General features: G+C 36.5%; 8 protein-coding genes and 1 long non-coding RNA gene across 11 annotated transcripts; 4 read left to right on the top strand and 5 right to left on the bottom strand.

The window, feature by feature from the left end:
* Window positions 1-4,938: 4,938 nt before the first annotated feature.
* LOC115971195 lies at window positions 4,939-9,054 on the bottom strand. Its single transcript, XM_031090952.1, has one exon. It carries the CDS (start codon window positions 9,052-9,054, stop codon window positions 4,939-4,941), a length of 4,116 nt encoding a protein of 1,371 aa, XP_030946812.1.
* A 37,305-nt stretch (window positions 9,055-46,359) lies between these two features.
* LOC115976692 lies at window positions 46,360-50,690 on the bottom strand. Its single transcript, XM_031098139.1, has 7 exons — window positions 50,282-50,690; window positions 50,088-50,174; window positions 49,764-49,943; window positions 48,798-48,968; window positions 48,182-48,394; window positions 48,010-48,098; window positions 46,360-47,251 (listed from the first exon to the last, which is right to left on the bottom strand). Exons 1-7 carry the CDS (start codon window positions 50,364-50,366, stop codon window positions 46,553-46,555), a joined length of 1,524 nt encoding a protein of 507 aa, XP_030953999.1. The 5' UTR covers window positions 50,367-50,690; the 3' UTR covers window positions 46,360-46,552.
* Window positions 50,691-62,420: 11,730 nt separating this feature from the next.
* On the bottom strand, window positions 62,421-69,017 carry LOC115976691 (potassium transporter 8-like). Of its 2 annotated transcripts, XM_031098138.1 has the most exons (9): window positions 68,798-69,017; window positions 68,497-68,541; window positions 67,897-68,383; window positions 67,743-67,796; window positions 65,023-65,283; window positions 64,880-64,932; window positions 64,166-64,292; window positions 63,821-64,075; window positions 62,421-63,682 (listed from the first exon to the last, which is right to left on the bottom strand). In XM_031098138.1, exons 2-9 carry the CDS (start codon window positions 68,533-68,535, stop codon window positions 62,628-62,630), a joined length of 2,331 nt encoding a protein of 776 aa, XP_030953998.1. In that variant the 5' UTR covers window positions 68,536-68,541; window positions 68,798-69,017; the 3' UTR covers window positions 62,421-62,627. The 2 variants fall into 2 exon arrangements, with proteins under 2 accessions (XP_030953998.1, XP_030953997.1); XM_031098137.1 differs by having other exon boundaries at window positions 68,497-69,017.
* Window positions 69,018-91,190: 22,173 nt separating this feature from the next.
* LOC115976688 (cyclic nucleotide-gated ion channel 18-like) lies at window positions 91,191-96,481 on the top strand. Its single transcript, XM_031098134.1, has 6 exons — window positions 91,191-91,699; window positions 92,907-93,119; window positions 93,218-93,522; window positions 94,362-94,473; window positions 94,786-95,022; window positions 95,494-96,481. The coding sequence occupies exons 1-6, from the start codon at window positions 91,238-91,240 to the stop codon at window positions 96,271-96,273; spliced, it is 2,109 nt and encodes a 702-aa protein (XP_030953994.1). The 5' UTR covers window positions 91,191-91,237; the 3' UTR covers window positions 96,274-96,481.
* A 1,350-nt stretch (window positions 96,482-97,831) lies between these two features.
* LOC115976689 (aldehyde dehydrogenase family 2 member B7, mitochondrial-like) lies at window positions 97,832-105,191 on the top strand. 2 transcript variants are annotated; one of them, XM_031098136.1, is made up of 11 exons: window positions 97,832-98,139; window positions 100,334-100,468; window positions 100,644-100,786; window positions 101,075-101,228; window positions 101,335-101,555; window positions 101,985-102,074; window positions 102,262-102,435; window positions 102,570-102,707; window positions 102,819-102,956; window positions 103,052-103,113; window positions 103,219-105,191. In XM_031098136.1, exons 1-11 carry the CDS (start codon window positions 98,076-98,078, stop codon window positions 103,490-103,492), a joined length of 1,593 nt encoding a protein of 530 aa, XP_030953996.1. In that variant the 5' UTR covers window positions 97,832-98,075; the 3' UTR covers window positions 103,493-105,191. The 2 variants fall into 2 exon arrangements, with proteins under 2 accessions (XP_030953996.1, XP_030953995.1); XM_031098135.1 differs by having other exon boundaries at window positions 97,834-98,139; window positions 101,326-101,555.
* Window positions 104,282-106,479, bottom strand: LOC115971184 (probable receptor-like protein kinase At5g18500). The gene is made up of 6 exons (XM_031090929.1): window positions 106,353-106,479; window positions 106,147-106,260; window positions 105,517-105,735; window positions 105,313-105,428; window positions 104,605-104,865; window positions 104,282-104,521 (listed from the first exon to the last, which is right to left on the bottom strand). Exons 1-6 carry the CDS (start codon window positions 106,477-106,479, stop codon window positions 104,282-104,284), a joined length of 1,077 nt encoding a protein of 358 aa, XP_030946789.1.
* On the bottom strand, window positions 105,852-107,496 carry LOC115971176 (the record flags this gene model as incomplete). Its single annotated transcript, XM_031090917.1, has 1 exon — window positions 105,852-107,496. A coding segment is annotated over one exon (780 nt), but the record flags the coding sequence as incomplete, so codon positions are not given.
* Window positions 107,497-121,819: 14,323 nt separating this feature from the next.
* On the top strand, window positions 121,820-123,521 carry LOC115976687. The gene is made up of 2 exons (XR_004088355.1): window positions 121,820-122,183; window positions 122,999-123,521. It is a non-coding gene; the product is annotated as an uncharacterized LOC115976687 (long non-coding RNA).
* Window positions 123,522-123,878: 357 nt separating this feature from the next.
* LOC115976686 (UDP-glycosyltransferase 90A1-like) lies at window positions 123,879-128,558 on the top strand. The gene has a single exon (XM_031098133.1). It carries the CDS (start codon window positions 127,035-127,037, stop codon window positions 128,439-128,441), a length of 1,407 nt encoding a protein of 468 aa, XP_030953993.1. The 5' UTR covers window positions 123,879-127,034; the 3' UTR covers window positions 128,442-128,558.
* The last annotated feature ends 15,621 nt before the right edge of the window (window positions 128,559-144,179 follow it).

Genomic DNA, 144,179 nt, shown 5'->3' with positions numbered 1-144,179 from the left:
TCGGTCTCGATGAGGTCGTCCAAGAAAGGTGAGTTCGTCAGTCCCATCAGATGGTGAGTTTGTCAGTCCCATCAAGAATACTTGCACAGTTGTATCAAAAACTATTTACATGTAACCATACAAGAGATTCAAATAACTTGTCTCAATATATATATATATATATATATATATATTCAAATAATTACATAGATCGGCCCAGTTGTGATCGTTGCCAACATTTTCTATGGTTGAAAATTTGTTGGAAAATCCGTACTTATTGTTGAATATTTACAGAAGCGCTTCATGAAAATCTTACTTCTACTATATATGTTATCTTTCAATGGCTTACCTCAAAACAGATTAGTAGTGGAAATTGGCAAATCAACTGCCAACAGTTTTCTTTTTTTCTTTTTCTTATTCTTTTTTTTTCCCTGCTATTGTATAATACCATGGTTTTGTATCAATACAGAAAATGCAAAATCTTGTATTATTATCACTTTGAGGTCCTCCAAGTATAAGGGTGAAAACCATTCTAACTTGCTTGTCTATTGTGTCTGTCAATTTTGATTCCAAATTAATATATATTTTTTAATAAAATCAATAATCCAGACAATACACAATATATAAATAGGATGAAGATGTAAGCTGGGTAAGTGTGTTTGTGCCTTGGTAATAAAGTAATTTATAGCATTTTGCCATGTTAAAATAAAATACATATAATCCAAAAAACAGTTATTTACTGACAAATTTGACACCTATTCTTAGCAAATGAAGAAAAAAAACAACAATAACACGTATTCTTTGACAATTAACATGTACTTAGACTGACTGTATAGAAACCGAGACATTAGGAAGCTCGAAAAAATGCAAAGTTTCAAGCACGCATTACATTGTTCTGAAACATGAAGCATATGCACCGAAAAAAATATGGTCAAAGAAAACCATGTGGACGAGTTTTTAAATTCAAAATTACGGGTTATTGACTTTCTCACTCTACAAGATTGACCTTATAAGTTATATATAGCTTCCGGCCTCAATTGTTCAGAGTAAGTTTGGCACACCCACCATTTGCACAACTTCTCCACATGGTGACTTGTAAGTGATGAAATTATGAACCTACATTTTTTTTTCACCGCTTACAACTCGTCATATAGACGAATTGTGACCAAAATTGTGAAAATTGTTGTGGTAATAAGCTAACTTTTATTAACTCTTCAAAACTCAAATGTGATCATTGCAACCCAAGTTTCCAACCCAAATGTTTTACACCTCTCTTTTTTTCCATATGAGTTTCCTTGCACGCTTCCTTACAAAGACACAATCCATCAAGTGTTTGAAATTTGCATTGTACATTTCCTCCAAATTAATAACAGTTACCATCTCTTTCTATAATTACCAAACTTTTCAGCCCAACTTCACATCCTCATTTATCTATGAACAAAGATAAATACTACTATATAGTATATACATTCATGGCTAGAGAACTCCAAGTTTGCCGTTTTATTGTCCTAGTCCTTTTCTTGGGCTTTGTTATGGTGTTCTCTACCATACAAGCACGCACTTTGCATGCACCAAATCATCACCATCACCACCGTGCAATGATGAAACCATTGAGTCCAAGCCAATTAGCAGGGACGGATCATTATTTTGCTAAAGTTCTCGACCTCTGGGGACGCAAGCATTCTGGTCCAAGCGATGGTGAAGGGCATTAATGACCTATTTAGAAGTTTAGAAAGGGAGTAGAAGGGAGGAGAGTAGTGGGGAGGAGAGTAGAGGGGAATAGTTATGCTCCACCTTATTTGGATTTTTTAAAATTAGTAAGAGGGAATGGAGTAATTAGCCCTTCCTCTTGTTTGAATGTTTAAAAAATTAGGATGCAAAGGAGATCGGTAATGATTTAAATAGACAAATTTACCCCTATTCGAAAATGGACTTGTAACATTGGTCTATGATTAATTTGTTAGATTAAATAATTATGACTATAGCATACAATAATTTTTTTGATAATTTTTTTTTTTCTGATGTGAATTAAATAATCAACATTGGTTTATGATTAAATATTTTTTCAGTTTTTTTATAATACTAAAAAAAAAAATCATCCTTCATATCAAAAAAAAAAAAAATCCTTAATTGATAATAATTAAAATAAGAAAAAAAATGTTTGGTTTGTTTGTTTATTGAAAAAATCAACAAAATATTATAGTGGGTCGTATTGGAAGAAGAACTGTAGGTTCTTGTTGCTTTTGAATTTGTTCAGGTCCAGATCCGAGAAATTGGAATTGGATCCTACGGTTTCAACTCGCGAGCCCTCGGCTGCTACTGCTACTGCGACTACTGCTGCTTCTACGAGTTCGTCTTCTCTATCTTGGTTCACCGCGATCTTCGCCGGCCACATGAAGAAGAAGTCGTGGCTTTTCGTTTACAACAAGTCCACCATGGAGAGAGCCTCATTCGTGAGCTAGTCGGGGAATGTCACTGGTGAGAACTGGTGATTCCGACGAGGACTACGAAGTTCGCCGCTCATTTGGTTTTCTAGAAAGTGCAGGTTGAGAAAAAAAATTTCAAACATTATTTTCTCGAGAAAAAAAATGTGAATTTATTTTATATAATCAGTTTATAATTTTGTTATTTTAGAAAGGGTAAATTAGGGAATTTATTTGATCAATAATTTATCTACTCTACTCTCCCTCCAAATCTCTCCAATTTGGAGGTGTAAGGACCAGATTTGAGTCTCTTACCTAAAGGGTGGATGGACTTAGGTCCAAGAAACCCAATACAATGAATTTGTAGAGAGTGAGTTGGAAAAACTGGGTTTTAATAAATCAGACAACAGGTAATGTAGGTTTGATGACAAAAAAATGAAGATAGACAAGTTTAAACTAAAGAAAATCGTCCTCGGCTTAGTCCGAGGAGATCAGTTTTTATATTTTGATTCTCAAATGTGATTACAAGTTCAATTCTTGATTGCTACAGTATTTTTCTCTTCATCTCCCAACCTTTTTTACATCAGGGGTCTCTTGCATTATATATCTCCCTTTGAATGATCTTGGCCCTCCACTTGCCAGTCGTCCAAGCCACTACTTGAGTGCTTGTCCCATCGGACACCCTCACAGATCCTCTGTGAGTTGGGACGACCAAGGCAATACTGTTCAGGGGTCTTCTCTACATAAATGCGGCCAGAGAGTTAACTGCATAGTATTCAATGCAGTGGTAGCTACTTTTTCTTGGATATTTCCTAGCTCCCATTTTGTCCCGTACGTTCATAATGCATATTCTTATCACGAGCAGGTTTAACTGAGGAGGTACTGTTCCTCGGCCTACCTCTCCCAGCCTTTACAACCATAGCCTACTCATGAAGTTCTTGGTCTTATTCCCTCCTCACTGTTGATCTATTCTCGGACCGCTGTACCTCCTCGGACAAGACCCAAAGCCCAACATATATTTGGGCCTGCGTCCCCACAGGAGGAATTAAAAATGAAGGGTTAGAGGTAGTTGAAACTCCTCCAAATCCCTCTCCCTTCTTCCTTAAAAAACTTCCAAACAAGGTAATTGAATTACTCTCTCTCCCTCTACTTTACTCTCCCTCCTTTTTTTAACTTCCAAATAGGCCATAAGTTTTTGATGATTCACACTAACTCCGACGAAACTAGATCTCCAAATAGTGCCCCTCATGGCTTAAATACAGCACAATGAAGTGTGTCACAAGGCGCATGCAGTACTTCAACATAGAAGTTTGATTTTGTAGTTTTCTTTTTCCCCCCCCTTTTTTTTTTTTTTTTGATTTTGTAATTCACTGTTTCCTTAGATCTCTTAATAAAATAATTAACTGCATGTTTGTTCTTTTGGGTACTCTATGAATTGTTGTTACCAGGTTTTGACGTAGTGCCATGAGAAACATGAATTGGCAGTGTTAGCGTTTGGGGAACCGAGTGCTGTGGAAGTATAAGTGTTGAACAAATTGATGTGCAATATAAGTAATATGAATGCAAAACAAATAAAATATAGTGGGATATATATAGTCGGTTGGGTTGCACAATAACAGCTTGTCTTCTCTTCTTCTTTTTTCTTTTCTTTTTTTCATTTTTTATTTATTTATTACATTTGGGGGATCACTGCTGGATCTTGTGAGTAATTTGGTCTCTTTGAATGATATTTTGAAAGGTCAAGTAAAAACATATATTATTGCTTGCTAGTTGATCTTTTTTGGATGATTATTGTGATTTAGGAATAATCTTTTTTTTTTTCTTTTGGTTGTTGATTTAGGAATAATCAAATACTCCTAACTAAGCATTTTCTCTTTAAAAAAATTATATATTTTTTAGATAGTTACAATATGTTGCTAATCTTATAACTCGAACATTTTTTCCTTAAACCTCCAAACATTTTGTGTATACACACTTATCAATCAATAACACACTTTATAATATAGGAAAATGTTAATGGATGCCCTAAGGGTATTGGTTTGGGAACTATTTTTAGAAAAATTTAATGGGAAAATGATAAAACAATTATGTTTTTTTTGTAGCTTTTTATATATTCCATGAAAGTGGTATCAAAAATTTTCTAATATAGTTTATTTAATTGTTTTAAGGACATCCGTTAGCATTTCCTTATAATATATTATAAATTAAATAAAATGAGAGAGAGAGAGAGAGAGAGAGAGAGAGAGAATAATTACATGGCTCATTGAAGATAATGAACAAATTAAAAACACACTTAATTAGCGTACAAAAGAAAATTAATTACTTTCTTAATTAATTAATTAATCTCTACTCTAAAATTAAGGGAAATTGTCCAGCTGGTTTATGAATAAGATGGAATAAATCTTTTTAGTTCCCAACATGACCAAGGCAAACGGTTTTCAATGAGATTTTTCAATACAACCTGTAGTGAGATGGTCTTTATTCTTTAAATTTTTTTTTTTTTTTTTTTTTGAGAAAACCGGAAGGAAACTTATCATTAATCATGCATGAAAATCCTGTCTGCAGATACAAGCTCTGTTACATTACAATGAATTTCCTCTAACCATACTTGTGGTTCATACAAATTTTTCGCTAGCTTAGCGAGTTTGTCTGCAACGTTGTTACCCTGGCGCTTGGTGTGAGTAAAGGTAGCTGACCTGAATGATGATGATAGGGAGCGTGATTCTTCAATGATGTGTCCAAATGCTGACATGCAAGGTTGCTCTGCTGTGAGGAGTTTGAAGATAACCTCTGAATCACCTTCAAAAACCACATCCTGCAGTCCGAGTTCACCTGCAAATACGATGGACCTCCTGCAAGCCAACGCTTCCAAAGCTGTCACAGTTGGAGGCAAGTGGATTCGTTCCGATAGCGCGGCAATGACCAAGCCCTCTGAATCACGCACAACCACACCCAAACCTGCAGCGACGATGTCCGGAAAAGTGGCACCATCAAAATTTACCTTGTACACTGAGGGGGACGATGGCAGCCAGTGAGTTGGATGGTGCACCGTTAACTGAGTTCTCTGCTCTTCTCGGACTGAATGAAACTCCCTTAAGCGCTCCACTGCATCTCTGTATATCTTCTCAATTGGCAAAGAATGTGAGCCCAACCTCCTTGCATTTCGATCATGCCAAATACTCCACCCGATAAAGCCAAATAGCTCAGCCACGTTTGGATTTTTCTGGGCAAGGATTCCTTGCAGCAAGTCATGGAAACTAGCGAAATTTTCATTCAAAAAATCCTTGCACTTTTCCAATTCCCACCAAACTTGTTTGATCATTTGGCAGCCCCATAATGCATGGATTCCATCTTCAATTCCATCTCCACAACGCTCACAAATTGTGTCTTGGATGATATTCCTCTTCTGCAGATTCCTTTTTATTGGAAGGGAGTCGTTAGCCGCGCGCCACAAGAAGTGACGTATTTTGTTTGGCACATTCAATGACCAAAGCTCCTGCCAGAAAGGCTTCTCAGCCGCTGAATTTGAAGAGCTGGGAGTCGCTGCCTCTGCTGCCTGTAATAGTAATCGATATGCTGATTTGGTGGTGTAATAACCATTCGCCGTTTCAGCCCATATCAACCTGTCCTCTTTGCCGTTGAAACTTAAAGGTAAGCTAAGGATTGCTTCAGCTTCATGTGGCAGAAATTCCTCACGAATTCGATCCTCCATCCAGCATCTATTTTCCTCATCAATAAGAGCACATACTCGAGTGTTGTTTGGGAAATTTTTCTGTGGAGACACCACACGGCTAGAGAACAAATCAGGTAACCACTTGTCTCCACGGATCCTGACAGAATGTCCATCTCCAATTCTCCATTTTGACCCCATCCTCACCACCCCTCGTGCTTTTAGAATGCTTTGCCAAGCATATGAACCATTCTCCTTAACCCCCTCATCCAAAATTGAACAATTGGGGAAATATTTGGCTTTAAATACCTTGTAGAATAGGGAGTCTTTGTTATGGATCAATCTCCAAACTTGCTTGCCTAGCATAGCAATATTGAAGAGTTCAATATCCTTGAATCCCAACCCTCCGCGACTCTTTGACTTGCATAATTTTTTCCATCCCACCCAATGAATTTTTCGTGCTTCCCCCTTATAGCCCCACCAAAATTTCCGAATTAGAGATTCAATATCCTTGCAAAGACTTTTTGGGAGTTTGAAGCATCCCATGGTGAAAGTGGGCATAGCTTGAAGGACCGCTTTTATTAACACTTCTCTCCCGCCTTGTGATAGTAATCTTTCTTTCCACCCTTGCATCTTCTGCCAAACCCTCTCCCTAATGTAGGCAAAACTTTGTTTTTTTCCTCTCCCCACAAAAGAGGGTAAACCGAGATATTTTTCATAATTAGTAGTGGCTGCCACTCCTAGCAAAGTCTTGATTTCCTCTTGCACATGTGGATCCGTATTAGGGCTAAAGAAGAGTTGAGTTTTTTCTCGGTTTATTTGTTGCCCCGATGCTTCTTCATACTGCTTCAAAATCTCCATGATAGAACTAACCTCTTGTGAATTTGCCCTACAAAAGAGCAAGCTATCATCGGCAAAGAACAAGTGTGAAACTTTTGGAACCGTGCTACAAAGGGAGACTCCTTTGATTGATCCTGAAATTTCAACTTGTTGGATAAGTGAATGTAACCCTTCTGCACACAAGAGAAACAAATAAGGTGACAGTGGATCTCCTTGGCGGAGTCCCCTATTTGGAGTGAAATTACCATGGGGTTCACCATTAACCAACACAGAGAAGGAGACAGATCGAATGCAGGAACTAACAAGTGTGATCCACCTATTATCAAAGCCCAATTTTTCCATTACTTTTTCTAGGAATGCCCATTCCACTCTGTCATATGCTTTGCTCATATCAAGCTTAATGGCCATGAATCCGGTTTTCCCTTTTGTTTTTGTCTTAAGGTGGTGGAGGGTTTCAAAGGCTACAAGGATGTTGTCGGATATAAGTCTATCTGACATGAATGCACTTTGGGATTCTGACACCAATTTGGGGAGAAGTTTCTTTAAGCGATTGGCTATGGTTTTAGAGACAATTTTATATAGTACATTGCAAAGACTTATTGGCCTAAAATCAGTGGCTTTTTCTGGAGATTTTATTTTTGGAATGAGTGATATGAAAGTATGATTAAGACTAGCAGGCATGTTACCCGAATTAAGTATTGCTAGAGAAGCATCAATGACATCATGACCAATAAAATTCCAACAAGACTTGTAGAAAATGGGGGACATACCATCCGGGCCTGGGGCGGTTAGGGGCTTCATTTGTTTCAAAGCAAACTCAACTTCATCTGCGGTAAATTCTCTTGTGAGGTCTGCATTCATGGCTGGAGTGACCTTTGTATCAATGCCTTGGAGAATCTGATCAAAGTTCGACGGCATGGTGGAAGCAAAAATCTGTTTGAAATATTCTACCATCGCCTCACCAATTTGTTTTTCACCTGTCACCACCGATCCATCATTCAGGATCAATTTGGAAATAAAATTCCTCTTGTTCCTTTGTGTTGCTCGGCTATGGAAATAACTTGTGTTCATGTCACCACTCTTCAACCAATCAACCCTTGATCTCTGGTGCCACAGGCATTCTTCTTTCACCATGAGTTCATACACTTCACTTCTAAGAACACGAATCTGGTCATGATGATCCCCGGCCATAGACATAGCTTCAGCATGTGCTAGTTGCTTCTTTTTTTGGATTAGCAATCTACGGATATTGCCAAAAGAGGTTCTACTCCATGTTTGCAAACTTGATCTGCAGGCCTCTACCTTTCGGATTAGTTTGTCAACTGGTTCTCCCAAAGTTCTGTTACTCCATGCATTTTTGATAACCCCTTCACATCTTTCATCTTTTAGCCACACCGCCTCAAAACGAAAAGGCCTGGATTTCTTGTAAAATCTAACATTTTCATCGTCAGAGCATAACCATAAGGGACAATGGTCAGATAATGTACCTGGAATGTGATGAACACGAACTGTAGGGAACAATTGTGACCATGACGGCGTTGCAACCCCTCTATCCAAACGAATCCATGTTACTTCTCCATCAAATTGGTTATTGCACCAAGTGAATGGTAAACCAACGAACCCCAAATCACGGAATCCACAAAAATCCAAAGCATCTCTAAATGCTTTCATCTGGCTTTCTGGTCTGTGAGCACCACCCTTCTTTTCTTCTGCTTTAGTGATCTCGTTAAAATCCCCTACACATATCCATGGTAGATCCATTTTTAGACAAAGGTGTTTAAGTAGTGCCCAAGAATGTTCCCGGTTGGCTGTTATTGGATTCCCATAGAAACCCGTAAACCGCCAGGCGTCATCCATTCCTGGGTTAACTACTGCATCAATGTAAGTTGGTGTTGAGTCCAGAACTTTAAGATCAATCCCTTCTTTCCAGTAGAGTGCCAATCCTCCTCCTGTGTTAATCCGAGACTCAATAAAAACATTCTCCAAGTGTAGCTTTGAACAGAGATTTTTAAGATAGTGATCTTTAGATCTTGTTTCCATCAGAAAGAGAATTGATGGAGCGTATTTTTTCACCAAGTCGGTGAGTTCAAGAACTGCCCGTGATTGCCCCAAACCACGGCAGTTCCAACTGAGGCAATTCATTGTGCTTGGCGGGGCTGTTCAACAGCCTCCACCACTTCAAGATAATCATCCTTAGCATTGTGAATACTCTGATGACGTTTGCTAGGGACATCTGAGGATAACTCCTGCTCTAAAAGTTCACGTTTTCTACCAGAGAGGTGTTCATTCACCACACTTTGGCTGCCTGTTGCTACCCGTTTTTTCCTTGTCCAGGATGGTAGAACACGATGTGTGGTCGTGGAAAGAGGGACCCTGCTTGTGTCACGTGCTTCATTAGAAATTGGTTGCACTTGGACTGAATTTGTGGCACGTGCAAGAACGTTATTAGAATTTAAGTCAGTCACATTCCCGTTGTCAAACTGAGCTAATGCCGTATCAATCTCCTTTAATTTGGCATTGAAATCCTGGAATTTAGTGTGACCAACGGACTGAGAGGTAATTGTGGCATTAAATGTGTTTGAAAGAAATTCAAACTCTTTTGGATCAGTTTCAGAAGCGGCATGAGGCTTAACTCCTCTCAATTCTGATCCCATGATATTAGCCGCTCCAAATAAATGTGCCAAACGTGTGCTGTCATAATTGGATTCCTTATTTACTTCGGTTTCCCTTGGTAACTTAATTTCCTCAGCACTTTTCCCGTTAGGATTCCCTTTGTCAACCGAATCTGCCCTATTGATTTCCTCATCTTCATTTGGACTTAATGAGGAATAATGGGCTACATTAATAACCCCTTCATTGCAAGCCGTTACATTATTTGTCTGCTCCGGTGATCTTCCTCTGCCAGAAACAGAATTCCGGCCTGAATCTCCGCCGTCCGATACACCTGAACTCCCTTTCTTCTTTGCGGCATAGAACCCAGGAACTACAATTGAGCTTTTCCTTGCAGCGACAAATGGCGGGGCTCTCAAATGTGGTCCAAACTCACGTTGTTCTGGTGTAAGTGTGCCCTCGCTATCAATCCATAAGTCACAATCTCTATCATCGTGTGTGAGTCGCCCGCACCAATAGCATAGGTTTGGCAACCTCTCATACTTGAAGGCGACCCACACCTGCTTCCCTCCTCCTCCAACAGATATCAACCTTCCACGGCACAGAGGCATGGAAAGATCAATAAGAGCTTGAATACGGATGAAGTGACCCCCATCAAAAAACTTTGGTTCCGTCGGGGCAAAAACCTCTCCCAACACACTACCAATTTTTTTCGCTGCTTCAATTGTCATATATTTAATTGGGAGCCCATGAATCTGAACCCATAGTTTTGTCTTCTCAAACTTTATATCATGCATTGGGACCTCATTCTCATATCGACTCATTATCACCAAGTGTTTGTCGAAACTCCATGGTTCTCCTTCCAAAATCCTGTCAACATCTTCCTTTTTCTCAAAAGTGAAAAGAATCTTGTGATCTCCGAAACTCTGCATCTTAAAACCGTCTCTAGTTCTCCACAGCGGGGTAAAAGTCTTCGCAATTACATCCATGCTAATTGCTCGCTTAGTTAGAAACTTTGCAGCAATGGAGAAAGTCTCAGAACTGTCTCCGTCAAGTAAGCAGCAACCCGGTCCCTCTTTCTCTGAAAGAGTAAGCCTATTCCATGATTGAGTCAAGTCATCCATCCTCACACCTACTAAGAGTGTTTCCCAAAATCCCTGGAAAAAAACCCAACAAGCCTAGAAATAACAGTGTTATTCCAGGAACCTAACTCACCTTCGTTGAGGGGACACACTAATTCTACTGTGTAAGGAAGTTAGATATGAAACCCACTTCTAAGCACAGAGAAACCTATAAAGTAGTGGAGGTTGGTCTACATGGGCCCACAGCTCATCCCAAATTATTATTAACATCTAGAGCACAGTTTATTTCTCAAAAAAAAAAAAAAAAAAAAAAAAAAAAAAAAAAAAAAAAGCATCTAGAGCACAGTTATAAACACAGCATATTCACACAAAAGTTTATAACTTAGTGAGGGTTCGAATGAGGAAGGAAAGCTTAGTACACTGTAGGACAGTGCACTCCTCACAACACTTATTTTTCTGTTTTTTTTTTTTTTAATTATAAAATTTTTAATCATTAAAATTTCAAAGTTGGACAAAAATAGAGAAAAGTTGATTCTTCATAAAATAGTTAGTTGGTTTAAATAAAACCATGAGATTTGAACCAGAAATGAAATGAGATTTTGAAATAGAGCACTTACTAAAATAGGGCTGGAGAATGACATCATGAAAAAATAAACCATAAATAAAAAGGATATGTACCAAAATTGAGATGCGAAATAAGTTGTCTACAGGTAGATATATGGTAGAACATGTTGATTCTCATAAATCATAATATTAAAACAACATAACTTTGTAATCTCTTTTATCTATTGAATAATAATTTACATATTCTCATATACACTGAAGTGCATGGTAGATCAATTTTGACATTATTCCTCTTCATCCTTTTTTAAAGAACAATCTAGACCTACTTCTACTTGTGGTGGACCAGGTGATAGTTAAAGTACAACTAGTATTCCTCAGCAGCCAAATGCAATAGCCACTAGTCAAGTTTCTTCTCAATAAAATCTTCTACTTATTCACCAAATAAAAATTTAAAAAAAAAAAAAAATCCTATGCAATACTTTTAATTATAACTACAACAATAGTGTTTTATATTAAATCTGTTTCTTCCAATAAACTATTTTCTCTTTATATATATATATATATATATATATATAAATAAATAAATGAAAAAACTAACTTCTTCCTTTATCCGGAAAAAAAAGAGGTGGTGGCTCTGAGGGTTTAATTTTCATTTATATCGAATATCACTTATTGGGTGGATATTCTTTCAGATTTTTTCCTCCTTGACTTCCCCTTTCTTTTTACACTTTGAGGAAATTAATTTTAATCTTTTAGACGGCCCATAAAAAGTTAAAACAGCAAGAGTAATAAACCATGTGCTGTTTAGGTAGTTGAAAATCTCTTTACAAGAGGTGCTACGTCTATAACATTTTTACAACAAATTACAGGTGGTTAGTTGTTATTGGTTCAAATTTAAAACTAACAATAACATTACTTTTTTGCCCTAACAATAATAACCAAAAACTGCCACTTAGAATTTGTTGTAAAAATGTTGTAGACATATCATTTTTCTTTATAGAAACCTAGTGAAAATCTTACTTCTACGGCATATGTTATCCTTCAATGGCTTATCTTAAAAAAGATTAGTAGTCAAATTGGTTGATCAATTGCCAACATGGTTAATAGTAATTTCCATGTTAACATGGAAATATAATCTGAATCAGTAATTTACTCAAAATGTTGACACCTATTCATAGCAAAGAAAGAAAATAAACAATAATGATCCTTATTTTTTGAAATTTATAGAGTTTTAATCTATGACGTCAACTTACGATGATTGTACTCTTTATCATCAGACTAAGACACCAATTGATTTTTGGTGTAGGCGGAGATTGAACCTCAGATCTCTTATTCAACCAATCAAAGACTTAGGTTGAGTTTGGATTGTACTGAAAAATGAAAGAGTTTGCGTTTGGCTTTTTTTTTTGGGTCCCGTGCACTAATTCACGAGACCTGTAAGTACGAAAAAATACAAATGTTTAGTTAAAACTGGATCTCACGACACTATTCACATATTTAAAAATTATTTTATTAAAGTGTTTTCAGTTTTCAATAATAAGCAATATCTAAATAGACCCTTAATTAGTTGAGCTAACTAGAACCTCCTACATGATCTGTACTTGATATAAAGGAAGCACCAAAAAAAAAATTCAAAATTAGAAGCATTACATGATCAGAAATGCAAAGCATATGCACCGAAAAAAAATATGGTCAAAGAAATCTATCTGGCGGACGGGAATCTAAATTCCAAATTACCTGTTCATGGCTTTCACACTATACAAGATTGACCTTAACTTCCAACCTCAATAGTTCACTCTTCAAAACTCAAAAAATGTTCATTGCTCCCCAAGTTTCCAATCTAATTGTTTAACCCATCTCTCTTTCTCCATATGAGTTTCCTTGCATGCTTCCTAACATAGACACAATCCCAATTCCCAAGTGCTTGAAATTTGAATCGCACATTTCCTCCAATACTATTCAAAGAAGCACCATTTTTTCTCCATTTATACAGTAACCATCTCTCCCTATAAATACCACACATTTACAGCCCAACTTCACATCCCATTTTCTCTATCAACAAAAGATAAACATATAATATACTACATTCATGGCTGGGAAACTCCAATCTTGCCGTTTTGTTTTCCTGGTCCTTTTCTTGGGCTTTGTTATGGTATTCTCTACCATACAAGCTCGCAATTTGAATGCTCCAAATTATAACCATGCCATGATGAAGCCCATGAGTCCAAGCCAAGCCAAACAGGGTCATTATTTTGTTGAAGTTCTTCACCTCTGGGGAATCAAGCAAAAACAAACCCCACATCCTCCCTCCTCCAGCGGCCCAAGTGGTCCGGGGGAAGGGCATTAATTTGTTAATGATGCACACAGACACCAGTCTTCATGGTTTCAAATACAGCATAATAAGTACCACAAGGCGCAATTCTGAAACATAGAAGTTTGATTTTTTTTTTTTTTTTTTCCTTATTTTTTTGCTACAAACGTGTCATTGTATCCCTAAATCTCTTAATAAAATTATTAATTGCGTGTTTTTTCTTTTGGGTACCCTATGAATTGCTGTTATTGCGTTTTGACGAAGTGCCATGAGAAACATGAATCTGTAGTGTTAGAATACCGTAAGCATGTGTATTTTTTTTCTTTTGGTTACCCCACATTTTTTTCTATTATAAATACTTTAAGCATGTATTTTCTCAACACATTTAAAACCACTGTTTTCATATCATTGAACACCAATACTTAAACACCGCTACAAAATGGTCCTAATTGTTGTACAAATATTTTTGTACTCTGCAACAAATAAAATATTGTGAGCCTATAGCCTGTTGGGTCATGCAATAACAACTTCACAACAAATAAAATATTGTGAGCTTATAACCTATTGGGCCATACAATAACAACTTCACTAAAATTCAAGGTGAATGAGAGACCAATGTAGCGCATCAAGTTCAATTAGATCATATGGCTTCAAGATGTATCCATCGTCTTCCCATTTGGGAGTTTTGAGATGGACTTAGGGCTTACATTTACAAGGTTTTTATTTACATTCTCTGTCCTTTAATTACTTCTATAAAAAAAATCAAGTTAAGATTTTCTAAAAAAATTTGATAATTACAATTTACAACAATGAGAGGAGTGATATGAATCATAATTCTTCTCATAAAAGAGATTAAACAGTATTGAGGTATAACAATACAAGACTCTTGGTAAGTATAGATTTACTTTAATATAAAGAAAAGCGTAATGTTTCACCAATGTTTTTGCATATCTTTATGCCCAAAAAGACTTTGATCAGGGCCTATAATTATATATAAATCGCAGTTCCCTGCAATGCCCTTTTTTTTTTTTTTTTCTTTCTCAAATGAACCAGTTAGCTTTATTTTGTTTTTTATTTTTATTTTCATGGGTAGTTGGATTTATTAAGAAACAAACAAAATAGAAATATTTATTTACAAGCTACAATAGAAAGCTGAAAGGACAACAGCAGCCATGAATTCTTGACATTCTTATGAAACTCAGACCAAGACTCCAAACCTTTATTTCTGTCCATATTTGTCCATGATGTAATCTAGTATTCCTCAGCACCCAAATGAGTAGCCAAGTTAATTTTCCTGGTCTAGCGGTCCACTGGTCCCCCTCTTTCTTCTCTATTCGCAAAGAAAACAAAAGTTTAATGCATTACTTTTTATTTTAATTAAACAAAAGTAATTTATAAAAAGTGTTAATCTTAGACCTGTTTCTTCCAATAGTTTTAGTGATCCACCGTTTGAATGAATAATTTTGAATATGAATAGGGCCATCCCTCAGGAAACTGAAATTAAATGTAGGAATACTTTTCCCAAAAACTATTTGCATGCAACCATACAATATTTTCATGCCCCCTCCCCCTAATGTGTTTAAGCTAAGATAAATATTATGTCCATAATATTTTCACAACATTTTCATAATAAATCTTAAATAGTAGGTTGTAATTGTTCGTTGTTGGAAGGGAAAAAAGTAATTTTATTGGTGGATTCAAATTATAACTATAACCTACCACTTAAGATTTGTTGTGAATATTGTGATAGAGTTGTGAAAATGATAAAATTGTCAATTTATCTTCTCTCTCTCTCTCTCTCTCTCTCACTCTCACTTCTTCCTTTAATCCTTTAAAAAATGAGAAATGTTATATCCACAACATTTCACAACAAATCCAAAGTGATAGGTTGTTACTGGTTATTATTAGTGAGAAAAAAAAAAAGTAATGTCAGTGATAGATTCAAATTAGAACCAATAACAACCAATCACCTAATATTTGTTGTGAAAATCTTATGGATGTAGCAATCCTTTTAATATATATATATATATATATATATATATAATCCTTTTTGTGTTGTATTGCTATCATAGTAGCATTTTTAATTTCTTTGAAAAATTTACCTACAATACATTAAGTATATTACATTAGATTTCTCAATTAATTTCAAACAAATGGCTCTATTGATAAATGAAATACAAACAATAGTATTGAGGGGATTTTCTGTCAATTTTTTGCCTTCCTAGGCTTCGTCTTCCTTTTTGGAAGTTATTTCATTTAGACAGTCAATAAAAACAGCAAGAGTAATAAAACATGTGCAATTATTTAATCTTTGCCATTAATATCTTTTGTTGAAAATTCCGTACTTATTGTTGAAAATTTACAAAAACTGTAAGAGAATCTTACTTCTATTATTCTATATAATAGAAGTCATCATTCAATGGCTTATCTAAAACCAGACTAGTAGTGGATATTGGCCTATTAATTGGAAAAAATTTAGGACTACACAATGGTGGCTCCAGAATTTTTTTTTAGGAGGGCAATGGTGGAGATAGAAATTTATCATGGGAACAAATAAAAAAATAATAATAATTAATTTTTTTTTACATGTACAACTTCCATATTATATAAATTATACAATAATCTAAAATAGTATTCTAAATATAATTTAGTATAAATATCGGTAAGAAAACATCTATTAAATGCATAAAAAAATATAATTAAATAACTAATAACATCTATTAAATGCATAAACAAATATAATTAAATAACTAATAATACACGTGGTCAATCTCTTGAAATCAGACTAACGGTAAATGTGAAACTATGAAGAAAAAAAAAATAGTAACTAATATAAGTTTTAACTTTTGAAATGTATGACTTTTTAATCATACACTTGGTCAGTCTCTTGAAATTGGAGCAAACACTAAAAGACTTTTTGAATTTGGAAATCTATAGAGCATTAATCAAATTACTTGATCAAATAGAGAGAAAAACTAAGAAAACATAGAAGGAAAAAAGAAAGATAGAGAGAATGAGGAAAGAATCACTGATATAAATACAGATCTGTTGGTTGTATCAATGGTGTATTTTTTTGTCAATGAAGAAGAAAAGTGTAGGGAAAAACAACTTTTTCTGCTATCAATGGAAAAGTAAGCCAAAGTCTTGGATTTATTTTTTTTTTTTTTAACAAATGAGCAAAATTTTGAAACATTTTTTTTTCTTTCTTATAAAGTTAAATATTTTAAGGGTAGTGTTATTGAAACAACACTTTCACAACAAAACCTATGTGGCAAGTTGTTAAAGGTAGGAAAAAAGTGATGTTAGTTGTGGGTCTTAATAAAAACCAGTTACAACTTGTCACTTAACCGTTATTATTAAATTATCATAAAAATATTGTGAAAGTGGCATTAAAATGATCATATTCAAACTTATATCAGCTGTTAAACAAAATTTAAGGTTAGGAGGTTCAAAATTTTATTTTAAGGGCTAAAAAAGATTTATTGAAAATTTTATATATATAATTAATTATGGCCAGGTCAGGGGGTTCAAATGAACCCCCTGGCCTTAAGGTAAAGCTGCCCCCAGGACCACAACTACTTTATGACCATTGGCAATGTAGGTTTATTTTATATTTTTATTGTATAATTCCATTGCTTTGTTTCACAGCAGATTTACAGAAAATGCAAAATTTTGTAGTTTCACTTTGAAGTCCACCAAGTGCAATGTGCAATTGCATTTTGATGTTAGAAACAAAAATTTTAAAGGTAAAAAGTTAAAAGGTTTTAAGAGTTAAGATTAAAAGTATAAAATTTAACTTAGAATCTAACCTCTTAAAAGTGGGCAAAACTTAACAGTGGTGCCAAATCTCAATCCTAGATTCAAAACGATGTCATTTGCAGATTTGACATATATTGAAAAATGGGTAAACCTTAAATATAGTACTTAGATGCTGTTTTTTTAGCTCTCTTTTTAAAATTCAGTTATGCAGTTACTTAACAAAAACACATTTCCATTTCATGAGAAAAAGTCATATAGCTAAATTTTAAGAAAAGAACCTAAGGAATAACACCTAAGGTACTGTATCTAAGTTTTGTCTTTAAAAAATAATAATAATAGTGACACTATTCTTTGACAATCAAAATCGATTGTGTTAGATGCTTAAAGTAGCTTTAGATATTGATTTGATATTGTTTTTTTTTTTTTTTTAACAAAGCTATTGACTTTTTCCACACCTAAGTTAGTGTCTCTTTGGTAAAAATCATTTTTGCCAACTTATTTTATTATTTAGTTTATTTTTGCTACTATTTATGAGTCTCACTACACTTTTTGGTACTATTCATGGATCTCACTATACTATTTCAACTAACTTTTATCTTTATGTATAGTACTTTCAGTAAAAAATTTACAATTTCAGCAAAATAGATCCCAAACAGACCCTTATTTAGTTGAAACTAAATAACACCTAAAGTACTGTATCTAAGTTTTGTCTTTAAAAATAATAATAATAGTGACACTATTCTTTGACAATCAAAATCGATTGTGTTATATGCTTAAAGTAGCTTTAGATATTGATTTGATATTGTTTTTTTTTTTTTTTTTAACAAAGCTATTGACTTTTTCCACACCTAAGTTAGTGTCTCTTTGGTAAAAATCATTTTTGCCAACTTATTTTATTATTTAGTTTATTTTTGCTACTATTTATGAGTCTCACTACACTTTTTGGTACTATTCATGGATCTCACTATACTATTTCAACTAACTTTTATCTTTATGTATAGTACTTTCAGTAAAAAATTTACAATTTCAGCAAAATAGATCCCAAACAGACCCTTATTTAGTTGAAACTGAAAACTTTTTTTAGTGAAAGTACTATAGATAAAGGTAAAAGTTAGCTAAAATAGTATAGTAAGACCCATGAATAGTACCAACAAGTGCAGTGAGATCCATGAATAGTAGCAAAAATAAGTTAAATAGTAAAATAAGCTGGCTTTTTTTAGCCATGCCAAACACAACCCTACACTGAAACTTGAAGCATATGCACCAAAAAATTTTGGTTCAAAGATGGGAATCTAAATTATTTTAATTATCCGGTATTGGTTTTTCTTATTCTATAGTACAAATACTAATAAAGTGGCATTAATAGTGAACTAATGTAAAAATAACAATATTATTTTAATTATAATTTGCAACATTAATAGTTGTGAAAAAAATTGTTAGAAATTTTATATATCTAAACTTACACTTTTTTGTTAAAATTTATTTATAGATATTGTAGCATCTCAAGATTCTCAACTTATAGCGTATACTTCATGATAATTGATATTTATTATTAAGTTAAGATACCAATTGATTTTTTATATAAGCAGAATTGAAACCTTATATCTTTTATTACAAAAGACTTTACCAGTTGAACTAATTGGAGCTCATCCCAAGTTTACTCTTAGTCTTAGATAAGCCTTAACATTCCACCTCAATTGTTCACTCTTCAAAAATGAGAATTGTTCATTGTTCCCCAAGTTTCAACCCCAATCGTTTAACCTATCTCTTTTTTCTCCCTCTTTAGTTTCCTTGCACGCTTCCTAGTATAGACTCATTAGTCCATCAAACGTTTAAAATTTGAATCATACATTTTCTCCGATTCCATTCAAAGCATTATTTTCCCATTACCATCTGACAAATCTAAGAGTTACCATCTCTCACTATAAATATACCAAACATTACAACCTAACTTCACATCCCAAGATATCTATCAACAAAGATAAATACTACTACATTCATGGCTAGAGAACTCCAAGCTTGCCGTTTTATTGTCCTAGTTCTTTTCTTGGGCTTTGCTTTGGTTTTCTCTACCATACAAGCTCGCGATTTGCATACACCAAATCATCAACTTCACCACCATGCCATGATGAAGCCCCTGAGTCCAAGCCAAGCAGGGAATGGTCATTATTTTGTTGAAGCTTTTGACCTCTTCGGACTCAAACATTCCGGCCCTAGCGATCCAGTTGGCCATGAATCTGTTGATGAAGCACCCTGAATGAATCACTGATGAAGCTAGATCTCCAAATGGTACTCTTCATGATGTAAAATACAGCATAAATAAGTGTCACAAGGCGCAATACTTAAACATAGAAGTTTGATTTTGTTTTGTTTTGTTTTTTTTTTTTTTGTTTTTGTTGGGGGGGGGGGGGGGGGGTGGCTAGAAAAAAGTATCATAGTATCCTTAGATCTCTAAATATAATTATTAAATGATCTTGTGGGTACCCCATGAATTGTTCATGTTCTGCCATCAAAAACAGGAATTGGAAGATAATAATAGAAAAAGGACATCGATTCTCTTACTCTCATTAGTGTATATTATCTATACACATTACTTATTTAATGTTTTAAATGTGCGCATCTTCCCAAAAAAAATGTTTAAAATATGAACATCAGTTAAGAGATAAAAATAAGTATACATCTTACATGAAATTATAAACATTGTATGCAAAATTTACAAGAATGAGTATAAAACAATATTTTTTGAACATAAAAAGTAACAATCAAGAGGAGTCATACAAGGTCACATCAGATGGGTCAACCCATGCCATTGGCCTCAATAGTCTATTGGCACCCAGGTACCATTGTGTCCTAATGCTCGGGGGTTCTAGCCCCCGCAAAATCACCTAGCAAAAAAAAAAATATATATATATATATATATATCGGTCAACCCACTAATCTTCTCCCATGTTTAGCTCCCTCTTTTGTTTGTCAATTATTTTTCTACCTACCATCTTGACATTTTTGCCTTTTTCTCATCTCCCTTAAATGTAATTTTGTGAGGAAATTGATGGATTTAAATTATTTAATAATAACGCGATAAAATTAGAGTTAAGTTATGTGTTTTTTTTTAAATAAAAAATTTGTGATTTTTTATAAATAAAGATTTGAAAAAGGTACTTCAAATCACAGCCCATGGATTCCTTTTCCGAAAACACAAGTGTCAAAGTAAAACTTGTTTTTAGATCACGATTTTTCGCAACAAACCTTTTTCTTTTTTCTTCTCTTTTCTAAATTCACCAACTAGGTATAGCCATGGTTGTCAAAATCGCGATCCAGATCGTAAAATCGCACGATTTTATGATCCCACCTCACCAAAAAGTTTAAAATCGTAGCAGGATCGTAAAAATGGTAGAATCGTATATATGATTGTAAGATTGTATGGGATTCTACCGATCCTACCATTTGGCTTGATTTTTTATTTTTTTAAGGGGGATTCATTTGGGTAAGATAATCCACCTAAACCCACAAGCCCAATGGGTAATCAAAAGCCCAATACTGAATTGAAGTCCCAAATTTACCCCTATGTCAACATAAAATCTCAAAAGAACCTATAGTACTTAAGTTTAACGTCTTGGAAGTTGATACTAGGAAAGATATAGACGATGAAACGGGATATGACAATAACAGTGATTAGATTAGAAGAACTTTAGAATGAGAATTCTCTTTTGGATTTCATATTTGTAATTAGCTAGTTTACCTTAGATTGAGAATTCTCTTTTTGATTACATTTTATAAATTTGTAATTAGCTAGTTTTTATATGCTAACTAGCCTAACTTATTTTGGATTTGGAACTTAGAATTTGGAAAACATTTTCCATATGTGTAGATAATATTTTGGTACTTAGTTGCTAATTAAACATGTATAGAACTTTTTAGATACATTATGTCAAAAGTTAAATATATTTTGTTTCGTTAGAATGACATAAGAAGGATGTAGTGGGTGCAAATTACATTTTATGGTGCAATTTTTTTTTTTAATGGATGGATTCATATTTTAAGTGATTATATATCATACAAAGTCACTATCAATAGTTTTTTTGCTTAAAATCTGAAAATAAGTAAGATCTTACGATTTATGATCTGATCCTACGATCCATGATCCTACCTACCTCCCACAATTTTACATAGGATCCCGATTTTGACAACCTTGGGTATAGCCCATTTTCAAAACATTGAAGTGACTATTTTTTAAACACCAATAGCTAATCCAAATGGGAAAACTTCACTACTAGGCACCAGCTAGGAGTGTGCATCAAACTCAGTAACTTAATGAAATAGGCTTAACCCAACTCAACCTAACCCAACAGTACCCCTTGTTGGATCTTCATGGGTTGGTGGATTGATTTTTCTTTTTTTTTTGGTTCAAGTTGGGTTGAATTTGTGTTAATAGTTTTTATTTTTTGTTTCAATCAATATAACCAGACCAACCCGGTAATATAGATAAGTTAATTTGCCACAATTTTTTTAAAGTTGGATTTATATTGGTATTTTGAGAATTATTTTTTATGGATTTGAAAATTTTGAATGTAATTTTGGTATATTATATGGATTATAATAATATAGTCAAAAAAAGTTTCTTAAGGCGTAGCAGGCTAGTCCATCCTAATTAAGGTGCTTGGTGTAAACAAGTCCAGTGGTGGAATGGGCTGAAGGAAACGACAAGGTAGCTTCATTCTTTAGAAAATCAGTACTTATCTTTCTCAAAAAAAGAAAGAAAAGAAAATCAGTACTTATTGTTGAAAATTTACAGGTCTCATGAAAATCTTGATTCTATGGTAGATGACTACACGTTATCTTTCGAAGGCTTTTCTTAAAAACAAATTGGTAGTCCAAATTGGCCTGATCAATTTCCACATATGCAAAGATGTACATGTACTACTGCAACAATTTTTCCAACCCTTCTTAATTTCATGATGTTGTTTCATCATGGCAAATGTAAATTGTAGTTGGTAAAACAAAAATCGCATACCTTACAATTTGGGAGTAATTTTACTTTCGGATCCTCCAAATATAAGTTTTAAAATCATAAAATATGACATCTTGTAATTCCGCAACTTTCTTGGCTAGCATTTGTGTTTGTCAATTTTAACGTCAAATTATTTTCTATAGATATTATAATTAGTAATCTGGAGTTCTGGACATACACAAAGGCAATAAGCTGGGAAAGCGTATTTGTGGCATTGTTAATAAAACTAGTCAATAATTGGTGCAATGCCCGATAATACAACTATAATATTTTCTTTTGTCTAAATATGAAATTTGATAATTACAATAGTTATTATTATGTATTATTTTGATTGTGCTTTTATAATAAATTAAATATTCTACCATTAGCCATTTATTAATATTGTGTATGTATTGGAAATTATATATTCTCTCATTAAAAGAGAATATTAGGTATTGGTTTGATTGTCTTTTGTGCCTATCAATTTTGATATCTTTTTTTTTTTTTTTGTAAGATAATAAAATTAATAATCCGGAAAATACACAAAGCATATGTAAGATGAAAAATTCAGCAAACAAATATGTAGGATGAATACATAAGATGGCAAAGTGTTTTGGTCCCTATTTTATAAAGAAATTTGTGGGGCCCGGCCCAGAAATAATGGGCTATTCCAAATTCAGGCCCGTCCGAGGAGCGTCCTGCCCGAAGAGAAACCCCGTATGAAGCATTACTCAATCCCAATAAACGCCAAGGAAACCTGTCCGAGGAGTAACTCCTCCTCGGACATCACGAAGCCCAGACAAGGAACTCTCCCCAGCCACTTCAGCTCATCCTCCCAACATATAAAATGAATAAAATCCAAAATATCCCATGGAGAGCTACCACCACATTAATTGCGCCCCAACCATCCTCTTGGCCGCATTAATGAGGAAATGACCCCTGAACAGTACCGCCTTGGCCTCTGCAACTCACATGGGGAGAGATGAAGGCGTCTGATAGGACAGCCACTCAAGTAGGTACTTAGATGGTCAACAAGTGTAGGGTTAAGATGAGAAAAGGGGACTATATAATGTAGTGGAGTCCCTTAGAGAAGTGGAGGAAAAATTCCGTATGAGGAACTAAAGAAATAAACTTATACGTGAGAGATCCATTCTGGTGTTTTTATTTTCTGCAACAATGTTGTCCATGCATTAGACCAAATAGACTCACTGAGATCAAGTTCTTTGACCCATCCTCTACAAATATTTATTGTGGGTTGCGCTTTGGGCCAGGGCCTGATCAATCGAATTTGGGCCAGGAAAATCGTGCAACTACAATTGGCGCCGTCTGTGGGAAGAACTAGAGCATCAGCTAGCACAATGGTCAGGCATGGCAGAACTAGGTCCGCACCAGGAGAATCCTCACCAGGCTGACTCCCAACGGACACAACCCATCGAGTCCCAGAGGCAAAATAACCCCATCAACCCCGGCCACAGGGGAGATCGTGAGGGAAGTGTGAATACTGTACGGACAAGCCAGAGTCACACTCAGATAGGAAGTCACGTGTCCCAGAGGCGAAATAGTCACCAGGCCATGCAGCGAGAGATAGATAACCTAAAAAGGGAGTTAAGGCGCGCGCGGCGAAGACAATCTCCCTCTGACTCAGGCGAATCTTCCAATGCTGAGGATATGAGCTACAGGCAGAGATCAAGGACCCCCCCAAGTGAAACCTTTACCTACGAAAAGGAACCGCGCCCTGTGCGGAAGTATGAGAGCACATCTGGCAAGGGGTCGGGAAACGACGCCATGAAGAAGGCGTTGGATCAGGTTTCAAGGTCCCCCTTCACGAATAGAATTGAAGGGGCTAAGCTGCCCCGACGGTTCAACCAACCAGCCTTCGCCATCTATAGCGGTCGATCAGACCCGGTAAAGCATGTGAGCCAATTTAACCAAAAGATGGCGATCTACTCGCAAAACGAAGCCCTCATGTGTAAAATCTTCCCGTCCAGCTTGGGGTCAATGGCGATGAGGTGGTTCAACGGCCTGAAGACAAATTCCGTAAGCTCTTACAAACAGCTCACTCGGGATTTTTGCTCCCGCTTTATCACCAACACCAGAGTCCCCAGGCCCCTCGGTTCGCTATTGTCCTTGTCAATGCACGAGGGAGAGACTCTGAAAGCATACTCTGATAGATACTGTGAAGTATATAATGACCTGGATGATAATCATGACGCTGTCGCTATCAGCACATTCAAAAGCGGCCTACCCACCGACCATGGCTTGAGGAAATCCCTCACTGGTAAACCGGTAGCCAACGTTGATCAGCTGAGGGATAGAATAGACAAGTATAAAAGGGTGGAGGAAGATCAGCTGCAAGGGAAGGGAAAGGAGAAGGTTATCCACCCCAAATCAAATGATTTCAGGTCGGAACGGCACAACCATGGTCAGCCGAGGAGAGACTTTTCGCGACAAGCCGGGCAGAATAACCCGCAAACAGTAAATGCCATATTCAGAGAGCCAGTGCAGCAGGTATTGGAGAAAGTAAGGAATGAGCCCTATTTCAGGTGGCCGGGAAAGATGGCTGGAGAACCCTCTAAACGTAACCAAAACCTGTATTGCCATTACCATCAAGACCATGGGCACACTACGGAGGACTGCAGGAATTTGTGGAATCACCTAGATCAGTTGGTCCGAGAAGGAAAGTTACGTCACCTATTGCACCCATCGAGTGGCCATCCCGGCCAGGCAACACAAGAGTCTCGAAAGGACGTGACCTTAAGGCCCCCCACTGGGACGATACACGTCATCCTCGCTACACCGGGAAGAGCGGGGCCACCCATCCCTAGGGTGCTGGCTGTTGATCGGCTCCCCTCCGAGGGCAGGCAAAGGGAATACAAAAGGTCAAAAAAGGGAAGCTCCTTGATACTGGGGTTCTCGGACGAGGATAAGAGAGGGACTATTCAACCTCACGATGATGCCTTGGTGGTCACGCTAAGGATTGGGGGTTTCGATGTAAAAAGGGTGCTAGTGGATTCGGGAAGTGCGGTAGAGATAATGTACCCTGATCTATACAAGGGGCTGAACCTGAAGCCAGAAGATTTGGCGGCTTATGATTCCCCTCTCCTCAGCTTCGAGGGAAGAATGGTTACGCCGAAAGGACAGATCCGACTATCCGTGCAGACCGGGGCTGAAGTGGTGGAGGTGAATTTTATTGTGGTCGACGCCTATTCACCCTACACCGCGATAGTTGCAAGGCCGTGGATCCATGCCCTTGAGGCCGTGACCTCCACACTTCACCAAAAAGTGAAGTACCCATCCAGAGGGCAAGTAGAAGAGATCCGAGGAGATCAGGCCGTATCCAGGCAATGTATGGTGGCTGCCGTCTTACATCGGCCTCATGCCGAGCCCTCGGCCCCTGAAAGTTTATAGCAATCAACCGCCTCAGCAGGGCAAGACGATGGACTAGCCGAGGAGATAAGGTGTGAAAGTTTAGACAAGGTCGCTGTCAACAGCAATCCGGAGAAGTTTTTTCAGGTCGGCTCTGAGTTGTCTCCTCAGGAGAAAGAGGAACTGGTCGGATTCCTCAGAGGAAATATCGATGTGTTTGCATGGGACGCCTACGATGCCCCGGGCGTTGATCCTAGCCTTATTTGCCACCACCTGAACGTCAACCCCTCTGCCACTCCGAAGAAGCAGCCACCCCGACGCCCTTCAAAGGAACATGCAAGCGCCGTAAGAGACGAAGTGGCAAAACTAAAAAGAGCGGGGGCTATTAAAGAAGTCTTTTACCCTGAATGGTTGGCAAACACTGTGGTGGTGAAGAAGAAGACAGGTAAATGGAGGGTCTGCGTGGATTTCACGGACCTAAACAAGGCCTGCCCAAAAGACCCATTCCCCCTGCCTCGAATTGACAGACTAGTGGACGCAACCGCAGGCCACCCCCGAATGAGTTTCCTGGATGCTTTCCAGGGATATCACCAGATACCCCTCGCGCCGGAAGACCAAGAGAAGACGGCTTTCATGACACCCATTGGAAATTATCACTATAAGGTAATGCCTTTCGGACTGAAGAACGCCGGCTCAACCTACCAAAGGATGATGACCCAAATGTTCGAGCCACAGCTGGGCAGGATCATTGAGATCTATATAGACGATATGGTTGTGAAGAGTAAAAGGGTTTCCGAGCACGTGAGAGACCTCGGAACGATCTTCGCTATCCTAAGGGAACACCGGCTGCGGCTGAACGCTTCCAAATGCTCATTCGGGGTCGGGTCTAGGAAATTCCTCGGGTACATGGTCACCCATAGGGGAATAGAGGTAAGCCCCGACCAAATCAAAGCCATCAACAACCTACAGTCTCCTCGGAATCCGAAGGAAGTGCAGAAGCTCACTGGCATGATTGCGGCACTAAACCGGTTTATATCACGATCGGCGGACCGATGTCGACCTTTCTACCTTCTGATAAACAAATGGAAAGGGTTCGAATGGTCGGAGGATTGCGCTCAGGCTTTCCAACAGCTTAAGGACTACCTATCCCGACCACCCATCATGTCCAGCCCTGAGACAGATGAGGTGCTGTTTGCATATATCGCGGTGGCCCCTCATGCCGTAAGCTTGGTACTGATACGTGATGATAATGGGGTGCAACGTCCGGTTTACTATATGAGCAAATCATTACATGAGGCCGAGGTGCGGTACCTACCTTTAGAGAAGGCAATTTTGGCAATAGTGCACGCGACCCGGAAGCCTCCTCACTACTTTCAGGCGCATACGATCATCGTTCTGACTCAGCTTCCCCTTAGAGCAGTGCTCCGAAGCGCTGACTACACCGGAAGGATCGCCATGTGGAGCGCACTTTTGGGGGCCTTTGATATTAAATACATGCCCCGATCCTCCATCAAAGGACAGGTTCTCGCGGACTTGGTGGCGGAGTTTGCCGAGCCCTCTGTAGAAACAATAACTGAGAAGAAAGAAATGGATGGAAAATCGGTTGGTGCGATTTCAACAAAGACCATGCACTGGAACGTCTACGTCGATGGCGCAGCCAACCAAAGAGGGTCCGGAGTGGGGATAGTTTTAATATCCCCGGATGGTGCCGTCATTGAAAAATCACTGAGGCTCGGATTCTCGGCTACCAACAATGAAGCCGAATACGAAGCCTTACTCCAGGGAATGACGATGGTTCAAAGGCTGGGCGGAAGAGTAATAGAAGCATTCTCAGACTCCAGGCTGGTAGTCGGACAAGTGATGGGTGAGTTGGAAGCTCGAGACACTAGGATGCAAGAGTACCTGGGGCAGGTTAAAAGGCTGCAAGCAAATTTTGAATCCTTCAATCTGACGCACATTTCCAGGAGTGTAAACACCCACGCGGATTCGCTGGCCACTCTCGCCACGTCTTCGGCACAAAATCTGCCGCGGATGATCCTGGTCGAAGACCTGGCCCAAGCAAGTCTTATTTACAGAAGCCCGGCCGGAGTCCATCAGATCAGAAGGAGTCGCAGCTGGATGGACCCCATAAAAAACTTCCTTCAAAACGACGTCCTGCCAGAGGAGAAATTGGAAGCCGAGAAGATACGTAGGAATGCTCCTCGTTTCTGGCTATCGGAAGACTACAAACTATATCGGCACTCCCACTCTGGACCGTACCTGCTCTGCGTGCACCCCGAAGAGTCCGAATCTCTACTTGAAGAGTTACACGAGGGGATCTGTGGAAGTCATACTGGAGGAAGGTCGTTAGCACATAGGGCACTTACCCAGGGGTATTGGTGGCCGAACATGCAAAGAGAGGCCCAAGAATATGCTAAGAAGTGCGACCAGTGCCAAAGATTCGCCCCGAATATTCACCAACCCGGAGGGGTTCTCAACCCCCTCTCTAGTCCATGGTCGTTCGCGCAATGGGGCCTTGATCTGGTCGGACCCTTCCCCAAAGCCGCGGGGAACAAGCGTTATATAATAGTCGGAACGGACTACTTCACTAAATGGGTGGAAGCTGAACCCTTGGCCAATATTAGGGACGTGGACGCCCAAAAATTTATCTGGAAGAACATCATCACCCGCTTCGGGACTCCGCGCACACTCGTTTCCGACAATGGTCTGCAATTCGACAGTAAGAACTTTAGGGAATACTGCCAGGGGTTTGGAATCATTAACCGCTATTCCACCCTCGCTTACCCTCAAGGAAATGGGCAGGTCGAAGCCGTGAACAAGGTCATAGTGAGCGGACTAAAGAAAAGACTGGATGAGGCTAAGGGGAGATGGATAGAAGAACTTCCCCACGTCTTATGGACCTATCGGACAACGCCGCGACGATCGACCGGTGAGACTCCCTTCTCAATGACTTACGGGGCTGAGGCCGTACTCCCCATCGAGAACAACTTTCCCACATTGAGGTCTAAATCGTTTACCCCAAGCAATAACGATAAGTTACTAGAACATAGTCTAGACTTAACCGAAGAAAGAAGGGAAAAAGCTATGATTCATATGGCCCATTATCACCAAAAGCTGAGACAAGGGTATGATGCTAACGTCAAACTGCGGCCCCTGGGTCCAGGTGATCTCGTGATGAGGAAGGTTCTTGGGAGCGCAAAAAACCCCTCTTGGGGCAAGTTGGGGCCCAATTAGGAGGGGCCATACCGTGTCACGTCTGTGGCCGGAATAGGCGCCTACTACCTAGAAGATTTAGATGAAAAAGCTGTACCTCGACCATGGAATGTAAATAACCTCAAAAGATATTATTATTAATGAGAATGGTTTGGCATATATTTTCTTTCATTAATGTCCGCTACTGGCCGTTCTACTAAAACAACTACTCATAGTTTTAAACAGAACCCAAGTCCTGCATGGCTCCTCAGACCACAGACTTGGGGGAAATTATTACTCATGACGATTCTTATAAGTTTTAAACAGAACCTAGTTCTGCATGGCTCCACGGACCACAGACTAAGGGGAAATTAATACTTAAAACAACTACTCATAGTTTTAAACAGAACCCAAGTCCTGCATGGCTCCTCGGACCACAGACTTGGGGGAAATTATTACTCATGACGATTCTTATAAGTTTTAAACAGAACCTAGTTCTGCATGGCTCCACGGACCACAGAGTAAGGGGAAATTAATACTTAAAACAACTACTCATAGTTTTAAACAGAACCCAAGTCCTGCATGGCTCCTCGGACCACAGACTTGGGGGAAATTATTACTCATGACGATTCTTATAAGACAGAACCTAGCACTTGACTAAGGGGACTCATAGTTTTAGTCCTGCATCGGACCACAGACTACTCATGACTTATAAGTTTTAAACAGAACCTAGTTCTGCATGGCTCCACGGACCACAGACTAAGGGGAAATTAATACTTAAAACAACTACTCATAGTTTTAAACAGAACCCAAGTCCTGCATGGCTCCTCGGACCACAGACTTGGGGGAAATTATTACTCATGACGATTCTTATAAGTTTTAAACAGAACCTAGTTCTGCATGGCTCCACGGACCACAGACTAAGGGGAAATTAATACTTAAAACAACTACTCATAGTTTTAAACAGAACCCAAGTCCTGCATGGCTCCTCGGACCACAGACTTGGGGGAAATTATTACTCATGACGATTCTTATAAGTTTTAAACAGAACCTAGTTCTGCATGGCTCCACGGACCACAGACTAAGGGGAAATTAATACTTAAAACAACTACTCATAGTTTTAAACAGAACCCAAGTCCTGCATGGCTCCTCGGACCACAGACTTGGGGGAAATTATTACTCATGACGATTCTTATAAGTTTTAAACAGAACCTAGTTCTGCATGGCTCCACGGACCACAGACTAAGGGGAAATTAATACTTAAAACAACTACTCATAGTTTTAAACAGAACCCAAGTCCTGCATGGCTCCTCGGACCACAGACTTGGGGGAAATTATTACTCATGACGATTCTTATAAGTTTTAAACAGAACCTAGTTCTGCATGGCTCCACGGACCACAGACTAAGGGGAAATTAATACTTAAAACAACTACTCATAGTTTTAAACAGAACCTAAAGTCACGCATGGTTCCTCGGACCACGGACTTAGTGGAAATTATTACTCATGATAGGTTGGTTGATTATTACTTAAAGGAAATCATCCTAACACGGGCGCGCAGTTTGGCACCATTGCCACCCACAAGTGGACAGCTCAAAAACCCGTTTTTCTGTTGCCATTCACACATATCCGCATCGTTGCAAGTGTTCAAAAAACAATGTTACTAACATACATTCCAAGTAAGCAAAGCGAGCACTTTATATTAATATTAGTATGCCGAGTTCATCAAAAAGAGAGGTCCTTACAAAATGATCAAAAACTAGGACGACCCTCATAAAAAAAAAGAGAGCTAAGAAACTGAAAAGCTAAGCCTTAGTAGGGGGATCTTCTGCTTGTTCGGGCTGAGGGGGAGGAACCTCGATGGAAGAGTCCCCGGCAGGACCCTTCGCCATATCAGGCACAGGGATGGCTTCGGGCTCCATCGGTTCCTGCTCGGATATCGCTTGGGCACCCTCAGGACGCTCTCGGATCTCTGGAGGGTAGAAGATGCTTTCGGGCTGTCTCAGCGCCGAATCGGCAGGAACTCCTGCGGCATCAAGGGCGCGAACCCATGAGATGCTGCAATACTCCCGGCATACCTCGGGGATCTCCTCGGATAGCCTAGCCTCCGTCTCTTCGGCCCCGAGCTGGCGAGCGGCACTCTTCTCAGCCTCTGTAGCTTCTCGGATCAGCTGTGCCTCCTCTTTGACCCGCTGCAGCTCGTCCTCAACTTTTCGCAGTGCAACTTTGAGGTCTTGCACCGCTTGTTTCTCAGTGGCAAGGTTAAGCTGGGTCGTGAACAGCTCTTTGCGCTGGTCCTCTGCCTGAGTCTCGGCATTCTTCAAACCAGACTCCGCAAATTTGCGCTGGTTCTCCGAGTCCTTGAACTTATTCATGAGTTCGGCGTGATCATGCTTGAGGGACCCCAAGGCTTTCTCCACCTCCGCCCGAGCTTGGTTCTCGACCTCAACCATGTTGCTATTACCGCGACAAAATTCCTCAGCCACAAATACCTGCTGGGTAATCTACAAAAGAAACAAGACTGCTTCAATCAAACAAGGTCAAATAAACCAATGAAACTGTGAAAGGATTGCTTACCATCGCAAGATCCCTTTTGAGGGATAGGAAGAGCTCAAGCTGAGAGAATCGCCTATAAGCTTCCATATCTCGAGGAAGGAGCAGGGGCTGCTCTAGGGCCTCGGCCACGTACCCAGCCCGGCCTCGGTTGTATTCACGGACCGAGGTGTTATAGGGGATGGCAACCCCATCCAGCTCCAACTTGGGGCTCCATGTGCGCGGAGTGACGCGCACCTCAGCAGTGTCCTCCTCGTCCCGCCTTTCCGAGGAGCTGCCCCGTCTGCTCCTTGGGGCACGGGTGGTCTTTTGCTGTTTGGTCGGCTGAGCAACCACCTCACCCTCCTCGGGGATGTCAACCGGCCTTTTCTTCTTCAAATCCGGATTAACCTTAAGGCCAGGCTCGGAAACGCCCTGAGGGACCACAGGAGGAAGGGCTTTGGCTTTTGAGGGGGAGGGTCCTTTCGATGACTAACCTTTCCCTCGGGAGGCCATCAGTTCCTTCAGGGATTTTCCTTTTCCTGCCATTGGCTGTGTCTCTTCGTCCGAAGTATCGTCCGAGCAGAACAATGGGAGGGGCACCTACTGCAGAGTGTCGATCCCGCTCTCCTTCAGGATCGAAAAGTTCCACCAAGGGGGTCTGCTGAACTTCCTCCTCAAAGTGAAACTCGTCTATTTCGTCCTCAAGGGAAAGACGAGATGATTCAGCCTCCTCTTCAGCATGAACGGCAACACCGGGCTCGTTCGGCGGAGGTAGCTGCTCGACCAGGTAGGGATCTCTAACACCGGGCAACACAACTGGTGGCAGATCGTGTTCGGCTAAGAACCCGTCCCGGGACACGTCAATTCTAGCCAACCTCGGACTACCAGCCCTTATGGCGTGACCGATAGCCTGGAAAGCGCTGCTCAAAGGTTGATAGCCCAGAACTAGATGGGCAGCACGCAACTGCCCGTCCTCGGAAACGTAGATCTCTGACCTAAGAAGGCAGTTCAACGCTGGCACGTTCACAAAGTTTATCCGAGGAGCAACGTGAGCCTTATCTGCAAACGACCAAGAAAAATAGGGTCAGTTCACAAAATCTTCCAATAACAGGGAAAACAAAGAAATATATATGATAACCCCCCAATACTAAATCCTTCCCCGAAAAAAGGACCGATCCTAAAAACGCCGCACCTGGGTTTCCTGCCCGAGTTGGACAATGAATACCGTCAAACCACTCCCCAGAAGCAATAAGGAAGTCATTCTTCACGGTCTTATTGGATATTGGGAGACAGGAGATCAACCTAACATCCTCGTTCCGGGACTTAAGATAGTACCCATCCTCCCCGATGCGGTGACATTCATACAGATGGACCACATCATGCCAAGTGAGGCCTAGATTCATCCGCTCGTTTAAGACATCTACACAGCCTAGTATCTTGAACATATTCGGGGCACACTAGTACGGCGTCAACCTATGGTTGAACAAGTACTCCCTTGTAATCCTACGCATGGGAAGTGTCATCCATCCCTCTATGAAAGCAATCATGGGGATAACGACTTCTCCCTCACGCCTATCTGTCAATATTCCTTCAAGAGGACAGTACCGCAGCCCAACCCCCGGGGGAATGTGGTATTTAGCCCTAAAGGCCTCCATAGTGGCGGGGGTGTTTACTAATTTCTCAAATCTACCCATCTGGACTGAACCGGAGAACAAAAGTAAAGACTCAGAAAAAAAAGTAGAGTCCGAGGAGGAAATTGAAACAGCAAGATGAACGAAATGTACAGGTACCTTCACAAAAACGTTCACTGAGGCGCCTGGGAATCTCTCGTGGACGAAACGCTTCACAAGAACGGCTACGATGGCGTAACGGACACAAGTGTTCGTGGATCTCTGGGGTTCGACGGAGTTCTCTAGAAGCCTCTAAGACTTATGAAACGCAGATAAAAAGAAGGAACTGAACCCCTCTGATGTCTTAAATAGCCAGGAGGAGAGAGAAAAAATCACTCCTGCCTAAAAATGCGAGAAAAAACGATGGCCGTTCGATCTACACCCCACCGTTGGATGAGGGAACATAACGCCTCCGGAAGTTAATGGCCGCGCCTCGTAAATTGTAGCGCGTCAAAAAGTAACGGTTCACACGCGCGCCGTACGCTCTCCTTATTTCCACCCTCTCCCAAATATCAAAACCCCGTTTTTTCCTCCTCGGAGGGAGATAGAAACCGGAGTTTTGAGGGGCTAATGTGGGGCCCGGCCCAGAAATAATGGGCTATTCCAAATTCAGGCCCGTCCGAGGAGCGTCCTGCCCGAAGAGAAACCCCGTATGAAACATTACTCAATCCCAATAAACGCCAAGGAAACCTGTCCGAGGAGTAACTCCTCCTCGGACATCACGAAGCCCAGACGAGGAACTCTCCCCAGCCACTTCAGCTCATCCTCCCAACATATAAAATGAATAAAATCCAAAATATCCCATGGAGAGCTACCACCACATTAATTGCGCCCCAACCATCCTCTTGGCCGCATTAATGAGGAAATGACCCCTGAACAGTACCGCCTTGGCCTCTGCAACTCACATGGGGAGAGATGAAGGCGTCTGATGGGACAGCCACTCAAGTAGGTACTTAGATGGTCAACAAGTGTAGGGTTGAGATGAGAGAAGGGGACTATATAATGTAGTGGAGTCCCTTAGAAAAGTGGAGGAAAAATTCTGTATGAGGAACTAAAGAAATAAACTTATACGTGAGAGATCCATTCTGGTGTTTTTATTTTCTGCAACAATGTTGTCCATGCATTAGACCGAATAGACTCACTGAGATCAAGTTCTTTGACCCATCCTCTACAAATATTTATTGTGGGTTGCGCTTTGGGCTAGGGCCTGATCAATAGAATTTGGGCCAGGAAAATCGTGCAACTACAAAATTAATAGCATTATATGATGGTAAACAACATTAAAATATAATTGTTAATTTTACCACCAATATATATATATATATATATATATATGTGTGGGGCCCAAATGATTTATGGGCCAGGCCCATCTGCCCGGGGAGAATCCAAAAGCCCAAACCGAGGAGGGCTATGGCCCAAGCTCGACAAGATAGCCTTTGGATACCACCAGGGGCAGTTCAGTCCTCGGCAGACCCAAAATTCCCCCCCAGAAAGAGGGTAAAAACGGTATAGGACTGAAAGTTGGAAGAAAGATCTAAAATATCCATGGAAAGCTGCCCTTACTGTCATTCAATACTTTTAAACTGACATAGCCGCATTCTTTGGCTTTTACAACCACCCCCAACGACTTTGGGTATGGGCTGATGGGACAAATATTAGTCTTGGAAATGTTGACCCTATACGTGGACGAAGGACAGTGAATACAGGCGAGTATAAAAAGAAAAATCAGTAACCTAGAGAAGGGGCTGGGAAAAATGGCCAAAAACCAGAGCCTCCCAGCCCACCTCCAGGAGAAAGACTCCAGGGGTGAAGATAACTTAACCTTGTATGAACACCATGAAAAACCCACCGCCTGGTGACTAAGGCCTAGCCTTTCAAACCCACGCTCTACAAATGACATTGTTTGGGCCTTTTCCCGTGCGAACCCAACACTGTTAGGTTCGTCACGAATCGTGTCCTTACAATTGGCGCCGTCTGTGGGAAAGGCTTGTGTGTTGGCATAGGCGGTGGGTCGATAGAGTTTCTTTGTTATTTCTAACCATTTGTTATAGAGTTCTAGTATAAAATTCTGCTGGGGGTTACGTTTCTTGACTAGGGGCTTGGCTGAGGAGCTAACTCCCTTAAAGCCAAGGTCCCCCGTAAAGAGCAAACTAGGCACTTGGTAGCATTAATCGTATGGATAAACTCTAGGGGCTTGGCTGAGGAGCTAACTCCCCTAAAGCCAAGATCCCACACAAAGAGAAAACTAGGTTTTGGACAGAACCAAGGCATTGCATAGTCCTCGGACTCAAGCCTGTGGGAAAACCAACTACCTGGATGTGGAAAACTAGGTTTTGGACAGAACCAAGGCATTGCATAGTCCTCGGACTCAAGCCTATGGGGAAACCAACTACCTGGATGTGGAAAACTAGGTTTTGGACAGAACCAAGGCATTGCATAGTCCACGGACTCAAGCCTTGGGGAAACCAACTACCTGGATGTGGAAAACTAGGTTTTGGACAGAACCAAGGCATTGCATGGTCCTCGGACTCAAGCCTATGGGGAAACCAACTACCTGGATGTGGAAAACTAGGTTTTGGACAGAACCAAGGCATTGCATGGTCCTCGGACTCAAGCCTATGGGGAAACCAACTACCTGGATGAAACTAGGTTTTGGACAGAACCAAGGCATTGCATAGTCCTCGGACTCAAGCCTATGGGGAAACCAACTACCTAGATGAGGAAAACTAGGTTTTGGACAGAACCAAGGCATTGCATAATCCTCGGACTCAAGCCTATGGGGAAAACCAACTACCTGGATGAGGAAAACTAGGTTTTGGACAGAACCAAGGCATTGCATAGTTCTCGGACTCAAGCTATGGGGAAACCAACTACCTGGATGAGGAAAACTAGGTTTTGGACAGAACCAAGGCATTGCATAGTCCTCGGACTCAAGCCTATGGGGAAACCAACTACCTGGATGAGGAAAACTAGGTTTTGGACAGAACCAAGGCATTGCATAGTCCTCGGACTCAAGCCTATGGGGAAACCAACTACCTGGATGTGGAAAACTAGGTTTTGGACAGAACCAAGGCATTGCATAGTCCTCGGACTCAAGCCTGTGGGGAAACCAACTACCTGGATGAGGAAAACTAGGTTTTGGACAGAACCAAGGCATTGCATAGTCCTCGGACTCAAGCCTGTGGGAAAACCAACTACTTGGACGAGGAAAACTAGGTTTTGGACAAACCAAGGCATTGCATAGTCCTTGGACTCAAGTCTGTGGGAAAACCAACTACCTGGATGAGGAAAACTAGGTTTTGGACAGAACCAAAGCATTGCATAGTCCTCGGACTTAAGCCTGTGGGGAAAACCAACTACCTGGATGTGGAAAACTAGGTTTTGGACAGAACCAAGGCATTGCATAGTCCTCGGACTCAAGCCTATGGGGAAACCAACTACCTGGATGAGGAAAACTAGGTTTTGGACAGAACCAAGGCATTGCATAGTCCTCGGACTCAAGCCTATGGGGAAACCAACTACTTAAAAAGAAAAAAAAAAAAAAACTATGGCACATAAACCCTAAAATCCATTCGAAGAGAACTCCTCGTTAACAGTTGGGTTAACCCCTTAATTGCACGGATTCCCCGGTCTACCCTCGGATCCCCAGTACCAAAGGGGTTGATGCGATACGGTGCAATATATTACCCAGAAGCACAATCAAAGTCCCTCGCTACTCGGCTACCCTCTCGGACGAATTATTTAGAGTTTATCGTTCTCGGACATTGGTCTAGCATGCATCGCGCAGCACTCAGCGGTTATCCCGGTTAGTTCCAAGAGTTTAAATTTATTGAGGATTACCATTATTATACTTGATAATATTTGTGAGTTTAAACCAGTAGGAATCTGTGTTAAGGCATTTTTCTGCCCGGAATATCATTAAGGGCAAGCTTACATTTAATATTCATGCACAAAGTAGTTGTTGCAGAGAAGAAAAGTATGTATAAAGAAATAAACACATCTTTTATTAAGACAAAGGAACAGTACAGTGTACAATGAAAAGCTGAAACAAGCTTACATTAAAGTTAACTACGTAAGTAAAGCAAAATACAAGAGAGTGAAGATAAAGCCAAGGAGGTAGCACAGAGGAGAGGTTGGCTACTGCTTCAAGACCTTATTCTTCCTCAATGCTTTTGCATGCCCATAACTCAGGCAGTCAAAGAACCCAACTTGAGCCTCACACCGCTGAAGGAAAGGTGCGGGGAGCCGGAAGTTGAGTAGCCTTCACCAAAAATTTGCCTGCAACAAGGCAGAGGTTCTGGTGGCGGAGAATCTTTCTTCTGACACACCAAAATTCTGGCATGAACAGAACCTGCTTCGGATTTTGATTAAAAGAGGGAGAAACGCTCTTTCCCCTCTGTCGAAACGGAATATTCCCTTGAATTTATGCCTCCTTTGCCCGTACCTCACTATTTTGAGTCTCAGGAGGATACGGCGCCTTTGTGGCGGAGAGAGTTCCTTTTCCCCAACCCTCGCCTCAAACATGATGTACGAAGGGAGGAAACTGAAGGATTTATGCGTAGGTAAAGCAACTTTCTCTCCTATTTATTTAAAAAGATAAGGTGGTGGCATTTAATTCACGCAGCATCCCAAGGAACGCTACAGACAAAATGTCTCCGGCTCGATTTCCAACGCCGTCTGCAACCCTGGGATTAAAGGAGTCTCGTGAAGGCGCACCTCGAACACTGGGATGCCAAAAAGTACCGCGTGACCTAAGACTACGGAAATACCCCTTAATTTGTGGGCCCAATAAATTCGCGGCCCAGGCCTGTTCTACATGGGGGCCTAGGGACAGAGGCAAGGCCTTGCATGGTCCTCGAACTCAAGCCTATGGGGAAACCAAGTAAAAAAAAAAAAAAAGAGAAAAATTACAAGTTTTATAACTGCTCGGATGGGGAAAGTTCCCGGCTCAAATACTATAAAATGTTAAGGCCAATAAAGTGTTAGGATAATGGTGGGGCACTCCACCCTTCAGCAGCCCAAGAGGGTTGTTCATTTTGGGGGTGATATTTCCTCGGACGATTACTTCCTATACCACATCGAGCGGTTAATTACCATCTCGGCTAGTTTTGGGGTAAGTATCCTTCTTCTCAGGTCGGCGTTGTTGTGCCAAACAATCCTATTAAAGTTGTGGTGATATCTTTTTCTTAGCAAGTATTTTGGCCCTATGTGGCACTTATTTAAATGCTATATGATTACGCCGAACAGCACTTGCAAATTCATAACAACGCCCTTTTTCTTCGATAAAAGATTAGGGCTCCAAGTAGTGTATTCTAAGGTCGGCGGTATTGTGCCGGGCCGACTTGGTAGGCTCATCATAATGCTTTTTCTTTTCCTGCCTAATGGGAGTTTCAACCCTAAGTATCATTCGGTTAGTTCAGTATTATTAAACCGGATTGTTTTTATAAACACCGAGCAAGACCTTTTTTACTCAACTAGGACTTTGGTCCTAGACGTCGGTCATGGTTTAAAAATAAAAAGAATTCACAAGGGTGCATATCTTTGCATTGCGCTATTATTTCGAAAATGTAAAGATAGAACATGCGAAGTAAAATAACAACAATTTTTATTAATATGAAGAATTATTACAACGTACAAAGAGGGGCTCAAACAAGCCTATACAAAAGGTGAGCTGCCGAAGCAACACTAACATTCGCAGTACAGATAAGTAAACAGCCAGGTGTCTTTTAAACTTTTCTTCGAAGTCTCTCCAATCTCTGCCTCAGTATTGCTCATATCGAAAGAAGAACCTTCTTTGGAAAAAGATGAAGGAGAAGGAAGAAGAATTTGAAGGAGAAGGAAGAAGAAGATGGAGGAGATGAATGAGGAAGATGGAGGACATGAGTAAAGAAGGAGGAGAAGAAGAGAGAAGAGATGAAAAGAAAGAAAAATGAGTAAAAGAGGGAGAAAGAAAAGCACCAGGATGGAACTGGTGCTGGGAAGACTAAGAAAGGGAGGTAAAAGGAGGCGCCAGTGAACGAAGAGAGGAAGAAGCAGGGGCACTTAGTCCCTGCCTCAATCCTGACTCCCAACACACTGGAGCCATATTAGGTATGCTCATGAGAGAGCGGTTGGTACTGATGATGGGTGTTCTCGACTCAGTCACGCCGAAAGTTTGACGTGACGAGTCCCTGCTTCGGATTTTGGCTGAAAGGAAGGTAAGACGAATCTTAAGCCTCCGCCATCCTTGCCCTGATCGCGCCATTTCGAGTTTTATTAGAACATGACGCTTTGAGGAGGGGTATGGTTTCTTCATCATTTGTTATGGTGAGTGTACTGTGATTTAGTGTATAACTACTGGGTTAAGTAAACGCTAAGGGAGACAAAGGGTTTCAAATCTCAGAAAGATAAAAGGGTCTCTGCACGAAAGTGATAGCCTCCTACTTGTCTTCTTATAGGAAGGGCAAAACGGAAGGCATTAAATTCGTTCAGGTTTCCAAAAGAATCTGAAAACGAAGATGTGTTCGTTCCATTTCCCCGCCTCATCAGACGAACCGTCGAATGTAAGTGAGTCTCGTAAAGGGAAGTCATTAAAAGCGTGTTTTGAATAATCAAACGACGAGAACGCGTTAGGAGTAAAATCAAAAAACGCCTCGTAGATCAGTATATTTCTTGGACAGATGGAAAACCGTCAGCATTAATGAAGGGCCGAATTAAAGAAGCCATCATAAAAGCTCGGCATTACCAAAACCCCCCTTTCCAACCAAGAGGTCGGACAGCTGGGTTTTGAGGGGCTATTGTGGGGCCCAAATGATTTATGGGCCAGGCCCATCTACCCGGGGAGAATCCAAAGGCCCAAGCCGAGGAGGGCTATGGCCCAAGCTCGACAAGATAGCCTTTGGATACCACCAAGGGCAGTTCAGTTCTCGGCAGACCCAAAGTTCCCCCCCAGAAAGAGGGGTAAAAACGGTATAGGACTGAAACTTGGAAGAAAGATCTAAAATATCTAGGGAAAGCTGCCCTTACTGCCATTCAATACTTTTAAACTGACATAGCCGCATTCTTTGGCTTTTAGAACCACCCCCAACGACTTTGGGTATGGCTGATGGGACAAATATCAGCCTTGGAAATGTTGACCCTATACGTGGACGAAGGACAGTGAATATAGGCGAGTATAAAAAGAAAAATCAGTAACCTAGAGAAGGGACTGGGAAAAATGGCCAAAAACCAGAGCCTCCCAGCCCACCTCCAGGAGAAAGACTCTAGGGGTGAAGATAACTTAACCTTGTATGAACACCATGAAAAACCCACCGCCTGGTGACTAAGGCCTAGCCTTTCAAACCCATGCTCTACAAATGACATTGTTTGGGCATTTTCCCGTGCGAACCCAACACTATTAGGTTCGTCACGAATCGTGTCCTTACAATATATATATATATATATATATATGTATGTATGTATATAATTGTTAAGAATCTTATAATTCAATTAATTGGCATTTTCTGATGTTTCCAAAACATCCAAGTCTACCTTCTCTTGTGGCCTCATTATAGCTATCAAATCTTACATATATTCCAAAAAAAGAAGCCTGTTCTTGAAAATAGAAAAATGGGGGAAAAAAAGCAATTGTCAAACATAACCTAACAGTTTTGAGTCTTTTGACACTTAATCTTAGCAAAGAAAAAAAAAATAATGACGACACATTGACGCCTATTCTTTGGCAATCAACATCTTGTTAGTTGTTAGAGCAGTTTTCGGTATTGACTTGAATACTTGATACTAAAAGACACACAGAAGCACGGAAAAAAAAATGCAAAGTTAGTAGCATTGACTCTACAAGTTACCTGGTTTGAAACATGTAACATGTGCGGTCTAAATTCCAAATTATCCGGTCTTAGCTTTCTCACTCTTTTGAGGCGGCACAACATAATCACTAGTAGTAATAAAAATGGTGTCAACAGTACACTTATGTGAAAATGATATTATTGCAATCATAACTTGTTATGTCAACTATTGTGAAAAGTATTGTGAAACGTTTTGTGTATTACTCCTTCAAGATATGCCTAACTTTCCACCTCAATTCAGTCAATTGTTCATTCACTCTTCAAAAATCAGACTTATTCATTGCACCCCAAGTTTCCACCCCAATTCTTTAACCCCTCTCTTTTTCTTCCTGTGAGTTTCCTTGCATGCTTCCAACATAGCATAGATACATTCCCTCATATGTTTGAAAATTGAATCGTACATTTCCTCCAATTCCATTCAAAGCAATGGTTTCCCATTAATACAGACAAATTTACGAGTTATCATCTCTCCCTATAAATACCAAACATTACAACCCAACTTCACATCCCAAATCGCAATTTATCTATCAACAAAAGAAATACTACATTTCATGGCTAGAGAACTCAAAGCTTGCCGTTTCCTAGTCCTAGTTCTTTTCATAGGCTACGCTTTGGTATTCTCTACCATACAAGCCCGCAATTTGCACGCACCAAATCATCATCACCACCACCATGCCATGATGAAGCCCATGAGTCCAAGCCAATCAAGGACGGATCATTATTTTGTTGAAGTTCTTAACCTCTGGGGAATCAAGACTTCTGGCCCAAGTGACCCAGATGGGCATTAATTTGTTAATGGAGCAGATTGAATGAATCACCGGTGAAGCTAGAATAGTACTCTTCATGGTTTAAATACAGCATAATAAGTGTGTCACAAGGCCCAATACTTAACATAGAAGTTTGGTTTTGTTTTTCTTTTTTGCTAGAAAAAAGTATCATTGTATCCTTAGATCTCTTAATAAAATCATTAAATGAGTATCTATTGGGCACCACTTTGAATTCTTGTTACTCGGTTTTGTCATAGAGCCATGGCTCAATAGATAATAAAAGAAAATGACATTAATTCTCTCGCATTATTAAGTGTACATCATCCGTACACATCACCCATTTCATGTTTTAAATATGGATACAGAGTGTATAATAATGAGTGTGAAACAATATTTTCTAAATAGAAAAAATAACAAACAATATTTATTTTGGTATTTTGAGAATTATTTTATATGGATTTGGAATATAATTTAAGCATATTATGTAAATTATGATTTTTTTTTATTATTATTAATTGATGAAAAGTGAAAATTCATTTCTTTTTACAAGGCTTGATGCATTTAAGTCCATCTTGTTGATCCAATCTGATTCATGTGGGTTGAGTTGGTTCCTACATACGGATAAGTTTGGGTTTATGATTTCTCAACCCAACTATACACACCTCTCCCTCAACTTAAATTTGAACTGGGACCTGCCTTCGAAATGAGACCTAGCAGGATTGCCCATCTTAAGGTGCTTGGTGTAAACAAGTCTAGTGGTGGAATGGGCTTAAGGAACCAATAAGGTAGCTTCATTCTTTTAGTTTTCTGCCCCATCAAGAGTAACAAAACATGTGTTACTTGGATCCTTTTGGCTACTCGTAAAAGACCAGCCTCTGTTGTGATCGTCAACATCAAATTCTTTTCTTGAAATTTTGCTAGAAAAGCAATACTTATTGTTGAAATTTACGGTTCTTATGAAAATCTTAAATTTATGGTAGATGATTAGACGTTGTCTTTCGATTTTCAAATTGGCCTATCAATTGTCACATACGCAAAAATTAATGTACTATTGCAACATTTTTCTTTTCCTTTTTAATTTTCATTATGTTGTTTCATTAATGAAAATGCGCATTCTAGTCTTGTCATCCAAATATATAAGTTTTAAAACCATAATATATAACATCTTGCAATTCCACAACTTTTGATTAGCATACATCAATTTTAATATTGAATTAACTTTTAAAGATAATAAAATCCGCAACCTAAATATACACAAAAGACAATAAACTGGCAAAGTGTGTTTGTGTCCTTCTCTCTTCTTCTTTTTTTTTTTTAATGAGAAGTACAGTAACTTTATTCATGAAAAAAATAAATACAAAACATCTTGAATCACAACAGATTCAATAACAGGTGGATTTTCTTTTATTTAAGTTACAAAATTATCAATTTCTTTGGCGTGTTTTGCCAAAATATGTGCTGGTTTATTTTTTTGCCGCTTCACATATTGGAGATGATTCTTTTTAAAATCCTATACTAACAATATTAACTCTTATTCTTGAAAATTTTCTGTCATATTAAAGTAGCTTTAGAATTAGATACCACTTAATTATCATCTATACATAATTCAACACAAAGCCAATATTCAAAAATTTAATTACAACCCCAAATGGGCTTCATCTTTGCTTTTGTTAGTGAAAACTCTAGTGCATTCTTGTTTCTAATTATTTTTAATATAAAAAAATAGAAAACATTGTTTTAATAAAATCTAATTCTTGTAACGCACAAATTTCACCCAAAAATGCATGTCACCAAATATAATTGTGTTATACTATATCTGCAAAAAATAAGCCATTTTTAAATTTAAAAAGAACACCTTTTTCTAGAGAGATTCTATACATTTATAAAGGTTAATGGCATGTAAAAATGCTGCAACTGCTAGTAAAACTATATCATGCGAAAGTTACATAATTCTTTTATCACACAATACGTATGTAGATTTTGAAAGGTTTTATTTTTTATTTTATTTTTATTTTTTTAGAAAGCAAAAAAAGGTTTGATATTTTATTGAAGTAATAGACTCGTATCGTTTTAGTCAATTGTGATAATGTGTATATTTATATATCATTTTTTAATGTTACAAACCCAAACGGCATCGTTTTAAAACAATTAATGGAGTTCTCTAACATAGCCATGGATTAGGGTAAAATAATCAAGGGTTAAATTTAACAAGTCATAAAGGATTAAAATTTTGTAACTATGAATGTCTCTATAAATAGATTAAATATTACTTTCAAATCTCTATAAATAAATTCTAGTGCAAATAAAAGATTCGACATTCTCTAGCAAAAGTAAAATTTTTTTTTATCAACAATGCGAAAAGTTGATTTAGAGGCAACTACAATTATAGGATTGGTCAAGAGATTGCATATCATTTTTAAAAACCTTAATATTTTTCATGTTATAAGATCACATTTAAAAAGGTGCATATATTTCTTTTATATATAAATATATATATATATATATATAAATAAATAAAATACATAGATAGATGTATATAGATTCGGTTGGATGGAAATATTGAATCTTAGCCATTGATTTTGGGGTTAAGGACAGGCCCTATCAAAAGGTATTCTATTCATCTGTATTCAATTAGCCGAGAGAGATACGAGGCAAAATCTTACTCTATACAACTTTTACTTTTGATATATCGAACTTGTTTGTCTTTCTAATTGTATTGTATATACACGAATGTCAATGGTATACAGCCAACAAATTCAGAAACAACTGGATCGCAATGTTAATATAAATACAAGAACCTGAACATACAATATTCTTGCCAATATTTATTTAATTATTTTTAATCTCTTAATACTCTTTTCTTTTTCTTTTTTTCATTAATTTCGCAAGACTTGGGGGTTCCATTCCACCCCAGCTAATTGCCATTACCACCATGCCATGAAGAAGCCAAATGAATATGACTCACTGAAATAATACGATCATTGTCGCACAATCCCATTTCTTTTGTTTTGTACCATGAAAATAAGTTGTTGTTATTGGGGTCTGCTAAAGTGTCATAAAAAACGTAAATGGATTCTCAAAAAAAAAAAAAAAAAAAAAAAAAACGTAAATGGGTAGATAATAATAAGAAAATAGCAAAAAAGCAATGAGCTAAAAAATTAAAATAAACATTTTAATTTGGGACTAACAGTTCTAAATCTCATCAATTTTTCTCCTTTTCACTTAATTAGGGGGGAAAAGTATAGATGATAACATCTCATCATATCACAGTAAAACAGGAGAAGGGGGGATTATAAATGAGGCCTGACAAACAATTGATCCTTGTAAACAAAGCCTAGCCCGTCCTTGCCGCACTTGGAGAAAACAAACCCAGTTATGGAATGGGCTTTACAAAAGGAAAATTTGGCCTAACATTTCCGTATAGAAATGGCAATGGGGTGGGAAGGGCCGAGACCGGATTATCGGTGCCCCATCCCCTGCTTTGTCTCCTCTTTGGAGCAGAAAAAATCTACATAGGGCAAAATTGGGGTGGGTTGGAAATATTTTACTAATTCTAATAAGATTGATGAGATAAAGATGAAATATAAAAGAAAATGGCAACCACAATAGTTCTACTAGAAAATAAGAGATAATTTTTTTTTTTTTTTTTTTTTTTGGAAATGATAATGAAATATATATAAAATAAATAAATTATAAGTAAGATGTGAATAGAAATGATTAAATTATATTTAAAAATATATCAAATAAAATGTGTGTATTTGGGGCGGGGCAGGACGAGTAAAACCTATCCCTGCCCTGTGACCTCTTTGGGAGAGGAAAAATCCATGTGGTAAAGTAAGTCAAGTGGGGTGGGATGTTTTTGTCATTCCTAATACTATAGTCTACTAAGAGCATTCACATCAATCCGTCTAAATTTTTTTGTCTATTTTAGCCTTGTAACCCTCTTTGAGGCGTGAAAAGTCCGCATGGGATGGAGCAAGTCAAGTGGGGTGGGATGTTTTTGCCATCCCTAATACTATAGTCTACTGAAGTCACTAATTCTATGCATGGTCTTCCCATTCAGGATTTTTTCAAATCCAGGGGAATTATTTTGTGCCCATAATTCAACTCGATACAAATTACAGAATTTGGGAACACTCTTTTTCAATAAATCGACACAAGATTTTCATAATTTTTTTCCCAACTAAAATAACCTATTATGGTTGGCGTATAATAATAGTGGTGATAACTAATCTTTCAACGACAACTTACCACCTTCCACCTTAGCAAGTTGAAGAAGCATTGTATTTTTTCTTTTAATTTTCAGCTGAACCTGTCGTCGTTTCAAGTATGGCTTCCTATCCATATTCAAAATTAGCCAGCTACTCTTTTTCCCAAATTGGAAAGCAGAGAATTACAAGGCCAACAATTTTCTAAAGAAAATACATGACCTGGACTGGAACAACCATTTTCCTTTTCACTAGGACAATCATTTTAACCTTTTTACTCAGCTTCATATAAGGGGGCTTGAACCTTATTAGATTACCTACAAGAGATTGAATTGAGGTCATAAGGAAATGAATTTACAACTTTGACTAGCAATGCCTAAGGTAGGTAGGAGATGGAAACTTTATCACTCAGTGACATGCCCTTTTAACCCATGCATCATGCATGAGTTTGCTGTATTGCAGAATTCTTAACGTGGAGTTGTGATTAGAACAAGATATTTCAAAGAAGCAAAAGACTAGCTCTGATTTGGTCCTCTTAATTTCTAGTTAAAATAAAATACACATCCAACAGATGTATATATTACATATATGTACTTTTACTAAGGAAATTTTGGAAGACATTACCTGTGAGAAAATAAAAACGATAACCCTGAAACAGTCATGCCTGCCTTTCACATCCACTTTTAACCATCCCATCTTCATATCTCACATACTAAAAGTTTACAAGCTTCTTTTGTTGCCCTCTAATAAAATGTAGCTGTAGATGATCAATAGGCCTGAGAATAACCCATGTAATTCAATCGAGGCCGAATATTGTACTGATTATAGCTAGGATCTCCATAGTCAACAGCCTTTATTACCACTGCCTCACGACGTCCATCCTGTTCTTGAACTGCTCCAAAGACTATTTCATTTGTTTCACAGCTCTTCTCATAGTAAGTTTGAGGGCTGGATGAGAAGTGCCTGTGATGATGCTGTTGTTGTTGTTGCTGCTGTTGCTGAATATGCTGCTGCTGCTGCTGTTGAACTTGGCGATAATCACCATCCCATCCGTTATAGTAAGGCTGACTTTGCTTGATACGGTGGCTCTTCTCCATATCTTTGGTCATGAAAGGGTAGGTCCTTTTGGGTGTAGCGTTTCTGGTTTCTATTGGTGGTGGTTCATCCTCATCTGGGATCACAAAGCTCTCTTGCATGGGCCATGAATTTGGATGTTTGTTCAGTTGTTGGTACTGCTGATGATAGTGGACAGACTTTCTTCTAGAGCCTGAAAATAGTCCCCCAAATATTTCAGCTACAGTTGAACCGGTGTTAAGGACAAGCTTCCCAAGTGAACCAAAGAATCCCTCTTCTTGTCTCTCAGGTTCATCTTCATTTGGAATCAAGGGGGGCCTGACTGATTTCGGAGGCCTCTGATATGGAGCCACTGGTGCAACTGCAACTTTCTTAATAGTAGTTCTTGGATCCTGCAATAAAAGAATATGAAACTTGTCAGGGTCATTTTATAAAGAGAATCACTGAAGTAGAAATCCAGATTGTTTGCATCATAGTGAACAATTTAAAATATGGTGCCACCAGGATATTTTGGTCTTAGGATCTAGACTACGTATAAAATTAACTTGAGGAAATTTTTAAATAGTTTCTTTTTTTGGCAGGGGAATTAACACATTAAAAAACAGACGCACATGTTAACATTGTAATATGTTCAGAACACTTCAGAATATGACAAAGAAAAAAGTATTTTATTTGAAACATCCAAGATGCAAAAATAATTGTTGAATACAGGTTTATTTGTGAGTAGAATATGTGTAAGACTCATGCTCTATCAGATGGTCGAGAAGACATGAAACCAAAATGAAAATTATGAATTCTCACAACCATTCTATGACAGTTAGTAGTAAAATTGTAAATTAGATTTCTATGACAGGTCGCAGGTTCTGGTCCAGGAATCAACTTCTCTAATAAATTAGAGGTAAGACTACCTATCATGACCTCTCTTAGACTACACAAAAGTGGGAGTTTGTGCACTAGGTATGACCTTTTGTTTTTGTTTTTTTTTTTTTTTTAATTCTTTAAGGAGTAGCATAGAGCATGATTGGCAAGTTATAATTTGGAACATCTTTTGAAATTCAGACTTGTGAGACGGATACCTATGTGACATCTCTCCAATCACCAACACATTTAAAAACTAGAGATTGAAAACACATATCCTAGGATAACTTACATCTCTGGAAGAAAACATTGCTCGCACCCTTTGCTGCAGCAATGCTAGCATGTAGCCAAAAAATGCAGCTGCAACAAGCACTGCTATCCCTGCAATGTCAAAACACATCTTATACACCTTTATGATCTTAAAATAAAAATGACATAGGGAAGTGTTGATTTTTCCCTTATACCTAGGTGGAAACTACCATCATAGTCGTAAGAACAGTCATCATCATTAAGTTGGATTTCTCGAATTGCCTGGTTTCCTCTGTCTATAACCAAAATAGAGCAGCTACTTCCAATATAAACCAGATCAAAATCGTTTGAAAACTTTGCATCTTCACTTGGACCATCTACATGACCTCCTCCTCGACCCCATTTTCCACCTGCAATAGTTGTAACCCCTGCAAAAATATAATACTAAATCATATTAATTAGGTCAATTTGAATATGGTAAGTGCCTTATATGCCAAGTTTCATGCAATTGGTTAGTGGGGGGAGAAATTATTCCACAAACCTGTGTACTATACCTCCCTCTCATATAAGGATGGGTCCCAGAAGTGGGACCCACAAGTGAGGCCTACCATTATGTGGGAGGAGGGCTTAATACACCAAGCACACTGAATAATTTCATAGGGGTGAGAGGAGGGCCACTAGTTAGTGATCAGTCAAACCAAAAACTATATGATAAAAAAGTGATATTTGAAGGAAAAATTTCTTCCTACCATTGTGTATAACTTTAATATGATCATTATAAAAGCAATTTCATTCTTTAACCATGGAAATCCCCTGAATATGTACATTTACCTGAATCACTTATCTTCCTGATAGCCATATTCAATGTGTCTGCAATGTAAATGTTTCCTCTGTCATCTATTGTAAGCCCTTTTGGGTGGTTCATTCTTGCCTCTCTTAGCTTCCCATCTACATGCCCAGAATACCCTTCAGGTGAACCAGCAACCAGCTTGGGCCGGCTATCTGCAAGTCATTCATTCATTCATTTTATGCATGCAGAAGAATAATGAGTTCAATCAAAAGAAAATATCAAGTTCCCAGATGACACAGAAGAAACTTGATCAGATTTTAGAAAACTAAAGTAGTTATTTAAGATCATTTTATCGGAAAGAGAAATGGATAAATATTAATGCAGCTTTTTTACAAATCTAAATTTAAAAAATCTAAGACAACATAAATTATTTGGTTTGCATCAGATTGATATCCCCAACATCTAATGAAAACACTTCAAAAGCAAAAGTGCAATTTGGCATCCATCATGAGTAAAAGTAAACAAATGCCTTAAAATTTGGTTAAAAAAGATAAAGGACAATTAGACAAGTAAAAAAGAAGCATAAGTGTTCTTTAGAGAATGCTGGTCTCAAAATGAAAGATAGCAGCATATCTCCAAAAAGATCAAGTTGGCCCAGCAGAAACTAAAACTAAAAGGTATATCGTACTTTCAACAGTGGAGGCTTCATCTATACAAAAGCATATCAAGTTTGAAGCTAAACAAGGAAAGGAATCAGAAAAAGATGTCCCAAGTCTGAAGCTAAGTACTTGCACAGGGCCTAACCAAACAGCAATCTTTTTCACACGAGACTTGAAGTGGGTGTTCAGAAACACTTTAGTACAAGCAAAATCAAGACCATAACGCACGCGCACACACTGACACTTATAAATCAAAATTTGAGAGAACTCAAAGCACAAATCACAAACAATATAATCAAAACAAAATTCCAAAAACTGTAAGGGCAAAAAAGCCAAAAAGTAACTTACAACGAGACAATGGTGTTGAGATCCTGTAAATATTACTGTTTTCAGAATCCAATACAAGAAGCTCCCCAGTTGGAGACACTTCAAGTGAGTATGGTTCAATTCCAAGCTTACTTCCATCAAATACTGTCTCCACCGTATATCCACCCTCAAATTTCATCATAGAACGGCTAGAAGTATCAGCTGAAAAATCAAACCCCACAAGTCCCCTCACTTCAATAATCCCATGTTACTCATATGAACCTTAACAATGCAAGGAACAATCTCTAGACCCCAATGTAAACAAACCCCAAAACAGAAAATGTAAGCTCAGTGAAAGATCCGTACCTGTCTTTGTGGTGGTGGTGGATTTCAGTGACCACAGCCACTTAACAAGCGCAGAGACCACATTGGAGACAACCCCACTTACAATTTCTGAAAATGTTTCAACAATGTAATGAAAGTTTGAAACTTTGATAGAATTTGAAGCAGACAATGTGAAAAAGTAAATTTAAAGAAGAAAAAGAATGCAAATTACTCACTTGCAGGTGGCGTGGCTGAAACTGAAGAAAACCCACCAAAAAGAACCACAAAAATGAGAGCCAAAAGAACCCAATTACTCTTCATTGTTGCTCTTGTTCAATGTAGAACAATGAAACAAAATGCCTCAAATTAGAAGGTGTAAGCTTTGCATTTTGGGAACCCACTTAAGTAGTAAAGACCCCACAGAGAGTGTTTTGGGCCAATGACAACTCTTTTTTTACATTTTAATTAGTAGTACCAAAGGCTTTTGAGAGAGAAAGAAAGTGAAAGAGACACAAAGGGATTAGTGAGCAATTGATCATGGAAGGTCTAGACGGCAGCTGTGTTCAAAGTGAAGAAAGTAAAGGCAGAATAGAGTGAGACTGAAGAGTCGGAGGAACAGTCTTTAAGAGGGAATCATATTCCCTTGTTTTGTATTAAAAAAATGTTAGTATTTGTAATAATCAAGTTGGGTTTTGTTTTAACTTTATTTTAGGCAAATTGAATTTGGCACTTGGAATCCATTACTTTCTTGGTAATTGGGGAGTCCGACTAATCATTAATATCCATAGTTTTTTTTTTTTCTTTTTTTTTGAAACTGTCATATTTGCCACTTAATGCATGAAGTTGAAATTGAGGAAATTATTTTTAAGCATGGGTAGGGATGTAATTTCACATAAGGGTGACCCTTTTAACTATTGATTTATACAATTTTTTATGTTTTTGAATATTACATCCAAGGTGTTCTCTTGTCTTGGACCTGTTGAAGAAGATGGTCAAACAATAATGTGGCTCTTTGGGGTTGTGACTTAGAAAGAAAGCAAAGTTATAGCCAAATTGTTTACAAGGATCAAGAACAGTTGCTTCCTTAATCTCCTTTTTGTTACTCTTTAATCTTTAGTTATTCAGGAGCTAATTAATGTATTGTACATTTTGTTTTTCATGCTTTTTTTTATGTTTCATTTGGGGTACTTTTTTTTGTTCTTTTCCTCAGCTTATCATGTGCTCTTGATTTAGATCTCATGTGACATATTATGCCGTATGTAAAGAATGTTTGACGTCTCTCTCTCTCTCTTTGTAAGAATGTTTTTCATGTACTTTGAATCTTTGTATTTATTGGTCCCTCTCATTGATGGTCTAAAGAAACAAATCTTTCTTTTCTTTTTTACATGTGTAATCTTGATGTGTATTGTTCACGATGGCTCAAACAATCATGATTCTATGAGAATTAGTAATACCCTTTTATCCTATCATCATGACATTTTATTTTAAATCTTTTGAAATCTGAGCCCTATCAAATGATGGGGCCTCCTATGTAAAAGCTCACGAGTTGTATTTGATGCAGTATTTGTTTACACAATCATTGCATCTCCTGGTGCCCATTCATATTATTTACTTTCAATATTTTTTTTTTTTTTTTGAGAAACTACTTTCAATATTAAGTGTCACTAAAGTTTTGTACTTCAATTAATATTTTTAATAGAAATATTTAGAAGTTAATTTTTCATCTCCTAACTATGGAATTATCACAAGAGAAATTAATAAAAAAAAATTAGGCATTACATGTAAAGGAAAAAAAAATATACAAAAATCATACTTTTTTACCCATCTTTCACTTTATTTATAATATTCAAAATTAATTTTGCTTGATTAACACCTCAATTTAAAAGAATTGTACGAAAGTATGTATCAATGTATCTTATTATTGTTTAAATTGAATGTTAAATGAGACAGAATGATGCAATGATAAACTGCAAGTTCTATCTAAATTTAACTCTTAATTTTGAAGATGAAAAATATATTAGTATTATTCTCTTAAATTAGAGCATCAATCGAATTGATTAATAATAGGTTGAAAGATAATTAAGGTTTAAGTCACTTAAAAGAGAAAATATTTGAAGGAGAAAGACTATTCATATCAAAGTTATATGATTACTATTAAAGAAAAAGCTTTTACATTTTTAAATGAGAGAATAAAGGTAGAGGGATGTAAACTGTAGAGATTTTTCCACCAAGGCCTGATACTCTGTCCTTGACCCATTGTTATCACTTAGTGCTTAGAGAAAAAATAAAATAAAACATTATCAATATTTAAAAATACAACATTTTTCCACTCACTACTCATTACTTAGTAATCACTAATATTCATTTTCCACTTCAAGGAGTAATGTTAGTTTTCAGATTTGTTTTATAATCATTGACAATAGAATAATATTGGCGAAAACCATATTTTCATCTCTATATTTTCACGCGATTCCTACTTTAGTCCCTATCTTTTATTTTCACCGCTTTTACTCCCTATCTTGAAAAACGTGTCTCGTTTTTGTTCCTGCCGTTACACCAGAGACGGAAAATGCACACATAGTAAACGGAGTGCACTGTTGGCACACTAAAAGCTGACGTGGCTATTGAAATAATAATAAAAAATGTTATTAGGCATTAAAAAATGCCACATCGGCATCTAAATTTAAAAAACTAATTTATCAATTTTAACTAAATAAAAAAAATAAAAACATAATTAAAAACCAAAAACCACATGAATCAAGATCTAAGTGCATCTAGAACAAGAACAACAAAAATACCAACCTAGATGTTTCTCAAAAAAAAAAAAAAAATTATATACAAGAACAACTTTTTCCTTTTCAGTCTTTCATCCTCTCCTTTTCATTAAAACCCACACAATCCCATCCTCTCTGTCTCTCTTTTCCTCTCTCCCTTATCCTCTAAAATCCACACCCCAGGCAAACACGAGAAAGAAGAAAGCAGCAAATCTGAGATTGATTCCGTTTGGATTTGATAGCTTCAAATATGAGGTTGCAAGTGGTTTGGTTTTGGCTCCAAGGTTTGGATTTGAGGTTTCTGTTTGGTTTCTCTGAAAAAAAGAAAATTTGGGTTTTGAGTTTTGTGTTTGGGGGCTGAAAATCTGGATTTGGATTTAGTATTTGGGGGCCAAAAATATGGGTTTGATTTTTGTGTTTGATGCTTTGGTGGTGTGGGGATTTGAAATATGGTTTTGAGTTTTGTGTTTCAACCAATCTGGGTTTGAATTCAAATTTTCTGGATTTTAAATTTTATGTTCATCTTCTCTAAATCCATGGCTAAAGACCCATGGCCGAAACCCCATGGTTGAAGATCCATGGCTGGAACCCACCTTGACCGAGATATGATCTTCTCTCTCTCTAAACCCAGATGGTCACTGTGGTTTGATCTGACTAGCTCATGATTGTGTTTTGGTGTATTTTATTGATGAGGATTGGCTTTGAGTTTTGGTATTTTGTTTTTTATCTGACCGTGTTTTGGGTTTTGTTTGTTTTATTATTATTATTATTTTTTTTTTGATTAAGTGTTTTGGGTTTTGTTAGTTGATTGTGTTAGAATATCTGAGTTTGATCATGGTTTTGTATATGTTTTTGCTTGTTTGGATGCTAAAAAAATGCAAGAAAAGAGAGGAAAATCTTGAATTTCTTATTTTCTGGGCAACGATGTTCTTGGGGGAAGAACATGAAGAACAATTATTATTTAAATAATTAAATGATAACTAAAATTTTATTTTATTTTAAAATAAAATATTTTTAATATTAATTAATTTTGTCGTTTGCCACGTGTGCATTTTCCGTCTCTGATATAATGACAGGGACAAAAACGAAATGCGTTTTTTAGGATAGGGAGTAAAAGTGATGAAAATAAAAGATAAGGACTAAAGTGGAAATCGCGTGAAAATGTAGAAACAAAAATGTGGTTTTCGCCAATAATATTACTTTTACATAGATTCATTATTAATACTATTTTATTTAATATTAACCATAACATATCATTTCAAAATTTGTCAATATATATATATATATATATATAGGGATAATTACACTTTACCCACTTGAGTTTCAATCCGTTACTACTCCGTAACCCACCTCCCTGTCTGTCGTTACTCTAACACGTTTTCTTTCAAAATCAAAACACAAAACAGATCAAAAAGTTAGGGTTTTTGATTGCTTAAGAACATTTTTATGTGGTTTTGGTTGTGGGTTCATATGATTTCCTTCGTTCTCACATCCGTCTCGGTCTCAGCCTCTGTCTTGGCAGTTTGCGGAGTAATGGAGGTATCTCATCAGCATCTATTGGAGGTTTATTCGCTGATCGCATGACCCATATCCTTTCTATATACCTGATGAACCCAACAAGAATCATGGGAATAGTAAGAAGTGAAAGCCAGTTGCCCTTCAAAGATGTGTTAAAGGTGTAGAATGTCACACATGATTGAACAACTAGTGCAAGAAAGTGCCTTAACCACAATTGATTGTCTTGTATCGCGAAAGCTGTGATTGTGTCCTGGCCGCCAAGGTGTAACAGCATAAATGGTGCCCAGAATGTTGTGAGCTCATTATGTACTTTAGGATTATTATTGCCAAAATTACGGTTTTTACTAGAAATGACACCTAGTGCAATTGTTGCCACTGAATCAGGCATGAGGTAGCAAAACCACATAAAGATATGGATCCTTATTTTAACATTATGTCTTCTTTGTCTGCCAAAGTGAAAGAGAGACAGTTGCAAGGTGAGACTGAGAAGGACCAGCAGTCGTAGCTCCCAATTATTCCATACTTTCTGCAGTAACTCTGGAACCACTTGAAAATGCTTTCCTGTTTCTGGGAAAATCCAACTATTCAAAACTTCACCAAGATTTAAACCAAAAGATAATATTAAGGCAAACATGTTTGATCTATTTTGTGTTTTGATTTTGAAAGAAAATGTGTTAGAGTAACGGTAAACAGAGAGGTGGGTTACGGAGCAATAACGGATTGAATCTCAGGTGGGTAAAGTGTCAAAATTGAAACCACGGGTAGGCAAGTCAAATTAGAGGCAAACCACTGGTGGGTAAAGTGTAATTATCCCATATATATATATATATATATATTGGTCCTTTTCCACTATCCTAAGATTTCTTAGATGAAGTTTACTGAAGTTGTGCCAGAGCTTCTCTATATGCAAAGGACTTAAACCATTAATAAGGGTCGTGCCAACTAGACTTGCTAACGAGTTGAGTCAATTAGATTCAGATAAAAAACAGGTCATCATAAACAGGTTGTCAAATATATGATGCTTACCTGATCTTTTTAGGGTTGGGTGAATCTGGTATGACTAGTATTTTTTCACATACAAAAATAATTTCAAAAACTTGATAATATATATATATATATATATTTATATATTGTCTTCTTTTCAATACAGATAAGAGGACAAATAAACAAAGCACTCAAAAATAAAATTTTATATTAATACATGAAGTCTTAAGTTTAACAATTCAGAGTTCGTTAACATGAAACCTTCAAGCGTCAACATCATTAAGAAAAAGTCTCCGAGTCTCTATGATAAGAAAAATAAAATAGAAAAGAAAGGAAATAAAGAATATAGTAAAACATGTATACATATACATACCCGTTTACAAAGAAAGGAAATAAAGAGTGAAAATGTGAAACATGTATACATACACTGATATACGTTTACATAGAATTAGAAAGCTAAAAGAAACACACATGCATATGCGCGCACACAAAAAGATTAAAAATTTTGTATTTTAAAAAAAAAAGGTCAACTCATGTGACCTACAAGTCAACCCAACCCGACATTTTCAGCAGATTAAGTTCAAGTCGACTTGTTTTTGTTGGATCTAAAATATTTATACTCGTACCCTTTTTTTTTCTTTGGGTTCGGATTAATAATAGGGTCCAAATCTAATTTTGCCAAAGTCTAGTGCCAAGTGCCAAATAATATCATCTTTCAAATGGGAAGAGATAAACTTGAGCAGGCATTCTTTGGCCTTTGCTGCATGGATGGTGGCTGAAAATCCTCGCACTTAAAATTTCTTCTTTGGACATTGTGTCCTCGGAAGTTTCTCGATGACCAAGTTAGAGGTGATAGATAGTGCCACTTCATAAACTTTCTAATTTCTAAATTCTAAATGTTCTTTAAAAAAAGAAAAAAAGAAAATAAGTGGTTGCAAACCTATTCGAGCTCACATCATCTAACACACAAGTCGAAGTCTTTAACGCTTGGTCAATTGTAACTTAACTCTTAGTCAATTACAACTTTATTATCAGTTAGTTACAAATTAATGTGATAATATAATATAATATGTGATTCCATTATTATTTTATATGCTTTGCAGTTTGGAAATCAAATGTGTCTACCAATATCCACATAAAAGGGCCAAACAAATAGTTTTTAAGGTGCCATCAGATTCATAGGTTATGAGTTCAAAACATTTAACTAACATCTTGGGGTTATCTTCAAAAAGTTCATATTCTAACGTGTATTAAAAGTTCAAGCTTATTTATTTAGTTTTATTTTGAAAACAAACTGAGCTCAAACTCATTACTAAATAAGATTATTTTCTTACCATTTTCTCAAAAAATAAATAAATAAAAAATAAGATTACATGTTCAAGTTTAGATTATTTTCTTATTGAACAAGCTCAAACTTATTCATAATGTACTTGATTAACTTTTCTTTCCATATATAGTAACCTTTCACAAATCTATGGATTTTTATTAAAAACAGACTATTTATATTATCAATAAACTTGAGGCTTACCATATTGTATTTTAGGATTTGGCGTTTGGAATTCCAAGTTTTGGGATTTTCAATTACACAAGTTTAGGTGTTGGAGTCTTGGATTTCAAGTTTCAAAGTTCTTTTTTTCTTTTTTTAAAGGAAAAGTTTCAAAGTTTCAAAAGATGCAATTTTATGAAAAATGTGACATGATAATTCAGTAAGTACATCAGTAACTTTCATGTAAATATTTGTGCATAAACTGTTGCTCTATTTGTAAAGCAGCTGTGAACTTGGATCATGTAAACCAATCGCATACCGTTGGGCCCACAGACTTTGAATAGATTCTATTAACTTGGGCTGAATCTGTAGCCCGAATTCAACTGGGGCCCACTTGGTTGGGTCCAATGGCAAGTTGGCAAGAAAGTAGTTGAAAACGGCAAAATAATACTGTCGTTTAGTTCAGGCAAATAAGGGGAAAAAAACAAAAAAAGCCGTCGTTTGCAGGAAAATGGTAGCCGTTTTCGGCTGGTGACGGAGATGATATTTGATTTATGTCAAAGACGGCAAAAAAGAAGGCATTGTTAGTTGCGTGACAAAACACAAAATAGCGTATTTACCAATGTGATTGCATGGGGTCAGATAATTGTGTCCCGTCCCGGTGCCTTCTCTCCTCTTTGAGATGGAAAAAATTTGCTCGGGATAGAGGCATTTTGCTATCTTTAATAATATTTCATCAATATTAATAAGGATGAGATAAAAAAAGAAATGTGAAAAATAGTCGTGAGAGACCTAGGAAAGAAAGCAAATATTTTTAGGATGATAAAAGAATATGAATTAAAAGAATTACAAACAATATATAATATATAAAAATATAAGAAATATATATATATATGTGTGTGTGTATATATTCCTGATGGGGTGATTTTTTTTTTTTTTTTGGAGAAATATGATGGGGTGAGTTGAACCCAAAAAAAACAATCTACAAGGATGAGGGTGATTAGATGAGACATTTGTCATCACCAAAGAGGTCATTTTCAATTGAAAGCAAACACAAATTATTGTCCTTTTCAGTTTGATGGACAAAATGGTAGCAACTAACTTATCCTTTTAGGAATTAAAATGAAAGTAAACTGCGCTATATTGGCTTTTATTATTGTAAAGACACGATTTTTAACAGCCCAGGAGTGACCTTGGGCTCGCATGTAAAGGGCCCAAATAATATGATTTTGTAGAGAGTGGGTTTGGAAAGGCTAGACCTTAGTCGTTGGGCAACGGTTTAGTTAGGATTTTCATGGAAGCCCATACGAAGGTGGGTTTGGCCTGTAGGGCTAAGCCTTACACGGATGGGGTTTGAAAAATTTATCTTCTCGGACTTAGTCCGAGGAGCGTCCCAACCTTGCCATTCTTCTTTTTTTATGGGTTCGTCCCTCCTACTCCCCCCCTAGTTCATGGGCCGCCCCTTGTCAATGCAACGAGCTTCCCTTTTATACTAGTATTTCCTTCCCATTCTTCACCTACATGTCCGTTTCTCCTTATTCGGGATGGTTACTTGTCTTGTCAATCCTCACGTCAGAGTGGTTGGGAAAAACTGGATAGCATGGTATGAGTATGGGTTTGTCAGGCGCTGGGCTCCACATTAAGGTGTTGGCAGCCTTTTCCTTCGTGCTGCTCTTGTACTGAATCTGTCATTTTCTTCAGGCATTTTTGTGAGATGTTGGACGTAAAGTCGTCCTCGGCCACATCCCTGGGCCTTCAAGGAGCTTTCGTTGCGCGTCTTTGGCAGTAAGGCTCCTCGGCCTGGGCTTTGGGCCCTAAATACAAAATGGGCTGGGACCTCAAATTTTGGGCCTCACAATAGCCCCTCAAAATCCTGCTACCCGACTTTTTAGTTGGGGAGGAGGGTTTTGATGACGTTAGGCCCCCGTTATGGCTCGCTCAAATCCTGTGCTCTACTAGTATTTGTGTTTTTTCTCATTTACATGGGAGACGTGTCAAAACAGGTGGCACTCCTTTATTTTTCACTCACGCGGAGTCCTTTGACACTTCGGTACTCGAGGCACGCCTTCACGAGGATCTTTAGATCCTACGGCTGTGGACGAAGTTGGAAATTGAGCCAAGTCTGCTTTGTCCGTAGCGTTCCTTGGAAACTTGCGTGAATTAAATGCCACCAGTTTGCTCTGTGTATAAATAGGGTAGGGGGTCACTCCCCTTACATATGAACTCTCCTGTTCCCTTCAGAATCATACTTCTTCTTCCATACTCACGATCTCTATTTCTAGTGCCATTCTGCCTCAAAGCAAGATGTTTGAGGCGTGGATGGGAATGAAAGGTCTTCGCACGCTTCAGAGGCACCGAATCCTCAAGGTGATATGGTACGGACAAGGATGGCACAGATTCAAGCCAGTCCCTCGTTTTGACAGGGGGAAGATGATATTTCTCCCTCTTTCAGTCAAAATCCGAAGCAGGTTCTGGTCATGCCAGATTTTTTGTATGTCAGAAGAAGGAATTTCCGCCATCAATTCCGTCTGCCTTGTCGCAGGCAAATTTTCGCGAGGGCTCCTCAACTTCCGGCTTCTTGCACCTTTTCTTCAATGGTGCAGGCCTCAAGTTGGGTTCCCTGCACCTTTTCTTCAGCGGCGCTAGCCTGAAGCCAGGTGCTCTCTGCACCTTTTCTTCAACGGTGCAGGCCCCACGTTGGGTTCTTTGGCTGCCTGAGTTATGGGCATGTAAAAGTATTGAGGAATGGTTTTCTTAATCAGCATCTTGGAACAGCAGCCAACCTCTCCTCTGTGCTTCTTCTTCGGCTTTATCTTCATTCTCTTGTATTTTTTCTTTTTACTTACGTAGTTAGCTTTAGTATAAGCTTATTTCAGTTTTTCATTGTACACTGTACTATTTCTTTGTCTTAATAAAAGATGAGTTTATTTCTTTCTAAATACTTTTCTTTTCTGCAACGACTACTTTGTGCATGAATATTAAATATAAGCTTGCCTTTAATGATACTTGGAGCAGAAAAATGCCTTAAAACAGATTTCTACTAGTTTAAACTTACTAACATTATCAAGTATAACAATGGTAATCCTTAATAAATTAAACTCTTGGAACTAACCGGGATAACGGCCGAGCGCTGTGCGATGCATGCTAAACAAATGTCCGAGAATGATAAACTCTAAATAATTCATCCGAGAGGATAGCCGAGCAGTGAGGGACCTCAATTGTGTTTTTGGTAGCATATTGCTCTATATTGCATCAATCCCTTTGGTACTGAGGATTCGAGGGTAGACTGGGGAATCCATTCAGTGTAGGGATTAACCCAACTGTTAATGGGGAGTTCTCCTCGGATAGACTCTAAGGTCCATGTAACGTAGTTTTTCTTTTAAGTACTTGGTTTCCCAATAGGCTTGAGTCCGAGGACCATGCAAGGCCTTGGTTCTGTCCAAAACTTGTAGTTTTTTCTTTTCTGTACTTGGTTTCCCCATAGGCTTGAGTCCGAGGACCATGCAAGGCCTTGGTTCTGTCCAAAACTTGTAGTTTTTTCTTTTCTGTACTTGGTTTCCCCATAGGCTTGAGTCCGAGGACCATGCAAGGCCTTGGTTCTGTCCAAAACTTGTAATTTTTTCTTTTATACTTATTTATTTTTCGAACATAAGCCCCTAGACCAGGACAGGGAGAGTTGGCTTGAGGCCAGAAGCCCCTAGAGATGCCTGCGCCCTTGGCATTGCAAGGCGTAGCCCCTAGCAGAAGTTTTTGTCGAAGCAAAAACTGTATGTCGCCGGAGATGGAGGAAACCCCACGAACTTCTGCTTGCTAGAGAGTTGACTTCATCGCCACCTGCGCCAACGCGCAAGCCTTTCCCACAGACGGCGCCAATTGTAAGGACATGATTTTTAACGGCCCGGGAGTGACCTTGGGCTTGCATGTAAAGGGCCCAAACAATATGATTTGTAGAGAGTGGGTTTGGAAAGGCTAGACCTTGGTCGTTGGGCAACGGTTTAGTTAGGATTTTCATGGAAGCCCATACGAAGGTGGGTTTGGCCTGTAGGGCTAAGCCTTACACGGATGGGGTTTGAAAAATTTATCTTCTCGAACTTAGTCCGAGGAGCGTCCCAACCTTGCCATTCTTCTTTTTTTATGGGTTCGTCCCTCCTCCTCCCCCCCTAGTTTATGGGCCGCCCCTTGTCAATGCAACGAGCTTCCCTTTTATACTAGTCTTTCCTTCCCATTCTTCACCTACGTGTCCGTTTCTCCTTATTCGGGGTGGTTACTTGTCTTGTCAATCCTCACATCAGAGTGGTTGGGAAAAGCTTGATAGCATGGTATGAGTATGGGTTTGTCAAGCGCTGGGCTCCACATTAAGGTGCTGGCAGCCTTCTCCTTCGTGCTGCTCTTGTACTGAATCTGTCCTTTTCTTCAAGCGTTTTTGTGAGATGTTGGACGTAAAGTCATCCTCGGCCACATCCCTGGGCCTTTAAGGAGCTTTCGTTGCGCGTCCTTGGCAGTAGGGCTCCTCGGCCTGGGCTTTGGGCCCTAAATACAAAGTGGGCTGAGACCTCAAATTTTGGGCCCCACAATTATTATTAACATAACATATAACTCCATACAAATGCATGAATGCATTTAAAATTAAATAAAATTTTTATTATAAAAATATAAATAATTAGTCAAATTAATTTTTTTTAAAGCATGTAACACATGCATTCATGCATACATATAGATACATTTAAAATTAAATACAATTTTTATCATAAAATATAGATAATTAGTCAAATTATTTTTTTTAAAGTAAACATAATTATTCACATATTAAAATTCTTGCATAAATTTAATACTACTTATGATCATTTTTTTTTTCTAATTTTTAATAAGATAGAACATGTGATGATTTTTGTTATGTGGTGATTTTTATTTTATTTATTTTTTGAGAAACGTGTGATTTTTATTGAGTATATGTGATTATTTTTTTAAAAATTTATAATTCATTAATATTATATTCTTAGTATTTTGCACTCATTAACTCACTTAACACAAAGATAAAAAAAACCTAAATAGACACATGGCACAAGTTTAAGTGGATAATTATGGTGTAGTCCTCACATAAATTTAGACTCATGACGCAAAATTAGATTATAATTTCAAATTCTAATTTGATTTTCTCTAAACTTTACCTATTTATATATATATATATATATAGATGATATATAAATTTGAATTTTTTTTTTAGTTATATGATTATATTTTTTATGGTTTATTATATTGGACCTCTCGTTTTCTACACTAAATTAATTAATTTGGTACAAAAATTTAAAAATTTAAATTAGATGGGACACATAGCACAAAATTAAACTCTAATTGAAATTAAATTTTTACACTAAATTGACTCACTTGGCATAAAATTCTAAAATTTAAATTGGATGAGACACATGACGCAAAATTAGACTCTAATTGAATTCCAATTTAAAATTTAATTGTTATTATTATTATTATTATTATTAATTTCAATATAATTATTAACTCTGTTAGTTTTATAATGATTGTTCTTTATTTTTAAGTCAAGAAACCAAAAGGTTTCATTTTGGTATAAGCCGGGTTCAATATCAGGTAACACATAGATTGTTGAAACTCAAACTGCAAAATGGCTGTGCCGGTCTTCCATACATGGTTTGCCATATGTAAGTCAAACCTTAGATTCATAAGCACTTTGCCCTTGCATTTGGAGGGGGAGGGCAATAGAAAACAAGCACTTTGATCTACCATTTACAATGACCCAAATGCAGAACAGAAAAACACAAAATACAAAGCTATACTGGATAATCACAATTAAACATAGTAGATCATCCCTACCTCTAGTGTGGATGCATAAGGAATGCTCAAAGAAAAAGTTGGCTCCCTAAAGTTTCTCCTCAAGAAATCATAACCAAAATTAATCACAATTTTCTTCATCAAACTAGATCCTTTCTTTGCTCTTACATATGAGTGCCCCATTATGAATGCCAATCCTGCCTCTCTTGCTTCCATCAGTTCCCTTAATTCCTGTCTTGCATCCAAATCAATCTGTGGACTTTCTGGCACAACAAACCTCACTCTCTTCCTAGGCATTTCCAGGGGCTTAATCTCCCTCAACTCAGAAGCATCTACCATTTCTGAAATGCTTCCATCATCTTCACACAATCTAATACCTTCTAAATTTGATGATGAAGTCCCAACAACTGTCAACTTTTCACCATTCTCCGTATCTTCCGTTCCCACAACACGTGCAGCCGGTCTTTCTGACCGGATAAATTCAGCAATACTACAAACAAGATCCTTTTCAAACTCATTGTCATCCTTTTGAATATCACGATATCCATAGCGTGCTATGCATCTATAGAGCCGGTACTCCTTTGGGCCAACCCTTCCCACCAAGAACCTTTCATCAGGCCTAACATGTGGCACTGGGACAGATTTGATGCAGAGAAAGACTACAACCTGGTGGAAAGCTGGGAGATTGGTGACAAAGTGAGAGAAAATAGCTGGGATCCCAGAAACAAGCTCAGTATGAATTAGACCAATCCCCTTAACCCGCACAATTCCAAGACCAGGACCAAGACCGAGTAGCCAGTTAATGGATACCTTGTTTTGAACATCAAACTCATATTTCTTGAGTGTGCCATAATGCCAAACATACATAACAATTAGGAAGATAAATGAGAGGGCAATGGGCACCCAAGCTCCTTCACGGAACTTGATGAGCGATGCTGAGAAGTAGAGTGCTTCAATGGAGCCGAAGAAGAATATAAAGCTAATGGCCAGGAAGATACTCCTATTCCAGCATAGGACTATAACAAGAGACATTAGACAGGTGGTAACAAGCATGCCAGTTATAATTGCCAAACCTGATCATAAGAAGAAGATGTTGCTATAAGAATGATGGTGATTAGAGCTTATAAAGCATCAAGATCATAATTACAACTCATTTTTGAGTGTTATAAGCTAAAAAAGAACTAAACAAACTTTGATGTGGACAGAACTACCTGCTGCATTTCCCATGCGCTTAGTGTCCCTGAAACCAATGGTAACAGCCAAGCATAACAGCATTAATGTCCAATTGATCTCTGGATTATATATTTGTCCATGCTTCTTAGATGATGTGTGGACAAGTTTGACCCTTGGAAAGCAACCCAAAGCAGAACACTGTTTGATTATGGAGAAAGTTCCAGTGATGATGGCTTGGCTTCCCACCACTGCTGCAAGTATGGCTATTACCAGAACTGGCCATCTTATTTTATCTGGAACAGTATGATCAACACTTCAAATTTGTAAAGCCCCAATCTAAAAGTTAAATTTCATTACTTTAAAGATCACTAAAATGCACGTACCAGGTACAGAGACATAGAATCCAATTGGGTGCGCTTTTCCATAATCATGATGATTCTTAGAAATATAAGCAGCTTGTCCCATGTATGCTAGGATTAAGGAAGGGTAAACAATACAGGTAAAAGCAATCTGCAGGAAAGTCTCCTTTTGTTAAACAAGTAGCTTGAATTGTGGTGGTTTTTGATAGATATTGTTTGTGTAATAATTTACCACGAATAATAATATGAACATAAATTAGTCAATTAGTTAAAAAACATGGACACACACTGACGCAAGTCTTGTTTTTTCATGCATAAAAATATACTAGAGGAGAAGCTGGTCTAGTCAAATTGAAACTCTGTTTTAAAGTAAACCTACTTATGGATATTAATCATGCTTCTAATTTTCATTTGCAATATTAGAAACACATGACTATCAAAAACTTCATTTACCTATCTTCCACTTCAATGTCCCCATTCATTTTTCTTTTCTATAATGCAATTGTTCAAACAAATAGGGGAGAGGGGATTTGAACCCTAGTTCTCCTTATAAAGGAGACCAGTGCATTCAGGTAAATAATGAGCCATAGCATCTCATGATAGATGGACCTAGTATTATTTTCAGATTCAAATCTCTGGTTGCTATGCGTATGACTTCATTAAGAAATATGTACGAAAATATCATTTGCAAATTTAAGATACTTGTCGCCCAGCAAACAAAGAATCAGATCAATGTACCTTAATTGACAACTGTGAAAAGTGTCCAAGATCAGCAAACATAGCTTCTGAGCCTGAAATGTTGACAAATTAGAACTAAAGGGGAAAAACATTCCTGTTGTTATATGGCTAGACAACACAGTTCACTGTATGTATTATTGTACCTGTTATACACAAGAGTATTCCACCCAAGGACATCCAACCTTTGCTTTGTGTCTTCTTCAAAAACTTGTACATGTAGTATGGAGAGAGTGCTTGATAAACATATGGATTCCAACGGAAGATGTTATAAACACCAATAGCACTGATGCATAAAAGCCATGTAATCACGATAGGTGCAAAAAGGAACCCTACCCGATGGGTCCCATAATGCTGGAGAGCAAACAAGAAGACCAGTATGATACAAGCAACTGGGACTTCAAAATCTGCAGAATATCATTGAACTTTGAGGGAATATCTAATGCTCAGGTATATAATAATCATATTCTGCTAGCATCAACCATATCCCCAATCAACCTTATGACTTTGCAAAGAAAATAAGATTATGTGGCTTCTGAAGAAACAAATGGAACTTCATTTTGCCAAGAAGTAGTTCTTTAGTTGATAAAAGTTTTACTGGTGTACTGTCATCTCTGATTTATAATTTTTCTGGTGACATTGTTAATAATCAACTAAATGATCAAACTCATTTCAAAGCTAAACTAGGTTACTTCTTGAGGCTAGCAGTTGAGAGAGACGTCTTACTTGCTTTATCAAGATCATTATACTGGTATAACAAATAAAGAAGAAATTTTAATATGGACATATGGACTACAAAGTTACAACTGGTCTCATAACTATGCTCAATGGAGACTTAAGGGTCTCTCCACACTCTGAAATAAGTGCATTTATAGAAACAGGGAATACAGATAGATCTGCCTTCTCTTGGTTTTCCCTAAAGCATGTGTGCAAAGATTATCTTCTTAAATGTATTACTTTCCCTGTTGCCATTGGATGATTCTGAAAGCACTTGCCACAATTGTAGATATATCCCATATGGGAAATCCTTCCTAAATGATAATTATTAATTTATTAGCCATCTAAGAATTGAAACACTTAGATCCTTATTCAGCTCTTCCACACAAATTTCTTATTACTGCTTGAAAAAACTAATCTACGTACAAATCTTGATTGCATATAGTAGGTGAAGTCACTGTCAACCATCAATGCAGAGATTGACTATGAATCTAAAACCAACACGATGGATATATATACTTTTGTATTCATTATGAGTATAGACATAATTCTATAAAATTGTGCCATTTCCAATTCTAGTTTCACTCAAATCAAACCCCTTGTTTTGCAGTAGTTTTTTTTGTTGCTAAATACTTTTTGAAATGTGAGTAAAGAAGTAGTACCACCTATGAATAGAAAGGAACAAAAAAAGAATGTTCTCAACCCTAGTGATTCTAGAATATGTCAACAAACATATACCTTTTTTTTTTTTTTTTTGAGGAACTCAACAAACATATACCTAATTGCTCTGTTAGACTCCATCTTCAGTTGTTTAATCTCATTAAATGGCCTCTCAAAGTCCAATCAATTAGGTAACTCTGTGATACCACGATAGATGGTGGGGAACACATTGGTCACTAGTTGCAAAGGCCAGCAATTAGAGACAGCATGACCAACAAAAGAGGCTGTAGATATTAGCCCACTAGTAGGACAAATAAACTGATTGAATCTATGATAGACAAAAGAAGGGACAATGGAAGAACAGGTGGAAATTTAGAAAGTGGAAATGCAATAGATATCTTCAGATATCATACATAGTTACTGAAGGAGATGATTAGACCATAGAGGCTGAAGTTGATAAAAGAATGATGATGATGATGATTGCATTTTGGTATGTCATCCACTAAAATGCTTGGGACAGCAACAAGTAGGTCAAGGCTTGGTTGACACCATGGTCGTGATTATGTATGCCTCACGGGGGAATTTAGTCATAGCTCTAACTTAATTTGACTAGTCTAATGTAAGTCATAATTTCAGTTAAATAATATAATAGATCAGCTGAAGCCTACACTATTCTATATAATCTTCTATTATTTGGAGACTTATCCAAACTCAGTTACTTTTTTTTGGCCTAACATTGACAGCTTAACTTTATTAAAGGTATACTTTATATCATAATCTTCTAATTTATCAGTTTTTGCTCCTCTATTTAGCCACAATTAGTATCTTTAATATAAATAAGGCGTCATTGACTTGACCTTCCACATCATTAATCTGATTTTTTTAATTGATTTGATAGTGATTTGACTTTGATTTAAGCAAGTAATTTGTTTTAATTATATTCCTAGGGACCCACAATAATGCATGCTCCTAACCTGGCCACTAACTTCACATCTGTACAATAGAAAAAAGGAGAAAGAAAAGGTTTTTGATATTTCATATATCATTTAAGCAATGAATATATAACAGTAGAATCAAGATTTATACCTAACTTCGATTTGCTTCTTTAGTCTTCTTCTTCACAGAATATATGATTACATGTGATATAGATGCTAAAAATAAATAAATTCTCCCAAAAAGAGAACCCATAAGAACTTGGTATCACTCAGTGGCCACTACTTATTACTAGAATTCTGTCTAAGCTATTCAGCAAAAAAAAAAAAAAAAAAGAATTCTGTCTAAGCTATCATCAAATCTGCAGAATTCCATATCTATACTTCTAAAGAGCAAAAGTGATTATTACTAGAAGTATTATTTGCAACTCAACTAGAAGGTCTACCAGATAGAAGAAATTTATCTTCCTCAAACAACATAATAGATTGTAGACTAATGACTATGGATTAATGAAATTAAACATAACACACCAGCCACTATATAAGGAAATACTTACATCTGTGCTGCTCTTTTGGAAAGGGAAACTGCATCCCTGACACAGCAGAAAAAACTACACAATGAAAAAAAAACCAAAAGAATTTTCGATTAGTGGCATCCCAAGCTTAGAACTCAAAACCAAGATCGAAATGTCATAACCTTCCAATTAATACCAGAAATTGTTGGTGTAAGCACCCCATCCCCAATAACCATACAAGTCCCAATCAAAGCCAGAACAAGCAGTAACCTTTGCAACACTCTGTACTTCTCCAATGTCAACTTCAATCTCCACCCAATATTCCTCTTATTGGACTCAATCCCATCTTTGGTGTACTCAGACAGCTCCTCATCGGCAAGCTGGCAATTGGGCAATGAGCTAACTCGGGCATGCCGGCATAGCAATGAGTACAAAGCAAAAGTCCCACCTTCACCATTATCATTAGCTCTGAGCACGATAAACACATACTTGAATAGTGGCACAAGTGTAATTGTCCAGAACACAAAAGACAAAACACCATATATTTCCTCATTAGTTTCTGAAAGGTGAATATCCTCAGCAAAAGTACTTCTGTACACATATAAAGGAGAAGTGCTTAAATCTCCATAGACAACACCTAAGCTCTGAAAAGCCAATGTTAACACTGTCTTCCATGAATCTTTCTGAAACAAAAAACAAAAAATAACAAAACAAAACAAGAAAATCATCAGAAAGTCTGAGATTTCTGAGGAAGACAAAACTCACTGGCACTTCCACACAGTGCCACATGTCTTACCTTGGTTGGATGACTACGGATTACACCTTCAAGATCCATGCTAGCCTGTCTTAGAGTCACAGAAAGTACATTTTTTGAACAAGTTAAAGGAAAATAAATGATGACCCAAATGGATTAACACCCTCCCCCAGTTCAAACAAGCCAGAGATAAAACAAAACAAAAAGCTTTATTGTTTAGATGACATTGATTTGTTTTTAGTGAGAGTGCAAAAAAGTAGTTCAAGACCCACCAACATATTTATTCCCCCCCAAACCACAAAAAACACCAAAGTAAGAAAAGAAAAAAGGAAAAACGACCCACCAACGTAGACAAATCAAGAACATACACGAAACACCATAAACGAACATAGAGAAAGGTATTGAAACAAGGAAACAAGGAAAGGGTGGTTGGAATAAGAGCTAAAAATATAAAATATGGGGTTTTCTTTTCTTTTCTTTTCTCTTTTTTTTTTTTTTTTTTTTATAGTTTTGGTGTGTCTCTGTGAACTACATGATGAGTTTGTGGTGGCTCAGTTTGTTGTCCTAGTTCAGATTCTAGATAGAATATTTTGGAGAGGTTTTGTTAGCTTTCCCCACTTGGCGTTCAATGATAGAGAAATGTTTGAAACCTTTTTTTATTTTATTTTTACTTCATATATATAAAGAATGGTGAGTGTATCTGTACATGTAGCATGCACTAACTGAAGTTCTTTTATATCACCTAACAATGACTGATCATGCAGTGACTGACTTTAGCTTACTACTCCATGAAAGCAACTTTTACTAGTGAGATGACAAACTTTTACACGGTTTTTTATCAATGACATAGACAGCTAAACGTGAATCACACGGTTCATATATTGAGTTTTTTTTTTTTTTTTTTGAGGAACAGTTCATATATTGAGTTAATGACTTCACTTATAAGCAAATTATTTTGCTACCAATCAAGTGCGGTACTTTTATACTCTGTATTTCTCAATCAAAAAAATAAATAAATAAATAAATTTTAACATATTAGTCAATTAAATAATGCAGCGCAATATTATCTTTCTCGAAAATAGTAGCCAAAAAAAAAAAAATCTTTCTTGAAGAAATTGAATTTAATTAAAGAATTTAAGATAGCAAACTGTATTCAATTTTTTTTTTTTTTTTTTTTTTTTTTTTTTTTTTTTTAACTTATGAAATGATTGTTTGTTAATCTGAGTCAAGATCAACTAGAGCTTCACTTTTTGCACAACTTCCCATTTAGACAAGTTTAATGATCTGATACATTTGCGGCCTTTTCTTATATTTTTTTAATGACTAGGAATCCACCGCCTACCTTATGGTGGTGGAAGGAGTCACAAATTTTTTTATAAAATATTTGACAACAGTTGAAATAGCATGATTGTTAATATTTTAGATGATAAAGTTATATCAGTGAGAAAATCAATGAAAATTATTATAACTCAATTGTCGTAAAAAAAAATGTCATAAATTTTGTCATGTTTATAGCATTATTTGAGCAAAACAAGCCCTGACAATCAATGTTTGCATATGATCTAGATACAAATTTATTGTCTTGAGATAGTAAAAATTTATATCTTGACGAACTCTTCCACAACTAGGATAATGTGTAATGGATTGAAAGCGTGGTAGGCTTACTGTAGCTAGTTTAACTTACCTGTGGTTTAGGCCGATTTCACTTGGCATATTTGTGTTTTGAAGAGTAATTATTTCATCCATTGAAGATTAACTTCGTAATGCAGCCATAACCCACCTCACTTTTTCCTGTTAGAAAAAACCTTTTTAAGATTTAAGACATAAAAGAAAACTAATCTATGAGCAAAGCAAGAAAAAATTTATCTCACCATTGTGAAATCTAGGACCGACTCCAAAGCACCCTATTCTCCCGAATGATGGGTGGGTTAGGAGATCAATCGGTCACTTGGTGGTTGTCGGAGAGTGCACTACATGTTGTTGTTGGAGTTTTGGGGGAATTAAGATTGTAAAGGATGCTGTTGCGATTTTTGTGTGGATTTTTTTTTTTTTTTAAATCTTTTCCTCGCTGGTAAAAGATTTGGTGTTGCGATTGTGGTGGATTTGTTGTTAGTTATGATCATGGTTTGTTACTTTTTGGTGTAATCATTAGAGACATTATATGCTTTTTCTTTTTTTTTTTTTTTTTTTTTTTTTTTTTTTTTTTTTTTTTTTTTTTTATCAGTGCTTTTTCTGTTTTTAGTACAAGTTAAAGTTCTTATCTGATAATTTCGCGTTGGTTATTTTTCCTTTTTTACTTTTATCGGCTCTTTGTTAGAGCGTTAGAATATATGGCGCAGTCTTCTTTTATGGCAACTACAACTGACAAGCAAGTTATGGCCAAGTTCTTGTTCTCGTCACCTTGCTCAAAGTTATGTTTAAGTAGTTGGGTTTGACCAATTATGATCCTTATCCGTCACATCTTAAAATAAAAGTTCTGTAAAAATATTATGACATTTTGTTATGCGCTTATTTTGACTTTCATTATTAGTTAAATCAATACCTATTTTCATAGTTTTTCTTTTTCTTTTATTTTTAGCAAAAACAAAAAGACAACTTTTTGTGTCTTTCCAACAAAAAAAAAAAAAAAAAAACTTTTGTGCTTTTGCACTTTGCAAAAGCCTATGTAAATTTACAAAAATACTTTGAATAAAGTCCACGAAAATTATCCAAAATTCCAAATTTCAAGTTTAAGAAGGTTGAACTTCCTCGAATAGCAATGCATCTATTTATTCTGAAACTCTTTTCTTGGTTCTTGATTTCTAATCTTAGATAAAGAAACTCAAACAACTTTGTATGTACAAGTTAAGTAGAATTATAAAGTGGGAAGTACGATAGGAAGGAAGCTAATCTTGTTGAGCCATGCTTTCAAAATTTTTTAAAATATATATATATATATATTCTTTTTAGATGTTGATTTCTCGATTATTTTTTAAAAATGTTTTTAATGGTGAAAGTGTTGAGGTGGGTAACAATTGCATATGTTGAAACAATTTCGGAAATGTAAAGTGACACTTTTCAAACTATAGGTAAACAATATAAAATCAATCTTACTACAAGTGGATAACATGTAATTAACTTACGAGTATGAATTAATCAAAAATATTGATTTGTAATTCAAATTTAAAATATGCAATTAATTTATAATGGATTATATATTTATATTTCATTATAAATATAGATTTCATTGTAATATATATTATCAATTAAGTTAATGAAAGATCTTGTCCATTAACTTTTTGGATTGAACCTTACCACACAAGGGGTTACGGTTGGGAGAAGTATTGAGGGGTAAAGAGCTTCCCTCTAACAAAATAACAATGGGAGTAGATCAATAACAACAACTTCCAGTGAGATCACTTGATTAAACTATCTCCTAACAGATCTGAATATATCACATCCAAAATTGGTCAAATTCGGTGATTATGATTTTTTTTCTATAATTATGATGGTTATTAATAAATATTGATTATAATTGTTTTTATATATAGAACTATATAATCTATTATTAGGTATTTATTATAATTGTCTATATTGTCTATATACATAAAAAATTATAATAAATACCTAATTATAGATTGTATAGTTCCATATATAAAAGCAATGACAAAGTTTAGTTACAAAATTAGTTATAGTCTTAAACTATAACCTTACTCAATATCTTTTTATTATAAGTGAATTTTAACAAATCCACCATTGGATTTCATCTTCTTCTTATATACTTCAATTTTTGCAAAATTTCTAAAAAATTAAAAATCAATAGCTATGTCATCAATAAATTTTTTAAATTGCAAGTTTTTTTAATTTAAAATTATGCATAAAATATAAACTTATAAATCATATAGTAAATAATATCCAATTGACACAAAATTTGAAATATGTATTAAAAGCGTAAAGAACATATAATTCAACGATTAGATTTTCAAAATATGTAATAATGTTGGGAAATGCTAACGAGTACCCTTAGGGCACTGGTTAAGAATCCAGTTAAAGAAAGTTTTTATGGGAAAAGAAAAAAAAAATAATATTTTGACAGTTTTTTTCATTTTCCATAAAAGTGATGTCAAAACTTTCTTAAAATGGATTGTTAACAAGTGCCCTAAGGGCACTTGTTAGCAAGACCCAATAATATTTATTTTATTAAGTAAGGTTGTAGTTACAACCAATTTTGTATCTAAACTTTGTCCTAAAAAAAATCATAATAAATATTTATTAATAACCATCATAATTATAGAAAAAATATCATAATTATCAAATTTCAAATTTAGAAAAAAAAAAATTATGTTAAACTTCTTAGTGCATTGTATTGGCTACCAACTAGTAATGTACTAAGGTATATACAAGCAAAATTTATAAACAAAATTTAAATCACTCAAATGGTAACTAAATTTTTTTTTTCTTAAAATTTTTTTTTCATTTTGGGTTCAGATAATAGTTTAACGGTAATGACATTTTTTTGTGGTATTCCATATTTGTAATTCAAACCCTACTCCTCCATTTCCTTCACTATCTACATATCTAAAAAAAAATCTATTGGCAACTAGAATTCATTTATGAAATTTGAACATTTCTTTTCATATAACATCTTAACAAGGACTTTTTTTTAATAGAACATATATTCGATCATGTATCCAGAATATTCTACCAAGAAATCCAGTATCCCAACGTGTCAAAAGGGAAACATCAATTCTGGTTAGGCAAGATATTTTTGGCCATGTTCCCAGGTGAACCAATCAAGGAAAAAGGATTTTAAAGTACTCCTTCTTTTCTTTCTTTCTTTTTTTTCCTTTTTTTTTTTTTTTTCCTTTTGTTTTTAGTGGAAAGATTGTAACTTCATTAAGAAGAAAGTAAATTTAATACATCTTAAGTTATAGACGACTCAAACAGCAATAGATTTTGCTTTATTCAAGTTACAAACTTATCAAAATTATCTATTTAACATATTTCGCTAAGATGTATGTTGGTCTATTTTTTTGCTGCTTCACGTGTAATACTTGAACCAACTTGAGACCTTAACATTTGTAGGAGGAATAATGATAAAATAACATAAGATGTTGTCGAAAATAATTGGGGTATAGTGGCTATCTATTTTCACTACTTAATCAACCCTCTTAATTATTACTAAGCCATTAAGCTAGTTCTCCTTCAAATATGTTTCTTTAGCGTTCGATATTATAAAATTCAAACGCATGCTGCTAAATGGCAATGAACTTTTATTAAAAAATGGCAATGAACTTTTTGACCTTTGAGCTGATTAAGGCATAAGTAGGTTATGCTTACTTGGGACATCGAGAACAGACAGAAAATTCGAACAGACAAAAGGGTACGCGTAGAATTAGCTTACGAATTCAGACTTCAGAGGATAATATAAAGATGGATTCACCATATTAAATCCACCATGTGATCCTAACTACTATTGTTTTATATTTCTATTATTAAAAAAATTTATTGTTTTTATATAATATGTTTCAAACCCAAACTATATATATATATATTACTAATTATTATTTGGTATAAAGGTGATGAAATACTTTTACAATACCTTTTTTTAGTTGGACTAGGAGGGGAGATCTTCGAATCAATCCAAAAGATTTGCATAAAAAATGTGGTTCACTTTTTCTTTTCTTTTCTTTTTTTCCTTTCCTTGAAGACGGTTCGTTTTTGTTTTTTATTTATTTATTTTTTTTATAGATAGGATAGAATTTTAACATATAAAGTTGGTTCTATAATGATTGTTCTTTATTATTAGACTAAGATGCTAATTAATTTTTTGTATAAGCATGATTCGAACTCCAATATCTTATTCGACGATAAAAAACGCACCAATTGACCAAATCAAAACCCACACTAGCTTACTTTTTTTTTTGGTTGCTATTCCGCCTTATGAGAAAATCCTACAAGTTTGTGCCTACACAAAAAACAAATCATATTAGCATCAGATACCCTCTTTTAACGAGGAAAATTATATCACGCCCTTCATTGAACTTGAACCACTAGATTTCTTAATGATACTATATATTAGCCAAAACAAATAGCATTAGGTTCCCAAACCAAGAGACTTGCCAGGATTAGCTTCAACTCTTGATAAAAACGTGTCACATGGGAAGCCTAAGATTATTCAACACTGTCCAAAGTGCAGCATGGAAATCAACTCAGCCATGTTACCTTCTTTGACACTATCCAAAGTGCACCAAAAGAATCAAGACAATAACTCATGCTAGGTGTACAAGGTAATCATGACAATAAGCAAATGTTACCATCTTTCTTTTTAGAGTGAGACTAGGCCAGGGACCCATAGAATCCATTTTCGGTTCCTTTGGAAAAAATAGAATCCTACTCATATTTTCATATCATGTTGACGTGGATATTGAATTTTTTGGTGGAGCCTGGATGTGCACTTGGTTTTAACCTATAAGGTATTATATCCCTTAATTAAGTTCTTGTCTAAGATTGTTGTAGGAAGTAGAGCACTGTTTCTGCAAAGACATTTTGAGGGTTTGTCAAATTGGGTTGCTAAAAGTGATTTGAAATTACTACTTCCGTCAAGACCAAGTAACTAAGTTGATAAGGAGTTTTTAGATTTAAAAATAATAAAAGTGAACATAATAAAAATATTTATGTTTTTATATTTGAATCCAATTAATTCTTCTCCTTCTCCTTCAATGTTTACTTATTTAGTAATATTATGTTAAAGTATATTATTCTCCTTCTTGTTCTATCTACACCATACACATCAATTTTTTAGCCAGAGAGAGAACGACGACACGAATTGTTCTCTTCGTCATCTATTATTATTGGCTTCGATCCCAACACTAATTGTGCTCTCTCGCAACAATCTCAATGGTGGTTAGGATTTGTGTTGTTGGATTCAATTAGATGGTGCTGAGTTCTGTGTTGCTAGGTTTAATCGCAAGGTAGCTAGACAGGATGAGGAGAGAGACATTTAAAAGGAATACAAATGGAGGGTTGGGTTCCATCACTGTGGGGTTGACTAGTCTATTGGAGATGCTCTAATTTTGTTAGGCTTAGTTCTGGTTTGATTTTGGATTTGAAGTTTCAAAGATCAATATAATTTAACTGTAAGATTTTCAAAATATGAATTCAATAAAAAATTATAAAATGGTATAACATTGCTTAAAATTATATCATGTGTAATTTGAACCAAATCCATACTATCACACACTTAAAAAATAAATAATAAAAAACTAAATCGTGGGTTTGAAATTGAAATTGTATATTCAACTCACGATTTTAACTTAAAAAAAGTGTGTGTAACAGGGTGCATGCGTGTAATAGCTTTATTTGTGCAAACAAAATGAAAGGCTAAGTAAGATAAGAGAGACAGAATATGAGACAAAATTTTATGAGGGATGCCGTTGTCAAGCTGAATGTGGAGCGAAACAAGTGTTAAGATTCCAATCAGCCAGCCTTCGTCACATCGCTTTGTCGAAAGGGTGACCTCTCCCCACTACTAGTTAATGCCCTTGCCCTACACATTCTCCGTGTGGGTATTATCTTCTTGTTTTGCTTTTTATGTATTGGAATCAAATTTGGTATATCTGAGTTTCTAGTTGGATCCCATTAGTTTGTTTACCTTCAGGCTTGAGTTATCAATTTCGTTTTGTTATCATTGTTTATAAATCAAAAAACAAAAGAATCCAATTTCACTATCATCTTTCCTTCCTTTTTTTTTTTTTTTTTTTTTTAATGTATTAGTAATATTTACTCCCTTAAAAGCTCATTTAAAATTTTTATAATTTATTGTAATTGTAGTTTGAGGTCCTTTAATCTTGTTGTTGTGCTTTAATTTGTGGAATCAAATTTGGTATATCTGAGTTCAAGTTGGATCCCACTACCTTGTCTTACAAATTTTTTTTTTTTTTTCATTATTTAAAATTACAAAAAACAAAGGAATCCAATTTCTCTGTTATCTTTCCCCTTTTCTTTAATGCATTAGCAATATTCCCACCATTAAAAAGCACAGGTTCCCTTAACAAATAAATAAATAAATAAATAAGAAAAGAAAAAAAAAAAAGCGCACCTTGAAAATTACAATTTGTAAGTGTTATTTGAATTTTGGTACCTCAAATTTGAATGTTAAAACGCATTACCAGTAAGCTACAAATCTTCCTTACTAAGGTAAATATTTTTAATACTCATCATTAGTTTTTACAAATATTCATTATATTAAAACTAACAGTTCAACCCATAACCCAATTATTAAACTTTTTTTCTATGGAACCCGATAGTTAAACTTAGACTAGACCCATTTATAAATTAATAAGTACTGTGAATTGAATTAGGTAGATATAAGTTATGTCAACATGTGCTGGATCCGAACTTTGACGCAGCCTTCTTTGAAGAATCTGGTTCGGCAGGTGTTGGTGTAGTTTATCGTGATCATACTGGGCAGATCATTGGAGCTTTGCAACAAAATATCGGCTCGGTTCAGTCCATAGAAATGGCTGAAGCTTTGGCGGCTTGAAGGGCTGTGCTTTTTGCTAAGGAGCTGAGCTTGTTTAGAGTTATTATTGAAGATGATTGTATTTGGGTTATTGATGCCTTGAAGGGTTCTGGCCGCTGTGGTACGCTGTATGGTCAAGTCACTGATGAAACTAAGAGACTAGGAGGAATGTTGAGGAGCTGTATGTTCCAGCATGTTCGGGAAGAAGGAAATAGGCTAGCTCATAGTTTAGCTAAAAATACCGTTTTATCTACAGACACTGATGTATAGGTAGAATCTTTACCCGAAGATGTGGAAGATGTTTTCCAATCGGATTTGCCTTGAACTTGTTTTGTTTTTGTTGGTTTTTCTTAATAATATTTTGCTTACATTTTTCTCAATAAAAAAAAAAAAAAAAAAAAAAAAAAAAAAAAGTGCTGTATCCCACATTAAATGTTACTTTGAATTAGGTAGATATAAGTTATGCAAACATGTACCGAATCTGACATTGAATGTTACTAGATTGAATTGTGCTATATAAACATTTACAAGTAGCTCAATTTTAACTTTCTTTTTAAAGAAATATACTGATATATAGTTATATATATATATGGAAAAAAGGGGTTTTGCGCGTGTGGTCACACCGACCCCACTCACTACCAAAAAAAAAAAAAAAACTGTCTCAGAAACACCCATGGTCCTAGAAACAACCGAGCATATTAAATGTAGTAAGAGAGACAGTGATGCATTATATATAGCCATGTGCATCACTTACCTACAAGTAAGGTTCTGCAAATGATGCAAAAGGAGAAGTCATTATCAAAGTATATAAATGATAAGCTGACTCACATAAGCCCAATTATAAAACACAAATTCCAACTTCTCCCATACCCCACGAATTAAGATCAAGCTCGTGAGTCCATAGAATCCGGGTTTTATTATGTTCCTGCATAGACCCACTGATTTGGCTATATTGCTTTCAAGTATTAAATCTTTGAACCTTACATGGAAGCACCCATAAAACATTAATATTACTTATTATTAGGCGTTGCCCCATAAAATGTGACACAATAATTTAAGGATGCTAGCTAGTTAAGTTAAAGAGATCTAATGCTGACCATGCTTTGTTCTGACATCAAAGATTGAGATTTGGTTATTTCAATCTGGAGCCAGATCACAATTCTTTTTATTATCAGATTCAGTAGCATGGAGCGTCTTTGTATTTTAATGTTTGTATGTTTGTTAGAAAGTCATTTTTGGTCACTATCATTATGGAAAGTTCCAGTTGTCCAGTATAGGCCGCCTGATTTGGTGATTGGGTCCTAGACTCTTTAGGGGAAGATTTTTGTTTTAAGCTTTGAAAAAAAATTACAACCATTTGTTTATTTATTTTGAGTTATAGGCAACAATGTCACGAGTGTCTAAGTCACCAAACTTTTCACATTTAAAGCCTGAGATAGCTCAATTAGTTAATATCTTTTTTATGTTTTCAACAAAAATATTCGGTGCTCGTATGCTCTCACTCCAAGGAGAAATTATTATAAAAATTGCTGATGTGGTCCTTTTTAATCGATGAGATAATGTTATCTATGCAAATATATATATGATGATATTACATTTGCATAAATAATAACATTTTATTGATTGGAAAGTCAAGAAGAACCACGTCAGCAATTCTCTAGTAGACCTAATAATTTCTCCACCCCAAGGGCCCCAACTATTAATGTATACAAAATAAATAAATAATAAGTAGTGATTGAAAGTCACATGTAAGAAGAGTAACAACCGAATAAGTAAATAGTAAATACAACGTAAAAGGTTGCTTTGACAACTGAATTGTATAAAATTAAATCATATCTTATATAGATTTCACTTACCTCCTTTTGAAGAGGGGAAAAAGTGGAAAGAAGAGGAAGATTGTTATATAGATGATTTGGTTAATATCACTAAGTCATCAAACTCTTTACATTTAAAGTCGTGATTGGAAGTCACTTGTAAGAAGTCTAACAACCAGATTCTCAAAAAAATAAAAAATAAAAGTCTAACAACCAGGGACGGTGTTACTTATGCTTCAGGGGTTCAAACCCCCTGATTTGATAAAAAAAATATATAATATTATTTTATTAGTTCGATTTACTTTTAAAAATATTTTTCACACTTTGACATAGATCAATCCATCCCAAAACTAACCAACAATATAAATTATAGGTCTCTCTCTCATGAATCTTTTTTCTCTATTTGACTATTTGTATCTTTGACTTTAAGAGTAAAGAGTGAGTATTTATAAATTGTAAGTGTATCTGTTTTTGTTATAAATTTATATATTATATGTGTGAGTATGTGTTTGATATTGATTGTGTGCGTTATTATTTATTTATTTTTGTTAGAATGTTATTTGTGTGAATGTGTGTGTGTAGTATAAATATAATATAACTTTATATAATTTAGTAATTAGGAATTATATAGAGGGTTTGTTACATGTTTGTATATTATATTGTTATCATGTTATAATAATATTTTGTTATAATGTTAGTGATTAAAAAAATAGTTAAATTAGTGATTCTTTAAGCATTTGATTGGTTAAGTAGATACATAATGTATTATTTAGGGGTGTACACCGTTCGATGTGGTCGGTTTTAGGGAGGTTTTTTGTACCACACGTATAAGGTGCAGTTTCACCCTATACTTGACCGCACTTCACTTTTGAAAGGTAAAAACCGATCTACACAAGATGCGGTTAAATCTTAGCAGCTCGGTGCGGTTCGTTTGGTTACATAGTGGTAGAGCCACAGTGGAGAATGGAGATGAGAAAGAGATTGACTAACTTAGGTATTAGGAATTTCGTGAGACCTTGAGAGGAAAATATTTCTTTGTGAGAGAGCGAGACTGAGAATCAGAGATGAGTCTTGAGAGTGAGACTGAGAGCTTGTGTTCTTAAATAGTGGAAGGTTAAGTAGGAGCCTAAGATTGAGAATTTGAGAGGGAAAAACTACTGTTTGTTCGGCGGGATTAGGGTATGGAAAAAAAATTATGTGGCTAGGTGCAAAACAAAAGAGAAAAATGGTTGGTGGGAGCCTGAAAATCTGAGATTGAGAGGGAAACACTACTAATTGTTCGGCAGGATTAGGGTTTGGAAGAAACATTATGTGGCCGAGAGCAAAAAAGAAGAGAAAAATGGTTAGGTGAGAGCCTGAGATTCTGAGATTGAGAGGGAAACACAAATGTTTATTCAGCAGGATTAGAGTTTGGAAGAAAAATGAAGGTGGCTAATGACTGATGAGTGACTAAATTCTGAGTCTGAGAGGTGAGAGCAGAAGTCTAAAGAGGAGAAATGAGAGTCAGAGAGCCCAGTGCATCCAAGCCTAGGATTCAGGAACCAAAAGTTGACTTGGAAAAAATCTACAATAGATTTACCAAATCCAAGAAGGAGATAACCATCCAAGATCTCCAGAAAGAGATTAAGGATAACAAAATTGAGTTGAGAAACCTTAAGCAGGAATTAACCATCCTTAGGGTTGATCATGGCCTCATGGACTTAAGAGTCAAAAACCTAGAGTTCACTTCACCACAAGGCAATGAGGAAGGAACCTCATTACAAAACCCTTCTGATGAAGAGACCGATGATACGGTTAACCCTACTGCAGATATGGAACCAGAACCATCCAATGGATCGTTCCTGCACACCATCAGTAGGATTAACTTCCAGAAATGGCATTCCAAAGTCAGGATTGTCATAAGCAAAAGCTTTGAATTTGAGGTTATAGCCCTTATTGATTCGGGTGCCGATCTCAACTGCATTCAAGAAGGAATCATCCCCTCTAAATACTTCCGGAAAACCAGAGAACGGTTAACTTCCGCAAGTGGAGGAAAAATGCAGATTGAATTCAAGATTCCAAAAGCACATGTTTGCCAAGACAATGCGTGTTTCAAAACCACCTTTGTTCTTGTCAAAAATATGTCTGATAGGGTCATCTTAGGAAACCCATTCATGTGTCTGTTATATCCCTTCACCACGGATAGTGAAGGAATCACTACCCAACCTTTTGGCCAGCCAGTCAAATTTAAGTTTCTTAGGAGTCCTAAACCTAAAGACATTAATAGTCTCCAAGAGGTTTCCATCTCCAAGACCCTTAATCTGATTAATGCCAAAACCCAACACCTTAAGTACCTTGGAAATGAACTAAGTTACAAAAGAACTGATGAGCATTTAGCTTCCAAAGATTATCAATCAGACATTAGGAAGTTTGAAGATATACTTAAGCAAGATGTCTGCTCAGATCTTCCCACAGCCTTTTGGCATAGGAAAAGGCACGAAGTTGCACTCCCTTATGTCAAAGATTTCCATGAAAAGAACATCCCTACCAAAGCCAGACCTATCCAAATGAGTCAAGAACTCATGGATACTTGTAAGATGGAAATAGAGGATCTTCTTAAAAAGGGAATCATCAGGAACTCCAGGTCACCATGGTCTTGTCCAGCCTTTTATGTCCAGAAAAACGCTGAGATTGAGAGAGGTGTCCCTAGACTTGTCATCAATTACAAGCCCCTTAACAAAGTCTTAGAATGGATTAGGTATCCTATTCCCAATAAAAAGGACTTAGTTAACAGACTTAGTAAAGCAGTGGTTTTCAGTAAGTTTGACATGAAGAGTGGTTTTTGGCAGATACAAATCAGTGAGTCTGATAGGTACAAGACAGCCTTCACCACACCCTTTGGACATTACGAATGGAATGTAATGCCCTTTGGTCTCAAAAATGCACCTTCTGAATTCCAGAATATCATGAATGAGATTTTTAATCCATTCTCCAGTCATACCATAGTGTACATTGATGATGTACTCATCTTCTCAGAGTCCCTAGACAAACATTGGAAGCATCTCAGAACATTCTTCCAAACCATCAAGAAAAATGGTCTTGTTGTCTCGGCCCCAAAGATTAAACTCTTTCAGACAAATGTCAGGTTCTTAGGTTTTGATATCAGGCACGGAGTCATCAAACCCATAGATAGAGCCATCCAATTTGCTGAAAAGTTCCCTGATGAGATCCTAGAAAAAACCCAACTCCAAAGGTTCTTAGGATCCCTCAATTACATTTCTGATTTCTATCAAAACCTTAGGCAACAATGCAAGCCCCTTTTTGATAGACTCCGATCCAATCCCCCTCCTTGGACACCTAATCATACATTGGTTGTTCAACAGCTCAAAAAATATGTCAAGACACTCCCTTGCCTTGGAATCCCTTCAGAAAATTCCTTCAAGATTGTCCAGACAGATGCCTCTAACATTGGTTATGGTGGCATTCTCCTTCAGCGTGTTAGTCCCACTTCCCCTGAACAAATTGTCTGTTTTCATTCAGGAATTTGGACTCCCACTCAACTTAATTATAGTACTATTAAGAAAGAGATTTTATCTATAGTACTATGCATTTCAAAATTTCAAAGCGATCTTTTGAATCAAAAGTTTCTAATAAGAATTGATTGTAAATCTGCAAAACATGTTTTAGAAAAAGATGTTCAAAACATTGCATCAAAACAGATTTTTGCACGTTGGCAAGCCATTCTTTCAGTTTTCGATTTCGACATTGAATTCATTGCAGGAACTCAAAACAGTATCCCTGATTTCCTAACCCGTGAATTTTTGCAGAATCCAGAACAAAATGTCCGGGAAAAAACCCGTACAACCCCAACCTCCCAAATTGCCTAAACAGCATAACACTAGGAGTACCAGTCAGGCACAGAACCCTGGCCCTTTAGTACCCTTTTCCAGTTCACCAAAGAACCCGCCTGTGTCGCCATCCGTTGTTGCCAATCGTTATTTGGTTTCCACAATCCCCAAACCAAACTACCAAAGGCCCCAAGGACAACACAGTTACAGTTCTGCCTTAGCAGCATTGCCTCCCAAAGCAGTAGCTTCTCTTTCACAAGTAGAAGAACCCTTTGGTCCAATCGTACCTAAGCAGTCCTATACTCTCCCTCCCAAAACAGGTAGAGCTTCTTACATCAAAAAGCCTTTTGTTCAGCACATCTCTTACATTGAGCCACACCTGGCCCACATAACAGATCCATTGGCATTAGCAACGGAAGTATTGCCTCATGATTGGCATTTCCTTCCCAAAAGCCCAGAAAAAGGTATCAGATTCTATAAAGGCATCCTTCTTCAAGAAAAGTCTGCCAGAATAGAAGACATCAGAGAAAGAACTAATCCCTCAATTGTTCTTTACCATAAGTTCATAATCCAAAGTTTTGTCAGTTGCAAAGATTGGGGACATCCCTCCACTCTCAGAAAACTTACAGTACTCAAGGGCTCAGAACCCCTGTACAACTATTATGACTATATGGATGCATTTGAAAAGGTATTGTTCTTTCAGAATATGACCTATGATCATTCATGGTTCATCCAATTTGATAAGAATTTCAAAGGACAAATCCCTTCGTGGTTCCTCAAGTGGTGGGAAATGTTTGGATCAACTCCTCAGAACTTCCCAGAACCCCTACAGGATGCACTAAGGTATTTCAGTACCAATTTCCAGACTGATAAACATTCTTCCCAGTTCCCAGCCATCCTGCACATGACAGTCATGTACAAGATCCACTGGATAAGCATGTGGAATTATGCAATCAACCAGAATATACTCGATCGGGAATTCTTTACAAAATGGTGGGATAGGTTCAGACCTACTGATGCTATCACCAAAATGTATAATGACTTTCCCCTTCCAGTTCAGAAGACTTTAGCCCATCGCACAAGATCACAGTCTAGCCTAGATTCCGCCCAGTTCTCCGGAAAGTCTAGCAAGGAACTTAAAGATCTTGCCCAACAGCTACTTCTCCAGTCAGCTCAGCTTGAGTCAGTAGAAAAGAACTCTCCTGCCTCTTCTGAAGCTTCTTGTAATCGCTACCAGTTTGACCCATTCCAGGATTCTCAAGATCCTTATGATGCCTACAACTTGGACAGCGATTAAAAGCAACACTAGAACGGACTCCTGAATGCTCCAGAACAGCCTCCAGAAGCCCAGCTTAAAACACCAAGATTCTCTTTGCTGAAAAACCGGTTACTATTCCATGAACAGTACCCGCACCAGCAAAAGAGACAGACAAAGTACTATTCACTGCACAGTCCAGAACACTATGCAGAGTTACTATTCCAGTAAAGCAAGGGGACAAAACACTGTTCATAAACAGTGACCAGTTACTGTTCACTCAACAGTGCCCAGACAGAATCATTGGAATTACTGTTGCTTTCGGCTGAAAAGATATTCACCTGAAGGTAAAAGCATTTTCACCTCCCGTGATTCCAGGGTCTCCTGATCTGATCCGAAGCTCCCTCCAGCTATAAAAGGGACTCTTCCCCTCAGTCTTCAGCAGGCTAAATTTCACACTTAGACCTCCTTTCTTCCAGAGCTTTTTACTCAAACAGTGACAATATGGCATCGTTTTTTTTTTTTTTTTTAATTTTTTTTTTCAAAAAACACAAGTGGCAAGACAGTGACTAATATGGCATTTTTTTTATTTTTTATTTTTTCAAAAAATGTAAGTGGCAAGACACTAGAGTTATAGACAAAACCACTCAGTGATGAGACTATTCCTCTTGACACATGTTTTTTTATTGAGAAAGGTAGTCTCACACACGTTAGGCCTGTTCTTAGAACGTTATGATATATATATATATATATATATATAAAATATGCGGGTCGGTTCGGTCTTTGTCGGTGTGCACATCTCAACGTCGATGGCCACTCCAGTCCGACGTCGGTACTGAAGATCTACCGCCGACCACTGTGTCGAAAACCTTTGGTGGAGCCCTGTGCGAGGCAGGGCGGTGCGGTCAGACCGGTTCTGTCAGTGCCAGTATATCCATGAATATGCCTAGTATTATTTATATATGTATGGATGGGTGTAGTTCTTTGAGGTCAATAATTAATACAATGAACGTGGGTTGAATTTTGTCATTCAGTTTAAAATATTTTATAAAAATAATGACAAATAGATAATGACAACTGTATAAAGATAAAAAAAATGTTATACAAACTTAACAAAATAAAATTGTTACACCTACTAATATTGACAATAGATAATGAAAACTCATATTGAATTATCACATAAAGATTTCAAAATATGAAAAATAATAGAAGGAAATAGTAAAACACCATGTATTTGCATGTGACTTTTTTTTTTTTGTCGATAACTTGATATATTCAAGTTCTTTTTTTATTATTAAATTTTGTTTAATTTAAGTTTCTTAATGACCTCCCTAAAAAGAAACCTTCAAACCGCCACTGCTAACAACCCAATAAGAATATGGTAAATACAATATAAAAAGTTGGTGTGACCAACTTAGATAAAAGAATAGAGAGAATAGTATAAAATTAAATCACATGATATTCATTCGTTAGTTTGTTGTATTGCTGATTTGTTACGCATGTTACAAGAGATACTTTTTCTTCTTTCAAATGCAGTAGGTGCGGTAGACGAAGGAGGTATTTTCAACAAATCAATATATGGGTGTTTGGCTAATAAAATACATCCTCAGAATGCCCTTGGTGCCAAAAAGGTTCGTTCAAAGAACTTTGATAGGGAAATGCACGCACTTATTGTCGTTTCAGATGCAATTAAAAAGCCACCCTTTTTCCAAGCGTAGAGAGTCTAGAGACTACATATTAGCAGTTTAGCACATAGTTATTCAAGATGCTTTGAAACACATCTTTATCTCAGCAAAAAAAATAATAATTGAAACACATCTTTAGTTAATTAATTTTTTGGAGAAGGGGGATGGCGGGGACGTGGACGTATCTCTACCTAGCATTGCTCCGATAGGTTTTCGCCCATTGCTGTCTACTAGGTCTGGTAGGAGGAGTTAGAGAGGTGAAAAGTCAAAAGAGAACAAGACAACACCTATGATATTGCTTAAGGGGTGGTGTTCATGAATGCAAAAAGTATCCTTTTTATTATTATTTATTATAATTACAAATTACATATGAATTGTGTTTATGATTATGAGTATAAGTAAATGTTGTTTGCACATTTTTTCCATTTAATAAGTCTATGTGTATCAATGAGTAATCTATTGACTTTATGTTTTTTACATTTTTTGTTTCTTTGTTTGATCTATTAGTAAATGTTGTTAATTCCCTTTCATATATTATAGCCGGAATGGCCAGAAAATTTTGTAGATATTAGTTAATATGTATGAATCATTACCCTCCATTTCACCCAAGTCTAAACTGTCATCCATTCTTTTCATTTCAATTCATTCATCTATATATATATTTAATGAAGAGAACCAGGGTTCAAAACCCTCTTTTCCTAAAAAAAAAAAAAGTTCAAAACCCTCCTCCCCTATTATTGTAATCATTAAATTAAAAATAAATTATTATCACTTAGAAAACAAAACAACCTTTGCTGTAAAGCTTCTGAATGATAATACAAGACCCAAATAATTTTGGGTCTTCACATTATAGTGCACTCTAATAAGTTGTAACCACTTGTTTCTTTTTACAGAAATAATTTTTTGTCCCAAATATCAATTTATATAAATAATTAGTATAGTTAGTAGAGCCTCATTAATTAATTAATCTCATTAATATTCTATTAGATATTTCCTCATGATGATATCAGTAGCTCACTTGTCGTCTTTTACTCATTTATGATGAATTAATTGTCTCCTTTATCTTATTAAGGTTCTATCAAATTTTTATTGTATTTATTGGTTTCATAATATACGCACAAAGACTACATTTTAGTATTTGTTTACAATTTTTAGTTTTTACTACAATAGGTATATACCTATTTCATTTGTATTTTTTTATTTACAATTTTTTGAGAAAACTATTAAGTATTTAACTTATGTCACTCAAAGTAGAAAGTTTTAGTAACTTGATTATCCTAATTTAAGATAATTTATTTCACTAAGGCTCTCAAAGCAAATTTCTTCCTCTAAATCAATATTTTAAGAGTAATGCTAGAGATATAAAATTTATAAATTATTTTTACAAACTACTGATGTGGTAAGTAATTATTGGTAAATTAAAAAATGATGTTAATGGTGGGTCTAGTTGAAAACCAATTAAAAGTTGGTCATATCAACGGTTTGTAAAAATGTTGTAAAATAGTTTGTGACTGTAGCATTATTCATATTTTAAACTTATTTGGGTGTAATGATTTTTACTCTCTTTTTTTTTTCTTTGTGTGTATAAACAATTTGTTTGAACACTATAGTGTTATTACTACTTTTATACAGACTCTATGATTTTTGCTTGTTTCTGTTAAGCTTAAATAACATATACTTAAAACTAAATATTTGTACATCTACTATAATTGAGGGGCTCTCATATGTTTATTTTCCAAAAAATATCTTACTAAATAGTTAAAAACGGAAATAATTTAAAGTACAAAATATGATGTGGTTAAAATCGTTTAAGTAAAAATATTTTTTAAAACCCTGAATTCAGGCAAGTGAAAGAAAAAATATGGAAGATAAAGGGTTATTTATTTTTTAAAAGCAGATCATATGTAACTTATGTTGATATTTTTTTGCTTTTTTGAAAACCAATGACCTCCAGCACTCTTATGACGGCAAAGGTTATCATAAGTCTTCCAAGCTAGATATTTACTTTGGAATTTTTGGGTTCCACTAAAATTTTCTAGATAATGCATCCAAATTATCACCTATTTTGGTAGGACCGTAGGAATATTAAGTTGGAATGACTTGGACCACATATAGACAAAATATAGTTCTATTTTTTATTTTTAAAAAACATACTCTAAACATGCATAAAAATACACGCAAATGAGCTATTAAAATTTATTGAGTTAATAGGTTATGACTGATTGAAAAAAACATAAAGCTAAAACTTTAGCTTGTTTGGTTTAAGTCTAACTCAAAACTCACAACCTATAACTCAAAATTCATCATTCAAACCCATATCTCATATCTCAAAACTCAATCTCATTCAGCCATAATCTTATTCAGCCTCTTCTCAAAAAAAAAAAAAAAAAAATCTTATTCGGCCTCTCTCTCAATGCCGAATCTACAACAACACACAAAGAGACAAAATCACACACACCAATTATTCAAAATTGATTCAAAACAAAGAGATCGTCGGCTGAACCATGAATTGGAGAAGAATCAAAAGATAATTTTTTCTTAAGACCATTGAATAGGTTCAAGAAAAAAACGCATCAATCAAACAAAATCCAACAATAACCCATCAACTCAAACAACCCAAAACTTCATAGATCAACCAAAAACGCATCAATCAATAAAACCCAAAAACAAAAAATCCTAAATTTCACAACAAAATCCTAGATCATAAATAACCCAAAAAAAAAAAAAAAAACAAACAAACAAACAGAACAAACCTATCATCAATCAAAGAAAGAAAAAACAAATAAATAACATATTTCGGGATTCAGAATCACTAACCCAAAAGGGATTTGTGGGCATCAGTGAACTCTAAGAAGCATTGGCGGTGTTGGAAATGAGAGGAATGGGGCTCTTCTTGCTGCTCTTCGAGTTGGCCTCTTGTTCACGGATCTTCTGCATCTTGATCATTCGCTCCATGACGAGCTCGTACTCGCACTTCTCATAGATGTGGCGCTTAGTCTTGCACTTCCATGGGAGGTACAACTCAGCTTACCTGCACTTGTTGAGAGGAAATCACGCCGGAAAAAGCTTAAACATGTCGTCGATCATACCACGTCGATCTGGACCCAAAAAACCCAACCAATCTTGACTTCCCCAGTCTCACCTCCACACCAGACCCACGACCCACGCTAGAATAGCCCACCATGAGAGAGAGAGGCTGTTGTGGAGAGAGAAAGGAGATGAGAAATAGAGAAGAGACACCACGGTGAGAGAGAGTGAGAGTCAGCTTTGTGAATAAAAAAATATTATTTGTTTTACAATTGTGCTACAGTGCAATTCTAAGGTAGAATTGCAGTGTAGTAGTATTGCAAATTTTTTTTGCAATAGTTGCTTTTTACAAGTCCGAATGTGAGGGGTTTTTTGGGCCTTTATGCTAAATTTTGCCTACATATGGCATATGGCATTCCCAATGTGAATGCTCTTAGACTTCAACTCAACTTTTTGACATATTGGTGAAGCCCACAGACTACCATGTTCAAAACATTAACATGCCCATCCTCCATGTGACATTATCTCTCCTCTAACCATTTTTTTTTCTTTGGTTTGGCTTATCTCACACAAAAGTCCGAACAAGTAGAGACACCTCATCTCCTCCCACTTTCGCCCTTTCCCACCTCTACTCACAAATCAGGTTATTACAGCTTGCTCCTCATTCCACCTTGTGTACCCCACCTAAGCCTACGCGGATTGAATCAAACAACCAAAGTTAATATCCCCAATCTCTATCTCTCTCATTTGCTCTATCTCTAAACATTTTTATCTTCCATTATTAGGTGGCACCGTGAATGAAATTAGTTCCAGATTTTTGGGACACTTTTTGCGTTCCATTTTTTATTTGGGTATTATTAAATTATGGGTTTTTCTCAAAAAAAAAAAAAAAAAAAACCCTCAAAGAAGAAAGATTGGTTTTGATTACTATGGATTTTATGTTATCATGAGTTTTGGGTTAGAAGAAATCCGAATCGGTTCTATCTAGCATTTGTAGATAATTTGGGACATTTGACTTTAATTATTGAATATAATTTTTGAAGATGGCATACCAAAATTTATGGGTTTTTATTATAGATTATTTGGGCGCAGATCTATTATTTGCTTCTCACCTAGGCAAAGTCTTTGGCAGAAAATTCATGAGCTGAGCAAGGGAGAGATCCGAAGAGTGCCTCGGTTTCGGCTAGGCTTCTCGGTGTTTGATGGGTTTCGACTGGGCTGGGGTTCTTCGAGCAGGACACCTTTTCTTCGGCTGTGAAGAAATGAAATTCCAAATGTACCGCTTGAGAGATGATGAGGAAGAGAAAAAGTAAAACAAATGGAGTAAATTTATTTTAGGTTAAGAGAGGTGGATGAGAGGAGTAAAGGAGGTTGTTGGAGTAATGGTTGAGAAGAGAGAAAAAGCATCGTTGTGAAGAGTTAGCAAGAAAGAAAGAAAGAAGAAGTTGTGGAGAGAAGTTAGCAGAATTGAGGGAGAAAGAAAGCAAAGACAAAGAAAGAAAGAGAAAAGGAAAGAGAAGTTGGTTGGTGTCAAGAGTTGAGTATGACAATACAATGCAATGGGTCCCTTTAATTACCAATTGCCAATAAACTCATAATTCAAACATCTGAAAATATAAAAAATGTGTTCTCATTACTTATCACTCACTCTCAATATTTTGAGTGATGAGAATTGAATTATGAGAATCAAGCCAAACAATATTTGCACTGATGGGATCCACAATTTTAGGGTAATGGGTGATGTAAATTGAGATATAAGTGATGAAAACAACTAAACCAAACAGGCTAATCATTTTGTTATTCACCTATCACAATTTGTCATCTCAATGGATAAATAATTTTTTTGGGGAAAATTTAATAAAAAAGAAAAAAAAGAATAAAAAGGTAAGATACCTATCAACCAATGCAAATATGCAATACATTACCTGTGTAAAGCTTATGGGAAAGAACAATTATCCAGTTCTTAAAAGAGTAAAGCCCAAGCTCACTTTGTGTCTTTAAAGTCAAGCCCAAACCTAACCCATTAGAATTCAGACTAGGCTCAAGATTATTAAAGCCCAGTTACTTTTCTCTGTCGGGAGAAAATCACTCACAAGCCTAAAATATTATTTGGGTTGCGTTAATAACAATTTTTTATCCTTTTTTTTGACATTTTTTTTTTTTTTTACAGCTTTATGTTATTTTTTCAGTTTTACAAGCATTTTTTTTTTTATTTCATTTATCTCATTTTTTTAATATATAGGATCCATGTTAAGAAAACCTTTAAAAGGTGCTTATTAACATTTCCCATATTATTTTTGGCCTAGCCACGTTTCAAGTTTTTTCACTCTAATTTTCTTAGGAAGCAAACAAACAAAATCTCCTCTCTTTTTTACACCACGTTGACACGTCACACAATACCCAGCAAAGTTGCGACCTCCACGCGCTTTGCTCGGTTTCCCGCGAATATCGCAACGGCCATAATAACTAACTTTTCAACCGCCACCCCCACTCTCTCTAATCTCCAAAAAATTAAAAATTAAAATTAAAAAAAAAAAACACCTCGTCCACCACCACCACCACCACTACCATCTCCTCTTCCTTCCTCTCTCTCTTCTCTCTCTCTCTCTCTCTCTCTCTCTCTCTCTCTCTAGGCCGCGGAATCCGATAACCACCGGACTCCGCCATGGAAGATGAATAAAATAATCTCCAATTCAACCTCAAAGTTCCGCCATTTCCGGCGCCACTCCACCACCGCCGCCGCCACAGACGAACCTTCAAACCACTACATCTTATGGCAATACCAAATCCTCGACCCAGACAGCGACATCGTCGCCTACTGGAACCAAATCTTCCTCGTCACCTCCCTCATTGCTCTCTTCATCGACCCTCTCTACTTCTACCTCCCCTCCGTCAGCGGCCCCGCCTGCCTCTCCACCGACACCAGCTTGAGCATCGCCGTCACGCTCTTTCGCTCCATCACAGATCTCTTCTACCTCCTCCACATGATCATGAAGTTCAGGACCGCTTTTGTCGCCCCTAGTTCCAGGGTTTTCGGCCGCGGCGAGCTCGTCATGGACGCTCGAGAGATCGCCGTTCGGTACTTGAAGTCCGATTTCATCATTGATCTTGCCGCCACGCTCCCTATACCACAGGCATGTCATACATATGATATCCGAATTTGATTGATCGTGTATTATGTGAGCGTATATGATTGTTACCACGTCAGGTATATACTAGGTTGATCTAGGCTTTATTTTTAGAATAATGAAAATAAATAACGGAGATGAACAGGAGATTCAAATTGAAATTGTTTCATAAGTTTAGGATTTTGATTGACAAAGTTAAAAACTTGAGACATAATCGATCAGAAATATCATTTAAAATTTGAGCATTGTTTTTTTTTTTTTTTGTAATTTACCCTAGAAAATATATGTGACCAACACAGATTTAGTTTGTTAAGTATTTATAACCGATTTAAAAGTTTTGTGACTAATTCTTTGTTGTTCTTAGCGTAGTAGAACTAAGACGTTAGGTATGGTTGGAATTTGTTACAGGTTTATATGTAACTAGCTAGATTCATGAAGTTTTACATTCAGCAAATGTGAAGTGAGGGCTACCATAGGCTGACTTTGTTGACAGTTAGTACTATTTATGTGGTTGAAGGACCAAGCTTAGGACTATGGGTTGTATGGCCTTCAGATATGTGACTATTTGATGGTGTCATGTGTGTAGTTCAATTAAACCAGACATCTTATAGGTTCATCTCTTATTTAGGTTTTCAGACATGGCCACTTTACTTATTTCATGTATCGATATAACAAACGAGCAATTCGAAAGAATCACAGAAACTTGTAATGAATTATGAAAGTATTATAATTGTTACTAATAATTTTTTGGGTAATCGGGTGTCGACAACTGATTAGAACTAGGTATGGCTAAATCAGGTATAATTTCAGCTTGCCACAGTCTAGTGGAATGATCAAATCATCAATATGGATGAGGAAAGGTGGGAGGAATAGCATGTAAATGATGTAAAATATCCATGATGGAGTTGTGCTATGAATTTTTCTTGCATATGTATATAAATAAAAATCTAAATCTCTATGCACTCTTGTCATTTGAGCTTTGTTCAAACTGCGTGTGATTTTCCTCACCTAGTGTCCTAGAATATGAATCTTTCTATATATCTCATGAGAAATACTATTCTTTTATGAATCTATATAGATGTTTAATTTGGGGAGGATTTGGTTGCTGTGGCATGTCATAGATATGATAGAGTTACTAGAGTCTTGTTTCCAATTACATAGTTGTTCCTCTTATCTTTTGCACTTGAGGATTTTGTAACCTTTTGCCTTGCAGATTATCATCTGGATAGTAATTCCAGGAACAAGAAACTCCCGAGCTGATCATGCCAACAACACTCTCGCTCTTTTTGTTCTTATACAATATATTCCGAGACTATTTCTCATCTTCCCTTTGAATCAGCGTATTATTAAAACGACAGGGGTTGTTGCCAGGACTGCTTGGGCAGGAGCTGCATACAATCTTCTTCTTTACATGCTAGCCAGTCATGTAAGAAATCCAGGTTACCCATATACATATGTTTTCTATTTTCCTCTACCTTATAGTCTCTAAAACTCAATGGTTATCATCATTTACTATTGGTGCAGGTATTGGGAGCTGTATGGTATCTATCATCTATAGGGAGGCAGTTCTCCTGCTGGAATGCCGAGTGTGCCAAGGAGTCACGAATTCTGAGTTGTCTCCCTAGTTATTTAGATTGTAATAGTTTGCAACAATCTGAACGACAATACTGGCTGAACATCACTCATGTTCTTTCTAATTGTGATCCAAAGAACGAAGACATCAATTTTAAGTTTGGAATGTTTGCAGCTGCTTTTACTAATGACGTTGCTTCCTCACGTTTTATTGAGAAGTACTTATATTGTCTTTGGTGGGGTTTGAGAAATCTAAGGTATGATTTTTATGCAGGAGGTTTAGGTACACCCCTTCATAGGCCCAGTTCATGATATTGTAATACCTCTTTGGATTCTGGTTTTTGCTTCTTGTAGAGGAATTTATGTCACATCTAAATTCACTTGTGAGCATGTTGAAGCGCTAAATTGACTTACTATGTATTGGTAGAAATACCTTGGCTGGGGATTGATGGTAATAATATGCCCTTCAGGCTGTCCTTTCCTTTTTTGGCCAACCATTAGGTTGTCCACTGAGTTTGATTATTAATCAATAGGTGGATTTATGATACTCATTTGTGTTTATAAATATTGGCCAAATATTTTAATTTTTGAGTCTAAATTATTTAGACGATCATAATTAGTTAATCATATCTCATAGTATATTAGCAGAACTGAGTGGACATTCTGTGACACTGATAATATGTTGGACAAAGTGGCCACAAAGCGTCTTTTAATTGTAGTAATAAAAAAATCAAGTTTTGCTTTCCCCTTTTTGCGATAACATATTGCAACAATGACATTTTGCCCTTGGGGGAGCTCACTTTAATTATATTTTCAGAAGAACCATGAGATTCAAAAATTGATTTGAATTAAAAAGGGAACTTGAAATTTCTTTATATTTTCCCTCACATGTAGAAGCTACTTGTTGTGTTGAAGTTAATTTTAGTTAGAGCATCTAGGAAAACAGGTTATGCAGATGATCTTACTGGCTTACTCCCATATACAATTTACACCTTCTGCAATTGTTTTCTTATCCTTGCATCTCATACAGTACAAGATAATAGATGATTTTGTTTAGCATGCCTTGTAGTGTATGCTGATATCTTCCTCCATGCAGTTCATATGGACAGACTTTGGAGACAACCACATATCTTGGCGAGACAATATTTTGCATTGTTTTATGCATCTTTGGTTTAGTTCTGTTCGCATTTTTTATTGGCAACATGCAGGTATCATATGCTACCTCCTTTCTGCTCTTACTCAATTTTGTTGTGGTTGATGATCTAGAAGCCTCTTTCCCTACCCATATATAAAACATTGAATATTTGCCTGCACAAGAGACCTGTATGAACTTATTCGGAAACTTGCATATGCAAAAACAATATATAGTCGTAATTTTTTTTTTTTAAATTCTAATGATTGCTTCGTGATCTTGTGATACATTTAAATGTCCAAAACATCAGTATGCAAAATTTTCAGTGGTAGCATTTGTGCATATACTACTGATAATTTAATAAGACTTTTCTTTTTTCTTGTTGAAGACTTATTTGCAATCGATGACAGTACGACTTGAAGAATGGAGGATTAAGAAAAAAGATACAGAGGAGTGGATGAGGCATCGCCAGTTACCTCCAGTTCTGCAAGAACGTGTTCTTCGGTTTGTTGAATACAAATGGTTTGCCACAAGAGGAGTTAATGAAGAATCCATATTGCGTTCATTACCCTTGGACCTTCGTCGTGAAATTCAACGGCATTTATGTCTTGCACTCGTTCGTCGTGTATGTCTATCTCAGTATTTCATTCTATGTTCATATGTCATTGTGAATGTTGGTGCATTAAATTTCCAGTGGATGAAGCGCTTGAGATTGGTATGAATGTTAAAGAGATTTCTTTGGGCCTATAATGCTAAACCCTATCTATATATTAACAGGTCATGCTTTTTGTTCAGCTGGAGTAGCCTCTTAGTGCAATAATGTGATGGTTCACCCTCCTAAGCATTACATTATTTATCCAAAATGTGTTTTTCCCCCCTTTCCAATCACTTTTGCATCCTATGGAGCAAAGTGCCATGTTTCATGAATAGCAGTTACATAATAATTGGCCAATTAGCTTTTCATCAATAGGACAATTCAGCATCCTTGGTTACCATCTTTATGCTAATTAATCGGATCTAGATGGTTGGCAAGCATTTAAATTCTTGCTGTTGGAATTGCTCCTTGGTTGTGAAAATGTCAATTTTCATTGTGCAGGTCCTATTCTTCTCACAAATGGATGACCAGCTTCTTGATGCCATATGTGAACGCCTTGTGTCATCACTGAACACCCAAGGCACCTACATTGTTCGAGAGGGTGATCCAGTAAATGAGATGCTGTTTATCATTAGGGGACAATTGGAGAGCTCCACAACTGATGGAGGAAGGTCCGGGTTCTTCAACTCTATCACCCTTAGACCTGGTGACTTCTGTGGTGAGGAATTATTGACATGGGCATTAATGCCAACCTCTAGTCTAAACCTGCCTTCTTCAACTCGGACTGTTAGAGCCCTTACTGAAGTCGAAGCTTTTGCACTTCAAGCCGAGGACCTTAAGTTTGTTGCAAGTCAGTTCAAGCGCCTTCACAGCAAGAGAATTCAGCATGCATTCAGGTACTACTCCCACCAATGGAGGACATGGGGTGCTTGCTTAATACAAGCAGCTTGGAGAAGATATTGGAAGAAAAAGGAGGCAAAGGAATTGGCTAGACAGGAGAGCTTCTACTATATGTCAATTTATGACCAAGATGATAACTACAATGATGAGCTAGCAGATGGGAATTATGAGGATGAGAGTGGACAGAGACCATCAGGGGACAATGCAAGTAATGCTCAACATCTTGGGGTCACACTCCTGGCCTCAAAGTTTGCTGCAAATACAAGAAGAGGGGCTAACAAGAAAGTTCTGGGGGGTGATCCTGCTTCTACTAGCTTAAAGATGCCCCAATTATTTAAGCCTGTTGAACCTGATTTCTCTGTAGATCGAGAGGATGTTTAGTTAGTACAAGAACCAATTAAAAATATTGGACACATGAACTAATGACAGAATAGTTAGGAATTTTTATGAAATTTGTGTGAATCATAGCTGTAGACTGGAGTGAATCACATTCTCAAATTTCTTCTGTGTCACAAATGCACTTGCACATATTGAACACCCACTTTCAATTTTCTCTTTACAAGCATGATAGCTGGGGGAAGAAGCATTTCTGTAGTCCACAAACTTGACCAAGCCCTTAGAAGACTTGTTTGGCTATAATCCTCCCAATTAAATCAATCTACTTTTTTATTTATTTTTTAATTAGATTAAGATGAGATATATTAAAATATAATCCGTGGATGTTATTTATGATATAGAATTTTGAAAAGTGCCAATTAACCGGTGAGTCTTTCAATTGAAATTCTTCATTATCTATAAATTAAGGGATGGAATAGATAAAATTCAATTTTTTTTTCTTTATTTAGTCAAATATACAATTTTATAAAAGAACTCTAGAAACGAAACTTTAGAATTCTTGTCTACATTCCCCTCAAAAAAAGAAAGAATTCTTGTCTTCATTCTACTGAATAGACTTTAGCTGTATCTTATAGGTGAGCAATTATTGTAACCTTATCGACAAAACATTGACAGTAATGTTTTAGAGAGCAGATACATCTCAAAATCGCATATAATGTCTATTGACTATTGTGAATGGCCATCATAGACTTCGGAAAATCAGATAAAATTAGTATGACAAATATAAAGAGATAAAACAAATTAACTTTTGTCGGGACAATTTCTGGTCCAATATGTCCAAGGGAAACATGAAACATAGGGACAAAAAAAAATCCAATGAAAAATCGAGTATTTTTTTTATAGGATTTATAATTTATTTTTTACCAAAATGAACAAATTCATGTCACTGGCTTTTGTCAAGTCTGAACTATATATTATCACTAATATTAATAATTCAAAATAATAATCATATACAAAAATACAAATATTTAAATGAAAAACTCTTTCTCTTTAAAGAGAAAAACTATAGAATAAACTCCAAATCAATTCACTATTATCAAATCAATTACAATAATTTTTAAGTTTATGCCTAACTTAAAATTAACTCCTCTAATAAATGTCTCACAATTAATGAAAATTTTCTTATTTTCTTTGCTCTTAAAAACATTAATTATTTCTCTCATAAATGACATTATTTTCCTCTCCTTTACTATTTTCATTTTTACGAACATCTTTCTTTTTCTCGGCTGTCTTTTCTAGCACACCAAATTTTCTTCTTTGCTGTATCCTCAGTATTGTTGTAGCCGCCTATCACTCCAAGGACCACTAAAGGCGGTTTGGTACAATAGTTTAAACATATATTTTTAATTTTTAAACAATATTAAACATATTTTTATACATTTTTATATTTATACATATTTTTAAAAAATAGAAACAATATTACCAAACTGTCCTAAGATTCCTAAGATTATTTTAATAATTAAAGTTTACGTCATGTACATGGCTGCTTGTCGGCCACCTTTTGACAAGCCGAAGCTCTAATCTTGTGTGGGCTGGATCAATGTGTGCGTGATGCACCCAACAGTGTTTCCAAAAAGTGTGTCAGCTTCTATTTAACACGCACGTATTCCATTTCCATGTGGTGTGATCTAGAATCTCTGCTCTAAATTTGGATATCAAAAGGGAATGAAAGCCCTTTGAAATATCCCAAAAAAGAAAAGCTAGCAAAGTGAGAGAGAGAGAGACTTACAGTGACTAGAGAATTACAATTCTTAATTAGATACCCTTTCAAAGAGTTTGTGCACATCATGGCCACTCGAAGCCTCTCCTCTATACTTTCAATTTCTTCTACTAGTTCTCTACGATCTTTGGGTATTAAAGCCACTACCTTTCACTTCTCAAACACTTTTAGACATGTATTTATGCACTTACTGACTCTTTTTTTTTTTTTTTGACAGAAGATTATTGGATGTTTCATCTTTCATGTTTTGAGTTGAATTTGTTGATTTACTCTGTTTTTAATTGAAGAAGGCCTTGCATTCAAATTTCTAACAATTTTGGTTTGTATCTTAATATTGTGTTCATTTATTGTTGTGAGTTACTTAGGTTTCAGTGATCTTATAAGTTTCACTGCTAAGAAGTGGTACAGGTTTTATTCTATCCTTTTTTGGAGGCAGTATATAGATATAGATAGTGCACTCAGCACTTATTGCAATGGGTGTCTCACATTCACGGTAAGAGGATCCATGGGTCTGTGGATCTCACTTGCAGTGTGACACTGACACGTCCATTTTATGCAACTGCTGGTCCACTAGATAGTTTCTGCCATTTTTGGTGAACTTGGGTCTGGCCAAGCCACTCTCTATGCTGTGATTGATTAATTATAAGTCTTCACTATTATTGTACCCATTTTGTTTTTTATTTTGTAATCGTAATCTGCTTTAGTCCTTTATTTGTATTTTTTTAATAATTCAAAGATAGGTATATTCATTTAATAATTTAATTTTTTTAGATTGATTATTGATTCTCAAGTTCTCTTTTAAATTTAATAATTTGTGTCATTTGGCTATATATTTTATTATAATTTATATTATGTCGTTAATGCGATCTTTGTTTCTAATATTTAAACTTAAATCACTATTTTAAAAATATAGTTATTTTAAAAGCATCACTTTTACACATCTTCTACGCATTCTGTGGGTTTAGTTAATTCAATTAACTAAGTCTCTTGTCATAGAATAAGAAATTTGGGATTCAAACCCCACCTCTTAGCCTAATAATAAAAGCAATTATCATGGAGTAAATGAACATTATAGGTTGAAATTTTATTGTATTTTTTTTATTAAAAAAATCTATCACAAACTCCATTTCTTCCATTGATTTTTTTTTTTTTTTTTTTGAGAAATTCTTCCATTGATTTTGAAAAAACAAATGCAAATGCCGAAAAAATGAGATTGGGATTTGTTAAAATTTTCAATGAAATGTTTATGATTACAGTTTACTTATACTCTCTAGTTTTTTTTCTAGGTATTTTTTTTTTTTTTTCTAGTTAATTGTTGCACAGTGGACCATATATGTTTATATGTATTAGATCATCAAGATAGGCTACTAAACAAAGAGTTTCAAAACTTGTTAAGGTGACAAGTTGTGATTAGAGTATCATCACTTTTATATGGGTTTATCACTAACATCATTTTCCTTATGTACCAATCAAAACAAATCATGTCAACAGTTGTAGAAAGTTTTGTGCTTCTAGATTTATTGCAATATATATTAAGGTAAAACTTATGTAAAGTTTCTTAGGTATTGTATCTTAGGTTCATCAATTAGATTCAAACTCATGGCTACATTAAATTTAATTGTCCTTAGGAAAGATAACATTGTTTGTGTTGCGCTGATCAATACAATCATGTGTTTGAATTTTTTTAAAATCTAAGATAAATATTATAACGACCTAAGGCAGACATATAATAGGTAAGAGATTATACCTAAATTTTGTCTTATATATTAACCTTTGACCTAGAAATCATTTTATATGTCACTAGATCCTAGTTCAGTAGGAAAGACCATGCAAATGTAAGAGGAAGGTCCAAAATAATGTGGATTGTGGCAAGAGACACCATTGCCTATGATTTGACAGAATTCATAACATCATATAGAAGGAATAAGGGAATTGGGCTTGCATAGGATCGATTTTTGAGTTAAATTTGCCTTAGTTATGCATCTTTTTAAAGATTGAATGAAAACTGGAGTTAGTACCATTCTTGGGGGCTTGGCAAGTCATAGAATAGGGCCAGCTATGAACAGCATAACTAGTTTCAAATTTATTCAATTTGTTTTTTTTTAGTCAAAGAGTTGGTTCTAATTCATTCAAACTGCATATAAAGCAGAACCCAAACTAGTTTTAACTTGGGTTTTATACAAACTACATATAAATAACATCAATTCAAAGTTGATATGATTTTATTTGAGGTTTAATATTGATCTGTTTGCATCTTTTTCAGTCCATGAAATTTCACATCTATGGAGACATAGTGAATGCATGACTAAAATAATTAAATTTCAGGTCGTTACTTTAGCTGGGGAAGAGCCATTAATAGGTTTAGTACCTCTGTTGCTATTGAGGAACCAATAAGACCAACTGTTCAAATAGATTATACTCAACTTCTCATCAATGGACAATTTGTTGATGCTGCATCAGGTTAGCCTCTCATTTTGTGATTTTTTTCTTAATGACAAGTAGAAGATACATAAAATTTGCAGTTGTTATATATGTATGGTATATCATACAACTTCAGTACCATCTCTTTTACATTCCTTACAGTACTAAGAAATTGTGAGACAAAACTTAATTGGAAGAAATTTTCTGGTTTTAGGAAAAACTTTTCCGACACTGGATCCTAGGACAGGAGAAGTGATTGCCCATGTTGCTGAAGGTGACACTGAAGATGTAAACCGTGCTGTCTCAGCTGCCCGCAAGGCATTTGATGAGGGACCATGGCCAAAGATGACTCCTTATGTAAAATTTTTGTTCTTTCAATTTATAGTTAGATTAGATGTTGTTGGGAAATTCTGTTCTAAGCAATCTTAGTGAAAATAGAGAGAAGAGAGAAAATCAATTTAGAGATTTACATTATATGGCAGTATGCCTACATCCCCAGGAATAAGCGGCTGATAATTCTACTCTGTCACTATTTGATTGCACACGTTTTCATCACCTCTTTTTTGGTGTGTTAATTGGGGGATGTTGCTGCATATAAAAGATTCAACTTATCTTAAATTCTAACTCATTGTTTAATATGTCCAGGAAAGATCATGTATAATATATCGTTTTGCTGATTTACTGGAAAAGCACAGAAATGAAGTTGCAGCACTTGAAACTTGGGATAATGGGAAGCCATATGAACAGGCTGCCAATGTTGAAATACCATTGGTGATACGAACATTTCGATATTATGCTGGTATGTCTTGCAAAAAATGAATATCTTATGAGTTCTCTTTCATACTTGCTTATGTAGATGAGTTGCCATTTTATGACTTAATCACTATAATCTTCAGGTTGGGCAGATAAAATTCATGGTCTCACAGTTCCAGCTGATGGACCTTACCACGTCCAGACCCTGCACGAACCCATTGGTGTTGCAGGGCAGCTTGTTCCATGGAATTTTCCTCTTCTAATATATTGTTGGAAGGTTGGGCCTGCTTTAGCTTGTGGTAACACAATGGTACTGAAGACTGCAGAGCTAACACCATTGTCTGCTCTTTATGTGTCAAAGCTATTCCTTGAGGTAGAATTATGATGCATACTTCTCCATGGGTGCATGTGTACATATGCACATGCATGTATAAGTTTATTTATTTATTTTATATATCCAAGTTCTTTGATGTACAGCCTAGGTTACTGTATCTCATATCAGTGTAATACAAAAGTTGGTTATATTATATATCCTGTTTCTGCTCTCTGTTTGTCAGATTTTAGCGTTTCAAATTCACTAAGTTACATATAGTTTTGAGTTCCTATCCAGACATGATACTAATATATAAATTAACATCACAATTTTTTTTTTTTTTTTTAAATTTTGTTTATATACACACCAGGAAAACTTTTGCTTCCAAGTGGAAGTCTTCTAATAATAGGAGTAAACAAAGTGGAACAAATAAACATCCTTATTTGATTAAGTCTGTGATGTTCTTAAATATTGCATTTGGCCTGACAGGCTGGACTTCCTCCTGGTGTTCTTAATGTGATCTCTGGCTTTGGTCCAACTGCTGGTGCAGCACTTAGTAGTCATATGGATGTTGACAAGGTAGTTTACGAGCTTTAAATTTATAATTTTCAAAAGTGATCTCTGCATTGATAAATATTGTAGATTGAAAATATACATTCGTTCATTTTAAATTTACCTCATCTTTTACTGCCCTTTCATTTTAAATCTTTGTATTCAAATCAAATTCTATCTACACACCTAAAACTGTGAAGCTTTCTTTTTGCAGCTTGATTTCACTGGGTCAACCGAAACTGGAAAGATAGTACTTGGACTGGCTTCAAAAAGCAATCTTAAGAAGGTGACTTTAGAGCTTGGAGGAAAATCTCCTATTATTGTGTGTGAGGATGCTGACATTGATTTGGCTGTTGAGCATGCACATTCTGCTGTGTTCTTTAATCAGGTTTTCCATTCAAAGCTTATTATTAGTTATTCATAATATAAGAAGCACACTTACTTCCTATGTTTTCATACCTGAAAGTTGGTAAAAAAAAAAAGAAAAAGGAAAAAAGGTTGTGCTGAGACTGTTAGCTGCAGGGCCAATGTTGCTGTGCTGGATCTCGCACATTTGTACATGAAAGCGTATACAATGAATTCATAGAGAAAGCAAAAGCACGTGCATTGAAACGTGTAGTTGGAGATCCTTTCAAGAAGGGGGTTGAACAAGGTCCTCAGGTAATACTCTCCCTATCCCTCCAACTAAAATACGACAAACTCAAAATCTTTAAATAGCATGTCTATGTGCAACATTGTTATACTGATTAATTGAGGTTTTGAATGTTATAGATTAATGGTGAGCAATTCAAAAAGATCCTCAACTACATAAGATCAGGCATTGAAAGTGGTGCTACACTTGAATTTGGAGGTGAAAGAGTTGGCTCCAAGGGCTATTATATTCAACCCACTGTTTTCTCAAATGTTGAGGTATCACTTCTACCAAACCAAAAGAAAAATGAGTCAATGCATAGATATAAAGGGAGGCATGGAACTAATACATTTTAAGCCCTTATTCCAATCAGGACAACATGTTGATAGCAAAGGAAGAGATCTTTGGCCCAGTACAGTCCATCTTAAAATTCAAGTACGCTATTATGCATACATTAATACATAACTTTGAATTGTTATCCATATTTCAATAACCATCCTTTCTTTAACCGACTTTTTAAATTACTTTTACCTATGATAGGACTCTTGATGAAGTGATACGAAGGGCGAATACAACTCAATTTGGGTTGGCTGCTGGAGTTTTTACTAAGAACATAGACACTGCCAACACCTTGACTCGTGCTTTGCGTGTTGGGACAGTATGGATAAACTGTTATTTCGTTTTTGATGCTGCAATACCTTTTGGTGGGAACAAGATGAGTGGCAATGGGAGAGAAAAAGGGATGTATGGCCTTAGCAACTACTTGCAAGTTAAGGCCGTTGTTACTCCCCTGAAGAATCCAGCGTGGCTGTAATACCTTTTATTTTCCAAACCGATGCTGCCAAATATGCATGGGAAACAGCACCAACGGGTGGGATTTCATGAATGGAAAATCTTATTATTGTCTATACATGAGCAAATATCTTACTTTGCCTTGTATGAAAAGTTCTTTTACTTGGTGGTAATTCAAACCAGTCTCTTCATTGCTATGATTTAATTTGTCTGACACATTAACTTATCTACATCTTACAATTACTCCTTATTTTTGTGACCAATTAGTTGCTTCACTTTCAAAACTGGCATGTGGATCTCTGAAATTTTAGACATTCTTGTGCTTTTCTGCCTATCCCTACATTAGTTACTAAAAAGTAGGTGGCAGACAAGGGGCAAAGCTCTTTTTGAGAAGGCTGCTGAGGCTGAGACCAGAGTAGCGTTCCAGCTTTAATCTTGTACTGAAACCGCATCCACATGGTATGAATACAGTCATATGTGTGCTTTATATAATCTATAAACAAAAGACAAAAGGAAAGAAACATGAGGAAGAGGCTATTTTGACAGAAGTGTTGGAAAAGCTCAGAGCGTATGGCCGTTAACTACAAGGCTAGCTGGAGGTTCAAGAACTCCTTGACACGTTTATAACATACAGTATGCTTCATTATTGTTCCAAAATACAAATTTAAAATTGACCATTCTAGTTTCTATTAGATAGGTGATACCGGGAACATAATGATTTTTGTTTTGGTATTTAGACAGATGGCACTTCTTAAGTCTCTACAAGAAACATTCTTTGTATGATTAGGAAATCTTATCAGGAATTTCTATCTTATGACGTGAAAGACTGTTCTGGCGTAGTTTGAGGAGCACCGGCTTTTGCCCTTGTTGATATCTCAAGGGTCTCCTTTAATCTTTCAACAACCTGCTCCATAGATGGTCTTTCTTTCTTAAGTGACGTGCATGATAGAGCCAGCTTAAGTGTTAGATCAAAAGCTTCCGTGGAGTACTCCCCATCAAGTTTAGGGTCAGAAAACTCTGCAAATCTGCCACTTCTGCTATGCACCCTTGCCTGGGAAGCAATAGCATTAACTTAATTAACTTTGTTCAAAGATAAATCAAGAGTGGTAAAGGGAATATGGAGCAATGACTGACCATTTTACTCAATGGCATTGGCTTCTTCAGATTCAAATTAATAACTTTCTTTCCGGAGACAATCTGTAGAATTACCATACCAAAGCTGTATACATCAGCAGATGAATTTACTCGGTGGTTGCTTTGGTACTCAGGATCAACATATCCATAAGTTCCTCTAACTTCTGAACTTACATAGCTCTCACCCATGTCAATGACCTTAGACAATCCAAAGTCTGAGAGCTTGGCTTCAAAGTTTGCCCCCAGAAGAATGTTTGTTGGCTGTAAAAGGAACAAAGTTTTATCTAAACTAACATAGATATTGCATGTCTTTTTTTCTTTTTCTTTTTTTATCGATTCTTATAATTCAGTACTATTATCTTTTGTAAAGGTGGGCTTTTTCTCAAGGTGCCATTAAAATTTCAGTGCACATGGGGAACTAGCAGGCCTTTTTTTAAGAAAAATAACTTCAGTAGCTTAGTTCAATGGAATCTTTAGAGGTAAAAATAGAGAGTTGGTTTTGTTATGGTCCATATCTAAAGTGTAGGTATCTTCCATAAGAAAGTATTAGTAACAACTCCAAGGAGAGGTTTATCAACAAAAAAAAATCTCCAAGGAGAGAGATCTCAATAGTATTATGTACAAACCACACCACCATGTAGTTTCTTGGTTTGATATGCATATTGATCTCGTTAGGAGGGATGATAGAACTACATTTTTCTGACATACCTTGATATCACGGTGTACAATGCAGCCTTCTGGATATGTGTGAAGAAACCAAAGACCTCTAGCACTATCAATCGCAACCTCAAGCCTTTGGATCCAGGTCAGGACCTTATCTTTCCCTGTTGTGCATCACTTTATATTCATCAGCTTTTTTGTGACTGGAAATTGTAAAAAGAAAGTAAAACTTCATGTTAAATCTAATAATACCAAAAAGCCACTCTGAGAGGTTTCCATTGGGGCAGAACTCATAGACAAGGAAGCACTCATCTTCCATTACACAACAGCCCATCAGTGCAACAAGGTTTGGGTGTCTGACATGTGATAAGCTTGTAACTTCCCTGACAAAAGATTGGATTTTCCCATCATCGATTATGTGCTTGATGGCAACATGCTGGTTATTTGATAGTATGCCTTTATACACCATACCTAATACAACACAGAAAACATATCAACATCCAAAGTGATCACACCCAGTCTGGCAAATTCAGAGTTAAAAAGTGGGAGTTGAACAAGCTAAAGTTTTTTTTTTTTTTTTTGAGAAGAAGCTAAAGTAAAACTTATCAAACAGAAATAACTAGGATATGCCTCTATCTTTCTGTGACACCATGTCATTCTGGCAGATGTGGAAGGTTCAGAAAAATGTCTCTAAATAAGATAATATGGTGGATCAAGATCTCAATGCATAACCAATTTAGTCTAGGCCTGGGAAGATGGTGGTAATGATCACATCACTTGAATGTAATTTTTAGGATATGTCACAATGATGTATAACTCATATTTGTGTATATGCTTTTTTGAGAGAGTAATAAGAGCCTTGTTGCCACTATGTATGCTCACCAGCAGTTCCTTCCCCAATGAAATTTAGTTCACTCAGATTATCTGTTGCTGAATATTCCTCCTTGATAGGAACTTTTGGACAAGCAAGCTTTTGTGGAAACATATCTTTAAATGCTGTTACATGAAGAAACTAAATTAGTATATAAATATGTCTCATATGCTATATCCATGTAAAACTCACACCTTACGAAAGTTTTAAGGCATACCATCTTTTTTTGGTACTGGGGTTGCTTTGGGACTTCTTTTTGTCAAGATGTTACTAGCAATAGCTACTGTCACCACAATGCCGACAATGCTTCCAAATCCGACTAGGATCCATACACCTAATTCCATTTAAGTTTGTTGCTGTCAGGATGGAAGGACACACCATCTGATAATTGCAATTTTTGAAAATGTAAGTGTTGATACAATGATGGGTGGAGAATTACCTGAGCTAATTTTTTTCTTGCTTTTACCTTCTGATGCTTGAGTCTCTGTCAAGATTAGTTAGAACTGATCATTTTGTAATGTATATGGTACTACAAAAATTGTGTGAAAATATTTATTATTTTCATTCAATGTTGCACCAACCTACTTACCAGTAATCTTTTGTGCCCCAAGGCATCTATAAAGTGCAAGGACATGATTCTCATCTTCAAGTCCACTAGCTGTTAAGGACACTAGCACTGCAAACCTACAGATATCTACTTCATTCTTGGAGTCAGCATAGGTAGATGTTGAATCACTTCCACTTATGTTTTCCCAAGTCCTCCCACAAGAACTGCATGACTGCTCAAATTCTCCATCAGAGTTCACAAGTTCACAATTCTCATTCAATCTCCTCAAATCATCTCCCATCTTACTAGTGACATCTTCAACAGAGAAGTCAGAGCAGCCACCAGCTCCTCGAGTTAGCTTCTCAATACCACAACCAAAAATATCATCTTGAACACTATTCATTGAATCCAGACAAATTATTTGTTCACTGGAATTTATATATATTTGTCCTGTTTGATTTGCCTGCATTCCCAGTGCATAAAGGTAAGCATCAAATGTTAACCCACAACTATTTCTGTTTAAAAATCCACCCCAATCTTCTCCTTCAGGATCTGAATAATTTAAGGCCAGAAATTTTTTTAAGTCAAGGCTGCAGTCTGGCTCAGGAGGCTGAGAAACTGCAATTTTGAGTGTGGTGATCAGAATGAATATGTAGATAATGGAGACTGGCTTTGAAATCTCACTCCTATGCCATATGTGAGAATCTGAAATCGGTTTTATGCATTGAACAAACAAGTAGGCTTTTGTAATGTAGGGAATAAGCAAATATAAATGGAGAAGTGAAGACAAAAAAGTGAGTGAAAAGTGGATATATCAATGAAATTTGGATCCTTGTCTTGGGGTAGTGGGAAGAGAGGGGTACCTTTCTCACCTCTTGCTGGTAGCTCTCAAGTATGCCAAAACCATTAAGTAATATGACCAAAGTTGAGATGTAGTATAATGAGGTAGCTTTGGATGCTTAAAGTATATTGAGCTTAGACTTCCTACTTGGCCAAATCTTGAGATTGATCTCAATTATGCAGAATTGAAGCAGCAGAGAGGAGCTTGAAAGATAACAACTTGTTGAGAGAGAGAGAGAGAGATGGTTGTTTTGTTTGTTCTACTACATTGTTCTTCTTTGTATAAGAATTTCATAGACAGCAAATGATTGGAAGTTTTTTGTTACTTGTTTAATATCAATTTGTTTATGAATACGATGAGAAAGGTTTGAATGCATCATTGGAATGAAAGCATTAAATAATTAATATTGTATTACTTTTTTGTTAAAAAAATCTTGTTGCCGGCTAATGCTTACTGAAATTACAGTTTTCTTTTACAGCTTGAAATGTTACTATTGCTTCATTATGGCTAATTGCACAGAAGATCTTCAAGAAAAAGAAATGACAGACAATTATTACAGTTTATGACGGTTACTTGGTTGTAAAAGAATATTCTAGCATAACATTGTATGCAAGACAGCTCAATAAAGACTGCGGATTTTGTATTAAAAAAAAAAAAAAAAAGGAAAACTTAAGCCGTACCCCATTTCATGACCATGGTTTTGTTTAATTCTCACTAACTGCCGTTTCCAGATACGCTGCTAGCTACAAATATGCTGTATACATCCATAAGGTGTTAAAAGAGTTGATAATGCATAGGATATGCTGAAGTTAAGGTCAGGCTCATGGTCTAAATACTTTAGAGTTTACATGGCTACATGTCAAGGAATGAAATTTTAGATGATTGTTAGAGATTGTGCCTCATATTCTGAATGAGAAAGTAACATTGGTCTCTAGTTTAGAGGTCTAACGGGCAGAGTGGAGCGGGTTAAGCCCTTATGTTTCACAGTGTAAATCTGTAACCACTTGCTCTCATGATTGTAGGGATGCTCTCAAATCATGTAATTCTCTTTTTTCTCTTTGTTCTCTCTATTTTCAGCAACGTTGCTCAGTTCTGATATATATATTTTTTAATCAACTCAGATATAAAATCTTCAACAATGATTGATGATCATTATCAACATGCTGTAGGTTTATATTGCTCATTTTGCCAATGATACTACCAATGTAACCACAAAAAACAAAAACTCTAGGATGGCAGGTAAAAAAAAAGGTTTAGTAACCACAAAGTGAACAAGTTATAATCTCATTAAAAAAAAGGTGAACAAGTTATAAATTTTCCTCCTAAGGCCTCTTCTTGTAGAGGCATTACAGCTATTCCATTGTATTTAACTAAGGAATGCAACTAATTGGTTCTTTTGTTATTTTATTTTTCATATCTCTCTCTCTCTATCCCTCTAATCGATGCATAAATAAAGCTTAAAGAAAAGAGGGTTTTCCTTTTTCTTATTAGTCCATTAGGAGCCCCATTTCTAATCTTTGTTGTTGTTCATTTTTTCTATGTTTGCTTGGGTGAGAAGGAAGAGGATGGAAATTACACACATACTTTCTATCTTTCCACTTTGTCATCCTCGCAATCAAATGGAGTTCTTTTCTTTTGGTCTATTACAAACTTAGATGTAGCGCATAATTAGCAAATATAATATCTCCAGCATCTAGAGGACTGTAATATGGGACAAATTGGATATTTAGGAATGTAATTAATACTTTTGGCTTTATTAGAATGTTGGTAAGATTTTTAGGATAATTAAGCCACGAGAATGTAGATATTCACTCTTAACATGTGAACACTCAAAAGTCCTTTCAAAGATTCCAAAAATTGCCCCTAATCCAAATCATTAGAGACACGTTGGTAGGTGAAGAAATGATACCAATTGCAACTTACCATCTCAATAAGCTATGAAAAAATTGCGAAACATGTGTCATTAGCATTATTTTGGTGAGAATTTATATAATATTCTATTTAATAAAATAATTAAACCTCACAAAAATACAAATCCAATATATTCTAAGCTTATTTTTAAGATTAGATATCCTTTTGTGATAGTTTCTATTTTTTCTATTTTATTTATAGTTTAGACAGTTTTTACTAATAAATATAATATATTAAGAATAAAACTTAAATTGAGTTCCTTAATTAACTTGTAAGGGATTGAGCATACAAAAAACATAAAAAATGTTAGTTGAGCCAAAAGACTCTTAGTAGCAAAATAGTTACATTTACTTATTAATCGAAAACATAACATTATTTATATTGTATTGGCTAATATAATTACATAATTCAATTTAATTAAAAAACTTAAACTATAATACATATGTAACTGTCCAAAGTTTAGTTTTTTTTTTTTTTTTTTTTCCATATAAGTTTCATTTCAGTATTTTTATTTTCATTTGTTTTCAATATAATCCTTTTTGTTCTTCTCCATCCAATTCGTAAGATTAAATTCACCTAAAAAATGGAAAAAAAAAAATTGTTTTAGAAATTTTTTTAAAAAAAATACTGAAATTAACTTAAATAGATGACTAAATTTTTTTAAAAAAATTTATTAAAAATATATTAAAATTAAATAATTGAAATGAAAAAAAAAAATAGACGGAATGAAAAACAATAAAATTCAATACAAAATAAATTTTTTATAAGAAAAAATAAATTAAAATTAAATAATTAAAATGAAAAAAAAAATTAAATGAATGAATTGAAAACAGTAAAAAAATTGTAAAAAATTAAATTAAAAAATTGAAATAAAAATTAACAATTAAGAGTCTTGAATTGAAATGAATCAAAATTAGAAGTTGTAATTTATAATTTAATCTTAATAAATTGTTTCAAATATTATCAGAATAATATTATTAAAACAAAAAACAAAATAAAATTAGAAAGAAAAGTCGCCACGTAAGAAAAGAAACATCGAATACATAGTCACTTGGTTGAAGCAGCAAGAAACCCCTCAACACTACTCTCTCTCTCTCTCTCTCTCTCTGCGATTTAGGGTTTACGATTTTGCTTTCTATCTGTACGGTATGCTAATTTCAAATCAATCTCTTATTACTTATTCCATTAAATGTTTCAATTTTACTATAATTCAAAAATTCGAGCGCGTTTTTGTCTAACAAAACAAAACCCTATAATTTCTTATGCTTTTTGTTGTTGTTGTCGTCGGAATTGCAGGTTTCAGTGAGTTCGCATAATGGAGAAGGATGCCAAAGTAGCTGCTGAAGATCCCAAGGTTGACTTGTTCGAAGACGATGACGAGTTCGAAGAATTCGAGATCAACGAAGGTTTTTTTTATTTATTTTTTATTTTGGTTTTTATAATTTTTATTCTTAATTGTTGTTCAATTACTTTTGTCTTTATATACAACCTCGTTATATGCACTGTGTTGTTTTAGACTAGGTTTTTTTTTTTTTTTTTTAGATCGTTTTTATAATTAATGATGAATGTGAGGATACTAAGGTCGTTTTGGTTGAGATGGGTACATTAGTTCTTTAGGTTTTTTGAATTGTGTTTATTGATAGGATAAAAAAAAGGGTCTCATCCAGTTCACAAAGCTTATGCTTTTGCGGGGTTTGGGAGAGGTGGTTGGTAGGTAGTTTTATTTGCAAATTTTGAGATGGGTGTTATTGCTAGGATGGGATTGACTATTGAGAAATATGTTGGTTCGAGAAGTTAATGAGCTCTATTTCAAACGACACATCCTCTCTTTGGAAGAGCAAGATGGAGGGTTTAAGATTCATTCAATACATGTGTAACTCACTGGTTAGAGAGAGAGAGAGAGAGAGAGAGAGAGAGAGAGAAGGGGGGAGAATGAAATAAATTTGTTGGTTCAAGAAATTAGAGATGTAGAAGGACCAATGAAAAATGTCCGCTTAAATTGATTTGAAATATAACTATCTTATGAGGTTTGTTGGTGGTAGGAGTTTAAAGATGGAATTTAACCTATCAGCATGAGGGATCTTTGGGGTGTAAGTGATTTTCCCCCCCAGAAAGGCTAGGAGGGTTGTTATTATAACCTTTAGATGACAGTGTATGAGCCTTGCAAGAGAGTCTATTTATTAAGGTACTGGGAATCCATGGGAGGGGATTTGTAGGGTAATCTGCTGTTGCAGGTAGGATATTAGCTGGTGTTTGGACTATAGGTTTGGCCATGCCTTATGTCAGTATATCTAGGAATGGAAAATTGTATGGAATGTGTTTTATTTCATGTGTGTGGTTGGAGTTAGAAGATCTTGGAATGTATTTGAAGGTGCAACATGATTCCTGAAATCTTTGTTTTGTGTGTGCCTATGCAAAGGTGCAACATGATTCCTGCAATTTTTTGTTCTGTATGTGCCTATGTGGTGACTTTTAGGAAAAATAATTTTCATAGTGTGTAGGATGGATTCAAGTGTAATACTGTTTCCTGATTAACAATAATTTACTCAATCAGTTACCTTTTTTGGGAATTGTTTCACTTGGATTCACACCTATGAATTGCTTCCCTATACTGAACCATTTCTTCATACCTACTTGCTGGATAAAGTTTTCTTGAGTGTGGTATAGCTTGTTATGCCAATTACTCTGGCCAGCCATGGCCTGATTCCTTTGTGGAGTCAATTTGATTAGCCAGTTTGGTCTATTTTGCATTGAAATTTTGAAATATATTCTTTTGAGGCTCCTACATTTGCAGAAGTATTTTGGAGTTCTTGGATAATAGTGGTTGTTTGGAAGTGTCACTTAAAGTTTGAAGGGTATGGAAAAGCTGTAGGAGATCTTCTTTTTATTTTTTATTTTTAATGGTAGTTCCAGCTTCCACTGCAATATTGGAGATGTTAGAAACTTAGAATCCTTTTTGTTTAAACTCTAAATCCTTGAGGTGGTGGAATTGGATAATAGCGGTGGGGATTCGAGTGATAACCCAGTGGTGCTAGCACTTGTGGTGCCTGGCTAGGGTTTGAACTCCACCTCCCCACTCCCCCCTCCCCTGCTATTCACCTAGCCAAAAAATAAAAAAAAAAATCGTCATTGTGGATGACATCAGTCATTTCCAAATGCCTTATTTAGTAATTTGAAAATATATATTGTGCATTAGTAATTATTTCTTTAATTTGTACCAAGATGATTGAGCCATCATTCTTTTTTACTTAAAGTATGACCTGGTTGGTTTATTTATGGCGGCAGAGTGGGAGGACAAGGAAGAAGGAAAAGATACAACACAGCAATGGGAGGATGATTGGGATGATGATGATGTCAATGATGACTTCTCTCTACATCTGAAGAAGGAGTTGGAGAGCAACACCGAGAAGAGCTAAGTTCATACCCCAGTTTCTTCGCTGCCTCAGTGCTTCATAGCCACCTTGCTATATGGATTGTTATAACAATTGTATGTCAGTAATTCCTGTTATGCCTCTTTGGTTGGTGGAAAGTGGGCTTGCTTTTAATTAGAAACTAATATATGCTGTTAAGTAATTCCTGTTATGCCTCTTTGATTGGTGGAAAGTGGGCTTGCTTTTAATTAGAAACTGATATATGCTGTTAATTATGGACATGTTAGGGTGGTTAAATTTTTGGACAAAGAAGTTTCAGATGGTTGTACTTGAATGCATGTCTGTAGAATAATTTGTTGGATACGATCACCGAGGTTTTTTTTTTTTTTTTTTTTTTTTGGGGGGGGGGGGGGGGATAATTAATAAAATCATTCACAAATAAAAAAGTTCTTCCCTGACCAATTTTTGTACCACAACTTTCATCACAACCCCAATATTGTGTTCACTACACTTAAAATAAAAGGGTGTAACTTTAGCATACCGAAAGTATATATGAGATATGCAAGAGAAAGAAAACAAAACACACTTTTATGATCTAAGATAACAAAGGCCCGAAATTTTAAAATGAAAAAATAAAAAATTGTAAATTAGTGTGGACCAGGATCAGAGCAATGAGAAAGAAAATGGAAATTGGATAAAATGGTGTAAATGATTCCTCTCACTGGATTATTCTACAGAACATCTGTATTTGTACAAGAAGCTTTGACTTGATATGGTCTAAGTAATTATGAATATGTTAAAACTAATCTAAAAAGAAAATTAACCAACTCAAACTCGTTTATAACAACTTAAAACTGTCAACTATAAACATTAATTTTGTTTGGGATTCCATAACAGAAATGACTCTTGAGGTTTCATGGTATTACTCAATGCTCAGTTTTCTGGTCTTGTCATTCTATCTTTGTCTATGCTTGAGACTGCAGGTCATTTATCACGTATCTGGTCTGGTAGGGAGCCCAAAGTCTTTTCAACGTTGTTCCTTATGCTGGCTAACACACACACACACACAAAAACCGAAAAGAAGAAGAGAGATATTAAAGTGAGTGAAAGCGTGTATGGTTCTCATCCAATTGAGAAGGAAAATACGAAATTTTAAGGCTTCAATCGTATTCATTTGAGCTCATTTCCTTAACAATACAAGGTCGGCTCAGCTCTCCCTTCAAATTGATGCACCACATGGCACGGGACAAAGCGTTATTGCATTCTAAATGATGCCGACCAACTATTTTTACAAACAATGGATAAACGCAGCATTGGCTTAGGCACAATTTAAGAAAGAGTAATGCTAGGACAACATAAAATAGCACAACTTGTGCCACAATTTATCCGTGTAGCGAGTTGCATCACACCTCTACCAGACTACTATTCACAACTTACCACGTGGACAAGTTTTAGCACAAATTGTGTTATCTTATGCTGTCCTAGTATTACTTCCTAGAGTATCTCAAAAAGGAACATAGTATCATAATAACAAACACTTGGGCCCACCATAATTTATAATAATAATATAAATAGATTTTACAAAAATAAACAAATAACACTTCTACTCGCCATAATTCAAAACAAGGCACCTCAATAAGTGTTAAAATATTCTAAATTGTTTTGTAATTGCCTAGCCACAACCCTTTTTATTATTTTTTATTAATTTTTTTTATAAGAATGATAACTCTAGGAAAATGATTAATCACATCTACCCAATATATTAAAAGGACTAGTAAGCCAAGAGTTTTGTAGTTCAACTGACACATTTTAGTATTTCTAATAGAGATATCCATGATTCAAATTTCATTTCGCACATTGTAACTTTCAAATTATTGTGGGGAAAAACACCTAGTCAAGTTGCAATTGAGGTTCCTTGTACTTGTTTATACTTTATAAAGTTTATATCAATTTAATATATGTTCAATGTAGGACTCAACACACACCAATACAACACACATAACTGATTCAATCAATCTAGAAATCAATGGTGTCCTAGATGTTACTCGAGGTGTTTGTAGATATAGTTAGCACTTTTCCTCAATCATAACACTACTGTTGAAAGGTTTTCCAAATTATTTGTCTATGGAATTCCACATGGCATATAATAAGTCACAGATTTTGGATTGGCTCCATCTCCTTAAATTGCAATGCTCTTCAGAACGTAGGACAATAATGCAGGGCAATTTCTCCAGATAATCTGCAATTGTTGCTCTCATATAAAATTGCAATGGTTAGTAAATAAGGGGTCTTTCAAAGCAACTCTTCAGATCCTGAATCATTTAGAAAATGAGTGCAATTTCCACCTCCAACTTAAAATCTGATTTAGATAAGTCCTCCCAACCACTCCATTATGCTTCCGGAGGCTCTCTCGAAAAGTTCACCTCACTACTGGAACTCTAGAATCAAGATCAATCACAACCCCATTCCTCTCCATATTTAAAATTTAAAGTTTGGCTATGAGGAAATAGGTAATAAAAAAAGTAAACACTTTAAACAAGGAGCCTCTCTTGAGGTTGTTTAGTTAAATATGTGGTAGGCTGCTAGATCAACCCAGATCCCAACCTTTTCTAGAATTAATGTTTGGCAGACCACGTTGATCAAAACAGATAATCCATGTTCACATTGCTGTGGATTGGACATGATTATTATGGCATACTGTAATGGATATCATTGACTATACATAGTTTTGCAATAGCTTATTTACATAGCAGTTATCAAAAGATATAATTTTTGGTAACTTTTATATTAATTATGTGACCAAAAATTAAAGCTTTTGCATATATATGGACGATTGAAAATTGAAATTGAACTATTTTATATCATACGGGTCTGCAGCACAGTAGTTGTTAAATGCGAACTTTAAGCATTCATAAACAAACAAATAATTCTTAAAGAAACATTAGAATATTAGAATGTTCAGGAACACTAATATAATATAAATCTTTTACTTGGATTCATACTTGAAACTTTGATATTCCAAGCTAGATTGTTATATAAATCTGTGACCTGCATGTAATGAATTTATAATGCTTAATAATGCCTATGATTTTGTGTAAAAAATAAATGATGTCTATGATGTGCCGAGTCATACTACTGCATTTTGCACGCAATAGACAAATGGTTGGTGCACAAACTTTCAATTTCAGGCCCAGTTCTTACTTAAACAGTTAAACACGATGTAAGATAAGTTAAATGTTATTTTGTTTTAATATTATTAAATTGTTTAAATATTAACAATCGTTATAATTAATTGGAAAAAAAAAATGTTTGACAAAACTTTTTACTTTTAGATTCATAAATATTATTTTACTTTTATTTTAGAATTAATAATAATAGCTTTCTAAAGCCAAATAATAATGTTCTTTAATTCATGAATTTGCTAACACAAAGTGGTAGTTAATTTGTGATAGGTATCCGAAGATAATACATGCAATGTGGTACTCCATATTAATAAAAACAATCATCTAATCTTCGGTTGAAATAAAGAAAAACTCCATTCACTTCTCAATGGAAACGAAATAATTTTGTGAATCCTCCTCAGAACTGGAAGATCATTTAAAAAATATAACATAAGCTCAAAAAATGAAGGGAAAATATATACTTTCCTACTAGATAACCTGTTTTTATTGTGGTGATTATATTTTAGGAATACATAATAATTTTTAATGGAGAGCCTATCATTATTGCAACTCACCATGGATTTTAACTTTCTTAAGTCCTTAAGCCATTGCTGAATAGCTTTTTCTTTTTTGGTAACTCAGGATATTAAAAGGAAAAAAATTACAGAACAGGAAAAGGCCTAAGATCATGTTTGGTAACAATTTTTTTCCTCAATTTTTTGTTTTAAAAAATAGTTTTATGTTTTCAAGAACAAAAAAACTTGTTTGGTTACTCAAAAAAAGCAGAAAACAAAAAATATTTCTACATCACAAATTATGAATGAAATAGAAAACAGCCAAATGGTTATTTCTAATTTTTTTTAAGGGTTAAAAACACAAAGAGGAAACAACATCTCCATTGCTCTTTAATGAAGCAGGGCACTAGTTCGAACCCACATAATACCAAAAATGTCTTTTTTATCTAAAATATTTTTTTCTCCTTCCTTGTACCTAAAATAATTTTTTTCTCTTTCCTCATTTATGCGCCTCCACTCCCTCACAAATCACAATCCTGTTAACATGAAACACGACACATCTATTATTTAGAATATATTTTTCTCCGAGCAAAACAAAAGCAATGCCATCTATTAATTTCATGATAATACAAATGATTTCTTTTGAATAAAAAAAATCACGTTCATTTTGGTTTTAGTCTCTCCCACTTAAAATACTTTTTAAGTTTTAGATAATCATTGTTGAGGGCCATTTGTGAGAATCCACGTAGAAAGAAGGAAAGCCCAATAATAAGGGCAGCAAAGAATTGGTAAGCAGACAGCAAATCCATTAGGCCCAAGCGGCAGGAATAATGAATCACAGGCCCAAGAAATAAACAAATGGGCCTTGAAGAGGCAAGTAGGCTTGAAGAAGCTCAGAAAGAGAGAAATAGCATCACATGGACAGTGTATGATGTAGAAAAGTGAGAAAGGCCCACCGCAGGCCCAAAGTAATGCAAACTAAGAAAGTAAGGGGTTTATGGCAGGTCCATGAACCCCAAGGATGAAAATAAGGTTATTGGGCTGTGGAAGCCCAATGAAGTTAGTAGAAACCCTTAGGAATGCAGGATTAGCAAAAGGGCCAAGGAAGCTCAAAGAAAGCAAATAGGCCAAGGATGCCCAAGAGAAAGACAAAAGGGACACAAGAGCTCATAAGTAAGAAAAACCAGTGGCCACACCAAGCCACCGGGAGAAAGAGTAAACGGCTGGCCTAAAGAAGTGCAATAGGATTAAATCATTACAGCAGGAATAACAGAACAATATGGTAGGAAATAAGGGAAATCAAGAAGTGGGCCAAAGAAATATAAGGTCCATCATCAAATAAAGCCCAGCTCCTAAGAGGAGCTGAAAATCAAAAAGCAACCCACATAAAAGGTCAAAGAAAACGGATGGCAGGTAATGCAGGCAAGCCTCCAGACCACGACAGACAAATTAGCAGTAGGCAGATTTTGGACACATATGGAAGGAAGGCACGTGCAAGGCCCAAGTACCACCAGCCTGTATCCAGCCACTACAGAGCATGGTGAGGTCGGGGGGTCAGAGATTCAGAGGTCATGGTTTGGTGATGGGGAGAGGGGAAAAATCTATTTTGGAGGTTCCGGCTTAGGCTCTTTTGGGGAGGTGTCCTGCTAGGATGACTTACTACCCAAAAGAGGCAAGCTGAGTTTGAATCACTACGTGCATGCCATGAGGAATAGGGAGAGAGAAAGAACCCAGTCCGTAGTAGGAAAGGGTGCCATGACAGACAAACGAACAAAATACTCTTCCTTGTCTGGTGATGGGAGGGTGGCACACAGACGAAACAGTGATAGTCGGCCAGTACATCCAAACCAGACAAAGGAAGTTAAGGGCTAAAACAGTAAAATCCGGTCATGACAGGCACTATAAAATAAGGGTCTTGCTGTGAGTAGAAAAACGGAGGAACAACGGGAACTTTGACTAAGAAATAGGAACTTGAAAAGAGAAACTGAGAAATAGAAAAAGAAACGAGTAGGAAAGAAAGAAAGAAAACAACCAGAAAGAAAGACAAAGTGAGAATTAGAACGGCAGGCATGTACCGGTAGATTGATTCCCTCTCTCCCTCATGAAATCCTGCTCTCTATGAAAACCTCAAGGAGTCTTTATGCAAAAGACCACTCAGGTCCGTTTCCCTCGAGGCAGTTAATTTCCACAACAGGACCTTTCCTGAAAGATTAATTGCATTGAGAAGGAATGTTCTTTCCTCTCTGGCTTTGCTCCTGCGGACCAGACTTTAGTTGATTTTCCTAACATTTTGATTAACCCATACATATTAATACTTATTAACTTCTGTTTTGTTCTTTCCATTCTGTAAAAATGATTAATATTGCTGCTGTAATTGTGTTCAAGGGTTGTTTGGTTATTTCCTACTAAGTGGCCAGATATTTGTTTATTTTATCATTATTATGTCTATCTGTCACAACTTACCTGAAACAGTTTTACCTGTTGTAAGTACGTTCCTGGCAGACCTGACCTAGTTTGTGCACAAGCCTGACCAACTTAAGTTACAGCTGGATCGGTCCCAACTTCCTTATCCAGAAAACTTGGGCTTAGTGCCGTAGGAAGCAGTCCAACACCACTAGTACAGCCCACCACCTTACAATCACCTCTTCTATGCTACCATATATGACAGATCATTGATTTTAAATAAATACTTTAATACAAATACTAAATAAGATTAAGAATCGGAGTGAATATACAATGAATAGTCTTCTGTGCTAAATTACAGAAGACCATTGATTTGAAACAAACACACTAATACAAATACTAAATAAGATTAACAATCAAAGTGAGTAGACAAAGAGTAGTATTACAAGTATTAAAAATTTTACTACATCAAACTTACAAACTGATATATCACCATTCACATAAGAAGATAATTTAAATCAAACTTACAAACTGATATATCACCATTCACATAGGAAGATAATTTAAATATTTAGTTATGAGGTACTTAAAGCTAGGGACGGAACCAGGATTCGAACTTGGGGGCAAAGCTTAAAACAATTTTTTTTTTTTTTTTTTTTTTTATGATCTACAAATTAAAAAAAAAAAAAAGTTTCATTATTTTCATATTTGGTAGTTCTATACACCAACTCAAAAAAAGCGACTTTTAAAAAAAAAAAATCTAAAACCAAAATAATCACAAATAAACAAGCACGAGTTTATATATGTTACTAATATTAGTCATATCACGCAAAGGGACAAAGACAAAGTTCACAAATTTATATATATTACTAATATTAGCCACATCACACAAAGTGACAATGACAATTTTTAATAACACCAAAACAATCAGACTAAATACTTTGGTCAATTGGTCTCATAAAAAAGTCATTTGTGACTTACCAAACACTAGTCTCATAAATTCACAATAACAGTTGACAGTACTTACAAAACTAGAAGTCCTTCTGTCCCACTTTTCTAGCTCTACTCTAAGCTCCATCAATAAAAACTTGTCACATGTTCACCTAATTTATTAATTACTACCATTATTGACTTATTAATACTACCATTATTAATTAATGATAATAATTAATTAATTAGGTAAACATATAATAAATTTATTAATTAATGATAATAATTAATTAGGTAAATATATGATAAATTTTTATTGGTGGAACATAAAATAAAATAGGAAAAGTGACTAAGAATATTTGAGTTAACAAAACTAGTCACGTTCTACTGTCCTAGTGTTCCCATTTATTTCTTTATAGATAAGGGATTTGTCGGTGCTTGTTAAGGTGAAAAAGACAAAAAAAAAAAAAATCTGTCAGAAAAAGTAAAAAGAACACCGTATAATACTTAAAAAGTTAAAAATTTGACATAAAGGTCAATAAGGACAAAAACTTTTGTCAGAAAAGATACAAACATATTGCTGTAACCCACCTTACAGTGTGCCCGTTAATAGGGCTGTCCACGGGTCGGTCCGGATCGGGTTTGTGCCCAATCCGGAACCGATCCGATCACCTCGGGTCTTCTAAATATGGACCCGCCGCCGATCCGCCGACGGCAACGGTTCGGGTAGTCGGACGTCAAGGTTTTTCGGTCGGTTTCCGGTCGGGTTCGGATTGTGAGAATCGCGCCGGATTTTTGCCAAAATCTGCTTATTTTTGCTGGATCTGACCGGATTTCGAAGAGAGCTTGGCTGATCTCAACGAGCTTAGGCCGATTTCGAAGAGATCTTGGCAGATCTCAACGAGATCAGGCCAGATCTCGAAGAGATCCGGCGAGATCTCGACGAGATCGGGAAAAACCATACCGGCGAACTACTTCATCGACGGAGAAAACTTTTCCGGTGTATTTTCCGGTCGGGTCGGTTGAAATCGGTTTTCCATGCTTTAACCCGTCAACCGACCCGCCGAGCTCGGATTTTGGGATCTGGGATCCGCCGCCGACCGTCACCGGCGTCGGGTCGGACGGTTCTCGGTCCGGATCGGCCGGGTTGGCCGGGTGGGTCGGGTACCGGGTCTGGTTGGACACCCCTACCCGTTAACGCAATCCTGTAGATAAAACCCCAGATTATAAAAAAAAAAAAAAAAAAAAAAAAAAATTACAAACGGCGCCGTTTGGTCATTATGTTTAAACACTGAACATTAGTGTCTAACAAAAAAATATGTTTGTTGTACAAGTTCTGTCCATGTTATTTGGAAAACATTATTCAAAAACCAATGTTATAAAACCAATTTTTGAAATCAGCTCAGGATAGTTTTTAAACAATAAACACTAATGCTTAGTGGCAATTCCGTAATTATCTCAAACAACAAACACTAGTGCTTCGATCAGCTTTTTCATACTTCGTCAGTTTTTTTTGAAATGTTTTGGCTCTCTCCTGATTTATGGGCCCACCATGTTCTCTCTCCTAATTTAAAATATATTTATTTTGTACTTTAGTCAGCTTTTTTTATCATTCAAAACACTCATACTAAACACATATTTTATATTTTTTCAACACTGAAAAATGTTGTTTAAACCATTATACCAAACACATTTTTTTATTTTATTCACACTAAAAATATATTTTTCAACAACATTTTTTAAATCACAATTTTCACATCTTTTTAAACAACAACTTTTAGAAACTATGACCAAACGGACCCTACCGAAACCGGTCCACACAAAAAGCCACAAAATTACACTGTAGTTGAGAGACACAACACACTAGTTCATAAAAAGCCACAACTCATAAACACAACAGTGAACACACCAGAGTTCATAATTAAAAAAACGCAGAGGGCTAGAGGGCAGAGGGCAGAGTCATTTATCGGATCTGTAACATACCATTAATAAATCGGATTGAGATCCCGTGCAATACCTAGGGTATTGCACGGTGTACAATTACTTTAATCCTAGCCATTCAATTGATCTAATGCTCAAAAATTGGACAGCTCATTTAGACACGTCAGCGATCCGTGTGAGCTCTCATTTTTCTCTTCTCTTTCAATTTCTCCTCTCTCTCTCTTCTTCACGCTTACCCCTATTCCCATTTAAAAATTTCAGAAACTCTCTCTGACTCTCTCTCTTCCAGTTCCAGCCGAACATGCCTCAGAATCTCTCTCTCTCATGCCTCAAAAAAAGCCACTAGTGATGCTCCGGTTACCTCTCCACCAGAGAATGAATGTGAACCAACAGTGTTTCAGCTACCCACCCAAATGTGATTAGATCTGGTAATCAAATTTTTGAATTTTTTTTTCTTTATGTGATTTCTTTGCAAAGACCATCCCTTTGTTTCATTTATTGCACTGAAGATTATCTATTTCTTTTATTGCATTTTTTTATTTATAAATCTGATTAATTTATTGTTGAATGTTTTTGATATTTTTATAATGGGTATGAAGCCCAGTACCAGTAGAGTGTGTGTGTCAATGGCCAAGGACTGGCTGATGGAGATTTTGTGAGGTTGTGTCCTTTGATGCCGATGTTTGGTTGTTGGGTTTATCGGTTCCTTGTGCTATGTTTTTGTTTCGTTTCATGATTTTTAAGGGGGAAAAAAAGTATCTTGTTTCTTGAGATTGTCTTTTTAGTATATAAATTCATCTAGATTTCAGTTGCCCACCCAAAAAAAATGTGATTATAGATCTGGTATTATGATCATTTTTCCCGTCCTTGATTTCTTAGCCAAAGGTCACCAGCTCAAAGAAGCTTCATTGGGATTTTTTTGCTTGATTTCTTTACAAAAAATCAACTTCAGTGGAATTGAACAATTTGGTTTGAGTTTAAGATTATAGAAAACAACGTAGGGAAGCTTAGAAACATATGAATTTAACAATTTTGTTTGGTTTTCTAAGATTCACCCATTACCTAATTTGGGTTTAATATAATCCCTTTTGTATTGTGGTTCGGGATTGGCAGTAGTTCCTTATTTTGTTTAATTTTAATTTTTTTTTTTGGAAATACACAGAAATTGTTTGTGAAAATTAGTGAATAACTGTTAGAAACTTTGAAGCTTAATACTAAGCTATTTTATATGCAAGATGTGCAGTTTTCAAGGAGATTCATCAAGTTGATAAATGTTCCTGGCTACTCTCCAAATGGGCTGATTCCATTAACTTACCGCTTACAGAAGAGATGGGAATTGAGGCAAGGAACAGAGTACAAGAAATCTCTCAAGTTTGCCATGCCATCAAGGAGGGATTAGATTTTTGACCCCTTGGAACGACAGTCAGGGAGGTCTTTGTGTAGTTCAACACAAACCATCCCGATGGAATACCACTGTAGTTAATAACTTTTTTTCAATTGGCTAATTCCAAATGCAATTTTGGTTTTGGGAAATGCAAGAATCAGTTGATGGCTTTATTTTGATGAATATATGTAATGTATACAACTCTGTTTTACGAATAGCAAGTAGTGAAGGAGTTCTGTTACTAGCTTTTAGGCCTTTAAATGTATTTCAAAATTTTTATCCTTCTAAATGGAGTTGTTCTTTGTGTATGAATTTGCTTGTAGCAAATACTAAAATTGAGAATGACATAAAAACACACATTATATTAATGTCCACACAATCTTGACTTTACTCTTCACTTGAAAGCTAGTATTTTTTACATGATTAGTGGCGTCTGTCATGGTTAAGCACCACATCTTCTATGGTATCTCATGCCAGGTTTCAGCCACATATATGAAAGAGATCTACAAAGCAAATTCTCACCAAACACAAGCTACGCACTACCAAAGAAATCTCACAAATACGAATGTTGCAACTCACAAATATCAAAGAATCAAACCACAACACCTCTCTAATTTTATTAATTGCAGCCCAAAGAGAGAGAGAGAGCCTGTTTTACAAATTGAATTTGCTTTAACACTGCTTATTCAGGAGTTGTAAAAACTCAAAGCTTAAAAAAAAAAAAAAAAACTAAATAGAACTTAGTTTCCTCATTGATGAGTAAAAGTGATTACAAGCAACTGAGAATAGATAGAAAATATCTAATCCCTTACATACAAAATCTGGAAAAGAAATAAGCAAAACTAACATACTTCCTTGATTAAGCAGGAAAACTGTTTTAATCTAACCATTAATTACAATCTAACATGTGGAGTTAATTCATAACAAAAATTAGAACTAATCTATCTAAGTGTTTCACTAAAACAATTACTAAAGATATTGCAAAACGCTGTTGTGTCACTAAATGTCATCAGGTCCTCATTTACACAAAATGACCTCGTTTCTTCTTCAGTCTCACACAGTCTTCTTCTGTGTTTTGTGCTTTGGACTCGTATCTTCATTTCAACAATAGTTGATATGCCATAGTTGGTTTCCAAAATTTTTTTGAGTCTTCTTTTGCACACACACCTCTCCAAGCAAAGAACAAAAGTCGACTAGATCCAATAGAGATACATGTAGCTTTAAACCAATGGCCTTTCATGCTTCCAAATCATATCAGGATTAGCATTCACAACAACTGCCCTCCCAAGCATCGAATGTCATCCATTGAACAGTATCTACAGGAAAAAAAAAAGTTAAGAAAAAATTAAGATATCTAGGCCAAAAATTTAAGTAAACTAACAAGTAATGACACCAATAGTGACACCAAGGAATTGTAAAAGGTAATAAAAACTAAAAAACAGCTTACAATAAATAAAATTAATCCCATTTTATTGTGAAGAGAAATTTCGTGAAGATTTATTATATAGAGTTTGCTACTAACTGCCCTCCCATTTTATTGTGTGACATATCTAATTTGTGCCTCAAATTAAAATGCAATAAAAAGAAGAGAAAAGAGAAGTTTGGTATAGATTTGGCAGCCAAAGCATGATACTATCAAGTCTATAATTGAAATATCAACTGCTCCATAAGAATGTGAATCGGAGATATAAATGAGACTGGAATTAATTTTCCTTATAATAGCAAATGAAATCACATTCTGCAATAACGTTACCTAAATCATCAGTGTGATTCAATTTATCAATAGAGCTCCATGAAACCCTACTTACAACCCAACTCCACCAATGGCCACTATAAGCAGTGCAAAGAAAGAAACAACAATCTAAAATAAAAGGACTGATTATAAGCAAGGAACAAAATTGCACACCTTAATTAGAATGGCATCAACAAAAGGGATAGACACAAGCATATCACCTACAAAATAGTTCATTCTCTTACTCTCAGGCAGGCTAGCAACAATATCATTATTTGTTGGACTGTCCCAGCATCAGCACTTTGAACTTAGGCTACATAATCAACATGGACATTTTCATCAAGAATTATTTCAGATTTTGCGGGTCTATGCACTTGATCATTCCTCTAGCAATGGAATGTGTTCATATGTTGTTTGGCTTGAAAATCTGCCTTTGTGTTTTTTCTGCCTTTTTGGCAAATGATGTACTTCAATTATAAATCAATAAAGATTTTTATTTTTTAACCAAACACACAAACAACACCCCCTACCCCACCCAAAAACAAATAATAAATAATAATAATAATAAACCAAACCTTACACTAAATCACTCACACTATTACATATGTAAGTGCCCTATAAACTATAATCATAAATTACAAACAGCTCTAGTGAAATGTACCCAAAAAGAGAAATGTAATTGAGACAGAACACTTTTCCACACAAAATATACATGTTGGAAGATATTAATTAATACGTTTCTAAGAAAACTTTTGTTAGCAAAAGGGAAGAAAAGAAAGGAATATTATTTTGGCTGTCAGGTGCAATAACAACCAATGTCCAGCAATAATATAGTTTTGAGTCTTAAGGCACAAGGTAGTAAGTAAAGAAAGAGGAGGTAAAATGTGTGTGTGTGTGTATATATAAATATCCTCAAGTAGATTCCTAATACCAGAGATAATATGTAACTGGACCGAGCAGGGTTCTAAATAAAGCATAATTTGTCAAATGTCCAAGCTATGAACCTGAATGGTTTCTAAATAGCAGGTCAATATACTTTTCAGGATCAATGCAACAACACTATGGTAAGAGCATAACAATCCAGCCATAACAACAGTCATGTCACATAAGCTGTTAAAGAAACTCTGACCAAGAATTAGCTCATGCCCAAAAATAAGAGTGTGAGTAGCAATATAGCTTACAAAACCAGTTGTGTTGTGCATAACAAATCAAGAATCATTATTCTAAGCTCACAAACATTGTACCTCATTACCTATCAAGAGCCATAGTTTATATCTTTAAAATGAACTACAAGAAACAAAATATATCATCCACCAGCAAATTACCCATCTGCATAGTCAATCCAAATTTAGAAAAGGAACAGATACCTAAAAAAAATTAGGAAAAAAAAAGGAGAAATTTCATAATGATTTTTAGCATACATCATGAGTTCATGACCAAGCAACAAAGTTTCTGGACTAATGTCAAAGGCAACACCAGACAACAACTACACGCAGGCACTTAATCAAAATACATCGGCTACACCTAAAAGCCCCAATTTTTCAAACTTAAGCAGATCATCAAGCTTTATACTCAAAAAGGAGACCCAGTCACTAAACAAAACTATTCAGTCACTTCTAAAAGGCAAATAAAAAGAGAAACAAAAAGAAAAATAAAAGAGAAAAGACAATAAGGAGAAAGGGAGGAGGACCCGGCGACCACCAGTGGTGGTGGCACCGGCGATAGCACCTTTAGCGGCCGAAGGAGAGAGACAAGAACGTACCGGAACTACCGCCGGTGGTGGAGGTGTGGGACTCGGTGGCTGCTAGCTGTGGCCATGCAGATTCAGCAAGCGTGAGAGAGTTTTTGAATTTTGGGTAGAGAAAGATTTGAAGAAGGAGAGAGTTTTTTGGTTTTTTTGGTAGCTGAAAGGCAAAGAGAAAAGAGCAAGGAAACGGAAGGTGGGTGTCACGCGGATTGATGAGCTGTCCTTATCAGCTGTCAATTGTTTATGCGTTGGATTAAATAAACGGTTGGGATTGAAACTATTGCACGCCGTGCAATACCCTAGGTATTGCACGGGATCTCAATCCTAATAAATCAAACTTATTTAGCCAACTCCTAAGCTCTGTAGAAAGCGAGAATTGTGTGTAGAAACAAGAAGAAGCTAAGGACTTTAATTAAATGGCTTCTATCACTGGTGATTCACAACCACACCATGTGGTTCTCTTTCCCTTTATGTCAAAAGGCCACACCATCCCAATCCTCCTCCTTGCACGCTTACTCCTCCATCGCCGCCTCATTGTCACCATCTTCACCACCCCAGCCAACCGTCCCTTCATCTTTGAGTCCCTCAATGACACCACAGTCACCATTCTTGACCTACCATTCTCGCACAATGTGCCTGATATACCTGTTGGCATTGAGAGCACAGACAAACTGCCCTCTATGTCCATGTTCCATGCGTTTGGAAACGCCACAAAGCTCATGCAGCCCGACTTCGAACGAGCAATCCAAAATCTTCCACGTGTCAGCTTCATTGTCTCTGATGGGTTCATTTGGTGGACCTTGGAGTCTGCTTCCAAGTTCGACATCCCAAGGTTTGTATTCTGTGGTATGAACTATTACTCTACGTCCGTGATCAGAGCTGTGGATCAGGATAGGCTTCTCTTTGGACCCGAGTCAGACGACGAGTTAATAACAGTCACTCGTTTCCCATGGATTAAAGTCACTAGAAATGACTTTGTGCCCCCACTTACTGAGTCCGAACCAAAGGGTCTGATATATGAGTTCATCATGAATGTGATCGTAGCAGAAACGAATAGCTATGGCATTATATTCAACAGCTTCTATGAGCTTGAGTCTGTGTTTGCTGATTATTGGAATCGTGAGTGTCAACCCAAGCCCTGGTCTGTGGGACCTCTTTGCCTAGCTGAGCCACCAAAGGCTAGAAATGAACCCTACAATAATAAGCCCAAATGGGTTCAGTGGCTGGACAAGAAGTTTGACCAAGGGAACTCAGTTCTGTATATAGCCTTTGGGTCTCAGGTAGAGATTTCGCTTGCACAACTCAAAGAAATAGCTATTGGATTAGAAGAATCCAAAGTGAATTTCTTGTGGGTGATAAGAAAGAGTGAGTCAGAGATTTCAGATGGATTTGAGGAGAGAGTGAAAGATAGAGGAATTGTTGTGAGAGAATGGGTTGACCAAAGGGAGATTTTGATGCATGAGAGTGTGCAAGGTTTTCTTAGTCACTGTGGATGGAATTCTGCGTTGGAGAGTATATGTGCTGGGGTTCCAATCCTTGCATGGCCTATGATGGCAGAGCAACCATTGAATGCAAGAATGGTTGTGGAGGAGATAAAGGTGGGACTGAGGGTTGAGACGTGGGATGGGTCAGTGAGAGGGTTTGTGAAGTGGGAGGGTTTAGAGAAAATGGTGAAGGAGTTGATGGAAGGAGAGAAAGGTAAGGAGGTGAGGAAGAAGTGCATGGAGGTGACAGAGAAAGCCAAGAAAGCTATGGAGGAGGGTGGATCATCTAAGTGCACATTGGACTTGCTCATTGACGAGACATGTGGTAAGACGACATGATCAGATATATGTAATGTAACTGGTTCTAATTTCCTTTGTAAGGAAAATTTTATGTTTGCATATAACGTAAACATATGAAGGTCTTTTTTTTTGTTTGTTTGTCTCATTAGCTAATAAAATCGGTCTCTTTTGTGTTTTGTGAATTGCATAACGATTTTTACTCTGGCATGTTATTTGCAATCACTAAATAATCAATGTCTAACTATATCTGTTGCAAAACAAAAAATTAACCAACTCTAACTGATATTAACATATATATAACAACTTAACTGTTGAACTACACAAATTTATTTTGTTTTGGATTCCATAACAGAAATGACTCATAGCACAGCAGACCAATATAGCTCAGGACAGACACGACAAGTAATTTGTTTAAGGTTTCACGGTATTCATCAATGCTCTGAGTAGAACAACGACTTGTCATTTCTGGTCTTCTTGTTCTATCTTTGTTTGTACTTGAGGCTGCAAGTTATTTATCACATATCTGGTCTAGAAGAGAGTCTCTCCCCCATTGTAACTATCAAATTATTATGAAAAAAAAAAAAAATCAAGTCACAATTAGCACCCCTCATACAGTTATACTTTATTATAAAGTCCATGTCAAGGGCTAACCTGGCGAGTGAGTTTTGGTGTGTGGGGGCATGGTGCTTCCTCTTCAGGGTTGGCGGCGGTGGTACTTAGGTGTAGGGGATTTTCAATGGGAATTGATTTTTTGATTTTAGGGCAATTAGTCACAAACTCACGCGATGTGTGGAAATAAATAATTATTTTGTATTATAATATAATGTATAATTTTTCTCTAAAATTTGTTGAAGATAATTTGTTCTCCCTAAAAATTAAACTGTTTCTATTTGGTCCAATTAGGTCAACTTCGGTCACATTCACTCCAATTAGGTCTACTTCGGTCCACCCAATTAATTTCGGTCCCCTTAGGTCCATTTTAGACTAATTGGGCCATAAATTGATTCTTTTTATAGATTGTTATTTCAAGTTTAACAAAAAATTATTTATTTTTCTTAATTTTGGGTTGGAAAGCATGAATTATTATATTTGGGCTAAACTCTTTAGTTTTGAGTTAAAAAAGAAAAAGAAAATAGACATTAGACATTAGAAATTAGAAATATGAACCCTAAAAATGAAATAAAAATGATAAATATTCAAAAGTCTGATTCAGTCCACATTGATCCTATTCGGTCCATTCTATCCTCTTCGGTCCAATTTCGTCCTATTTAATCCATTCTGTCCCCTACAGTTATATTTGGTCCACTTCGGTCCATTCAGTCTTATTTAGTTCACTTTAGTCCACATTAGCTCTTCCGTCCACATTGGTCTATTCTGTCCACTTTAGTTCCATTTGGTCCAGATTGGTTTATTTCATCCATTCTGTCTACTTTGGTCATATTTGGTCAACTTTGGTCCTATTCGGTCCATTCAGTTCACTTTGGTTCTATTTGGTCCTTTTATGTCCATGCTATCCATTTTGGTCGACTTTAGTCCTATTCAGGCCATTTGGTCCAATTTGGTCCTAATCGGTCTATTTTATCTCCGTAAGTTCTATTCTGTCCATATTGGTTCTGTTCGGTCCATTTAGTCTACTTTGGTCCTATTTAGTTCACATTGGTCCTATTCAGTCCCTTTCAGTCCATTTTGTCTGTTCTTATTTGGTCCACTTTGCTCCTATTTGGTCCACTTCGGTCTTATTTGGTCCACTTTGGTCTTATTTCGTCTATTTGGTCCACCTTGTTTCTATTCACTCCATTCGGTTCTGTCCATTCGGTCCACTTTGTTCCATTTGGTTCAATTCAGTTCACTTAGACACTTTGGTCCACTTCAATATATTTTTGTGCATTTACGTAATGGGGAAAAACATGTTTAGGTTGAGTATATATATATATATATATATATATATATACCTTTCCTATGCCAATCCTCTGGCCCTCGTAGAATGTTGGAAAAACTACTTCAGCAATGAACTACGAAATGTCACTGGAGAACTTTGGGAAAACTACCATTTTGTAGGAAATACTGGCAGAATTACAGTATTCACCACCAAGCCATATTCAGAAGCTTTCAACACAGAAGGAATTATCTGCCTTGACCCTCCTCAGTACACAGCCCAGAAAGCAGACTATGAACCTCTCCTCTATTGCGGGCTTTGTAATCTGTTCGACAGGTACCACGAGCACAACTATGATGATGATCCTCCTGCCTTTGATCCATATGAAGGATATCCCTCTGGTTATGATACAGATTGAAAGTATCTCCAGAAATTGCTCCCAGTTGCTCCAGAACAGCTTCTGAAGACCAGAACAGCTCAAGAACCACCTTTGCAATTCCGGATACTATTTAGAACAGTACCCGCACTGCAAGGCTGACCGACAGAGCACTATTCACTGCACAGTCCAGAACACTATGCAGGGTTACTATTCCAGAAAAGCAAGGGGACAAGATACTGTTCATAAACAGTGACCAGTTACTGTTCACTCAACAGTACCTCAGCAGAATCACGGAAATCACTATTGCTTTCGGCTGAAAAGATATTCACCTGAAGGTAAAAGCATTTCACCTCCCGTAATTTCTGCAGTCTCCTGACCTGATCCAAGGCTCCCTCCAGCTATAAATGGGACTATTCTCCTCAGTCTTCAGCAGGCTAAAATTTCAAGTCCTACCTTAGGCTTAAAATTTGTAAAACACCTCAAGAGGTCTTTCACTTGTATTCAGAATGACTCTCTTCTTCTTCTCCCTTCCCCTAGTTTACACCTGTACCAGAACTACACTTGTAATCTATGTATGCTTCCGCCCCCAGTGCCCTCTGAACGGCACCTCTTCTTTGTAGCTTACCCCCATTTGGTATCAGAGCCATTTGTGCTCGATCGTAAGTGTTTGTAAGTTACTGTAAATTTTGATTTTAAATCAAGTTGGCCGGTACAACCGCCATAGTTATCCATTATCTTGTGGTTATTCATTACTTTGAAAGTATGTTATCTCTAACAAACATTATTTTGTTTTACATCTATTTTCTGATAGCACTACCACTCCCATATGTTGCATTTTTCATCTACTACTTCATCTTAGCCAGTTTATACTGTTCTTTCTTTTTGTGGTAGGCTGAGCCTCCCGTTCATTCAAACTGTTTATTATCTTGTGATTATTTGTTTAAGCTAATCCTTTGCTTCCCAGTTATCTTCTTTTTCCATTCTTTGTTTCTTTCCCCACAATTTGTTGCAGATGTGTACTATGCTAGGTACTGTGTCAGAATGTTACCCAGTAAGTCTAGGAGTAATTCCAGTTTTGTGATCGTTTGCTACCCGGTGAGTCTAGAGTACCCAAGTTGAGCAGGAAGCCCGAATCAATCTGTAATGCCCGTTGAGCCGTTAGCCAGGAGAGCGTATCTTGTAGTTATTCATTACTTTGAAAGTATGTTATCTCTAACAAACATTATTTTGTTTTACATCTATTTTCTGATAGCACTACCACTCCCATATGTTGCATTTTTCATCTACTACTTCATCTTAGCCAGTTTATACTGTTCTTTCTTTTTGTGGTAGGCTGAGCCTCCCGTTCATTCAAACTGTTTATTATCTTGTGATTATTTGTTTAAGCTAATCCTTTGCTTCCCAGTTATCTTATTTTTCCATTCTTTGTTTCTTTCCCCACAATTTGGTGCAGATGTGTACTATGCTAGGTACTGTGTCAGAATGTTACCCAGTAAGTCTAGGAGTAATTCCAGTTTTGTGATCGTTTGCTACCCGGTGAGTCTAGAGTACCCAAGTTGAGCAGGAAGCCCGAATCAATCTGTAATGCCCGTTGAGCCGTTAGCCAGGAGAGCGTTAGGCGTTAGGGTCGGAGAGGATAGGGAAAGTACACTCAACAAAGCGAAATAGTGTAAGCGGTAGCAAGATTCACAGAAAGGTGTCCGAGTGGCCGTAAGTTTGGTAACAAGATACAGTAGGCGTCCATATACTCCCTGTTTCAGGCAAGTGTAGTCCAGGCAAATCCCCATTTTAAGGTATTTCCTTTTCTATAGATGCCTCTTGCTTCTAGCTTTTGACGTCTATATTCTCTGGAAACAATCTTTTCCCTTTTAAAATCCTTAAAGGCTGGGTTTCCTCTATATTTGGATTTCCATATCCTTGGAGGAGGTGGGGGTGAATCACCAAGTTGGTCGTCTAGTGGTTCTTTCTCCTTTTCATCTGAGGAGGGTTCATTAGAACTACTAGAAGATATGTGGGCTTCTAAGACATTTACTTTGGAGAAGGAGAGACTGGTTTCTCTACTTTCTGTGATGAATGTCTAACCTTTGTTGGTGGATTGGGTTTTGTTGGAAGTTTGGTTTTGACACAGTTCTTTTTATGCCAACTGAAATGTTTCTCAAAGTATTCAAAGAAAGGATAATCTGTTTTTACCACTTTCATGAATAACTTCCATTTCTTCAAAACTTCGAGCTTTTGTTCCTTGGTATGGTTGGCTCTATAGGCTTCTCTTTTAACTCTGTTTTCTTCAAAATTAAATTCCTTTTCGAGCATGTCCATATCTGGAACGAACTCTTTGGTTATCACTAGGAGCTGATGGTCATATTCAGATTCTTGCTGAATAGGATTTCTAAAATCAGATCCTGATGGTGAAGGGGGTTTGAGACTGTCCTGACTGTTGCTGTCTTCTTCTTGGTCAACAACTGAGTCTTGCTTGGCTGTGTAACAAGGGGTACTAACCTGAGAGTGGTCTTTGACACCTTGGAACTGCGGGCCTAAGTCTCTTCTAGAAGTAGGAGCTCGTGTTCTAGACGAACTACTATGGGATGCAGGTCTATCGTTCAAGAGGATAGTTGGCTGCCTAAAAGGGGGGCGTAGATCTATGGATCTAGACCTTGGTTCCTGGTATGTTTCCTGGTGCAGATCTAATGAGGATCTGGGCAAGGGTTCATCATACTCAAAGGGTGACCTAAATCTAGATTGGTCGAAGCTTAGTCTAACCGTTCCATCGGCTAACTGCTGGACATAATCTGGATCTGGGTTCCTAACAGGATTCTGGATCTGTAGAGGAAAATTTTCATTCTCTAGAGACCACTGTGCTGGGAATGTTATCTCAGACCATTTCAGGGTTCTTGGTACCTGAACGGTAGATCTAACATCTGAAGTTTGGATAAGAGTAGTTTCACCTGGTTTTCTCTTATCGAAAGCTTGGATGGACATGTTCGTCCTCATGCACTTATAATACACTCGGTATATAAGAGCAAGTTGTTTGGTGCCATGTAATACAAAGATTCCATGGGTTCTGATGTTGAGGGTGAGGACCTTCAAGATGTGAGGGTCGTCAAGTGCAACTGTGAGGTTTGGAAAACAATCGAAATGAATTGGACTGTTACTCAAACTGGATTCTATGGTTCCTAGGAGACTGTCTCTAAATCTGATGAGACGGGTATCTCTGAGGGCCATAAGGACCGAGTTGTTCAAACCTTCTCTGATCAATGGTTTAACTCCGACTTGGACAAGTCCTATGTGGAGGTATTTGTGACCAGATTCCCTGTGAGCTTTCACGGCTGCAGGGGACAACAAATAACAGGTTTCATATTCCTTGTTAATGCTGTAGACTTGTTCTATAGTCCTAACATGGTAGTCCGTTCTGAAAGACTTTTTCAAGGACCATGACGAAGACTTATAGACCTAGGTTGTGGGAACTTTAGGTATGTTCCAATCTCCTAACTTCTGATCTAGATCTGAAAGCTGGTACGACTCTGAGTTGATTGTTCCATCTTCTTGTGGAATCTCAGGTGGGTTTGTACTGCTAGATCTAATTGAAGTAGAAGAGTCACTCCTTCTAAACATCCTATTCATCATCTTGGATTATAAGCCTAAGAAATCAATTACAACCTAGACTACCTCTATCTTCCAAATTTCTGGATCTAACCTTAGATCTGAAACAGGGAGTGTATGGACGCCTACTGTATCTTGTTACCAAACTTACGGCCACTCGGACACCTTTCTGTGAATCTTGCTACCGCTTACACTATTTCGCTTTGTTGAGTGTACTTTCCCTATCCTCTCCGACCCTAACGCCTAATGCTCTCCTGGCTAACGGCTCAACGGGCATTACAGATTGATTCGGGCTTCCTGCTCAACTTGGGTACTCTAGACTCACCGGGTAGCAAACGATCACAAAACTGGAATTACTCCTAGACTTACTGGGTAACATTCTGACACAGTACCTAGCATAGTACTCATCTGCAACAAATTGTGGGGAAAGAAACAAAGAATGGAAAAAGAAGATAACTGGGAAGCAAAGGATTAGCTTAAACAAATAATCACAAGATAATAAACAGTTTGAATGAACGGGAGGCTCAGCCTACCACAAAAAGAAAGAACAGTATAAACTGGCTAAGATGAAGTAGTAGATGAAAAATGCAACATATGGGAGTGGTAGTGCTATCATAAAATAGATGTAAAACAAAATAATGTTTGTTAGAGATAACATACTTTCAAAGTAATGAATAACCACAAGAGAATGGATAACTATGGCGGTTGTACCGGCCAACTTGATTTAAAATCAAAATTTACAGTAACTTACAAGATTGGTTACTGGTATGTTATCAGAGCCATTTGGTTACTGGCTCTGATACCAAATGGGGGTAAGCTACAAAGAAGAGGTGCCGTTCAGAGGGCACTGGGGGCGGAAGCATACATAGATTACAAGTGTAGTTCTGGTACAGGTGTAAACTAGGGGAAGGGAGAAGAAGAAGAGAGTCATTCTGAATACAAGTGAAAGACCTCTTGAGGTGTTTTACAAATTTTAAGCCTAAGGTAGGACTTGAAATTTTAGCCTGCTGAAGACTGAGGAGAAGAGTCCCATTTATAGCTGGAGGGAGCCTTGGATCAGGTCAGGAGACTGCAGAAATTACGGGAGGTGAAATGCTTTTACCTTCAGGTGAATATCTTTTCAGCCGAAAGCAATAGTGATTTCCGTGATTCTGCTGGGGTACTGTTGAGTGAACAGTAACTTGTCACTGTTTATGAACAGTATCTTGTCCCCTTGCTTTTCTGGAATAGTAACCCTGCATAGTGTTCTGGACTGTGCAGTGAATAGTGCTCTGTCGGTCAGCCTTGCAGTGCGGGTACTGTTCTGAATAGTATCCGGAATTGCAAAGGTGGTTCTTGAGCTGTTCTGGTCTTCAGAAGCTGTTCTGGAGCAACTGGGAGCCAAACTGGGGATACATTAATCGCTGTCTAAGTTGTAGCCATCGTAAGGATCTTGAGAATCCTGGAATGGGTCAAAAGGGACGCGATTGCAAGAAGCTTCGGAAGAGGCAGGAGAGTTCCTTTCTGCTGACTCTAGCTGGGCTGACTGGAGGAGTAACTTTTGGGCAAGATCTTTTAGTTCCTTGCTAGATTTTCCGGAGATCTGGACGGAATCTAGGCTAGAATATATATATATATATATATATATATATATTTCAAACTCGTAATATTTAAAATCTTAAGCATATCATTTATTGTTACTACCTTTTTGTTGAGTCACATTAGTGTAGTATTTCAGTTCATTTCGGTATAGTTAAATTTAAGTTAAAGTCTTTCTAAATATAAAGACTATGAATATACAAATGTAATCTTTAGGGTAGTTATTCATTTGTTATAATGTCATTACTTTTAAATAAATTGCATAAGGTTGATTATATCTTTAAGCAAAAATAAATAAATAAATACATTTTTTTTATGAACAAATACATATATATATATATATATATATATATATGTATGTATGTATGTTTGTGTGTGTGTGTGTGTGTGTGTGTGTGTATGTACATGTATAATTTTTATTTGAATAAATCATTATACTTATTCATCCTCTTAAAAAATATTATCATGATAATCAAAACTCATATCAAACTTATTTTGAATATGTATAATATATTCTCTAAATTTTATTGTAAAGAGAAAGAGACTACTTGTAATGAAGAACTAAAAAATACAATACCAAAGCGTATGAACCAAAAATAATGTTTTAAAAATCACAGTGATTCATTAATATAAAGTAGAGTTGCAATAAAGAATGAGAGAGACAGAGAGACAGAGAGACCACTTTTTCAAGAAAGAATGTGTGTGTGAGAGAGAGAGAGAGAGAGAGAGAGAGAGAGAGACCACTTTTTCAAGAAAGAATGTGAGAGAGAATAATAAGAAATTTATAAAAAATAATATGAGAAGAAAAAAAGTAAAAATAAAAAATATAGTAATAAACATCAAATGCAAGTCATGTTATGTAATAAAATAACATTATATTCTTATATGCTATCTTTATAATGTAATATGATAATATCTATGAAATCAAAGAGAATAAAAAAGATAAAAACTTAAAAACGCGGAATTTAATCATATCAACTCAAAGTAGAGTTCCAAATAATACAAAAATTCCTCAATCTAAAGTAGAGATGCAAGAAAAATAAAATCCACCAAAAATAATGAGAAAAAGAGAAAAATAACATTTTTGTGTGTGGGAAAACTATGTGTAGAATGGGAAAGAGAATTGTAAATTTATAGTAAGAGGAGGGGAATAAAAAAAGCCAAAAATAAAGGAAGATAAATGGTTAAAATATTGAGAGATGGATAACAAATATATATATATATATATATATATATATAATATGGCGAATGACCATGAGAAGAAATAATTAAGATATAATCTTATTCATATTTCCTATTCTTTTTTTTTTTTTTTGGAGAATATTCATATTTCCTATTCTTGTCTTTATATTTCCTTCTATTTACAACAACAAACAAACAACAACACAAGTGATCAACTAGTTTTTTCTTTCTTACTTTCTTTTGTATCAAAATATCTAAATTCACACCATACATTATTAAGATTTGCAATTGCGAAGCATTTACATTTGGGTTTTTAAAATTTTTACCTTTTAACAATTCAAAAAGTTGCTTTATCTATTTTAAAACAGTATTTTACAACTCATCTAACATTCTATTCTTTTTATTTTTCACATCATATCAAACAATAAATACTATTCATTTACATCCAATTTTTTTCACGTCACATCAAACTCATAAACACTATTCATTTATATATTTAGTAAATCAAACAAGATAATTAATAAAACAAAATTAATATCTAAATTCACACCAAACATAATTAAGATTTGTAACATCACGAAGTCATGGAAGACTACTCAAATTCTAAAATTCACACAATCAGAAAATCATTTTAGGACCTTTTGGTCGTCCAATGGCTTGATAGAGAGCTTTTGGTCTTCGTCAGGCAATTCAATCTCAAGGGTTCGCCGCTTCTTACGAATCGACTTGTTGTCGTTGAGGTCGTGAGCAGTGGCCATCGCGGAGGACTGTAAAATGATCAACAAGCAATGTCTATTTGAGTAAACATGGAAGACTACTCAAATTCTATTCAAGAGTGAATAGAAAATGACCTTTAATTAAAGACCACTTTAAGTTGGAGTCCAATTCAAGAGACTTCATGGGTCATAACTCAAAATAAAGCCCAATAGATGTTATGGAGCATAATTAATAATATGTGTCGGTCACCAAAAGTAGAATATGGTCCTTTTAGCCGTAAATTGTTTAGGACTTGTCTAAATAATTCTTGGGTTAGTCTGGTTCGGCTTGTTCATGGGCGGGGTCTTTTAACCCATTTAGATTTAGTTTGTTTGTGGTTATTTAAGCCCACTTAGCTTTGTGATCAGTTAGAATTAGCTTAGAGATTTTTGGGTCTTTATGTTCTTGAAGCCTAATAAAATAGGATTAGGATCCGGTACAATATCCAAGCACCGGATGCAATTAACCCATCTCTCTCTCACAATATTTTTTTACCATTTTTTACTTTTTAAATTTTTCTCACATTTTTATTCAATGGTTGAGATTTAAAGTTGAAAATTCAACTTTAAATCTCAGTCATTCATAGCAATTGCATCAAGTATGATACTTAGATATTGCATATGATCTCAATCTAATAAGATAAAGTACAAAATGTGCAGACATATATAGGCCCATTTTTTGATTGGGCTAATTCTTTTTTTTTTTTTTTTATTATTCTTTTGAGTAGTGCTACCCATGTTACAAATTTTATTTCATTTACCTTTACAAACGGATGCTATATCTTAGGTTTATTTATTTTTTTTTTTTTTAACTTCAATTATCAATTTGAGTAAAATTTGTAATATAAATAGCATTACTCAAAAAAAGAAAAAGAAAAAGAACGTATGGAGTGTGTTTTATTTGGTGAGTGTGGGTGGAGTTTCAGGGTGGAGTTGGAAGATTTTGGATTGTATTTGAAGGTGCAACATGATGCCTGCAATAATTGTACTGTATGTGCCTATGTGAAGATGCAACATGATTCCTGCAATTTTTTGTTCTGTATGTGCCTATGTGTTGACTTTTAGGAAAAATAATTTTCATAGTGGGAAGGCTGGATTCAATTATTGGCTAGGTAACGTGGTTTATATGTGCAGCTGATATAGTTGGACTTGGAAGTAGCATTTGCCTTTTGCTGCCTTTAATTTGTTTTTTTCTTGTCAGAGAAGTGTTCCCCTCCATTGCTGGTGAGGTTTCGTTTGGATGTTTTATTGCAATCCATCCTAGCTATCAAATTGGTTGGACTACGTTGGGGAGGAATAAAAAAGAGTGATCTTGCTCTGGCTGTGGGGATTCAAATGATAGCCTAGTAATTTGAACTCTACCTCTCCTCCCAACTACTTACCTAGCAAAAAAAAAAAAAATCCTTTCCATTGTGGCCGATATTGATCAATTCCAATTGTCCTTATTCAGTAATTTGTCATGATGATGATGTCTATGATGACTTCTATCTACAGTTGAAAAAGGAGTCTTGAGACCTTTCGTATCCATTCTCTTCCTACCTCAATACTTCATAACTATTTTGCGAATCCATTCTCTTCCTTCCTCCATGCTTCATAACTATTTTGCGATGGAAGTGTACATTCTTATAATGACGGTGTGTCAGTAATTACTGGTATGACTCTTTGATTGGTGGAAAGTTGTCTGCTTTTAATTAGAAAATAATAATATGTTGTTAATTATGGACATATAACTTGATGTTTTAGTGGATTCCAGTTAGCTCAACTAGTAAAGTCTCTGATGATTGTATAAGAGATCTAGGGTTCAATCCCCGCCTACACCAAAAACTGATTGGTGTATTGGTCTAATGATAAAAAACTATCATCAGAAGCGGACGCTATAAATTGAAACTCTCTAAAAAAAACAAAAAAAAAAAAAAATTGATGTTTTAGGTTGGTTTAATTTTTTTTCTTCAAAAAAAAAGGTTGGTTTAATTTTCCTCAAAAAAAAAAAAAAAAAAAAAATTGCTATCTCTATAATAGTTCACTGCAAACTAGTCACAAACTCACGCAATGCATAGAAATAAAGAATTATTTTATAATTGTTGTGGGGCTCGAAATCTGAGGTCCCAACCCACTTTGTATTAGAAGCTCAAGCCCAGGCCGAGGAGCCTTACTGCTAAGGACGCGCAATGAAAGCTTCTCGAAGGTCCACGGATGTGGCCGATGACGACTTTACGCCCAACATCTTACAAAAAGGTCTGAAGAAAAGGACAAATTCAGTACAAGATAAGCACAAGGGGGAAGGCTGCCAACGCCTTAATGTGGAGCCCAGAGCCTGACAAACCCACACTCATATCCTGCTATCCAGCCTTCCCCAACCACTCTGACGTAAGGATTGATAAGACAAGTAACCACCCTGAACAATGAGAAACGGACACGTGGGTGAAGAGTGGGAAGGAAATACTAGTATAAAAGGGAAGCTCGTCGCATTGACAAAGGGGGGGCTTCCCAGGAACCAAAGAAAAGGGGGAGAACGAACTCATAAAAAGGAGGATGGTGAGGATGAGACGCTCCTCGGACCAATTCCGAGGAGATAGATTTTCACACCCCATCCGTATAAGGCTTAGCCATTCAGGCCAAACCCATCTTCGGATGGGCTTCCATGAAAATCCCGACGAAACCGTTGCCCGACGAAACCGTTGCCCAACGACCAAGGTCTAGCCTTTTCCAAACCCACTCTCTACAAATCGAATTGTTTGGACCCTTTACACACAAGCCCAATGTCATCCTTGGGTCGTAAAAATCGTGTCCTTACAATTGGCGCCGTCTGTGGGGAAGGCTTGCACGTTGGCGCAGGTGGCGGTGGAGTCAACTCTCTAGCAAGCAGAGGTTCGCGGAGTTTCCTCCATCTCCGGTTACATGCAGTTGTTGCCTTGACATAGATTTCTGCCAGGGGCTACGCCTTGTAGTGCCAACGGTGCGGACAGCTCCAGGGGCTTCTGACCTCAAGCCGGCTCTCCCCGCCCTGGCCTAGGGGCTCACGTTCGAAAAATAAACAAGTACATAAAAGAAATCTTACATGTTTTGGACAGAACCAAGGTCTTGCATGGTCCTCGGACTCAAGCCTATGGGGAAACCAAGTACATAAAAGAAAAACCACAAGTTTTGGACAGAACCAAGGCCTTGCATGGTCCTCGGACTCAAGCCTATGGGGAAACCAAGTACATAAAAGAAAAACAACAAGTTTTGGACAGAACCAAGGCCTTGCATGGTCCTCGGACTCAAGCCTATGGGGAAACCAAGTACATAAAAGAAAAACCACAAGTTTTGGACAGAACCAAGGCCTTGCATGGTCCTCGGACTCAAGCCTATGGGGAAACCAAGTACATAAAAGAAAAACCACAAGTTTTGGACAGAACCAAGGCCTTGCATGGTCCTCGGACTCAAGCCTATGGGGAAACCAAGTACATAAAAGAAAAAAACCACAAGTTTTGGACAGAACCAAGGCCTTGCATGGTCCTCGACTCAAGCCTTGGGGAAACAAGTACATAAAAGAAAACACAATTTTTGGACAGAACCAAGGCCTTGCATGGTCCTCGGACTCAAGCCTATGGGGAAACCAAGTACATAAAAGAAAAACCACAAGTTTTGGACAGAACCAAGGCCTTGCATGGTCCTCGGACTCAAGCCTATGGGGAAACCAAGTACATAAAAGAAATCTCACAAGTTTTGGACAGAACCAAGGCCTTGCATGGTCCTCGGACTCAAGCCTATGGGGAAACCAAGTACATAAAAGAAAAACCACAAGTTTTGGACAGAACCAAGGCCTTGCATGGTCCTCGGACTCAAGCCTATGGGGAAACCAAGTACATAAAAGAAAAACCACAAGTTTTGGACAGAACCAAGGCCTTGCATGGTCCTCGGACTCAAGCCTATGGGGAAACCAAGTACATAAAAGAAAAACTTACAAGTTTTGGACAGAACCAAGGCCTTGCATGGTCCTCGGACTCAAGCCTATGGGGAAACCAAGTACATAAAAGAAATCTTACAAGTTTTGGACAGAACCAAGGCCTTGCATGGTCCTCGGACTCAAGCCTATGGGGAAACCAAGTACATAAAAGAAATCTTGCAAGTTTTGGACAGAACCAAGGCCTTGCATGGTCCTCGGACTCAAGCCTATGGGGAAACCAAGTACATAAAAGAAAAAACTGTTATTTGAACATTAAATTTTATTTGAGGAGAACTCCCCGTTAACAGTTGGGTTAATCCCTAAACTGCACGGATCCCCCAATCTACCCTCGGATCCCCAACACCAAAGGGATTGATGTAATATAGTGCAATATATTACCCAAAAACACAATCAAAGTCCCTCACTATTCGGCTACCCTCTCGGACGAATTATTCAGAGTTCATCGATCTCGGTCATTTGTTTTGCATGCATCGCTCAGTGCTCGGCCGTTATTCCGGTTAGTTTCCAGAGTTTAATTTACTGATAATTACCATTGTGATACTTGATAACATCGATAAGTTTAAAGACGAGCGTGTATTTAATGTTCATGCACTAAGTAGTTGTTGCAGAAAAGAAAAGTATTTAGAAAGAAATAAACTTATCTTTTATTAAGACAAAAAAATAGTACAGTGTACAATGAAAAGCTGAAATAAGCTTATACTTAAGCTAACTACATGAGTAAAAAGAAAAAATACAAGAGAATGAAGGTAAAGCCGAAGAAGAAGCACAGATGAGAGGTTGGCTGCTGTTCCGAGGAATTATGTAAGAAAACCATTCCTCAATACTTTTACATGCCCATAACTCAGGCAGCCAAAGAACCCAACGTGGGGCCTGCACCGTTGAAGAAAAGGTGCAGAGAGCACCTGGCCTCGGGCTAGCGCCGCTGAAGAAAAGGTGTCGGGAACCCAACTTGAGGCCTGCACCGTTGAAGAAAAGGTGCAGGGAGCCGGAAGTTGAGGAGCCCCCGCGAAGGTTTGCCTGCTACAAGGCAGACGGCGATGATGGCGGAAATTCCTTCTTCTGACATACCAAAAATCTGGCATGACCAGAACCTGCTTCGGATTTTGACTAAAAGAGGGAGGAATACCATCTTTCCCCTGTCGAAACGGAGGACTGGCTTGAATCTGTGCCATCCTTGTCCATACCATACCACCTTGAGGATTCGGTGCCTCTGAAGCGTGTGGAGACCTTTCATCCCTATCCACGCCTCGAACATCTTGCTTTGAGGCAGAGTGGCACTAGAAATGAAGATCACGAATATGAAAGAAGAAGTATGATCCTGAAGAAAACAGGAGAGTTCATGTGCAGATAGAGTGACCCCCTGCCCTATTTATACACAGAAGTAAACCGGTGGCATTTAATGCATGCAAATTTCCAAGGGATGCTACGAACGAAGCAGACTTGGCTCAATTTCCAACTTCATCCTCAGCCGTAGGATCTGAAGATCCTCGTGAAGGCGCGCCTCGAGTACCAAAATGTCAGAGGACCCTGTGTGGGCGAAAAATAAAGGAATGGCCCTTATCTTGACACGCCTCCCATGTAAATGAAAAAATACAAATAATAGTGGAGTACTGAATTTGGGCGAGCCATAATGTGGGCCCAACGTCACCAAAACCCTCCTCTCCAACTAAAAAGCCGGACAGCAGGATTTTGAGGGGCTATTGTGGGGCCCGAAATCTGAGGTCCCAGCCCACTTTGTATTAGAAGCCCAAGCCTAGGCCGAGGAGCCTTACTGCTAAGGACGCGTAATGAAAGCTTCTCGAAGGTCCACGGATGTGGCCGATGACGACTTTACGCCCAACATCTTACAAAAAGGTCTGAAGAAAAGGACAAATTCAATACAAGATAAGCACAAGGGAGAAGGCTGCCAACGCCTTAATGTGGAGCCCAGCGCCTGACAAACCCACACTCATATCCTGCTATCCAGCCTTCCCCAACCACTCTGACGTGAGGATTGATAAGACAAGTAACCACCCTGAACAATGAGAAACGGACACGTGGGTGAAGAGTGGGAAGGAAATACTAGTATAAAAGGGAAGCTCGTCGCATTGACAAAGGGGAGGCTTCCCAGGAACCAGAGAAAAGGGGGAGAACGAACTCATAAAAAGGAGGATGGTGAGGATGAGACGCTCCTCGGACCAATTCCGAGGAGATAGATCTTCACACCCCATCCGTATAAGGCTTAGCCACTCAGGCCAGATCCATCTTCGGATGGGCTTCCATGAAAATCCCGACGAAACCGTTGCCCCAACGACCAAGGTCTAGCCTTTTCCAAATCCACTCTCTACAAATCGAATTGTTTGGACCCTTTACACACAAGCCCAATGTCATCCTTGGGTCATAAAAATCGTGTCCTTACAATTGTAATATAATATATAATTTGTTCTTTAAAATTTGTTAAAGATAATTTATTCTTCCTAAA

This window comes from Quercus lobata, chromosome 2, assembly GCF_001633185.2.
Source record: "Quercus lobata isolate SW786 chromosome 2, ValleyOak3.0 Primary Assembly, whole genome shotgun sequence".
NCBI lineage: Eukaryota > Viridiplantae > Streptophyta > Magnoliopsida > Fagales > Fagaceae > Quercus > Quercus lobata.
The sequence above is the reverse complement of the archived record's forward strand: the minus strand, read 5'-3'. Positions and strand labels throughout refer to the sequence as shown.

What these genes read in the sequence shown, in the direction of transcription:
- LOC115971195 (XM_031090952.1), bottom strand. Translation starts at nt 9,054, where the DNA reads ATGAATTGCCTCAGTTGGAACTGCCGTGGTTTGGGGCAATCACGGGCA.
- LOC115976686 (XM_031098133.1), top strand. Translation starts at nt 127,035, where the DNA reads ATGGCTTCTATCACTGGTGATTCACAACCACACCATGTGGTTCTCTTT.
- LOC115971184 (XM_031090929.1), bottom strand. Translation starts at nt 106,479, where the DNA reads ATGGAATTAGGTGTATGGATCCTAGTCGGATTTGGAAGCATTGTCGGC. An exon ending in CCTCTCAGAGTGGCTTTTTG is followed by an intron (nt 105,429 to 105,516) that starts GTATTATTAGAT and finishes GATGCACAACAG; the next exon opens with GGAAAGATAAGGTCCTGACC. An exon ending in CAATGCCATTGAGTAAAATG is followed by an intron (nt 104,522 to 104,604) that starts GTCAGTCATTGC and finishes ATTGCTTCCCAG; the next exon opens with GCAAGGGTGCATAGCAGAAG.
- LOC115976692 (XM_031098139.1), bottom strand. Translation starts at nt 50,366, where the DNA reads ATGAAGAGTAATTGGGTTCTTTTGGCTCTCATTTTTGTGGTTCTTTTT. An exon ending in CTCAACACCATTGTCTCGTT is followed by an intron (nt 48,969 to 49,763) that starts GTAAGTTACTTT and finishes AATGACTTGCAG; the next exon opens with ATAGCCGGCCCAAGCTGGTT. An exon ending in TGATGGTAGTTTCCACCTAG is followed by an intron (nt 48,099 to 48,181) that starts GTATAAGGGAAA and finishes TTGACATTGCAG; the next exon opens with GGATAGCAGTGCTTGTTGCA.
- LOC115976689 (XM_031098135.1), top strand. Translation starts at nt 98,076, where the DNA reads ATGGCCACTCGAAGCCTCTCCTCTATACTTTCAATTTCTTCTACTAGT. An exon ending in GGCCAAAGATGACTCCTTAT is followed by an intron (nt 100,787 to 101,074) that starts GTAAAATTTTTG and finishes TAATATGTCCAG; the next exon opens with GAAAGATCATGTATAATATA. An exon ending in TGTCAAAGCTATTCCTTGAG is followed by an intron (nt 101,556 to 101,984) that starts GTAGAATTATGA and finishes TTGGCCTGACAG; the next exon opens with GCTGGACTTCCTCCTGGTGT.
- LOC115976688 (XM_031098134.1), top strand. Translation starts at nt 91,238, where the DNA reads ATGAATAAAATAATCTCCAATTCAACCTCAAAGTTCCGCCATTTCCGG. An exon ending in CCACGCTCCCTATACCACAG is followed by an intron (nt 91,700 to 92,906) that starts GCATGTCATACA and finishes TTTGCCTTGCAG; the next exon opens with ATTATCATCTGGATAGTAAT. An exon ending in TGGGGTTTGAGAAATCTAAG is followed by an intron (nt 93,523 to 94,361) that starts GTATGATTTTTA and finishes TCCTCCATGCAG; the next exon opens with TTCATATGGACAGACTTTGG.
- LOC115976691 (XM_031098137.1), bottom strand. Translation starts at nt 68,535, where the DNA reads ATGGATCTTGAAGGTGTAATCCGTAGTCATCCAACCAAG. An exon ending in TCCAAAAGAGCAGCACAGAT is followed by an intron (nt 65,284 to 67,742) that starts GTAAGTATTTCC and finishes GATATTCTGCAG; the next exon opens with ATTTTGAAGTCCCAGTTGCT. An exon ending in ATTCTATGTCTCTGTACCTG is followed by an intron (nt 64,076 to 64,165) that starts GTACGTGCATTT and finishes ATACTGTTCCAG; the next exon opens with ATAAAATAAGATGGCCAGTT.